General features: G+C 40.8%; 3 protein-coding genes across 5 annotated transcripts; 2 read left to right on the forward strand and 1 right to left on the reverse strand.

The window, feature by feature from the left end:
* Positions 1–21,996: 21,996 nt before the first annotated feature.
* On the reverse strand, positions 21,997–25,701 carry LOC140734893 (interleukin-22-like). Its single transcript, XM_073059555.1, has 5 exons — positions 23,347–25,701; positions 23,187–23,252; positions 22,925–23,074; positions 22,636–22,698; positions 21,997–22,342 (listed from the first exon to the last, which is right to left on the reverse strand). The coding sequence occupies exons 1-5, from the start codon at positions 23,506–23,508 to the stop codon at positions 22,232–22,234; spliced, it is 552 nt and encodes a 183-aa protein (XP_072915656.1). The 5' UTR covers positions 23,509–25,701; the 3' UTR covers positions 21,997–22,231.
* Positions 25,702–35,510: 9,809 nt separating this feature from the next.
* mdm1 (Mdm1 nuclear protein) lies at positions 35,511–71,162 on the forward strand. Of its 3 annotated transcripts, none has more exons than XM_073059557.1 (16): positions 35,511–35,639; positions 36,331–36,533; positions 37,493–37,607; positions 43,541–43,920; positions 45,000–45,134; positions 48,688–48,861; positions 52,071–52,180; positions 52,285–52,351; positions 52,702–52,740; positions 53,800–53,975; positions 54,360–54,635; positions 55,173–55,336; positions 56,070–56,197; positions 57,078–57,324; positions 58,516–58,584; positions 69,473–71,162. In XM_073059557.1, the coding sequence occupies exons 2-16, from the start codon at positions 36,525–36,527 to the stop codon at positions 69,586–69,588; spliced, it is 2,205 nt and encodes a 734-aa protein (XP_072915658.1). In that variant the 5' UTR covers positions 35,511–35,639; positions 36,331–36,524; the 3' UTR covers positions 69,589–71,162. The 3 variants fall into 3 exon arrangements, with proteins under 3 accessions (XP_072915658.1, XP_072915657.1, XP_072915659.1); XM_073059558.1 differs by having other exon boundaries at positions 35,531–35,639; positions 36,390–36,533; XM_073059556.1 differs by lacking the exon at positions 36,331–36,533.
* Positions 71,163–91,174: 20,012 nt separating this feature from the next.
* Positions 91,175–92,848, forward strand: LOC140734128 (interleukin-22-like). Its single transcript, XM_073057707.1, has 5 exons — positions 91,175–91,501; positions 91,596–91,661; positions 91,774–91,923; positions 92,150–92,212; positions 92,506–92,848. Exons 1-5 carry the CDS (start codon positions 91,340–91,342, stop codon positions 92,614–92,616), a joined length of 552 nt encoding a protein of 183 aa, XP_072913808.1. The 5' UTR covers positions 91,175–91,339; the 3' UTR covers positions 92,617–92,848.
* Positions 92,849–144,179: the final 51,331 nt, after the last annotated feature.

Consider the following 144,179-nt stretch of genomic DNA (forward strand, 5'->3'; position numbering starts at 1 on the left):
AAAATGTAAGAGCAGGTTATTATTTAAATGCTGAAAACTGTAGCATGCTGCTGTGCAGAGGGAGTGCTTGTGAATGAATCTCTAAAGGTTGGTTTGCAGGTGCAGCAGGCTATCAAGAAGGCAAATGGAATGTTGGCCTTTATTGCTAGAGGGATTGAATTTATGAGCAGGGAGGTTATGCTGCAACTTTACAGGGTACCAGTGAGGCTGCACCTGGTGTACTGTTCCATCCGTAGACCGCAGTTCAGGAAATCCAACCATTTGGCTGTCCTCCTTCTGCCTGCATACAGGCAGAGGCTAAAGTGCAAGACTCCAGAAATAAGGACAACAAAGAGGTGGTCGTGGGATGCAGAGGAGCGGCTAGGGGATTGCTTTGAGATGGTGGACTGGGCCATTTTCAGGGACTCATCAGAGATCCGAATGAAAACATCATGGTTGTTACAAACTTTATAAAGACTGTCCCCACAAGATCATTCAGAGTTTTTCCTAACCAGAAGACCTGGATGAACCAAGAAATCCGCAGTCTGCTGAGGGCCAGATCAGTGGTGTTCAGGTCTGGTCCAGGTACAATCTCCAAAAAGCCATCTCACATGCAAAGTGGCAATTCAGGACCTGAAGGAACAGTTGTGGCAGGGCTCGAATGCTACCAACAAAGTGAAACCAAACGACATAGGTGATAACAAGGCTTTGCTCCCAGATGAACTCAATGCCTTTTATGCTCGCTTTGACCATCAAAACATGGAAACATCTTCACAAACTCCCATAGCCCCCAAAGACCCTGTGATTTCAGTATCTGAGGCTGACATGAGAAAATCCTTTAGAAGGGTGAACCCACAGGAAGCATCTAGCCCAGACGGGGTACCGACCAACAGTGTTCCCTTTAATTTGTAATGACCAGTGCGCACAAAAATCTTGTGCTGTGCAATTTTTGCCCAGTGCCAGCAAAATGTGCACACTGAATAACTCCTTCAATAAAACAGTATAAATAAGCCAGTTCTAAAATCTGAAGGCAAATTATCGCAAACTCCATGGGTAGATATGACCGGTGGAGTGAACCCTCATTCTAGACATTAGGAGCAACTTCATCCCAGCATCTCGTTTATTAAACCCGCAAAGAATATTTTATTCTTCAATGAGATCATGTTATATTCTTCTAAACTCAAACATGTATTGCTCCAGTGTGCTCAATCTCATTTCATGGAAATCAATCTGATAAACAGTTATTGCAGTCCCTCCAATACTATTTCTGCCAATCAATTAGATGGGGATTCACATACAATATATGGAAGTTTGTTTCTGATTGTAGGCTGTGTCATACTAAGCTTGTGAGAAGGAAATGGAGAGGCTTCAAGGATACTATAGAAGAATCAGAATCAGGTTTAAGTACACTGGCATATGTCGTGAAATTTGTTAACTTTGTGGCAGCAGTACAATGCAATATGTGATAAATATAGGAAAAAACTGAATTATATTAAGTAAATACATATGTAAGAAACATAGAAAACATACAGCACAATACAGGTCCTTCCTGCTGTGCCAAACATGTACTTACCTGTAGCCCTCTATTTTTCTAAGCTCCATGTCTCTTAAAAGACCCTATTGTATCTGCCTCCACCACCATTACCAACAGCCCATTCCACACACTCACCACTCTCTGCATAAAAAAAACTTACACCTGACATCTCCTCTGTACCAACTTCCAAGCTCCTTAAAACTGTGCCCTCTCGTGCCCATTTCAGCCCTGGGAAAAAGCCTCTGACTATCAAAAGCTTTGTGGTTAAGAAGGCGTACTGTGTATTGGCCTTCATTAATCGTGGAATTGAACTTAGGAGCCGAAAGGTAATGTTGCAGCTATATAGGACCCTGGTCTGACCCCACTTGGAGTACTGTGCTCAGTTCTGGTCACCTCACTACAGGAAGGATGTGAAAGCCATATAAATGGTGCAGAGGAGATTTACAAGGATGTTGCCTGGATTGGGGAGCATTCCTTATGAGAATAGCTTGTGTGAACTCGGCCTTTTCTCCTTGGAGTGACGGAGGATGAGAGGTGACCTGATAGAGATGTATAAGATGTTGAGAGACATTGATCATGTGGATAGTCAGAGCCTTTTTCCCAGGGCTGAAATGTTTGCAACATGAGGACACAGGTTTAAGGTGCTGGGGAGTAGGTACAGAGGAGATGTCAGGGGTAAGTTTTTTTACTCAGAGAGTGGTGAGTGCGTGGAATGGGCTGCTGGCAACGGTGGTGGAGGCAGATACGATAGGATCTTTTAAGAGACTTTTAGACAGGCACATGGAGCTTAGTAAAATAGAGGGCTATGGGTAAGCCTAGTAATTTCTAAGGTAGGGACATGTTTGGAACAACTTTGTGGGCCAAAGGGCCTGTATTGTGCTGTAGGTTTTCTATGTTTCTATCCACATGATCAATGCCTTTCATCATCTTATACACATCTATCAGGTCACCTCTCATCCTCCACATCCTCTACATCCATAATGTAGATTAAATAGTTGTTAAATAAGTAATACAAAAACAAAAATAAATTTTTAAAAATGTAGTGAGGTAGTGTTCATGGGGTTCAATGTCTATTTAGGAATTGGATGGCAGAGGGGAAGAAGCTGTTCCTGAATCACTGAGTGTGTGCCTTCAAGCTTCTGTACTTCCTTCCTCGGTAACAATGAGAAGACAGCATGGTGATGGTCCTTAATGATGGATGCTGTCTTCCTGAGTTTACAACTTTCTGCAACTTACCTCAATCCGGTGTGGTAAGCCTGCCCCATCCATACCTGACTCTGATGCAGCCAGTCAGAATGCTCTCCATGGTACATCTATAGGAGGTTTCGAGTGTTTTAGGTGACAAACCAAATCTCCTCAAGCTCCTAATGAAATATAGCCACTGTCTTGCCTTCTTTATAGTTGCATCAATATGTTGTGATCATTAGATCCAGGAACTTGAAATTACTCACACTCTTTCACTTTTGATCCCTCTATGAAGATTGGTTTGTGTTCCCTTGTTCTACCCCTTCTGAAGTCCACAATCAGCTCTTTGGTCCTATTAACGCTGAGTCCAAGATTGTTGCTACAACACCACTCAACAAGCTGGTATATCTCGAACCGAGATCCTGCCAACAATAGTTGTAGCATCAGCAAGTTTTTATAGATGGCATTTGAGTTATGCCTAGTCTCGCAGTCATGGGTGTGGAGAGTGTAGAGCAGTGGGCTAAGCACACACCCCTGTGGTGCACCAGTGATGATTGTCAGCGAGGTGGAGATATTAATTTCAATCCACACAGATGGTCATCTTCCAGCTAGGAAGTTGAGGATTAAGTTGCAGAGGAGAGCTACAGAGGCCTAGGTTCTATAGTTTTTCGATCAGGACTATAGGAATGATGATGTTGAACGCTGAGTTATAAACAATAAACAGCATCCTCACATGGGTATTTGTATTGTCAGGTGATCCAAAGCCACGTGGGAGAGCCATTGGGATTGTGCCTGCCATAGACCTATTGTGGCAATAGGCAAATTGCAGAAGGTCCAGGTCCAAAAACAACAGACAGGGGTTGTTTCTATCCATGACCAACCTCTCAAAGCATTTCATCAATATTTTCAAGTCAAGTCACTTCTTATTGTCATTTCGACCATAACTGCTGGTACAGTACATAGTAAAAATGAGACAATGTTTTTTCAGAACCATGGTATTACATGACACAGTACAAAAACTAGACTGAACTACTTAAAAAACAGCACAGAAAAAAAAAAACTACACTAGGCTACAGACCTACCCAGGACTGCATAAAGTGCACAAAACAGTGCAGACATTACAATAAATAATAAACAAGACAATAGGGCAATAAGGTGTCAGTCCAGGCTCTGGGTATTGAGGAGTCTGAAAGCTTGGGGGAAGAAACTGTTACATAGTCTGGCCGTGAGAGCCCGAATGCTTCGGTGCCTTTTCCCAGATGGCAAGAGGGAGAAGAGTTTGTATGAGGGGTGTGTGGGGTCAGGCTGAGTGAATGGGTGGGAACATGACCTCATGGAATATATTGTGGAAAAATGTGAGGTCATCCATTTTGGTGCAAAAAAAATAGAAAAGTGGAGTACAATTAAATGATAATACAAGAGACTCTGCAGATGCTGTAAATCCAGAATAACACACACAAAATGCTGAAGAAACTTAGCAGCTTAGGCAGTACCCACAAAAAGGAATAAAAAGTCAATATTTTGTGCTGAGAAGGGTCTTGGCCTGAAATGATGATTCTTTATTCCTTTCCATGAATGCTGCCTGACCTGCCGAGCTCCTCCGACATTTTGTCTACATTTAAATGATGGAAGGGTTGCAGTGCTGGTGTTCAGTAAAGCCTGTGTGCCCTTGCTCACAAATCACTGAAAGATAATATGCAGGTTCATCAAGAAAGAAAGACAACTTAATAGCCTTTCTTATATAGGGCTCTGGAACATTGTGTAAAGATCCATCCTTCCTGCCCATAGCAGGAAATAAGAGGAGTGCAATGAAGGATTACCATATTAATTCCTAGCACGGGACGTTTGTCCCATGTGAAGAGATTAAGCAGACCACACTTATGTTCATTCTAATTTGGGAAAATGAGAAGTGAACTTCTTGGAACAGAATGTTCTGATAGGGCTGCCAGGACTAAAGAGCTTGGACTAAAGTGAGAGTTTGGCCAGGCTAGGTCTGTATTCCTTGCAATATATGAAAATGAAGGGTCACCTCACAGAAATGTTTAAAGTTATGAGAGTCATAGATAAGGTGGATGGCCCTTTAGTTTTACTCTATTTAAATTCCTCTTCAAAATATAAACAAAAATGCTAAACTAGTAAGGGTAATGTTATTGAAATAAACAATTTTTCACACAAGCCACGTGGCTATAGCAAATCTCTAAGCTAGACAAAAGAAAGTGCACGTAGACATACACTTTGTATGCTCCTGTGATTTTCATTGTAAGTGGCATTTACTGCTATGAAGCCAGTTTGCCCTGTTTTCCACCAGTCAACCACATACTGCAATGGCATAAGTTGCTTACATATTTAGGGCAAAGGTACTTTTTAAACAATGAATTTTAAGAGAGATATACATTCCATAGGATTGGAAATGTGGTGATATGTGATTATCAATTAAAGGTTACTCACAGTGCAGTTAACACTTTCCTAGAACTGAAGCTTTCTGGTTAGATTTTAATGGGCAAAACATCAAACGTTGGCACATTACATTCACACTTTCGTTTCACTACAGTTAGAATGCTTATGTGTGGTACTTTTAGAAGTATGTGGGTCTGAAGTGCTGAGATGGTTCAGAAATTAGTAATGATAAAACAGAAACATGGAGTCATGAGAGCAACACACACAAAATGCTGGTGGAACGCAACAGGCCAGGCAGCATCTATAGGGAGAAGCACAGTCGACGTTTCGGGCCGAGACCCTTAGGCAGGAAACGTTGACTGTGCTTCTCCCTATAGATGCTGCCCGGCCTGTTGCGTTCCACCAGCATTTTGTGTGTGTTGCTTGAAATTTGCAGCATCTGCAGATTTCCTCGAGTCATGAGAGACTGCAGATATTGGGATCTGGAGCAAAAAAAAAACCAAACTGCTGAAGAAATTCAGCAGGTTAGGCAGCATCAGTTGAAGCAAAGGCATGATTGATATTTTGAGTTGAGGTGCTACCTCAGTAAAAATACAGAAGATGTCTTTCAGCCCAATTCAAAAGAAACATTTCCATAACTCCTCTTGTAGAATCATATTAGAACCATTATGTGCTGAATGTATGGATACAAATATCAAAAGGCTAGATCCCTTGTTCTCCAATGGAGCTTAATCCATGTACATAAAATCAACCCGGCTAAGAGATTGGCACTTCCCCACTTAATTTTCCATTAAGATATTTGGTATTTTTAAAATGTATTTTGTAGGTCTCTTTTAGAGAACAAGTTTGAAAATCCATTAATTGGTACAAAGTTGAAATCCTGGAAGGATCATTAACATCTCAGATGTTCTGGAATGGAAAGCCTCGTCCTGAGAACAGATGTGGCAGAAATAGAGGAGCTGAGAAAAGGGAGTAGCAGTTTTACAAGTGACAGGGTGGAAAGAGGAGTAGTCAAGATAGTCAAGATTTGGTATATCGTCTGCCTCCGGTGTTGGAAACAGAGATTGAGAAAGGGGTGAAAGCCACCAGAGAAGGACCAAGTAAATTTGAGAAATTTGAGGGCAGAGTGGAAGTTGGAGGCAAAGTTGATGAAGTTGATGAGCTCAGTGTGGGTGCAGGAAACAGTATCAATGTACCGTAGAAAGAGTTGGGGAGCATCTGTCACCCGGTTTGGATATGGCCCAAGTGCAGAGTGAGAGACACTGAAGCGGGTCAATAGTTCACAGACTTTAATGCAAACTTTGTTGAAGGGAAAAGGAAACAATAAATGCTAGGCCAAACAGGGCTGTTAACTAAAGCTCTCAAAATGAGAAACGAAGTCTACACTACGGCTGAAGAGAACAACTAAGAATAAAATGAATACTGCTAGTCTTCAGATTGGGTTGACTCCACTGTCCAATTTCTACTGCAAGGTCGAATGCAAACAGGCAGCGAAGCGTTGCTGTGTTGTGGTCAAGTTTTGACAAATACTACGACAGAATGAATGGTGTTAAATCCTATCACAATGAAATAATAATTAGCTGACATGTGCATATTCACGAGCGCAATTGTTATATCTGCTGCGCTGCCAAATTCATGGTTGTGACAGCATTACCAGTGTAAGCCTGGAACATGGACTGTTTCTGAAAATGCAGGCATAACTGGGGACCATTTGGGTGTCCAAGGCTACACCTTAGGTTTGGAGAAAGTGGGAGGAGCAGAAAAAGAATTTTTTGTGGATAAGCGACACACACAAAATGCTGGAGGAACTCAGCAGGCCAGGCAGTATCAATGGAAAAGAATACAGCCAACGTTTCGGGCAGGGAACCTTCATCCCATTCCATAGATGCTGCCTGGCCTGCTGAGTTCCTCCAACATTTTGTGTGTGTCGCTTGGATCTCCAGCATCTGCATATTTTCTCTTGTTTTTGGTTTTGTGGTTAAGGACCAGTTCCACCAAACAGAGGAGGGTGGTGGTGGAGGGCAATTAGTTAGATCTGTTGTCTAGAAAAAAAAATGCAGTGTTTTAAAACTTTCCTGATGAGGGATGAAAGTGTATAGGGACTGGAAATCCAGTGAAAATGAGGCGATTAGGGCAAGGGAACTTAAAGTAATTGGAGAGATCAAGAGTGAAGTGTCACAAATGTAGATGGAAAGGGAATGAACCTAGGAGGACAAAATGGAGTTGAGGTACGGACGCAAGTCAGCTGGGCAGGAGCAGGAAGAAACAATGGATCAACATAACTCAGTGCCTTCAGCAGAAGGGAGAAATAAGAAAAAACAAAACTTAGCAAAGCAAGTACGCTTCCAACCTGCTTATTCTCTCAGAGATAGTCCTTTTGCACAGGTTACGATTTATAGTTTCTACCTGAAAGGTATAAAGCTCTAAATCCTTTTTAGAACACCCCAGCTGAGTTCCAAATGAGAGCACATTATTAGGATTGAACTGGGTAGATTTTGGCATCTCTTTATCAATACCATTTAGATTGGTCCCAGAGTAGCTAAAAGGAAATGCGAGAGTGCTATTTATGTTGGACCCATGTCCTATAATAGTGAATTTTATCCATGCAATACCCACTGTAGGAGTGAAATATTTTGGAATGAGAGGTGAACAAACAAGGTTGTGGCTGTTTTTAAACTAATTATATTTCTGCAAATTTCTGAACTGTACATCAAAAATATAGAGATAGGCTACTTAAATATTGAATTTTGTTCAATTGTTTAAGTCACAGCAAGGTTGGCACAGATAATTTGTCTGCACTAGAGGCAAATGCAAAATGCTGTTATTTGTGGTAAAGCTACAGAGCAAATGCCAGTAACTGATGTCAATAATGGGGACAATGTCAGTGAATTGATACCAAAACTGAAATCTTAGGCCCATCCCATTCTATTTCATGATCTGGTGCTCATATTATAAAATCTCATATCATAACCCCCAACAATAATATATGACTGGACTAGTAATCTAACGTACAGAAATCACAGGGATTATCCTTCATGGACACAGAGTGTTCTGTGCGAGGAAGTAATTTTCATTCTGCAACTCAGATTTGTAGCTTTTTAGTTCATCTGTTGCAAGTTTCATGAGGTTAAAGTCATTTCCTTATTGAAAGAATGATGGGCACACTTGACACATCTAAAATCAAGATAAATATGCTCTGATTCTACTCGATAGATAGGGCAGACATAGGTCAAGGAAGTCTCTAGCATTAGTCGAACACTCTTTTCAATGCCCTCTCCACTTCATAACTGAAGTTACTCCAGCTTCAAGCTTCAAACTGCGCTATAATTGTGTATATGTAACTCAGAGGCCAATGTCTAAGTCATTGTTAACATTCACCAGAATGGATGAGAGAATGGCCTTTCCATAAGACCATAAGATACAGAAGCAGAGTTAGGCCATTTGGCCCATTGAGTCTGCTCTGCCATTTTATCATGGCTGATCCATTTCCCCTCCTAGCTCCAATTTCCTGATCTCCCGTATCACTTCATGCCCTGTTTAATCAAGAGCCTATCAACCTGTCCTCTAAGTATACCCAATGACTTGGCTTCCACAGCCATCTGCGCCGACAAATTCCACAGATTCACCACTCTCTGGCTAAAGATATTCCTCCTCATCTCTGTTCTAAAAGGACCTCCCTCTATTCTGAGGCTGTGTCCTCTGGTCTTAGACTTCCCCAACATAGTAAACATTCTCTCCAAATCAACTCTATCAAGGCCTTTCAACATTCAGTTGGTTTCAATGAAGTCACTCCTGTTTCTTCTGAGTTCCAGTGAGCAGGGGCTCAGAACCATCAAATGCTCCTCATATGATAAGACTTACATTAAGCATTTGTAAAAGAAAAGCCCTTTACCAACTTTCTCCAACACAAATCCTAACCAATCAAAGTAGCAGAATGCCAGAACCTTGGAAGACATAGATTATTTTCCATATTTCCGCAGCCACCTCAGCGAATCCAGAGAACAATGCCAAAATATATGTAACCGGGTGACTGTCGAATCTTATCTTATCTTATCATTAAAAGTGTACTTAGGCATTCATCCGGGTAATGTTAGAATAGTAAGTGGAGATGGTGACGTCATTACACACGCACGGGATAGTGAGGAGACCATTTTGTTTTCTGCTGCAGGAGCTGGTGCGGCTTTGGAATCGAGTTCCTCCCAGGGATGCTAGGCATGGTGAGGAAAGGTGGGCATTAATTTACAATATCCATGTGAATTCGTTTATGCTTGCCGGCAAATCGAGAATATCAGTAATTTGACATGTTTTTACATGCGGATGCTTTAGATTTTCACGAGTAAAGAACTCGACGCCGGATAGCATGGCTTGCAAAGTTCCTCACCAGCCAAGTAGGTCAGTGTTCCTGTAATTTAACAACCAGGCGATATCTTGTAAAAGTTGTGCCAAAGTGTACCTCTTGTCTAACTTTATTGTATCATGACTGATTGTGCATGTAACCGTGTAAGGTGAAGGTTTAGTCTCCGTTCAGGGGTTCAGCATGTGTGTACTAAAAATTAGTAGACATCTTAGATGAGATGTATTTGCTTACATTTTTTGTTGCTATGTATAAGGTACCGGGTCGGGGGGATTCTAATGTTGTTTGTATTGCGTTTCCTCAGAATTGCCACTACCGTTTTAGTACTGTATTGGCTTTGTGCGGTTTTCTTTGTATTTTTATACTGCATATGCAATTGGTCGAGACACAAGTGTGTGGATCAAAAGTTAAACGGAGATTGTAATGGCGGGACCTGATTGTAAAGTCGTTTGTTTGGTCTTAAGACCCTCTTCTGGCACTTAAACATCTAAAACAGATAAAGAAGTTAAAACCCAAAAAAGTAGTTGTTGTCCTGAGTGTGTACTTTTTCTCTGGGCTACAATGTATATTCCAAAACACTTTCTGTACATCTGGAAGTCTAAAGTACTTTCAGGTCACAACCTGAAACTTGACATGAGTATCTATAAGGTAGGAGTGATCCCCACCTTCGTACAATTTTCATAAATACAGCAGGTTTCTCAAGCACTGGAGAGTATCTTCAAACTCTTCTATGATCAGAAGTGAACAGTTTCAGCATCCACTCCCTGCCAAGGTCCCTAAGCATTGACCTATAAATTAGATGCAGATAGCTCCATTAGGTCACCCTATCTGTACTTCAGAACCAAGCACTATGTTTTGAGATTAATATGGCCAAAACATTTGCAGGGAGATAAAGGTGATGATCCAAGAATGTTCTCAATGCTTCCTTGCAAAAAAACTCAATGGCTTCACTGACCCCGGGAGTCTTTGGTTGGTGACTTATCAAAATGGAGAAGGAGCATTGGGAAGGTACTGAGATACCAGAGTCATTTTATTGAGAGCATGTGAGGGGTGGGGTCACCAAAAAATGGCAGAAAGAATACACCATCTCTCAAACAACCTACCAGCCTGCTTGACAAGCTTCACCTGTGATCAAATATGTGGATCCTACACAGGCCTCATTTGGCCACAGAATGCAGTGGGTGCAGGATAACCCCGACCCTGGTGGGGCTGCAGAAGAGCCGTAAGATCTCAAAGAAATATGCATGTGTTGATAAATATTTGAGTCTTACAGTACAGGAATGTCAAATAACACAATACATTTTCATTTGCAGTATCTATAAATCAGAAATGTTTTTTCACTATAACAATATGTACATGTTGATGGCTACAGGTTCATTATCTGGTGCAAATTAAAGCTATTTTTATATCTACTTGGCTTGAAAAACATTTGAAAGTTTAATAAGTTGAGAGTTAGGGGGCAAAAGTTTAGGGGTAACATGAGGGGCAACTTCTTTACTCAGAGAGTAGTGGCTGTGTGGAATGAGCTTTCAGTAGAAGTGATAGAGGCAGGTTCAATATTGTCATTTAAAGTAAAATTGGATAGGTATATGGACAGGAAAGGAATGGAGGGTTATGGGCTGAGTGCAGGTCGGTGGGACTAGGTGAGAGTAAGCATTCGGCATGGACTAGAAGGGCCGAGATGGCCTGTTTCCGTGCTGTAATTGTTATATGGTTAATAAGCTATTTCAATCATTTTGAATGGATTCAGAAGCTGTATCAACAAATTAAGCCTTTCAAATCTTCTATGTAAAATGTAGATGTGGAAAACAAAATCACTTGCACTGTGATAGGTTTATGCTCTTTCACTGATAGTGGACAGTATGATATTTTATACGCAATCAGAAACATGATATAGTATTTTGTAAATTTTCACTTGATGTGTAGCTATTTTCTCATTGGTTCCGGTTCTGCTGTGTCCCAACTAACCAGAATCCACAGTACTGCATCATTTACTTCCTTGAAAAATCTCCCATTATCACTCTGCAAACCACATAGCAGAAGTTTCTGATACATTCACCAATTGTAAACCAAGACATAGCTGCAGTTGGCTGTCAAGAAATTGGTGTCAGAAATTTGGCTGTCTGAAATTGGAAGACCAGGATATGGCTTCCTTTGAAAAAAACACATTGAAGTCACTTCATTCTGCAACTCTCTGCTTTCTGTCACCAGAACTAATCTGATTACAACAATACAATTGTCATTATATTTTACCATTGGAATTTTGATTGCAAAAGATGAACTATATGAAATATAATTTCTAGGGGTTTAGGAACACAAACACTAGTATTTCATATTGATATTAAAATGTTGTTATGGAACAAATAATTTGCAAGATAAAATTCTCCTTTCCTTATCAATAAATAAACAAAGGAACTTAATGAGAATTGTGGTGCTCTGCTCCTATCCAGTTTGTTTTAATGCAGTAAGCCAATGTATTATCATGCAACTGCACTGCATGTATTAAATCTAAAGATGTGTATAGCTGATGAAAATTTACAATTTGAGCTTTTAATGCATAGCCTTCTAGAATGGTAAGCCTTTATAGAAACTGATGCATTGGTTTTACTTTCAAAACAAGCAGGTCTGTGGATGCATTCTTGCAAGTATAGACTAGATATGGAAAATATAAGCCTACTTATTAAATTGAAGCATGTGATTATTTCAATGGGCTCCTAACATATGTTTTGTCTTTTTAAGTTTGCTGTAAGCTATAGGTTCCTCATAGAAGGGATCATTTTCTATATATCTATTTTATAAATCTGCAAATAAATGGCCAGCTTCTTCAAAACACTTTTTCATTCAATATATTATTCTTTAATAATGCATCAAATAATATGTCATCTCAACCTCCAAAAATCTTTATTCCTCAGAAATCCACTTTTTCATAGAATCATAGAATAAAGAAAACAGGTCCTTCAGCCCGACTCACTCATGCCAACCAAGATGTCCATCTACATTTACTCATTTACCCAGATTTAGCCCATATCTCTATAAACATTTCTGTCCATGTAGATACTATTAATGTGCCTGCCTTAACCACCTTCTTTGCATTTGGTTTGTGATAGAAATTCATTTTCATTATTATACCAATAGATAAAAGTAATTTACCTGAGTTCAGTGGAAAACCACTTTAAAATGTTGATGATCAGTATCTTTCATTGCTGTGAGGCAAAGTCTTGTAGCTGACTGTTTCTTCCATGAGCTATCAACCACATGTGCTGACAGTTTGCAAGGTTTGATTGTCAATTGAGCAACCTGTTCAAACAGTTTTCTTAATAGCAGATAACAAATTCTGGATTTTACAAGAAGCAGTGTTCTAACACTGCAAATTATTTTAAGTTGGACATGATTTGTTCCCCATTCTGCTCCTGATATTACTAAGCAAGTTGCTTTATGACTTGCTCTATTCAAATCAGCTATTAGTTCAATAAGTGAACGCATCTGCTTTAAAGTTGTCAGTATAAGCAGTTTGTGCATTGTAGGTGGGTTAACTCACAGTTTACAAATTAATTAACACATTAATTTGAAGGATGGAACAATGTTTTTATTTAAAATTCACATTGTAGTTTCAAATCCCTACATGGCTTCAGCTCTTATCCATGTGTAATCCAACCCTTAAACATCTGCACTCTGGAAATTCTGACCCCATGACTATGGATTTTAAAATTTCTCCATCATTGAAATGCTAAAGCACTAAGCTCCTTAACATGTTGTTTCCTTAAACATGCTTGCCTTTTTATCTTTATTTCTTCCAATACAACATGTATCGAAACCCACCTAATCATGAACTTTAGACCCATCACCGAATTATATGAGTTGATGTCAAATTTCAATTGATAATACCTTTGGAATGCTTTACATTATGAATGCCGTAAGTAATATAAATTCATACTGATACTCGAGGAAATATGAAACTGCTGATGAGACACAGATAGGTAAGAGTGTAAGTTTTGAAGCGGCCCAAAGTGATGGAGATGGATTAAGTGAGTGGGCAAAGATCCGGAAATGAGGTTAATGGGGAAAATATGAAATAATCCAAGTTGACAGAAAAAATATCAAAAAGTTGTTCAGTGAAGATTTAACTAAATGTCACGTACCCCGTGACCAGGTTAAAGAACCAGCAGAAATGGAAAACACATTGGAGTCTTGTATTGCTATAAACTAATAATGTTTATTAGTAACTACGCAATACAGTATTATAAATCAGATATATATGAACAGATTAGCAATGATATATATATATATAGAAGTGTGGAACTAGGAACAAAACTAGGCTCTTTCAAACCTAGGGATAAATGGATAGAGTCTTACGATGATGAAGAGAGTTCAGTTCAGTGCACGAGGTTGCTGTTGTTGGTGAGAGAGAGAGATTTGTAATCCAAAGGCGTATGTTGTGAGAAGGCAATTATGCCGATATTCCAAAATAACAATAGCAGTAGGTTTTATCTCCAAAGTTGTTCCACTCCACACACGAATTATCACCGACAGTGATCTTCAATGAATATCCTTTCAACACAAGCGGTACCACACCCAAATTCAGCTACAGGACATCCCAAAGTGGTGGCCACAGGATACTCAAACAGAATCCACGTATGGATTATCACCAACAGTAGCTTATCAATGAGGTACCATCTTCAAGTGGTAAAACTACCAACCCAGGCCAGGATTATCACACGCAGGTAGATTCCACAAAGTTACCTCAAACACACAACTGTGATAGCCACTTATCCAGTTCCACGACATACGAAACAACTCCAACAGTGATTTGCCACAGGGGTGCCTTTCTTCAGTGAACTACCACACCCAAACAAGGGTAACACACAAGTGGTATTCACAAAGGTTTCCCCCTCACCAGAGAACCCACTCCTGTGGATTAACTATGTGACAGTCACACCTTCGTATTCAAATGGAACTCAAACTCACCCTTACGGGCTACAGAGGAGAGAGTCCAAACAGTGACCTCTTTGACACTAGGTTTCTTCTGTTTCAAACCTTCTTCTCCCCCCTTCTCTTCCTTTAAAATCACTGAATGTGACCACAAACAAAGGCAACTGTTCTTCTGCGGTAAAGTTATCAACCCAGGCCAGGGTTGTACAAACAAATAGTCCCCACCGGTCACACCTTTTCTGCACTGCGAGAGCCACTGATCGATTTCCCTGAATCGATCTTCCAAAACCCCACCTTCCTGTGGGTACAACAAAGCTCGTCCAGTGTCCAAAACCATGTGTCTCTGTCCAGCAGCTGACCTGGCATTTATTTCAGCATGCTGAACACCAGCTGTCCATCAAACTGCTCAGCCCTCCTCTCTCTGTAAGAACTTTGCAAGCAGGCAAGTGTCCTTGGAAAGGTAAACAACTTGCAGAGAAACCATAACATCAATCGTTCAAGCAGTTTCTGTCTCTCTCTCTCTTAATAACAGCTCAAACTGTGTCCAAAAGTCAGTCTCATTCTCCTGGCATTTTAAAGTGATTATCCACAGAAAATATGAACATAACACTAAACTAATACCTGGAACGGTTGGGTTATCTCCAGAGAAAGATTGGACAGGCTCAGCTTGGTGATCTGATAGAAACTTTTGAGATCCTGAGAGGTTTTGACAGAGAAGATGAAGAGAGGACATTTTGTATCAAGGGTAAATCTAGAAGCAGTCACCCTTTAAAGGCAGATGAAGATCATATTCTTTCTCTCAACGTGTAAAAACATTTTGGAATGCTCTTTGTCAAGGAACAGTGACATTTAATCTTCAAACATTTTTTAAAGCAGAGGTGATGAATACTTGTTAAATAATGGGGTGAAAAATAACACAGGAAAACAAACTTTTAGTTGCTTCCTCAAGAACTTGAGGAAGTTCCTCGGCCACGTGCGAGTGAGGCAAGGAACAGAAGGATTATACAGATTAATACGTGGCTGAGAGGATGGTGCAGGAGGGAGGGCTTCAGGTTTTTAGATAATTGGGCTTTGTTCCAGGGAAGGTGGGATCTGTTCCCACAGGATGGTTTACATCTGAACTGGAGCGGTACTAACATTCTTGCAGGAAAGTTCGCTAGAGCTTTTGGGGGGGGGGGGGTTTAAACTACATTTGCAGGGGGCAGGGATCCAGAATGCGAGAGAGGATAGCGAGATGAAGAATAAAGGACAGGTAGGGACTACACGGTTCCAGAATATTAAGTGTGTAGTAGAGAAAGGTGAGGTGGAACAAGTGATAAGGAGGACACATGTACAGAGGGATGGTCTGACGGAGCATGGAGTTAAATGTGCAGTAAGTATAAGTAAATTTAGGAAGGACAACAAAATTCAAGGAGCGTATAGCCTGATGGGAGTTCGGGGAGCTGGGTTAAGCACAATAGGCAGCGATTTAAACAGAGAGAGGAGAAATGGGCTAAAAATTCTTTCTCTGAATGCACAAAGTGCCAGAAATAAGGCGGATGAGCTTGAAGCTCAGGTGCGAATGGGTAACTATGATGTTGTTGGGATAACGGAAACATGGCTGCAGGGAGATCAGACCTGGGAAATGAATATACAAGGGTATACGTGCAATCGTAGGGACAGAAATGTGGGCAGAGGGGTGGGGTGGCCCTGTTGGTGAGGAATGAGATTCAGTCCTTTGCAAGGGGGGGACATAGGATCAGGAGAAGTAGAGTCTGTGTGGATAGAACTGAGGAACAGTAAGGGCAAAAAGACCCTAATGGGTGTTGTCCACAGGCCCCCAAACAGTAGCATGGATATTGGGTGCAAGTTGAATAGGGAGTTAACATTGGCATGTGGCAAAGGTAATGTTGCAGTAGTTATGGGAGATTTCAACATGCAGGTGAACTGGGAGAATCAGGTTGGTGCTGGACCCCAGGATAGGGAGTTTGTAGAGTGCCTACGGGATGCATTCTTGGAATAGCTTGTACGAGAGCCCACCAGGGACAAGGCTATTCTGGATTTTGTGTTGTGTAATGAACAGGATTTGATAAGCGATCTTGAAGTAAAGGAGCCATTAGGAGGTAGTGTCCATAATATGATAAGTTTTTATCTGCAATTTGAGAAGGATAAGGGCAGATCGGAGGTGTCAGTGTTGCAGTTGAACAAAGGAGACTATGGAGCCATGAGGGAGGACCTGGCCAAAGTTAACTGGATGGATATCCTAGCAGAAAAGACAGTGGAACAGCAATGGCAGGTATTCTTGGGAATAATGCACAAGGTGCAAAATCAGTTCATCCCCGGAGAAGGAAGGATTCAAAGGGGGGAAAGGGGCCACAGTGGTTGACAAAGGAAGTCAGAGATTGCATAGCATTAAAAAAAAAGAAATATGACAGAGCTAAGGTGAGTGGGAGGACAGATGATTGGGAAATTTTTAAGGAACAACAGAACTTAACTAAAAAGGCAATATGGGGAGAAAAAATGAGGTACGAACGCAAGCTAGCCAGGAATATAAAGGAGGATAGCAAAAGCTTTTTTAGGTATGTGAAGAGAAAGAAGATAGTTAAGAACAATGTTGGGCCCTTGAAGAATGAATTGGGTGAAATTGTTATGGGAAACAGAGAAATGGCAGAAGAATTTAATAAGTACTTTAGATCTGTCTTCACTAGGGAAGACACAAGCAATCTCCCAGATGTATGGATGGGCCAAGGACATAGGGTAACAGAGGAAATGAAACAGATTGACATTAGGAAGGAAACGGTGATGAGTAGACTGATGGGACTGAAGGCTGACAAATCCCCAGGTCCAGATGGTCTGCATCCTAGGGTACTAAAGGAGGTGGCTCTGGAAATTGCGGATGCATTGGTAATCATTTTCCAATGTTCCTTAGATTCAGGATCAGATCTTGAGGATTGGAGAATGGCTAATGTTATCCCACTTTTTAAGAAAGGAGGGAGGGAGAAAACAGAGAACTATCGTCCTGTCAGCCTAACATCAGTAGTGGGGAAGATGTTAGAGTCCATTATTAAAGATGAAATAGTGGCATATCTAGATAGCAGTGATAGGATTGGGCCGAGCCAGCATGGATTTACCAAGGGCAAATCATGCTTGACTAATCTATTGGAGTTTTTCAAGGATGTAACCAGGAAGTTAGACAAGGGAGATCTAGTGGATGTAGTGTACCTTGATTTTCAGAAGGCATTTGATAAGGTCCCACATAGGAGATTAGTGGGTAAAATCAGAGCTCATGACATTGGGGGGAAGATATTGACATGGATAGAAAACTGGTTGGCAGATAGAAAGCAAAGGGTAGCGGTGAATGGGTGTTTCTCGGAATGGCAGGTGGTGACTGGTGGGGTGCCACAGGGCTCGGTATTGGGACCACAGCTGTTTACGATTTACATCAACGATTTAGATGAAGGCATTGAGAATAACATCAGCAAGTTTGCTGATGATACTAAGCTGGGTGGCAGTGTGACATGTGATGAGGATGTTAGGAGAATTCAGGGTGACTTGGATAGGCTGAGTGAGTGGGCAGATACTTGGCAGATGATGTTTAATGTGAATAAGTGTGAGGTTATCCACTTTGGGAGTAAGAACAGGAAGGTAGATTATTATCTGAATGGTGTAGAGTTAGGTAAGGGAGAAATACAAAGAGATCTAGGAGTCCTTGTTCATCAGTGAAGGTGAATAAGCAAGTGCAGCAGGCAGTGAAGAAGGCTAATGGAATGTTGGCCTTTATTACAAAGGGAATTGAGTACAAGAGCAAGGAAATCCTTTTGCATTTGTACAGGGCCCTGGTGAGACCACACCTGGAGTATTGTGTACAGATTTGGTCTCCAGGGTTAAGGAAGCACATCCTGGCTGTAGAGGAAGTGCAGCGTAGATTCACAAGGTTAATTCCTGGGATGTCCGGACTGTCTTATGCAGAGAGATTAGAGAGACTGGGCTTGTACACGTTGGAATTAAGGAGATTGAGAGGGGATCTGATTGCAACATATAAGATTATTAAGGGATTGGACAAGATAGAGGCAGGAAATATGTTCCAGATGCTGGTAGAGTCCAGTACCAGAGGGCATGGTTTGAGAATAAGGGGTAGGTCATTTAGGACAGAGTTAAGGAAAAACTTCTTCTCCCAGAGAGTTGTGGCGGTGTGGAATGCACTGCCTCAGAAGGCAGTGGAGGCCAATTCTCTGGATGCTTTCAAGAAGGAGCTAGATAGGTATCTTATGGATAGGGGAATCAAGGGATATGGGGACAAGGCAGGAACTGGGTATTGATAGTAGATGATCAGCCATGATCTCAGAATGGTGGTGCAGGCTCGAAGGGCCGAATGTTCTACTTCTGCACCTATTGTCTATTGTCTATAACTTTGTTTGTTTATGATAGACCCCTTGAAGCTGAACACAAATATAATTTCAGACAACCTATATTCCGCACAAATTTGGAGAAACAAGAAATTAACTTTTATTGAATATATGCGTTTAATTGCATAATAGTGCTGACGCTTTGCAGTCATTCAACTCAACTAAAAATGTTCTGTTGATGGTTTTTGTTTGCACTCAATGTTCGAGTATTCTCACTTAAGTGTCCAACAATAATCCGCCAGCATTTATGGATTCCAGTTGCCCTGATACTGTTTCTCCATAACTGTAATGTCCCGGTGAAAACTTTCACCATGCTCGTCACTGACAGCGCCAGGGTTTGCAGGGAAGAAGTGTAAATGGGAATGCAGAAAATGAGCCTTCAGTGGCATGTTGCAGCTTGTGGTTTTGTATGCTTGAAGCGTGACGTCAATCAGCTGCACGTACAGGTAGATCAGCTGTACCTGCTGCCAGTGTCATTCCACGTAGGTTTTAGCTGTGATATGGAAGAAGCCATCGTGAGTTACTTGGCTGAGCAGGGAGATAACACTACTGACCCATGCTTTGCAGATATCTGAGGAGTCGGTAGATGATCTACTTCCCTCAGAATGTCTGGTTGCTGATTTGTACATGTCAGTAGCACGCACTTTGGTGCTCTGTAGTTGCCAAGAAAATTTTCAATAACGTCATAAAATGCCTTCCCTGTTCTTTTCTCTGGTCCCACTAGAATTTTTTTGAGTTGCTTGTCACTAATGACCTGTTTGATTTCTGGACCAACAAAAATGCCTTCCTTAATCCTGACGTCAGTTATCCTGGGAAACATCTGTCTCAAATGTCGAAATTCTTCTTGGAAATTTATAGCTTTCTAAAGCCTGACCTGCCATTCAGAATCTGGCCTGCCTAAGTATGCCCAAAAATGCCAGGACAAGATAGAAATCACTTCCGTTTACATTGTGGGAAGCATTTGAACTGACTTGAATTATGAACTGAAATAACATGTATGGGTGATTTTAAAAAGTGGTGCGTGATAGGGAAATTTCATGTTGATTTTCATGATCAGTAGCCCAAAATCCATAAGAGACACCCAAAAGTATTCAGGAAACAAAATCTTTGTCATCCAGTGTAATCATTAGTGAAAAAGAATGCAGACTTGAGATTACACCCAGCCATGATCTTATTAAGTGGTGGGGTAGGTGCACTTTTGCACTTGATTTGTATGATTGTAGGTGGGAAATCAAAGGTAAATGAGAAAATGACATAACTAATGGGGGAAAGCTGAGATCCAGGGTTATCTTCACAAAGGGAGATTTTTTTAAATATAGTGTGATAGAATGTCATGCAGATATTCAAATGTAAAGTACGATGTAATGCAATATAATATAATAAAGATATTGGACATGTAGCATGAGCTGAGGCACTTAAACACAGTTAATTAAAATAAATCTGGAATAATAAAAATAATGTATTAGAAATAACTGATGATCCTAATGGAGGCAGCTCTCCTGTGCTTTTCCTGTTGTCATTTAGACCACTTAAAGTAATCCAGGAAACCACTCTCCTGTTTCAAGCAGTTACAAAAATAAGGTTAGGAAATGGACATGCTGAATATGGCAGTGCAATGATGTAAAATCGTTGATTTCACAATAATTCCCTTTGTCTCTCCATGCCTGCTGAGTGTTCCCACCATCTTCTGATTATTTTTCAGCTTTTCACCATCTACAGTTATTACTTTTTCTTGTTTTTCAGTTGACATTAAAGTATTATTTGACAGTGTCTGGAAGGAGCCCTATAAAAGTAAGTAATTAGAATTCAAGGGAAGATCTCCCTGCGCTAATTAAGCTAAAATAATAAATTAATGTACTTCTTAGATCTGACATGATACAGCTGCACATTTATAACCTTACCTTCATCATAACATCAAAAGTGGTCATGTACGATATTCACTGAATGGCGTACATATACAGGTCATTACCTGGCCATTCCGAGACAAGTGGTTCATTTGCTGACCCAGGGGTCTACGATGCATGGGTCAGTTCTGTGATCTCCCTGATCAGCCTAGTAACTCATGGTACTTCTTCCATATTACCCCTAAAACCTACGTGGAAGGACATTGACCACAAGTACGGGGAACACAAAGCTGATAATTCTCCACTTGGTGAGATGTTTCTTCCTTCATCACTACCGGGTCCTAATCCCGGAGCTCTCCTCCGAACGGCGACTAAGGGACCTTGAAATTATATCACTGTTATTCTTGAAAAAGTATCAAACATATTTGCTCAGATGTGAATAGCCAGAAATATTAATACATTTTCACGGGCATGTTGATATTGCGCGTTAGTTTTGAACTATCCGTTTTCTTTTACTAAACGAAAGAAAAGTTTGTCCCTAATTTCGCAATAAGGATGATGTCTTTAAAATGCAATCTATGATATTATTACAACGTAACATCATTTTTTCTGATGATTTCTTCCTTATGTAATCCCAAGAGAGACCTAATTTAATTCTCTGGGAGTCTATGACCTCACGTCAGATTGTGCTTCTGTTTATGTGCTGGGAGTTGAGAACTCATTTACTCACGCCAAATTGAACGGCGATATGCGCTTCTGTAAAAACTGAAACTGGGCGTCCTAAATCTGAACGAACACTCATTTGACAACCATAATAATCGTTGGCTGTGTGACAGACGTCAAGTTTTCATGATAAACTATAACAGAAACAACCAACACTCATTACAGTACATGGATAATTGGACTATCGGGATACACAATATTTACAAAATATTTCCTTGGGGAAAAGTCCCTGCAGATTCTTTTTAACTCTACTTTTTTTTCAAGTGATAATTCTTTATACCAGCTTTTAGATCAGGTCGGTTTAACAGGAAGATATTTCAATTGTTCATTTATTAACGAACTTGGTGTTTTGGTGGAATTTTTGCCATTACAAGGCCTATAAAATTCAAAGAACCTTTCTGAGTTGACTTCAATTTGTCTTCAACGTTTAAACGATAAAGGGGCGCATTGCCTTTGCGTTTTCCTATGGCAACCCGGCATTGTTAGTAATGGCTATTTATTTCCGGAAGAAACTAGATGTTGACATTGCAACGAAATGTGGAACATTTCAAGATATTTTGTTAATAGGATAATGATTTCTGCATAAAACAGTTCCTTCACGTGTAACATAAAAATCATGACATGAAAATGATTTCAAAGATTTATTCAGTTTTATAAAGCCACGATCTTCGACTTTCTGCCATACACGAATAAAAATGTATTACAAGTGACCATTAGCAATGCAAAGTTGACTGCTACACATAACTTACTGTAAGTAATTACAACGATGTGTATAACATTATACACAATAAATACATCAGAAATAAATATCTCCTTGTTAAGTTAATAAAACATGCTATTTTGGGGGGAAACTAGTACTGTTTCCTTGCGTCTTGGTTTGCTTTCCTCAGTTATTAATTCGTTATTTCCCCTGGTGTTTGGGTTTCCATCCTGCTGTTGAACAGCGGTTCGTTATCTCCTGGAGGAGGATGAACAGCTCCCCGACAACCTTGGCCTTACTCGCCTCGCCGAGCTGGAATAAACGAACCAGAGTAAGAAATTAACATCAGTTGAATCAATTCAATGCAGGAAAACTAAGAAATCTTCTACACGAAACATAGCGCCGAAAAGACGGTTACAGAGAGTCACATGAATACCGAATGCTGAACTCTACCGAGGTCAATTCTTCTCTCACTCTTGATTGTGTCACGTCGTTGAAACGTGATCGAATTTGTACAGGTGATTCCCGAGTACCACACTACTAGCACAACAGTTTAATGTCATGAATCTGATCTGCACAATGTGCATGAATTCTTAGTAAATTACCTTCTCCACTTTCTGCTTCAGTCGTTCGATGTTTTTGTTGGCTTTCGTTTTATCTTCAGTATCCTGAAAAGAACACAACCAATTCAAACACAAGAACTGGTTTCAGCGCCCGTTCCAGTCAGCGGTACTTTCGTACAGTTCCCCTCCCTTCTACCACTGAGCCCCGATTTGAACTGTTTGCCCACCAGCAGAGTCATAACACTGCGTATTTAATTACTCGTTTGAAAATGCGAGCGATATCAAGTCTACGTTCTCTCGAATTGGTTCAATCGGAACAGGAAACACTTACGCAAGCAGACATGTGCCGTTTCATTAGAACGGCGAGAAACTCTTTAACGTCGTTTAGATGCGAATATTTGGCGTGCAGTTGGTCAGATTGGAGAACGGTTCCAAGGTAGAAGTCAATCACCTCTTTGAGAACGTAGCAGCTACCAGATTCCTGCAAAGTAAACCATGGATCTTACAGGTATTCTCCAAAACGAAACGATACTGTGAATTGATAACGTGTGTTCGGTGAGATTAAAGAGCATAGCACCAATACAATGTCATACCTCCAGTCCTCGAAATAGATCCTTTCCCACTAGTCGCGTCTCCGTGTCCTCGTCGTGCTTTTGAGCCTGTGAAATGATGGGTATGGATTAGAGATGTTTTTAAAAAGCTTGAAACAACATTAATTTGAATGCAGAATGAAAGACAAATTCCTTTACTTACATCTTTAGACAGGGCGTGGACCTTATATCTCATTTGTCGTAGTAAATGTTCTTCTACCTGACAAACCGCATTCGCTGTCCTGGATTTCAAACTTGGAGCAGTGCTCCCTAGGACTGCAAAGCCACCAAGTACCAACACAACTACAGTCGCGAGTGAATACATTCTGAAAACAATCTATCAGTCAGATCTAGCCCACTTGCAAGTCAAAACTATCTTAACTTCGCTGCACCTCAATCAAGATTGAGATAAGGCTGACAACCAAAAGTGAAAAAGCTGTGTTGAGCTAGCCCGCTATCTGCTGTTCTGAACATACCGCTGTGTGCAATGTTTATATATCTATCAAAGGTAGTACTGAAATCTCCCTCAATGATCTGATGACGTGTGGAGTTTACTCGATAAATTTCCGCTTTCTGGCAGGTAATTCGGATCTGCTGATTGTGCAAATTCAAACATTCTAGTAAGATCAGCATTTCAAGCAAAAAAAAACTATTTTATGACCAATAATGGTAGTTTTCCTAATCAGACAACTCACCGTGACCAACTTCCCCCCCCCCCACTCCACCCCCAAAAAATGCTCGAACATTTATTGCTAAAAGCTAAGGTAGCCTAATCAGCCGATTCCAGAGGGTGGATGGATAGATTCTGTTCTGTGTTCTTTGGACAGGCTAATTTCAAAGACACAGAAAAATTTTTTTTCTTTGGCAATATAAGATCAATAGGGCTATGTTTCAATTGTGCACAAACATGGTAAGCCCAGAGATAAAAACGAACGTCAATGTCATCTGATATAACCAAGTGGTAAGAGAATGGCCAACTGGGTCAGTTAAAAGGGCTAATTTAATAATACTGAAAACCAGTAAGAAATGCAAGTGACCCTCACCACCAGCTGAACTGCAGTTTGAGTACTACATACAGTTCTGGTTGCCAAACTACAGATTTACCAGGATGACAGCAAGATCAGACATTTTTACCAATTCAGAAATTGGACAGGTTGGTATTGATTCCTTTTGAATAGAAGATGCTAAGTAGAGATCTAATCAGGAAATCCAAGTTTCCTTATAAGTTTACATAATATTGGAAGGATCTGTTACCTCTAACTGAGGAGTGGACATCAGATGACATGCTTAAACTGATTGGCAAAAGAAATGGGCTGTTTGTGGTTTGTAAGTCAGTGTCTGAAAGGGTGGTGGAGGCAGAAACTCTCATCATATTTAAGGAGCACCTGGAGGTGTGCCTGAAGAGTTTTGACCTGCAGGGGTTGCTGGAAGTTAGGATAAGGCTGATATCAGTTACTTAGCTGGCACAGACACAGCGGTTCTTTCTATGTTTTAATTTTCTATGATTCAGTAATTCATGCAAAAATAGGTATCCATCTACTTCTCCCTTAGACAGATTCCAAAATCTGTCACATTTAATGGTTTTCAGCAAGATCATCACTAATGCATCAGAGGATTTCTTGTTACATGAGCATGGTGGTGGACAAACCCAAGTGCAGAACATGGGCATGGAGGCAAAGTCAGGAGGCGTCATTAGCGTAGCAAGCATGGAGTTGGTATCCAGGAGCAATGCTTGACCTAGAACTGGTAATCCTAAGAACCTTGAAACAAGGCTACTCACACCAGAGTCAACCAACGAACTGGCAGCTCCTTGTTGTGATCACAGAGTTTTTATACTGCATTTGCTGATGGAAAGCAGGTGTTTGTAGTTAGTGGAACCTGAGAATGATTGGGACTTAATGAGGTCTCTGAGGCCCAATTCCTGAGGTAAATAGCCAGGTGGGCAATTGCCAGAAGGGACCATGACATTTCTAGCTATTGGTATGCCCAATTTTAAAATCTTGAAACAGGTAATCTATTCCAAAGTCTACAACAGAAAGAAAATATCAGGAAGTTTAAATGACCAAAGTCCAAGTGTAGCGGTTACCCAAACAAATCAATGCCGCTGTTAGAGTTGAAACAAGGTGATTTATTCTGTATGACAAACGCTGATCCAATCCAATACTAATGTTCAAAAATGCAAAGAAATGTATTCAATCCTTTATTAGTAACTAGTAAAACATATAATCTTGAAGTGTAGAAACTTATGAAGCTCATGATAAGTATCATAAACTTATATACCTCAGTGATACGCAATGTACTTAAGTGGACTTGAACAAAGTTAAGTAGAGTTAAACTACAAATGTAATTAAGTGGTCAACAAAATATATCACACCTAGTGGTCCCCAGCTCTAAAACTAACCAGAATAAAGCATGAATAGGCAACTTATTCCACTTGCTTTTACCATGCTCCCACCCACATGGGTAGCTACCATAATAAACACTGCACACAGAATACAATGCAGATAAAAACCAAATGCATGGCTCCTACACAAAATAAATTTATTATCAGTACATACCTGTCTCCATATACTACCTGGAGGTTCATTTTCTTGCAGGCATTTGCAGGAACATAAAGGAATACAATAGCATTCATGAAAAGCTATAAGTAACAAATACTGACAAACAACAAATGCGTAAAAGTAGAAAATTTAATGCAAATAATAAAGTAGTAGAAAAATAATACTGAGAACAAAATGCTAGTGGGACGCAGCAGGCCAGGCAGCATCTATGGGAAGAAGTACAGTCAATATTTTGTGCCGAGACCCTTCATCAGGACTAACTGAAAGAGGAGATAGTGGGAGATAGATTTGAAAGTGGGAGCAGTAGGCGGAGGGGAAGGGATACACAGCTGGAGAAGGGAAAGGATCATGGGACAGGAGGCCTAGGGAGAAAGAAAGGTGGAGGGGAGCACCAGAGGGAGATGGAGAGCAGGCAAGGAGTGATTGTGAGAGGGAGGGAGGGAGAGAGAGAGAGAGAGAGAGAGAGAGAGAGAGAGAGAGAGAGAGAGAGAGAGAGAGAGAGAGAGAGAGAGAGAGAGAGAGAGAGAGAGAGAGAGAGAGAGAGAGAGAGAGAGAGGAATAATACATACATACATACATAAATAAGGGATGGGGTAAGAAGGGGAGGAGGGGCATTAATGGAAGTTAGTGAAATCAATGTTCATGCCATCAAGTTGGAGGCTACCCAAACGGAATATAAGGTGTTGTTCCTCCAACCTGAGTGTGGCTTCATCTGCAATAGAGGAGGCCATGGATAGACATATCAGAATGGGAATGGGACATGGAATTAAAATGTGTGGTCACTGGGAAATCCTGCTTTCTCTGGCTGACACCTCTTTTCCCCCCTCTTTTCTCTCTCTCTGTCCTTCTCACAATCACTCCTTGCCTGCTCTTCATCTCCCTCTGGTGCTCCTCTCCACCTTTCTTTCTCCCTAGGACTCCTGTCCCATGATCCTCTTCCTTCTCCAGCTGTGTATCCCTTTTGCCAATCAACTTTCCAGCTCTTAGCTTCATCCCTCCCCCTCCTGTCTTCTCCTATCATTTCGGGTCTCCCCCTCCCACTTTCAAATCTCTTACTATCTCTTCTTTCAGTTAGTCCTGACAAAGGTTCTCGGCCCGAAACATCAACTGTACTTCTTCCTATAGATGCTGCCTGGCCTGCTGTGTTCCACCAGCATTTTGTATGTGTTGCTTGAATTTCCAGCATCTGCAGATTTCCTTGTGTAATACTGAGAATGAGTTGTTGAGTTGCAGAGCAGCTTCTGTTAAAAATGTTGCACCTTCAATGACTTATGGAATTCCAGGCTCATTATTGCCCAAAATGGAGTAGGAACATTCAGGATAACACCAAGAACCTTGAATCTTTTGGGAAGCAGTTTGAATTTAGAGAGAAGTGGCAGAAAGAGCACATCACTTCACTAAACTTCCCACACCAGCAAATACTTCCTGTCCTCCATGAAGCAGAGATTGTGCATTCAACATTGGCTTTACCAGTGACCTCAGAGCACCCTGAACTGGAGTAGAAGTAACTAATCCTAAAACTCAAGAATGCTCAGGAAGATGATCCAGTGTGACACAAACTATAGGGGACCTGAGGAATATTTAAGAAACGCAAGCAACCTTGTGACTCTTCAACCAGATTGAAGTATCAGCACTTAAACCATGTAAAGTAATGAAAAATAGCATTGACTCACAGTACAAAAAAAAGTGATTTTTAATATTTATTCACCTCTCAAAGTCCAACCCTATGCCTGCATTATGGAGAGGTGGAAATGGTTAAGACCAGCCAACAGGCTCTGGTGAAGCTGTATAATCTATTCCCCTGTACAGAACATGCAATAGATTGCAGAAACATTGATGAACTCCAACCATACCATTGATCTCAGCGGGTGATAGAGACAGGAGGTCAGAGATGGCCAGGCCAAGGGTCTGAGGAAGTAAGTAAGTAATATTTATGCAGTTTCTAACTCTATATAAACTCTGATAGAGTGAAGTTCCACACTTGGAAAATTAGGTGTTCCATACCAAAAGATATAGGAGTTGAATTAGGCCATTTGGCCCATCGAGTCTAATCCACCATTTCATCTTAACTGATCCAATTTTCCTCTCAGTCTCCTGCTTTCACCCCGTAATCTTTCACGCTCTGACTGATCAAGAATCTATCAACCTCTACCTTAAATATACATAAACACTTGGCTTTCACAGCTGCCTGTGGCAAAGAATTCCACAGATTCACCACTGTCTGGCTAAAGAAATTCTTCTCATCTCCATTTTAAAAGGATGCCCTTCTATTCTGGGGCTGTGTCCTCTGGTCTTAGACTCCCCCACTATAGTCAAGTCAAGTCACTTTTTATTATCATTTTGACCATAACTGCTGGTACAGTACACAGTAAAAACGAGACAATGTTTTTCAGGACCATGGTGCTGCATGAAACAATACAAAAACTACACTGAACTACGTAAAACAACACAAAAACTACACTGGACTATAGACCTACCCAGGACTGCATTAAGTGCACAAAACAGTGCAGGCATTACAATAAATAATAAACAAGACAATAGGCACAGTAGAGGGCAGTAAGTTGGTGTCAGTCCAAGCTCTGGGTATTGAGGAGTCTGATGGCTTGGGGGAAGAAACTGTTACATAGTCTGGTCGTGAGAGCCCGAATGCTTTGGTGCCTTTTCCCAGACAGCAGGAGGGAGAAGAGTCTGTACGAGGGTTCATGGGGTCCTTCATAAAGCTGTTTGCTTTGCGGATGCAGCGTGTGGTGTAAATATCTGTAATTAATGGCAGGAAGAGAGACCTCGATGATCTTCTCAGCTGACCTCACTATCCGCTGCAGGGTCTTGCGTTCTGAGATGGTGCAATTTCTGAACCAGGCAGTGATGCAGCTGCTCAGGATGCTCTCAATACAACCCCTGTAGAATGTGATGAGGATGGGCGGTGAGAGGTGGACTTTCTTCAGCCTTCACAGAAAGTAGAGACGCTGTTGGGCTTTCTTTGCTATGGAGCTGGTGTTGAAGGACCAGGTGAGATTCTCCACTAGGTGAACACCAAGAAATTTGGTGCTCTTAACGATCTCTACCGAGGAGCTGTCAATGTTCAGTGGAGAGTGGTTGCTCCGTGCCCTCCTGAAGTCAAGAACCATCTCTTGTTTTGTTCACATTCAGAGACTGGTTCATTAGCCGCTGCACCTCCTCTCTGTAAGCTGATTCATTGTTCTTGCTGATAAGACCCACCACGGTCGTGTCATCGACAAACTTGATGATATGGTTCGAGCTGTGTGTTGCAGCACAGTCGTGGGTCAGCAGAGTGAGCAGCAGTGGACTGAGCACGCAGCCCTGGGGGGGGCCCATGCTCAGTGTGACGGTGTTGGGGATGCTGCTCCCGATCCGGACTGACTGAGGTCTCCCAGTCAGGAAGTCTAGGATCCAGTTGCAGAGGGAGGTGTTTAGCCCCAGTAGGCTCAGCTTTCATTGAGCATTTTTCCATAGGAAACATGCTCTCCACACCCACTCTATCAATCACCCCTCATTCTTCTGAATTCTATGAATACAGGCCTAGAGCCATCAAAAGCTCTTTATATGATAAGCTTTTCAATGCTGGAAGCATTTTCATGAAACTCCTTTGAACCCTCTCCAGTTTCAGCACATCCTTTCTAAGATAAGACAGATAGATAGATACTTTATTGATCCCAAAGGAAATTACAGTGTCACAGTAGCATTACAAATGCACAGATATACAACTATTAGAAGGGAAGTAAGAAAAATTAAAAATAAGTTACCTCAAACAGGCTAACAGGAGGGTGTCATCACTTCCCCAGGCTATAGGTTGGCTCATTATAGAGTCTAACGGCCGAGGGTAACAGTAACCTCGTAAAGTGCTCTTTGGAGTAGTGCAGTTGTCTTAGTCTATTACTAAAAGTGCTCCTCTGTTCAGCCAAGGTGGCATGCCGAGGGTGAGAAACATTGTCCAGAATTGCCAGGATTTTCCAGAGGGTCCTTTGTTCTACCACAGCTTCCAGTGTGTCCAACTTGACTCCTACAACAGAGCCAGCCTTTCTAATCAGTTTACTGAGCCTGTTGGCATCACCCATGTTGACGTCATTGCCCCAGCTCACCACAGCATAGAAGGTTGTACTGGTGACGACAAACCAGTAGAACACGTGAAGGGGAGGCCTGCATACTCCAAAGGACCTCAGCTTCCTCAGGAAGTAGAGGCAACTCTGGCCTTTCTCGTTGGTGCTCCACTCAAGTCTGTCATCCAGGTGCACCCCCAGGTACTTGTAGATCCTCACCACACCCATGGCCTAAAACTGCTCATATTACCACAGTTTGTGTGAATAACTACTCCTTATCACACTTAACAACTAATTGAAGACTGAACACCAGAGTGGCACAGTAGTGCAGCAGTTAGTGTAATGCTTGACGGTGCCAGTGACCCAATTTCATTTCCTGCTGCTGCCTGTGCATTATCCCCATGTCTGCATGGGTTTCCTCTGAGTGCTCCAGTTTCCTCCCCATTTCAAAGTTGTATGGGTTAGTAGATGATGGGCATGCTATGTAGGGCCAGAAGAATGTGGGCTGGCCCACTGTATCCTCAGACTGTTTGGCCTTGACACAAACAAGACATTTCACTGTACGTCTTGATGTACGTTTGACTAATAAAGCCAATCTTTATCTAATAGTTTCATTTATCCTGCACATCTAGTGAATAATTAATGGCCAGGTGTGGCAACTTCATCCTATACATGGATTTCAACCCGCACTTTGAAGTACTGATATTGCATATTTCCATAACCCCAAATAAACATTGAAGACCCTGCATTGATTTTACTTGACTTTAATAATAGATACAGTAAAACACAAAAGTAAAACCAGTCTTAATTCGAGTGCAGTTCAGAGAAGGATCGAGGCACAATGTGCTGGATGGACAAGTTCTGAGTTCCGTGAAAATCTGAATCTTATCCCTAAATATCACCAAGGTGGTGAATATTGGTAGCTTGGGTTGAGGCATTTGATGTTACGGTGTTCAGTGAGCTTGCGAATTAGCTTGCAGATGTTTCATCACCACTTGCAGTTGCTGGTGATTCTCTCTGGGCATGCTTACACTTATATAGGCTCCTGTGCACATTTGCTTGCCTTGGTCCTGATTGGCTACCCCTTGAATTGACCTTTAAATTCTTTTGGCTGGTGTTTCTACGAACTCCCAACTTGATGTTACCTCGACTGTGATGAAACATCTGCAAGCTACAAACGTTTGTAATTGGCAAGCTTGGCTAACACCACAGCATCAAATATCACCATGATACAAATTTCACAGCACAGATTTATCAATGATAACAAATTACTTAACTTGACTATGGTTGTTCTTGGTAAATTTTTCTACTAAAGTGCTTTCCCATTGCCTTCTTCTGGGCAGCATCTTTACAAGATGGGTGACCTCAGGCATTATCAATACTCTTCAGAGATTGTCTGCTTGGCGTCAGTGGTTGCATAACCAGGACTTGTGATCTGCACCAACTGCTCCTACGACCACCCACCACCTGCTCCCATGGCTTCATGTGACCCTGATTAGGAGGCCAAGCAGGTGCTACACCTTGCCCAAAGGCAACCTGCAGTCTAGCGGAGGAAGGAGAACCTTACACCTTCTTTGGTAGAGATGTATCGCCATCCTACCACCCAAATGTTTCAATGTGAAAGTGATAAATAAATCTGAACCCGAAACTGATATGATACCTGACCTGATACCGTGAAATCTTATGTCTTGAATATAAAAGTTGTCCACTTTATTGCAGATTCACTTCAAAGTATGGAACCAGGTTCAATCTGGAAGTTGGAAAATAACATGACATTTTTAAGGTTTAAAATAGATGTTCAAACTACTACTGCCAAAATGTTGCAAAATGTTCTGTCATGTGTCTGATCTCATGTGTCTGTCATGTGTCTGATCTGTGTCAAGTGTCTGATCTCAGGTTCTGTGGCAATCATGTTAATGGAAATGGAAATTGACAATTCTGTATATAGCAAATAAATGAGGGCAAGTAATTGTTAACACTTGATTAATTTTTCAGTCATTGAGCATAATAGAGCAAAAATAATTTACTTTTAATTAAAGGGAAGAATTCTTAATATGTATGCCTTGTTTATTCTCACATCCGCTCTCCCAGAAGATTGACCACCAGTGTTCTTATCAAAAACCTTAATTACCACATGGGTTATTCTGATACAGGCATTTCAGTAGTTTTAGAGATAAATGTGATTGATACAGAATAGAGATCGGGCTGCAGCAAGGCATCAGTCTGCAGTTGCAATGTTTCCATTGAAGCTGACAGCCCAGTGAAGGATCACATAAGCATTATATATTGTTTAGTTTCAATTCATCTACATTCAAAAACAATTATACACAGCAGCTGATGTTAAAAAATCCAAAATATATATACCTTTAAACATTAGAAATCAATTAAATTCATTAAGGCAGTCACAGCATGAGATTTAGCTAAATGGCAATGCACAACAGAGAATCATAAATATTGAATACCTTATATTTCAGTCTTGCTTTGTTTTAAATCATAGCTTTTCAATGGTAATCAGAATTATAAGCAGCACATCTGTTGTGCTCCATATTTAGTGCCCTTCTGATGATAAAGGATGAGTAACATCGAAGTGCATTTTTGCATCAACTTAATTAAAACCCGCTGTTACGATTAAAGTTCTTAAAGGTCTCATTTTGAATCAATTTTATTATTATCTTCTAGGGAACAAAACAAAAATTTTTACAAGCAAAAGACAAACCCTGAAGTCCAAGCAACCTAACCTGTTCCTGGCAGCTTTGAGTGAATGTTACCATAGAAACGAAGATGGAGTGAAGACAACACCACTTATATTAAATCAGTTGGATTCAATTACCTTGATTCTATGAAAAGAAAGTTATTTCCAACAGGGGTCAGGAATAAGTCAACTCATGGATGTTAATTTAGTTTAGTTAATTGGATATGAACTCTTTCAGCTTATGTTCCACGCAACACAACATTATAAACCCCATTCAAAGTGCTATCCTAGCACCTGAAAAATGTAGGTGAGAACTTGAATTGTCAAGGCAAAGAAGACTACGGACCAAGTGTTGGTAAATGGGTTTAATATTAGATAGGTGCTTGAAGGTCAGACTAGATGGTTGAGGGGGGAGCAGGTGGGAACGAAGTGCTTCTTGCTGTGCTGTATGATTAATGACTGAGCTAATCAGATGGATAAATAGCAGTGCATATTCCATGTATCAGCATTAAGTGTGCTTGACTGAAAAATGAGTGAAGAGAACGTACCACTGATAATTAAAAAATTTGAACACCAGGGGACCCAGAGAAACATAATGCTCTATTGCTGAGTAATTTTAGTATTTAGAGAACATTTGTGATCCATAGGAACTTATCATAGTTTTTCATTCAAGATGATAAACATCCATTTATTCTTCTTCCACATGGGCTTATCCAGGTTTCCCCCAACCTTTTTTTTACTATTTGACTTATGTACTCCTGAAGGTATCACATCCTGTATTCCAGGTAAATAGATTTTCTTGTATTCCTTTTGTATTTATTCGGGTCTAAATGATATTTCTATGGCCCCAGTTCAGGTGTTTCCCAGAAATGGAAACATCTTCTCTACAGCGGTACTATCAAACATCCTTCATAATTTTGAAGACTGTCACTTCTGTTAGTTTGCTGTTCAGATCTGTTCTTTTAGAGAGAAAGTATCAAATGTGTTATTTATATTAATAATACTTAACATTTAAAATACATTCACACCTTCACTTAATTCACTTTCTGTTCAGCTACAGCTGAAATTGATTTATTCCAATGAAAACAAATGAGTGTGTCACTGTTCCCTCTAAGTTATGTGGGTGTGCTACCGTGCAGTAACTGAAGTGCTCCTTCACACATAGCCTTTGCTGCTGTGCAAATGGAACTTTTTAATATAATGTTAATACGATTTTGAAATTATGCTAATATAATTTTGAAATATATGTTAATAGAATTGTGAAATACTCTGTAATTTATTATGTATTAATGAATATAATCCATAATTTTTCTAAATTATAAATGTACCACAACCTTTACTTGGAAACGTTTCAGAGCTTCAATGTATTTACATTGCCAGTGTTTCAATTCACATCGCTGTTACAAGTTGTGATGATAAATGCTGCACGGAAGTTGGTAGCTCATTGTTAATGATGAATGCTGATGCCATCTAGTCGAAACATTTTACTTTTCCCATTGTGTCTTTCAGTTGTTTTGACTGCCTGACATTGTTTACTTGTGTTGTGAGTTGTAGTTGGTGGTGGTTTGATGTGAAAAATTCTATATTCTGACCTCTTGACATCATTGGAAAATTTCAAGCTTATAGAACGGACTGCAAACATGGATTCAGTGTTATGAATTCAGTCAAATGAAAATCCAGAAACAGACTAGAAGAGGAACATTTTGATGATCTATTGAGGATAGAGATTTTATTTTTCTGCAACTATGGTCTAACAAATTCTCTTCCCTCACCTATCTTCCATTAATTTATTACTCACTGACAATGTAGATGCATATTAATTAATCTATTGTGAGATTTATGATCAGGTTGAGCGAGTTGGGGAAACAAAAGTGATGAAAGAGATATCAGGGTGCCACAGTGTGCAATGCCATCTCTATCTGAATGACCTCAGCTTCTCTCCCGTTTCCCCAGGTCATACTAAATCAATAACTTATGTAGATGCCTTTGGAATTTCTATAAAATTAAGTATATTTGATGCCATTGATCATTAAATGATTAGTGAAACGAATTAACGCACACAAAATGCGGGAGGACCTCAGCAGGCCAGGCAGCATCTCTGGAAAAGAGTACAGTCAATATTTCAGGCAGAGACCTTTCAGCAGGACCCTTCCATAGATGCTGCCTGGCCTGCTGAGTTCCTCCAGCATTTTGAGTGTGTTGTTTGGATTTCCAGTATCTGCAAACTTTCTCTAGTTAGTGAAACGAATTATGTGGTTTTGGAAAAATATTTAATATCAATCATTGCTCACATCTAGCAACTTTACATCAGCTTACAAAGATTGGTTGTCATGGATTGAAAATGCGCTCTAAATGAATAGTTTTTTTGTTTTAGTTTCATTGCATGTTTAGGCTAAGGTGCTGCAGAAAATAACACAATAATTTACGGAACATGACAGCTTTTGCCAAAACTATCCAAAGTTATACTGAAATTTAGGACAAATTCTGCACTAAACTTGCCAAGGGATACTAATTCACTTACCAGAAACATCCTGCATAAAAAGTATAAATGTTGTGTATACCTATTATATATTGTTATTAATCGTGGGAAATTAGTATGTGTAGGGTGCTAAATGCAAGATTACGAAGTGTGGTGACACCGTTCTGAAACATTTAATAGCCTGGCGCAAAGCAGCAAAGTTTACATAATGTGGGCTACAAAGTATGAATCGCAGATAAATTGGTCTATTAGCACACAATGCGACAACGAAACTGAGCGACTAGATACGGCAAGTTTGCAGCTCGTAGTTCAAACTCTGATGCTTCAGATTGATTATTCCTGGAGGTTCACTATTCAACCATGTCACGTAATCCAGTTTTATGTCTTTCTGTTTCTAGAATGGAGAATTTCGCCGCAGGAGCATGAACAAGTACCGAAACGGCCCCCCACCCTGGTGAAAGTACGCGGTCTCTTTAAGCGTGAAGAGCTGAGAAACTCCTGATTGGCCGAGAGCCCGCGCATGCGCATTCGGGGGGACGCCGCTCTCGCCAGGGAAACGGGGAAGAGCAACAGAAGCGGTCAGGTCTGTGAGTTGACAGGGGTAGGGGTAGCACTGCACCCCGACACCCTGGCAATCCTGGATCCAGAATGCCCGCGAAATTCAAGGTAAGACCTCCGCTCTTGTACGCTAGGGGTTTAACTATGCTGGCAGAGGCGGGTGTCGCCTCGGGCCAGACCCCAGGCCCTGCTGCTTCCCATCCCAAACAGTGCCCAGCTTTCCAGACACCTTGTACCGTGGCGGTATTTATCTGTCACACGAACGTAGCTTTGCTCTGAAGATGCTCATGAAGTGACGAACAGAATCGCTTTAACACAGGAACTCTGCCAGAGTTTGCACACTGAATCTTAGCAGACTCTGGAGTGGGTGGGGGAGCCCACATATTTTAAAAGGGGTTATGGACGTCACATCATAACCAGGGTAAAAATGAAAATCGCTGTGGTTTCTACTTCACATATAATCCTGCAAAGCCATGCTTTAGTAGATGAATATTACAGTATGACTTCCCAGGATTATACTAAAGCCTGGAAAGGATTGACTCCAGCTACTGCAGCGCAAGACCTATATTTACATTCACCATCTGGCGTTGCTTACGGTCTGATGATAATTTTTAATTGATGTTTTGTCCCAAAGGATATTGTTATAACAGGTTATACTCAAATATTTCACTTGTAAATTATACCTTATTAAATGGTTAAGACTGGAAGATGGGAAAAGTATCAGATGTAAAACAGCATTTATTACTGATAGGTTTGCAGACAAATATAATCCAATAAGCCATATGTTCCTGCTTTAAAGCTGAGATCAAGATTATGAACAGATCGGTTTTATGGAGGACTCAGGATGTTTTTCTGCAGGCGAGGAAGGAAATTGGCACGTGTAAAAGCACACTCATCCGAAGACAGTTCACAAGGCAACTGAGAGAACAGTGAGTGGTAAAGCTGTGGATTCAGATTGTCAAATGGACTCTGACAGTGCTGCACCATTGACTGATGAACAAGGTTAGAGAATGCAGAATCACAGGCATATTGTAGAATGAATTCTTTACTGGTTTCAGGACAGAAAGAAGAGTAGAAGTGAAGGTGTGTAGTTGTTTGTGAGCAAGGTGAATATGACAGTTACCAAACTAAATGAAAATTTAGTACAACTATCTGTTACATTATTCTCCTAAATCGTAGAATGCAATGCTTGAGGAAATGGAGAGATAAAGAGGGTATATCAGAAACACAGTGTTCTGGTGGAAAGATTAGGGATGCATTTCCTTGAGAGAAGCTACAAGTGGTAGGTAATCAGAAAGGCACACATTAGTGTGGGTGGGAATCCAAAAACATCTCTCTTGAAAGCAAGTGTTGCGTGAAAGAAAGAAAGTGTTGGCCCATGGCCAAGTAGTTAAGGCTGTGGGCTAGCTATCTGAAGGTCGTTAGTTTGAGCCTCAGCCGAGGCAGCGTGTGTGTCCTTGAGCAAGGCACTGAACCACACACTGCTCCTGCACGTTTATAGCCCAGTGGTGGCAGTTGGTGCAGCATTGTCCAAGACAGGACAAAGGCAATGCATCTCTTCGGGTGGTGGGATCTCTCAGAGAAGTATGTTCTTTGTAGGTTGAAAGTAAATTACAATTGCAGAGGACCCAGCTTTCACAAAGCAGGTGCAATAGCTTTTAAAAACCATGGCAAGTGTCATGCTGCAAACCATAGCAATGTACCCAGCCCCAGGTTGCAATCCTGTTCTCCTGTGTCAGGCCAACTTTTATTCTTTAATCAATTCCATAAAAAATTGTAAATGATTTTTATAAGTGAAAATTGTTGTCGTGCTATCTACTAATAATAACTGTTTTAAAAGTAATTCCTTGTATATGAAGCATTACTTTTTGATATCTGGTACAAATATTTGACAGAATTCCAACTTTTGCTGATATTCGATCCTTCTATTAAACTTTATGCTGTCTATTTACTCTTTTTAGGGTTTAAGTGAATACAAACGTAACTTCAGTTGGAACGAATCCAAGAGATCACGCTCTAGTAGTCCTGTTTCTAAACAGAAAATACCATGGGCAGGTGTCCCTTCAGAACTGCTTGGTAAGACTTCAATAGGATCCGTTTCCTCAAGGACCACTTTAGTTTAGTTGTTTATTTTGTGTGCAAACCTCAGCATCCAAACTGTGATGTTAACCAAGTTGCTGTAATGGCTCTAATAATTTTCCCAATCTTTCACTCTGCAATGCTGCAGCTTGTTTCGAAATAGCTTTCAATGGGGGAGACTTAGTTTGCAGGATGTATGGAAATAGTGCAACCGACATCACTCTCACGACCCTAACCTTTTTCATTGGGCTGAAGTATGCAGATGACAATTGTGAATGTGCAGGTTGAAGGCCAAGGCTGATGTGCAGTAAAGTATATGAGAAAATAGGCATGGCCTTTTGCGATGGAATGTACACTCCACACACCCTTGTCATTCTGCTGTCATTGCACTGAGTGTGTGCACTTCAGTGTCTTCCCCTGTATATTCTCATAATGGCTGATGTGCTCAGGTTGGCTTTATGATGACTTTCCTGCCATACACCGCAGAATATTCCATTTCTTTAGTAGTAGGGATGTGTAAATGTGTATGTGTTGTTTGTATACTTAAGGTTGGTACTTCTGTTTATTTTGTAATATGATTGTAATTACATTGTGGGGTGCATCATATTCTAATTCAGGTGTAGTCTTAAGTTAACTTTGTGGGTAATTAAATATGGTATGTCCTGCTGCCTAATAATTGGGGCTCTTGTCTCTCAGTGGGAGATAGTGATCGGGATTGCCAGGCATTCAATATGGAACTAATATTGAGTTTTCTGGTAGATATCTTTTTGTAAATATTGACAGTAAGTTTGATTTTATGACGGATCTAATAAACATCCTTGCACTAAAGTGCTAAGTGACTCCAGCCATTTTTCCTTTAGTCAAAACCAACATGTCTAACACATTACATACCTGTAAAGCAAAAGTTCTTTTATAACTTTTCTCTCACTATGCAACTCTGTTCTCATACAAAAAACTTGGAACATTACACATTTAGGAGCAGAATTAGGCCATTTGACCCATTGAGTCTGCTCTGCCATTTCATCATGGCTGATCCTCTCGGCCCAATCTCCTGCCTTCTCCCCGTATCCCTTCATGATTTGACCAATCAGGAATCTATTAACCTCTGCCTTAAATATACATAAAGACTTGGCCTCCACAGCTGCACGTGGCAAAGAATCCCCCAGATTCACCACTCTCTGGCTAATGAAATTCCTCTTCATCTCCATTCTAAAAGGATGCCCCTCTATTCTGCGGCTGTGTCCTCTGGCTGTAGACTCTACCATCATAGGTAGCATCCTCTCTACATCCACTCTTTGACTGTTTTTACTGTGTACTGTACCGGCAGTTATGGTTGAAATGACAATAAAAAGTGACTTGACTTGACTTAAAGGCCTTTCAATGTTCGATAGGTTTCAATGAGGTCACCCCTCATTCTTCTGAATTCTAGTGAATCCAGGCTCAGAGCCAATAAACGTACTTCATACGCTAAGCCATTCAGTTCTGGAATCACTTTCGTGAATCTCCTTTCAACCCTCTCCAGTTTCAGTTCATCCTTTCTAAGATTAGAGGCCCAAAACTGTTCACAATACTATAAGTGAGGCCTCACCAGTTCTTTATAAAGTCTCAGCATTACATCATTACATTTCTTGGAAGTCAGTAGCAATAATGAAATTCACCTTTTCCTTCAGTGTGACAGTACAATTGTACATTTTAAGAAAGGGGTTTTTGAAGAACAGATTTTTTAAACCTATCACAAAGGGTGTGATGATCAGTAGTGTTTGCTGTCTTTAACGATTATGCAACGTAGACTTACAGCAGGCAGAGAGACACCACCAATGCTCTCCCTGAAACATCCTACAAATCAGCAGGCAAGAGAAACCAACTGATTCAACAGCTTGTCCTAGGCTACTGTTCCCAATGCTGAGGACTCATAAATCAACTCTAATGAATAAGCCATATAATTTGCATGACTAACTCCAGAATTCCAAAGCAGGCACTCTATTGCAAAGTAGCTGTTGTGAGACATTATGAGATGAGTAGGAGATAACTAAAAAACAAAGATATTCTTAAAGCCTCCATTAAGTCATGGGTTTCCCTGGCCCATAAGTACTCAAAATGGAGAGGCTGTATTCGGGCTGTAAGGATTGTGAATCTACTTTTGGGAGCCAAAGGAATGTACACCTCTCAGACAACTCAATTGTTTGACTAGTCAATTATCACCTGCATCATCTGTGCTGGAAAATGCAGGCTCATATTGGATTCATCAGTCACTTTAGAACCCACAAAACTAAGACGGAATCAAACCATCCAGAGTCCTAAAAGTACCAAATAAATTCAAAACAGTCAACTTTTGTTATATTGTGCTGAAAACCAAAATAATGTTGGAAGTACTCATCAGATTGAATGGTTTCAGTAGATAAAGAAATTGCTGATGTTGCAATTTCAAAGATATTCTCTCTAGTTTTAGTCTCCCTAAATAAACAATAGGTTTATGGTGAGAGGTCAAAGTCAAAAGTCAAAGAAAAAATTATCAGAGTACATACATGTGTCCACATTCAACTCTGAAATTCTTTTTCTTGTGGGCATACTTGGCAAATGTATAGAATAGTAACTATAAACAATCATTGAACAACAACTATGCAAATATAAATAAATAGCAATAAATAACAAGAGCATGAAATAACAAGATAAAAAGTCCTTAAAGTGAGACCATCAGTTGCGGGAACACCAGAAATAGAATGAGTATAGTTATCTCCTTTTGTTCAAGAGCCTGATGGTTGAGGGGTAGTAACTGTTCTTGAACCTGGTGGTGTGAGTCCTGAGGAATGAGGAGTGAGAAAAAAGCATGGCCTGGGTGGTGAGGATCTTTGATGACGGATGCTGCTTTTCTATGGCAGTGTTACATGTAGATATGCTGAATGGTTGGGAGGGCTTTACCCATGATGTACTGGGCCGAATCCGCTATCTTTTGTACGATTTTCTGCTCTAAGGCATTGATGTTCCCATGCCAGGCCAGATCAGTACACTTTCCACCACACATCTTTTGAAGTTTGCTCAGGTTTCTGATGAGATGCCGAACCTCCGCAGACTCATGAGGAAGTAGAGGTGTTGTCATGAAAGATTTAAAAGGAACCTGAGGGACAATTTCTTTACACAGTAGATGGTACATATATGAATGAGCTGCCAGAGGAAGTGCTTGAAGCAGATACAATAATAATATCCGAAAGACATGGGTAGGAGGCGTATAGAGGAATATGAGCCAAATGCAGGCCGATGGGTCTAGTTTAGTAGGCACCATGCCCAACATGGACGAGTTTGGCCAAAGGTTTTCATGCTATATTATTTTATGATTCTAGTTTATTTATCCTTTTAGTCTCATTATTTTTCATAATTCTTGTAAAGAAATTTTACAATGATGGTGAGCCAAAATTCAAGGGCATTCCAAACTATGAAGAAGCATGCCCTATGAAGAAACTATGAAGAAGCAGACAGGTTACCACAGTGGACAGAGAAATGGAGGGTGCGGATCATTCTACAGTATAGGGAAACAGTTGTAGACAGAAAGGTCACATTAAGGCCAAATGGAATAACTGTCTTCTTAAAATATTGCAATGTCTGAGAGTCATCATAAGTTTATAAGGCACTGCATACTATTATGAGTGTACTATCTTTGGAAAGATATTAGAGATTTGGACAGGGTAGCAACACTTTTTAGTGAAAGGATAGGAAAGTTGCTGCCTTCCCATTTTCATAGACATTAGAAAAGGGGGAAAACATTTTACAATTGTATACTAACCACAATTGAGATGAATTTTCTGTGGTACTGTGTGAAGGCATTATGAGATATATGGATTCTGATGCGAAGAAAGTTGTATTAACAGATCATCAACAGTTTGGTGAGAGAATTGGAGGGAATAGGTTGTAGGAGTTGAAAGTAGTTTTGACCACAAATGTTTCTAGAAATATGCAAATCATTGATACACTGTTATAGTGAAGGATAATCTATAGTATGTACAGTATGAAATAAAAGATAGTATCAAATTAAAAGCTCATGTGTACAAAGTCACAAAGAGTAGTGGGAGATTGGGAAAACTTTAAAAAGCAACAAAGAACAACTAAACAAGAAATTAGGAAAGGGAAGATAGAGTATGAAAGTAAATTAGCACAAGATATAAAAACAGCAAAAGTTTTTATAAATATGTAAAGCGGAAGAGGCTAAAGTCAACGTAGGTCCCTTGGAGGACGATAAGGGGAAGTTGATATTGGGTGATAAGGAAATGGCTGAGGCATTGAATGACTATTTTGTGTCGGTCTTCACGGTGGAGGATACGTCTAATATGCCAAAGAAGGATGTTATGGACGAAATAGGAGGTGAGGAACTCGATAAAATCGCTGTCACTAAAGAGATAGCGATGAGCAATCTAGAGGGCCTGAAGGTAGATAAGTCCCCTGGTCCTGATGGGATGCATCCCAGGGTGCTGAAGGAATTGGCGGAGGTTATAGTGGACACGTTGGTAATCATTTATCAAAACTCTCTAGACTCTGGGCAGGTCCTGGCAGACTGGAAGACAGCAAATGTCGCCACTTTTTTAAAAAGGATGTAGACAAAAGATGGGCTACTATAGGCCAGTTAGCTTAACATCTGTAGTCGGGAAAATGCTTGAAGCTATCATTAAGGAAGAAATAGTGAAACATTTAGAAAGGAGTGGTTCCATTAGATAGTGCAGCGTGGATTCAGAAAAGGCAGGTCCTGTTTGACAAACTTACTGGATTTCTTTGAAGACATAATGAGTGCAGTGGATAGAGGGGAACAGGTGGATGTTGTATACTTGGATTTCCAGAAGGCGTTCGATAAGGTGCCACACAAGAGACTTATAAATAAGATTCGGATGCATGGAGTCGGAGAAAGTGTATTGGCATGGATAGTGGATTGGTTAACCAACTGAGTGTAGCGTAGCAAAATTTGCTAATGACACTAAACTGAGTAGAAAACCAAATTGTACAGAGGATGTGGAGAGTATGCAGAGGGATATCGATAGGTTAAGTGAGTGGTCCAAATTTAGGCAGATGGAATACAACTTTGGTAAATGTGAGATCATCCACTTTGGAATAAATAATAGAAGAGCAGATTATTATTTAAATGGTGAAAGATTGCTGCATGCTATTGTGCAGAGGGACTTGGGAGTGCTTGTGCATGAATCGCAAAAAGTTGTCTTGCAGGTACAACAGGTTATTAAGAAGGTAAACGGAATGTTGACCTTCATTGCTAAAGGGATTGAATTCAAGAGCAGGGAGGTCATTCTGCAACTATACAGGGTACTGGTGAAGCCACACCTGGAAAACTATGTGCAGTTCTGGTCTCCATACTTGAGGAAGGATATACTGGCTTTGGAGGCAGTGTAGAGGAGGGTCACCAGGTTGATTCCAAGGATAAGAGGGGTTAACCTATGAGGAGAGATTGAGTTGCCTGGGACTATACTCTGGAGTTCAGAAGAATAAGAGGGAATCTTATAGAAACATACACAATTTTGAAAGGGGTAGATAGATAAGATAGAAGTAGGAAAGTTGTTTTCATCGGTAGGTGAGACTAGAACTAGGAGACATTGCCTCAAGATTCAGGGGAGAAGATTTAGGATGGAGATGAGAAACTGTTTTCCTAGAGAGTGGTGAATATGTGGAATTCTCTGCCCAGGAAAGCAGTTGAGGCTTCTTCACTAAATATATTTAAGAAACAGTTAGATAAAGTTTTACATGATAAGGGGATTAAGGGTTATGGGGGAAAAGGCAGGTAGATGGAGCTGCGTTTATGAACGGATCAGCCATGATCTTATTGAATGGCAGGGCAGGCTCGATGGGCCGGATGGCGTACTCCTGCTCATATTTCTTATGTTTCTACTATATTTCTACTATAAAAAAGATTTTGAATATCTTTTTTATTTGTATTTCAGGAAATACTAGGGAACCAAACTTCACCTCAAAGAAACGAGTGCCATATTATAGTTCTCAAGTTTCACAATCTTTTCATTGGAATGGGAGTAATAATTCAAGAAATACATTTCATAAAGCAACACCAAATGTGAAATTACAGTCTTCTGAATTCAATGGACAAGCAATTGAGAAGAGTCAAGGGAACCAGAAAGAATGTGAAACACCTGATGGTCCTCGAAAGCCTAAAGTTCCAAGATCACGGTCTGCAGACTGCCATTTGCACTCAGTATCTGAGCCAACTGTTGTCAAGGATAAGAATTTGGCTGTAGAGGTACACAAATCGAAGGACAACAATATATCTTGGAAGAAGGAAGTTGCAGATAAGGCGGTTGGTAATGATGTAAGTAGAAACAGTGATTATTGAGCTGATTTATTAATTGCTTTTAGTCCCCTTTAGCAAGATATAATAAATTGTAATGAAATTCTGTATTTGTAATCGTATTTTTGGTTCTTTTGATAATTTTCAAAGGGAACTTTCATTTTAAGAACATTTTACCCTTTTTTAACATGACAATTTATTATACTTCTATGTTACTACATCTTTATTTGTTACATGATAAAATGATAAGCATAATGAATCATAAACACAGAAATCCAGAGCAACACATGCAAAATGCTGGAGAAACTCAGCAGCTCAGAAGTGAGTAAACAGTTAACGTTTTGGTCCGAGACCTTTCATCAGGTCTGATCTTTTTGTAAAACATTCAGTTAAGTTTCTGAATGCAGATCATTAAAAATGATTGCGATGAGATTTTAAGCACACAGATTTTGAATAAAAAAATATTTGGTTAACATTTTGATAAATTCAAGTTTAATTGTCATTCAACCATACAACCAAATGTAATAGTGTTCCTCTGGGGTCAAGGTGCAAAACATAGTACCAAGTGTCATTCACAGTACAAGGCACATATAGCACATATAAGATGGCAATAAACATATATTCAGTCACACAAAAAATATTGCCCAAGTCCCTGAATGACATGTCTTGCAAATTGATGGTGCATGAGTGTTGTCAGCAAGAAGAACCAGATCTCAGCAGTCTGCAGAGAATATGCACTCACACATCCAGCTGGTCTAACACTGAATGAACATTGGAAAGCAGCACTGCTGGGTGGGACCTGTCACCAAACCAGCATAGACACCATGTCGCACTGCCTGTGGCGTCTCCCCTCCTGGACTGCTGCAACAGGTAGCCCATGGCATGAGGGCTAGTCCTCGCTACAGCTGAGGCCACGCAACTCCCCTGCTGTCTCACCAATAAACCAGTGAACCAGTAGTATTTTATATTACTGATGTTCAATAGGGTCTTGGAAACAATAAGTTTTGATTTGCTATCTGTAGTGTATTTTGTGCAGTAATTCAGGTTTCCACTTCATACTGTACTGTCAATGTTAAGCTGTGATTCTATGTTGTTTGTAGGTTAACTATGCACTCCTTAAAAAATCAGGATTGAAGTCTGCACCACGGAGGAGTTTAGGGAGAAGCTCTGAGTACCAACGGCAATTTGCTTGGAAAAATCAAATACCCAATTCTCCATTACTGGCTGCAGAACAGGTAACCTTCCCCCTTGCTAGGTATGTCATTGAACAGTCTACTAACAGTCTACTTAGGAAATATCCAGTTGACGATTTCAGTCAACTAAAAAGATTACTTAATTTAACCTGGTCCGATAAAGATGTTCATTTAACTGTTGTGTTAGTTCAAAAACATTGGTTTGTTGTTTTTAAGTATCGTTATGTATTGATGTTAATTTTACCTTACACTTTTTAACAAAAATGGAATCAGTTTCCCACTTGAGTTGTTAGTATAAGTCGGTTGTTTAGACCGTAAGATATAGGAGCAGAAGTAGGCCATTCGGCCCATTGAGACTGCCTTAAATGCACCCAATGACTTGGCCTCTACAGCCGCTAATGGCAACAAATTCCACAGATTTACCACCCTCTGACTAAAGTAATTTCTCCACATCTCTGTTCTAAATGAACATCCTTCAACCCTGAAGTCATGCTGACTTGTCCTAGAATCCCCTACCATGGGAAATAACTTTGCCATATCTAATCTGTTCAGGCCTTTTAACATTTGGAATGTTTCTATGAGACCCCCCCCTCATTCTCCTAAACTCCAGCGAATACCGCCAAGAGCTGCCAGACATTCCTCATACAGTAGCCCTTTCATTCCTGGAATCATTCTCATGAATCTTCTCTATATCCTCTCCAATATCAGTATATCCTTTCTAAAATAAGGAGCCCAAAACTGCACACAGTACTCCCAAGTGTGGTCTCATGAGTGCCTTATTGAGCCTCAACATCACATCCCTGCTCTTGTATTCTATACCTCTAGAAATGAATGCCAACATTGCATTCGCCTTCTTTACCAGTGACTCAACCTGGAGGTTAACCTTTAGGGTATCCTGCACAAGGACTCCTTTGCATTTCTGCATTTTGAATTCTCCCCCCATCTAAATTATAGTCTGCCTGTTTATTTCTTCCACCAAAGTTCATGACCATACACTTTCCAACATTGTATTTCATTTGCCACTTCTTTGCCCATTCCCCTATACTATCTATGTCTCTCTGCAGGCTTTCTGTTTCCTCAACACTACCCACTCCTCCACCTATCTTTGTATCATTGGCAAATTTAGCCACAAATCCATTAATCTCATAGTCCAAATTATTGACATACATTGTAAAAAGCAGCGGTTTCAACACTGACCCCTGTGGAACTCCACTGGTAACCAGCAGCCAGCCAGAATAGGATCCCTTTATTCCCACTCTCTGTTTTCTGCTGATTAGCCAGTACTCCACTTATGCTAGTAACTCCCCTGTAATTCCATGGGCTCTTATCTTGCCAAGCAGCCTCATGTGCGGCAACTTGTCAAAGGCCTTCTGAAAATTCAAGTACACCACATCTGCTGCATCTCCTTCATGTATCCTACTTGTAATTTCCTCAAAAAATTGCAGTAGGTTAGTCAGGCAGGATTTTCCTTTCAGGAAACCATGCTGGCTTTGGCCTATCTTGTCATGTGCCTCCAAGTATTCTCATCCCTAACAATCGATTCCAACAACTTCCCAATCAGTAATGTTAGGCTAACAGGTCTATAGTTTCTGCTGCCTTCCACCCTTCTTAAATAGTAGAGTAACATTTATGATGAGTTTCTTATGTAAAAAGGAAATCTAGGAACTGTGCCAATTCAGGGCAAGTGGGGATGCTTGATAATCTTTGTAAGATACATTATATAACCATAAGAGAGTCTGCTGTTGGAAGTCCAGAGCAGCATACACAAAATGCTGGAGGAACTATGCATTATATGCCAGATTCTTGACAGAATAGCTTTACTTATATAGATGTTAGGAATGTTGCTTATGAACTGCAATGACAACTTGTATAGCATATTTCATAAAAGGAAGCATTCAAAGTGCCTTACAAGAGTATAATTAGACAAAGGTTATAACTTATTGACAACTACTAGGCCCGTGATCAAGATAATGAAAACAGAGATGCTATTGGTTTTTAAGGAGGATCCCAGAATGAAAGGGGGCCATGCTTTATGGATTGCAATGTCTGAATGGTAAAACGATGGTCACCAGTGGTGAAGCAAAGGGAGTACTAATGCACAAGAGACCAGAGTTGAAGAGGTTAATGGGTAAAATAAAACTTCATAAGTTGAATGTCACATGTAACTGTTTCTTTTTCTTTGCATCTTGCACTTGTGACTGAAGGGATTACAGATAGGAGCAGGTAGTGGTTAAAGCCATGGAGAGACTTTTATATGGAAATTTTAAATGTAAGGCTTTGGTGGAATTTAGGAATGATTAGTGATTGGATCTCATGGGTGCAAGTTGGGATATAGCAGCAGGTTATTGTCTGATAGTGAAAGAGAGTGTGGCTATGAGAGAATCTGAATTGTCCAATAGAGAGGTAACAAAAGTCAGCATGAGTGTTTCTATAGCAGGTAGGATGAGGCAGAGAGATAGAGATGGATTATTATAGAGGGGAAGCTGGCATATTTTGTGACTGAAGAAAAATGGTAGAGAGTTTCAGATGCAAAAGTGGTGTTGCAAGGAGGGAAGGAGATAGATTAACAAGGGATACAAACAGACTCAGACCATGACCAAGATAAGGAAAACAGAAGTCCTGTGAAATAGATGGTATAGTGAAGGGGTTGATTATGAATACTGAGGCGTCCTTGCATTCAAATGATCTTTCTCCCTCGACGTTGTCAGAGGACGGTGTCAGAACAAGGTTTAATTGATGCATTTTGTAGATTGTGGACTCTAATTGACGTATGATGTGTTTCTAGTTTTTCTGATCGCTTCTATTTTTGTTGCTTAGTTGGGTGAATTTAAATCAGGATGGCCAGTGAGCAGCTCAGTTCAGTGAGCTGAACTGAATATGCCTTTTGATTTAGTGTTTTATATTCTGTGTTTTAGCTCCTGTTTTCCAGTTTGTGCGATTTGTTGTATTTTTATGAGGGGGAAGGGTTGATTTTTTTCTTTGAAGAGGTTGCATGGTTCTTCTTTGTTTCGTGACTGTGGGAAGATGAAACTCAGATTTATATAATGCGTAGATACTTTGATAACAAATATATTTTGAACCTTGAATCTTTGAATTTATGCAGTAAGTTTAAAGCAGGGACAGAGATAGCAATGTTGTTAAGCAAATTTATTTGTAAAGGCAGATAGAATCATTAGGGGTGAGGAGTCAGTGGAACACAGAAACATATGGAGGCATTGATTAAAAATATTTGGTGAGAACTTCGTGGAAAGTTAAGAATGAGGGTCTTATGGCTGTTTTCTCAGTGCCTTTGGAGTAGTTATGAGTATTTTCACTTCAGTTTGATACAAATATACAAATCTCAGTTTGATGGACACTTGCCATATGGGATTCATAATTAGTAGCGGTGAAGAGATTTAAGGATCCTGATCCATTTGATGAAAGAGAAAATGTGTTATCATCTAAATGAGCAACACAATCAGATTAATGCACTTACAACACTGGCTTTCTATCAGATCAAATGAAACAAACACTTTATAGCTCTTTATAACACTTTATATATAAATTAATATCCCAAAATTGGATAGTTGAGCAAGTGTATGTTGTCACTTTCTAGATTATTTACACCAAAAATCCGGATATTCCTCCACTTCAAAAGGGTAAGATGACCACCGAAACAGAATATTCAAGTCAGTTTAAAGGTATGCAACCACCTAAAGGACCACGCTTGCGTAAAGATTTTGAAGAAGAAGCTTTAGCATTTGAAATGGGAAGTCTTTCTCCACTGAAGGTAATTGAATATTACTCATAATAGCGATAAATACTATCCTCTGTAGTATCCAAGACATCTTTAAGGAGCAGTGTCTCAAAGGCACCATTATTAAGGATAACCACCTCCCAGGACGTGCCCTTTTCTCACTGTTACCATCAAGTAGGAGGTACAGAAGCCTGAAGGCACACACGTGGCGATTCACCAACAGCTTATTCCCCTCTGCCAATCTGATTTCTAAATGGACATTGAACCCATGAACACATCCTCACTATTACATTATTTCTGTTTTTGCACTAATTTTAATTTAACTATTTAATATACACATACTTACTGTAATTCTTTTTTGCTCTTTATTTATCATGTATTTCATTCTACTGCTGCTACAAAGTTAACAAATTGCATCACCTATGCTGGTGATATTAAACCTAATTCTGATTCTGAAATTATTTGTAATCTACTGAAAGCCTCTCAGCATTTATTTTTTTTTCACTGTTATGCTTTTGCTGCCCTTCTCCAGCTAGAAACATTGACAGGGAATGTGTTCTGTAATTGATGTGCAGGCACATTTTATTGACAACAGGATAGATTAGAAATGAAAACTGACAATGCTGGAAACACTAGCAGGTTAGACAGCTTCTGTGAAGCAGAGAAGCAGAGCTATTTTTCAAGAGAAAGGACCCTTTTTTAAAAAAAAAAAAAATCATTTGCAGAAAAACAGTCAATGTTTCAGGTTGCTGACTGTTTATCTAAACCAGATCAGGTGGATTAATTCAAAATAGATAAGGAATTCATGATTACAAATAAATGCATTCCTTGGTACAGTACGGTATGTTAAACATACAAAGATGTGAATTGGGGCAGGACTGGAACCTTTGAACCTACTCCACCAATCAGTTTGATCATGATGATTGGAGTGCAATCCCAAATACAGCTTCCTGTCCACCTTACATAGCCTGCATATCAGATATCTTTCTCCCTCTGGCTTAAATAGTCAAAGATTCTGTTTCCACTGCAAGGGAGAATTCCAAAGACTCGTGACTTTTAGGTCTGTTTTGAATAGGTGACAGGAGAAGCAATCCACATAATTGTATACTCTCCAATGAGAGGAAGCATTCTTTCCACATTCATCCTGTTAATTCTGTTCAGGCTATTGCCTCTTTTAACCTTCTGTGTTTCAGCAGATAAAGACTTAACCTGTCAAGCATTTTCTCAAAAGACAACTTGTTATCCTAGGCATGTGTCTAACAAGCATTCTTTGAAGTGCGAATGCAATGACATCCATTTTTAAAAGCCAGAAACTGTGAACAGTGTGGCCTTAACAAAATTCTATATAAAGCATAACCTCCATTTAACATTCATTTTTCCTAGTAACAGGCAATAATTTTCTGCTGATTTGCTAATTATTTGCTGTTCCTTTATATAAGTTTTTCTTTAAATCAAGAACTATGCTATCAATAATGTGGAACCAATATGATTTAACACACTGGTATCTATTCATCCAGCCCAAGATCTTAAGGCACAAACTAACGGAGATGGGAGTAGACTCTCACATGGTGGATTGGATAGTGGACTACTTGACAGATAGACCTCAGTATGTGCGGTTGGGAGACTGTAGGTCTGACACGGTGGTCAGCAGCACAGGAGCGCCGCAGGGAACCGTACTCTCTCCAGTCCTGTTCACCCTGTACACATCAGACTTCCAATATAACTCGGAGTCCTGCCATGTGCAGAAGTTCGATGATGACACGGCCATAGTGGGGTGTGTCAGGAATGGACAGGAGGAGGAGTATAGGAAACTGATACAGGACTTTGTGATATGGTGCAACTCAAACTACCTGCGTCTCAATATCACCAAGACCAAGGAGATGGTGGTGGACTTTAGGAGATCTAGGCCTCATATGGAGCCAGTGATCATTAATGGAGAATGTGTGGAGCAGGTTAAGACCTACAAGTATCTGGGAGTACAGTTAGACGAGAAGCTAGACTGGACTGCCAACACAGATGCCTTGTGCAGGAAGGCACAGAGTCGACTGTACTTCCTTAGAAGGTTGGCGTCATTCAATGTCTGTAGTGAGATGCTGAAGATGTTCTATAGGTCAGTTGTGGAGAGCGCCCTCTTCTTTGTGGTGGCGTGTTGGGGAGGAAGCATTAAGAAGAGGGACGCCTCATGTCTTAATAAGCTGGTAAGGAAGGCGAGCTCTGTCGTGGGCAAAGTACTGGAGAGCTTAACATCGGTAGCTGAGCGAAGGGCGCTGAGTAGGCTACGGTCAATTATGGAAAACTCTGAACATCCTCTACATAGCACCATCCAGAGACAGAGAAGCAGTTTCAGCGACAGGTTACTATCGATGCAATGCTCCTCAGACAGGATGAAGAGGTCAACACTCCCCAATGCCATTAGGCTTTACAATTCAACCGCCAGGACTTAAGAACTTTTTAAAAGCTATTATTAATGCTTTTTGAGATAGTGATTTAGATGCATATCATATTTTTTACTGAGTTAAGTATTGTATGTTATTAGTTTTGCTACAACAAATGTATGGGACATTGGAAAAAAAGTTGAATTTCCCCATGGGGATGAATAAAGTATCTATCTATCTATCTATCTATCTATCTATCTATCTATCTATCTATTCATGAAAAGAATATCAACTATTGAATGGGTTTGAACTGTATAATTAATGGGTCAGATATTTCTGACATGGGCCAACAAAGTACTGTCATCAGCCCAAGATTGAACTTGTTTGATTTGGATATGAAAGACCCCTTTTGCTGACCTGAGTGTCCCAGCCTCTGAGTGGTGTCGGAGCCTCAAACAGCACAGTTGAGAGTCCTATCCTGATGCCCCTTGAAAACCTTGGCACTTGTATAGCCTGTCATCCCCTTAACCCAGCGAAGGATTAAGCCTGGGACTTCTGTTTTTAAATACAAAAGGATATCCTGGAAGTTATGACACTTGCCAAAATGCAGGCCGATATTTTTTTCCTTGTTTATTCTTCAAACACAAACTCCCCTCCCACTGGAATCCTGTTTTCATGGCTTCCTGTTCTCTCCCCACAAAATAATACTTTGTATGAAAATAAAGGTGAGTATTGTATATAAGAAAGACATGGAAGTTTATTTTCTACATTGTTGCCTAAAAAGAAAATGAGTAAATTATTTGTTGCCTGCATCTGATTGAGTTTTCATGTATTTAGAATAATAAATTGAGATCTTTGCTTCCTAAGTTAACAGGGTCAACCTCTAGAGAACAGAATCAAGAAACAGAGATGCAAGGCAAACAGTGTCAAAACGAACAGAAATCACAAAAACCTGCTTACTCATACAAAGGACTTAGGTACATAATATTTATATTTAAAACACTATGTGCAATTTAAAAAAATGATTTATCACATTCATTGATGAAAGATATAATTAACTCTATTTTGGTGCCTTTTCCAGAAAGGTTAAGTCTGAATATAAGACTAATTTTCGGTCTCCTGTCCAGTATGAATATAGATCTAATGAGGTAGGTAAATAGTTACATAGAGTACTTATTGCATAAATGTCAGTGCATTCTTATAATGCTAGTAAGTGCAATTCCTTGTTTTTTTATAAAGTCAGTTCGTTATGAGTAGCTTAACTTTTGCACCTAAATACATTATTGGTAGTAATTCTTAATTATGTTATCTTGTGAATATTTGAAAGAATTTAAATGTACTTTTAAAGTTTTAGGTGTTCTGACTTAACAATTATTGAAAGCTTTAATCACTGTATCCTGTGAATTCTAGTTATTTCATCTCTTTTAATTTTTAATGTATATTCTTCATTGAATTTCCAAAAGTTAAGTTATACTAAGTCCTACTATTCTTTACACAGGGAACTAACACTAACCTAATTTCCCCTTGGTATGCAGAGGTAAGTTTTTTGATTACGTTTAAATGATTTAGTTTTAGTTTATATGAATATACAGTATAATTAGCAGGAACATTAAAATATGCTAGAAGCTTTGTGCTAAATTAATAGCAAGTGTATTTTTTTGTGGATAAAGGGACAATTATATGAAAACAATCTGTTCTGATTTGAGTAAGTTTTCAACTGCACTGTAATGAGCACAATCCAAGCACACCAAGGTTACATTCGATAAAATATGAAAAATTTTATTAGGAGTTTGAGATTTGGTAAGTCACCAAAGGCACTTGCAAGTTTGTACAGATGTACCATGGAGAGCAATCTAACTCTCTGCATCTCCGTCTGGTATGGGGAGGTCATTGCACAGTATCGAAATAAATTATAGAAAGTTGTAAACTCAGTCAGCTCTATCATAGGCACTAGCCTCCTCAGCATCCAGGACATCTTCGAAGAGTGATGGCTCAAAAAGGCGGCATACATCTTTAAGGACCCCCATCACCTAGGACATGCTGTCTTCTCATTGAGTGGAATGGACAGTCGGCGATGGTGATGGAGGTGGATACGATAGGGTCTTTCAAGAGACTCCTGAATAGGTACATGGAGCTTAGAAAAATAGAGGACTATGGGTAATCCTAGGTAATTTCTAAAGTAAGTATATGTTCGGCACAACATTGTGGGCCGAAGGACTTGTATTGTGCTGTAATTTTTTTATGTTTGCGATGTTTCTATGCTACTATTGGCGAGGAGTTACAGGAGCCTGAGGACACACCCTCAGTGATTCAGGAATAACTTCTCCCCCTCTACTGTCCAACTTCTGAATGGACATTGAACCCATGAACACTCCCTCACTGCTTTTATTTCTCTTTTTGCACTACTTATTTAATTTACCTTTAAAAATATATATTTACTGTTTATTTAACAGTTTTAATAAACTGTTATTTACAGTTTATTATGTAGTGCAATGTGCTGTTGCTGCATAACAACAAATTTTATGACATATGCCAATGATATTGTACCTGATTTCTGCCTCTAATATTAAAAATCTCCTCTGATCTGATGTGACAGGTGAAGGAGCTTAGAGAGAAAGCTGAAGCATATAAGAGGAGAGCACTTGGTACTCACTTCTCCCGGGATCACCTCACCCAAATTCTTTCTGAACAAAATAAGCTGTGGGATGTGTCCTCAACATCGGATACTGAAGAATCGGTCAGTGACTGTATCAAAGCTCTGGACCTTGCAAGGTATAGATTAGTGAGACAAATGATCCACATTGAGTTCGTTAAGAGAAATATTGAAATTTATATCAACCAAATAAAAAGCATGCTTTCAGAGTTGGTGTTTAATCTATATTTTTTGTCAACAGTTTATTAGTATCTTGTATTTTATTGTGTACCAAAATGCTTTCATTGGCAACACTACAAATGTCTTGTTGCATAACTATCAAAATCCTTTAAAATATTAATGTTATATATTTTATATATATGAATTTTGTGGCTTTCTTTAATGAAATATATGCCATGAGTGACATGTAAATGTTATATATTCAAGACCCACAAATCATTTCATAATACTGATAATGTGTAGAGAATATTCCCTAGCAGTGAAATATTTATTTATATTTATAGGGCCAGAGAAACACCCAACATTTCCAGCATTCAAAAAAATCAGAGCTCTACAGAACAAAGTGCTATATTATCACCAAGGGCAACTAAAAACTACAATGAAACAGTGCAGAATGGTACTTCAGATGTTCCTACTCTACCAGTCAGCAGAAAATTGGCATGGAGTGTTGAGGACGATAAGCCACATGGAGCAGAACTAAGAGAAGGTGACCAAGGCCAAAACTGTGAAAGTAAGGAGATGGTTGAGGGAAATGCAGAAGTGGAAGCAGTTGTGGAAAGGTAGATAGAAATTTCTATCAAATTGCAATGGAAGGGTGTGGGAGAGGGGCTGGAAAGTGAACGAGGAAAAAAAATAAATAATGTTTAATCCTTGGAATAAAAGTATAGCAAAATTAATTTAATGCAGTCAAATTCACCTGATTTCTTTCAAATGTTTACAAATTTATATAAAACTTCATGTAAGTGATCTTTATTTTTGTATTCATATAATATTTATTTGAACAAATGAAAAGCTGTGTGTAGAAATTTGACTGAAGATCTCAAAATTTAAAGTTGTCCTTAATCCAGTTTTTCAAAATTAAGTGTAGCTGACAACTATGAATTTTGAGCAGAGTTTTTGATTTCATTAATTGTGTGGTCTATATTATATTGGCATTGTGTTTTTTTTAAAGCTTTTCTTCCATAGCTATTAATTATACAATTTGGGAGAGCTGATTGTTGAAACATTTTCATGCACAAGTTTTTTTCTCATTAATCTAAAAACTAATTGTTAGAAGAGCTGTACAAAATTCAATGTTAACTTCATTAAATTTCTAGAGAAACAGCCCCTGTAAATGAACAGGGTGTGGTAACAGGAAATTCAGACTCAAATGGACAGTCTGAATTTGGATCTGATGCAGGTGGGCGACTGCCTACTCCAAAGCTGAAGGCAACTGGTGGAGTCCATCGAACTCATCATGATCTGACCACACCAGCCATTGGTACAGTCATTTATTGATGTAGTGAAAATGTCATTTTTAAACAATCTTTATTAAATAGCAATGCATTTAATTATATGTTCAAAAGTTGTGAAAATCTGTATGTGTAATAAAATGACTGGCTAGCATGATACTAAATTTAAAAATAATTTTGTACACTACTTTAAAGTGTTTCATTCTGAAGCTTGTTTTAATTTGCTTTGCCGTGGATCATATTTTGTTTATGAGCAAAATATAGTTGGTGTTCCTTGCACCATGTTCAACCTTCTTTCTAAACCAGCATATTATGACAAGTAAATATATTTATACTGGTTGGAACTGTCAGCATAAATTTAACCAAATCGCTCATTTATGGAGAATCAGGGGAAGTTAAAACAAAATGCAGAAAATGGTCCAAATATATGGGAATGTGGGAAAGTGACAGAAGTATTCTGAAGTTCTTCAAATTTCTTCACAGGAACATTGATGAGAATTTGGACATAATAAGGTCATAAGGTCAGGCTAGGAGTTCTAGGAGTTGGTTCAGTGTGCCCTAGAATTTTAGATGATCATATAAGGTCTTATGGAAGATATAATTTCTAAAATCATAAATATTTGTTGCGTTGAAGGTTTTAGGGAAGGAAGGAAGTAGAGGAGGTTGGTGAAAATAGAGAAAAATAACTAAATATAACCTACAAAACTCAGATAACTACATGCAGCTAATTAATTCTTCATTTTAATGATTTTAATCTACCAGGAGGTGCTGTTTTGGTTGCTCCTCGCCAAGTCAGATCACCATCACCCCATCGTAGGAAAAGTCAGCCTCCATTGGGAAAATCATATTCACATTATAAACATATTTCAGAAGCATCAGGCATGAAAAAGGTACAGAATTTCTATGTGAGGGATTTGAGAGACTGTGATTCTTTTGGCTTGTTAGTCTACCAAAATTTCTGGATCTAGACACTTCTGAGCAAAGTAATTAAAGACATGTGGTGCAGTAAGAAACTGGCATTGTAGTGCTACTTGTTTACTTCCCTTTTGGAGAATGGAAGATCATAATTTATAAATATCTAAGGTATTTATACCTCCATTTTATACTTAATGTAAACTGCAGTCTTGTGTGAACTATGATGAGAAATTTGTATGGGCATTACACTTCTTAAAATTCCACTTATATTATGCTATATTAAGAGTGTCATTTAAAATTTGGTGAAAGCAACATGAAATTTTGATTAATAGGAAGTACCATCTAGTATATATGAAGTAATTGATATTCTAATTAAAAGAGGCCCAAGTTAAGAATTAAATAACATTTGGGAAATATACTAATATGCATATCTATACATTTGCTTTAAGTTGGGTGGAAGTTGCTATCTGTTGTGATTTATTCCAGGGGCTATTTTTTGAAAATATGATGAATTCACGATGCTCACTAATGTGTTTGTAGATAAACAGTTTTCTTTAACATCATACCTGGTGTTTTCCAGCAAGAGTTACTTGATTACAATCATAATTGGGAACTCCAGATGATTTCCACTTTTTCCTATTTATCCATCTTCAGCTCTTTCTTGAGCTAAACTTGGATAACAATAGACTTGAGTTTAATCCTGTAATTTTCAGGTCTATGGACCCTGCCATTATGACGTTGTTACGTGTCTAATGAGTCATTGAGGAACGCAGTGCAACCTTTGTTTTTGTAGTAAAACTTTTATAGAAGATTTTAATAACACTTAACTATAAATGATCTTTCTTTACTACTTAGACTGAATTGCTCAGACATTCTCCAGCAGCTGGTGTTTTGACGCATGATCCTATCCCTTTGAGGGAAGAATGCATGCCTGCAGATTACAGTACTCCATCCTATGCAAAGACCTTGCCTTCTGTTCAAGCATCATTAAAGTCTCATCCTCCTTTTGATCAAATGACTGCTTCAATTACTCCTTCGCTCTCTAGGACCTTCCCTTATCGGATACAAGGAACGCTTAGACATCCAGAGTTCCAGCATAACGGTAACTTGTTAAACTCGTTATTAAGCACGGTATAAAGAGACGGCTGAAACAGGCAAATGCAGAGATTCATTGCCGAAAGAGGAAAGGCAATATACAGAAGCTGCAAATAGCATGTACCGGTACTTACATTTCCAAAAAAACTCTAGGGAGGGAGCCACTACAAAGGTTAATGGGGAAAATGAAAACCCATGGTGTAGGAGGTAACATGTTGTAACATTGACTAACAAGAAATAGGAAATAAGCGTAAATGGACTCTTTTTTCACTTGACAAGATATAATGAATGCTGTTCTACAGGGATGGATAATGGGAGCTAATCTTTCACAATTTGTGTAAATGACTTGGATGGATGCACTGATGGTATGATTTTGTGCTTCCCCGGAATTTTTAGTTTGTTAGAACAATACTCCATGGGTAGCAGTTCAATTATTCATGCCCCTTAATGTTCAATTATTGAAACATTGTTCAGTTCTGTTGTGGCAGTGAAATTCAGTCCTTCTGTAAACATTCATAGTGAATGTGATGTGTTAGTCAAAAGTCAAGGTCAAGTTTATTGTCCTGTGTATAAGAGCATGTGGCACAGTTACAATAAATAACTTATTTTCAGCAACATACAGGCACTTAAAATCATATAAACAACATTCACAAGAAAGACATAAATAAAACACAACTTTTACAAAAATGAACACAATTACACCATAAAGTGCATTTTAGTGCAAAGTGATTTAAGTCATAGTGTTGCTAAACTTTAGTGAGCAGGGTTGTTCCAGTTGCTTCAGCAATTTAATGGTTCAAGGAAAGTAGCTGCCCTTGAACCTAGAGGTGTGGTACTTCAAGCTCCCGTGCCTCGTGGCTGATAGTCGCTCTGAGAAGATAGTTGCGTCTTTGGTGAACAATGTGTCTGTCTTGAGGCATCACCTCCTGTACATACTACTGATGGAGATGGATGTGCATGTGCATGCGTTGGGTTTTGATGGTGTCCATGCTATGAATGAAATAATATTTCACTGTAAACACCATTCTCTTGTGAAGTTTCTAGCATTACAAGAGTAATATAATTGAAACTAATTCAAGTAAGTATAAATATGTCCTTTAAAATATGTAATTTTGCTGGGGGTAATGGATGTTTAAAAATCTGGAGAGAACTGTGTAGTGAGATTCAATATTAAGTTTCTACTTTAACTCAATTGAAGGTAATACTGGAGGACCAAGGACCAACCTGCTGAAGTTACAAGCAACAGATCCAGATCCTGCAGATAATGGTACTTGTATAGTTTTTTTCCCCAAATATAGTTCAAATCTGGCTTATTATATTGTTTGAGCTATATTTATTAAAGAATTTATACTTTGGTATAACAGAGCTTTTTTTGAGTTGATACTGAAGCGCATCATTGGAGCCTCCCTGCCCTCTATTGTGGACCTGTACTCTTCCAGGTTGAAGAAGAGGGCGGGGAACATCATAAAGGACTCCTCCCATCCTGCGCACGGACTGTTTGATCTGCTTCCGTCTGGTAGGCGCTTCAGATCCCTCCAGACTAAGACTAATAGGCACTGGAGAAGTTTTTTCCCTTCTGCGGTCACTTTGCTGAACAGTTAACTGCCGGTTAACTGTCGGCTAACTATTACTTGGATTGCACTACCTGTATGTATAATCTATATTTTCATTTATATTTATCATTATTATTGTTATGAGCAGAGAGACAACATCTGCCGGAAGTAAATTCCTTGTATGTGCATAGGTACTTGGCGATTAAAGTCTGATTCTGATTCTGATTCAGTGACTCCTCACCATATTGACATAGGAAAGAAAAGCAAAGAGGTCCCGAATAGAGAATTTAGAGAGCTAGCCAGAAAGCTGAGAAGCAGGACCTCTAGGGTAGTAATTTCTGGATTGCTACCTGTGTCATGTGTCAGTGAGGATAGAAACAGAATAATTTGACTGATAAATGCTTGGCTGAGAAGCTGGTGCAGGAGGTAGGGCTTCAAGTTCTTGGATCATTGGAATCTCTACTGGGGAGGAATGACCTGTTCAAAAGTGACGGGTTGCACCTGCTTCCGAGGGGGACCAATATTCTTGCAGGCAGTTTTATTAGAGCTGTTAATTTGACAAGGTGGTGGGAACAGGAGTGAAGGGACTCAGGATGGGACGGATGGTAAAGAAGCAAAGATAGCATGCAGTCATACTGTCGGGAAGGGCAAGCAGATGATAGGACAAAATGAACATCCGGCAGGGTGCGTATCAGTGCATTAGAGATGCAGAATCAAAAAGGGCAGCAAATACAGTAGTCAACATGGCATATCCCAATGCACAGAGTTAAAGAAATAAGGTGGATGATCTTGCTGTACAATTACATATTGCCGGGTATGATGTTGTGGCCATCGTGAACTGTGGCTGAAGGATGGTTGTAGTTGGGAGCTGACTGTCCAAGGTTATACTTTGGACAAAGGGATAGGAAGGTAGGTAGAGGGGGTGGTATGGCTCTGTTGGTAAAGAATGGCATCAAGTCAGTAGAAAGATGTGATGTAGGATCAGAAGATGTTGAATCCTTGTGGGTTGAGTTAAGAAATTGCAAGGGTAAAAGGACCCTGATGGCAGTCATATACAGGCCTCCCAACAGTAACTGGGATGTGGACCACAGATTACAATGAAAAATAGTAAATGTGTGTCAAAAGGGAAATATTATGATAGTCATGAGAGATTTTAACATGCAGGTCGATTGGGAAAATCAGGTTGGTAATTGATCTTAAGAGAGTGAATTTGTTGAATGCCTACAAGATGACTTTTAGAGCAGTTTGTTGTTGAGCCTACTAGGGGATCAGCTATACTGGATTATGTGTTATGTAATGAACTGGAGGTGATTAAGGAATTTAAGGTAAAAGAACCCTTAGGAACCGGAGATCACAATATTATTGCGTTCAACTTGAAATTTGATAGGGCGAAAGTAAAGTCTGACATAGCAGTATTTCAGTGGAGTAAAGGAAATTACAGTGGTATGAGAGAGGATTTGGCCAAAGTAAATTGGAAGGAGCTGCTGGCAGGGATGACAACAGAGCAGCAATGGTGAGTTTCTGGGGAAAATGAGGAAAGTGCAGGATAGATGTATTCCAAAAACAAAGAAATATTCAAATGGCAAAATAGTACAACCATGGCTGACAATGGAAGTCAAAGCTAATGTAAAAGCAAAAGAGAGGGCATACAACAAAGGAAAAATTAGTTGGAGGATAGAGGATTGGGAAGCTTTTAAAAATCTACAGAGAGCAACTAAAAGAGTCATTAGGAGGGAAAAGATGAAATATGAAAGTATGCTAGCAAATAATATCAAAGTGAATAGTAAAAGCTTTTTACAGTATGTAAAAAATTAAAGAGAAATGAGAATGGATATAGGACCACTAGAAAATGAGGCCAGAGAAATAATAATGGGGGAACAAGGAGATGGCAGATGAACTAAATGAGTATTTAGCAAGATGCTAGCTGTGTACCAGATGTTGAATGGTGTGAGGGAAGAGAAGTGAATGCAGTTACTATTACAAGGGAAAGGATGCTCAAAAATTTGAAAGGCGTAAGGGTACATAAGTTACCTGAACCTGACGAACTGCACCCTAGTATTCTGAAAAAGGTAGCAGTAGAGATTGTGGGGGAATTAGTAATGATCTTTTAAAAATCGCTGGACTGGAAAATTGCAAATGTCACTCTACTCTTTAAGAGAGGCAGCAGAAAGGAAATTATAAATCAGTTGGAGTCAATTGTTAAGGATGAGGTTATGGAGTACTTGGTAACACAAGACTAGATAGGACAAAGTCAGTATGGTTTCCTTCAGGGAAAATCTTGCCTGATGAACCTGTTGGAATTTTTTTGAGGAGATTACAAGTAGGATAGTTAAAGGGGATGCAGTGGATGTTGTATATTTAGACTTTCAGAAGGCCTTTGACAAGGTTCTACACAGGCTGCTTTCCAAGTTTAGAGCCCATGGTATTACAGGAAGGTTATTGGCACGGTTAGAGTATTGGCTGATTGGTAAGAGGCAGCGAGTGGGAAGAAAAGGATCCTTTTCTGTTTGGCTGCCAATGACTAGTGGTGTTCCGCAGAGGTCAGAGTTGGGTCTGCTTCTTTTTATGTTGCATATCAATAGATGGCTTTGTCGCTAAGTTTGCAGACAATACGAAGATTGCTGGAGGAGCAGGTAGCGCTGAGGAAATGGGTAAGCTGCAGAAGGACTTGGGTAAGGTAAATGGGCAAGAAAGTGGCAAATGAAAACAATGTTGGAAAACGGGGAGAAAATCCAAAAATCAGAGATGCAAAGCGACTTGGGTTAACTGGCAGGTTGAGTTGGTGGTGAGGAAGGCAAATGCAATGTTAGAATTAATTTCAGGAACAGGGATATAATCTGAGGCTTTATAAGGTACAAGTGAGACCTCAGCTTGAGTATTGTGAACAGTTTTGGGCTCATTTAAGAAAAGATGTGCTGGTACTGGATAGTGTTAAGAGGAGGTTCACAAGGATGATTCTGGGAATGAAAGGGTTATCATACAAGGAAAGTTTGATGGCTCTGTGTCTGTACTCACTGGAATATAGATGGATGAGGGGTGATCTCATTGAAACCTTTTGAATGTTGAAAGGCCTAGACAGAGTAGATGTGGAAAGCATGTTTCCCATGGTGGGTGCGTCTAGGACAAGAGGGCAAAGCCTCATGATAGAGGAGCAACCATTTCAAACAGAGATGTGGAGAAATTTCTTCAGCCAAAGGGTGGTGAATTTGTGGAGTTTGTTACCATAGGCAGCTGTGGCGGCCAGGTCATTGGTGTATTTACAGTAGAGGTTGATAGGTTTCATGATTAGACACGGCATCAAAGGTTACAGGGAGAAGGCCAAGGAGTGGGGCTGAGGAGGGGCAAAAAGATCAACCATACGTGAATGACAGAGCAGACTCGATGGGCCAAATGGCTTAATTTTGCTCCTATGTCTTATGGTTTTATGGTCTTGCACTCTAACAGCCACTGGAAGAAACAGAATGAATAATTTAAAAAATCCAGCTCTAGGAAAAAGAAAGAAATATGAGTTTATTCAATAAAGAGAAGCTTCAAATATAATTTAGAGTTTTGAAATGAGGAATAAAGCTCACATGCTAGTAGATATTTAAATGATGAGATTTTTTTCTAAGGCAGTCTTATTTTGATGCATGGTTGTCTTGACTTGATATCTGAAAATGCCTAAGCTAATAAATTACAATACAAGCATTTTATAGGTGTTTTACATATAGTAATTGAATAACAGCCCATATGGAATTTAGATAACTCTCCATCTTAATGTGTTCCAGTTATTATCATGTCTTATCTTGATTGTAATATATTAATTGGTAGAATTAAGAAAGAAATAGATAGGCAAGGAGAAGATGTGAACAGCCAGGATCAAATCTGTTGATATGTAAGAAATAGTTAAATTGTTAATTGCATTTTAGGTAGCGAACATAAGTATATTTTATATTTAAATGCGGTCTTGTTTAGATTGAGTTTAGGATATTCATACAGTGTTTCAATTCATTTGTTCAAATTATAGTAATTATTCACTGTTTGTGCAAATGTAGATAACCCTCTGCATAATATGTTAAAATTTAATTCCACTATCTTATGAAGGTTGATAAGGTTAATTGAGGTCTTGACGGTTATTATTCTGAAAACTATCTTATCCAAAGATCATTTAGAGTGCATTTCATCTCATAATGAGGACGAGCAATCCAGTGAGAAAGATCTAAATGTTAACTTGGAATAAATCTACATAGTATCTTGGTTTATTCTCATGTTTTAACTTCATTTTTCCCTGCTCTTTTTTTTTTGCAGTGTACTTTTATTGGCAATAATTGTGAGTTAAACCAGTGGATTGGTCTTGGCATAACTTAATACCAGGAAATGAAAAATTTGCTGCCAGTGTTCTATTTGTTTGGTAGAACAAGACAAAATGTTGATAGACAATCCACTTAAAATGAAAAATACAAAATAAATATAAAACATTATATGAATTATTTAAAAGATGTTACGGTTAACATCCCATGGTCTTGGAACACAGATTTAGATTTAAAATATTTATCTATTTCTAGTCATTTCTTCTGTGTGTAGGGTTAGGGTTATAGGCAAGGTCTTGCATAGAGTTAATTGCATAGAGATCCATGTCAAATTGTTTTATACTCATGATAAAGCCTAATTTTTCACTCTCTTTTGAGACACTTGCATCTAATTGAAAGTGCTCTGGATGGTTATAAATTACAGCATTTTTAAAAGCAAATGATCTTTATTCCAAAATTATTATATACCATTTGGTTCAGAGTGATGAAGCTTGTTCAGTTAATAAAATAACAAGTGAATTTTCAATTACAGTTCACACTTTTTTCAAATACAAATTTAATGAATTTAAGAAATAGCATTAGGCGCTATAAATAAGATAATTATTGGATTCATTTACAAATCACATTATGTAACTTATGTATCTGATAGTGAAATAAGTTGTAAAGAGATGAAATTATCTGAAGAAATTCCAAAGTATAGTGCTGATAACTAGATGCAGGATGGACAGATTGCAGTATGGATTATATCCAATTTACAGAACAGAAGTCAGCCAATCAGACCAATTCGTCAAACCCAGCCTGTGATCCATGGGAACCATCACCTACCCTTGTCCTTCAACTCATTTTTTTCAGCATAACCTAACCTGGTTGAAGGTTTCTTATGTTCTGAATATAATCTCTTGTCAGACAGGTTAAATCAGTTAAATGCAATAACACTGAGATGAAAAGTGTCATTGATAATCAACATGAATTTCAAAATGGAAGTTCTTGTTTGACCAACTTTATTGATTATCATTTTGAAAAGGTGAAAGAAGGAAGTAGTATTACCAAAGGTTTAAGTGATATAGGTTTTCAAATGCCCTTTAGTAAAATATGCCATGATAGAATAATACATGAAGTCACAGAATGTGGAGTTAATAGACAATAGGTGCAGAAGTAGACCATTTGGCCCTTCGAGCCTGCACCGCCATTCTGAGATCATGGCTGATCATCTACTATCAATACCCGGTTCCTGCTTTGTCCCCATATCCCTTGATTCCCCTATCCATAAGATACCTATCTAGCTCCTTCTTGAAAGCATCCAGAGAATTGGTCTCCACTGCCTTCTGAGACAGTGCATTCCAGACCCCCACAACTCTCTGGGAGAAGAAGTTTTTCCTTAACTCTGTCCTAAATGACCAACCTCTTATTCTTAAACCATGCCCTCTGGTACTGGACTCTCCCAGCATCTGGAACATATTTCCTGCCTCTATCTTGTCCAATCCCTTAATAATCTTATATGTTGTAATCAGATCCCCTCTCAGTCTCCTTAATTCCAGCGTGTACAAGCCCAGTCTCTCTAACCTCTCTGCGTAAGACAGTCCGGACATCCCAGGAATTAACCTTGTGAATCTACGCTGCACTTCCTCTACAGCCAGGATGTGCTTCCTTAACCCTGGAGACCAAATCTGTACACAATACTCCAGGTGTGGTCTCACCAGGGCCCTGTACAAATGCAAAAGGATTTCCTTGCTCTTGTACTCAATTCCCTTTGTAATAAAGGCCAACATTCCATTAGCCTTCTTCACTGCCTGCTGCACTTGATCATTCACCTTCAGTGACTGATGAACAAGGACTCCTAGATCTCTTTGTATTTCTCCCTTACCTAACTCCCTTACCTAACTCAGATAATAATCTGCCTTCCTGTTCTTACTCCCAAAGTGGATAACCTCACACTTATTCACATTAAACGTCATCTGCCAAGTATCTACCCACTCACCCAGCCTATCCAAGTCACCCTGAATTCTCCTAACATCTTCATCACATGTCACACTGCCACCCAGCTTAGTATCATCAGCAAGCTTGCTGATGTTATTCTCAATGCCTTCATCTAAATCATTGATGTAAATCGTAAACAGCTGTGGTCCCAATACCGAGCCCTGTGGCACCCCACTAGTCACCACCTGCCATTCCGAGAAACACCCATTCACCGCTACCCTTTGCTTTCTATCTGCCAAGCAGTTTTCTATCCATGTCAATATCTTCCCCCCAATGCCATGAGCTCTGATTTTACCCACCAATCTCCTATGTGGGACCTTATCAAATGCCTTCTGAAAATCGAGGTACACTACATCCACTGGATCTCCCTTGTCTAACTTCCTGGTTACATCCTCAAAAAACTCCAATAGATTAGTCAAGCATGATTTGCCCTTGGTAAATCCATGCTGGCTCGGCCCAATCCTATCACTGCTATCTAGATATGCCACTATTTCATCTTTAATAATGGACTCTAGCATCTTCCCCACTACTGATGTTAGGCTGACAGGACGATAGTTCTCTGTTTTCTCCCTCCCTCCTTTTTTAAAAAGTGGGATAACATTATCCATTCTCCAATCCTCAGGAACTGATCCTGATTACCAATGCATCCGCAATTTCCAGAGCCACCTCCTTTAGTGCCCTAGGATGCAGACCATCTGGACCTGGGGATTTGTTAGCCCTCAGTCCCATTAGTCTACTCATCACTATTTCCTTCCTAATGTCAATCTGTTTCATTTCCTCTGTTACCCTATGTCCTTGGCCCATCCATACATCTAGGAGGTTGCTTGTGTCTTCCCTAGTGAAGACAGATCTAAAGTACTTCTTAAATTCTTCTGCCATTTCTCTGTTTCCCATAACAATTTCACCCAATTCATTCTCCAAGGGCCCAACATTGTTCTTAACTATCTTCTTTCTCTTCACATACCTAAAAAAGCTTTTGCTATCCTCCTTTATATTCCTGGCTAGCTTGCGTTCGTACCTCATTTTTTCTCCCCATATTGCCTTTTTAGTTAAGTTCTGTTGTTCCTTAAAAATTTCCCAATCATCTGTCTTCCCACTCACCTTAGCTCTGTCATACTTTTTTTTAAACGCTATGCAATCTCTGACTTCCTTTGTCAACCACTGTGGCCCCTTTCCCCCCTTTGAATCCTTCCTTCTCCGGGGATGAACTGATTTTGCACCTTGTGCATGATTCCCAAGAATACCTGCCATTGCTGTTCCACTGTCTTTTCTGCTAGGATATCCGTCCATTTAACTTTGGCCAGCTCCTCTCTCATGGGTCCATAGTCTCCTTTGTTCAACTGCAACACTGACACCTCCGATCTGCCCTTATCCTTCTCAAATTGCAGATAAAAACTTAAGATAAAGATAAAACTTAAGATAAAAAATTGCAGAGTTGGAGGACAACCAGCAGACTACAAAGCAACAAACGCTGGACGAACTCGATAGACCAGGCAGCATCTATGGAAAAGAGTCTACAGTTGACGATTCAGGCGGAGAACCTTCATCAAGTACCATAACCCCCGAAAGGTCTCATCCTGAAATGTTGAATGTTTACTCATTTCCATAGATGCTGCCTGACCTTCTGAGTTCCACCAGCATTTTATGTGTGTTGCTTTGGATTTCCAATATCTGTAGGTTTGCATGTGAATGGATTACAAGCTGTTTTCAGGACAGAAAGTAGAGAGAATGACTAAAGTGTAGTTTGCAGTGGAACAAGATGGAAAGTAGTGTTCCACAATGATCAGTGCTGAGATCACTGCTGTTCATAATTTACAGTGATAGTTTAGGATAAAATCAAAGACGTGAGTGGGATAGAGAAACAAAGTACATAACCACTAAAAGCTGCACCATGTGTGAGCAATAACTTGAATTAGGGTTCATTTTTAGAGAGAATTGGAAAGTGAGGAAATTACGCCAAACCTTATGAGACCTCAAACTGTTCTGATGAACAATCTTTAACCTGAAATGTCTGTTTCTCTTTCCACAGATGGTTTGTGGCTGGTTTAATACTTCCAAACTTCTAAATTTATATTGAATTAGCAGTGTATTTTAAATTTTCATTCCATTTCGGACCTTGATTAGTTCAAACTTAGAACATTGCATGCAATTCTGGGTCTGGTCGCCACATTATATAAAACATAAAAACACTGGAGAAGGTGCAGAGAATGTTCACAAGGATGAAGTCAGAAATGTTAAGGTATACAGAATGAAAAGCAATGACCAAACTGGATATCTTTTGGTGAAAGAAAGAATTCTTTAAAATTAGTTAGTATATTGGTAGATGCATTTAAGAGGAGGTTGGATATCCTTATGAATGATAATAGAGATGTTCACGGCTGGAATTTGATGAAGATTGATAGGGAGAGTGTAAAGTCTTCACTCGAGAGTTATGAACCTTTCCAATTCTTAAACCAGATGGCTCTGGAAGCTCAGTTGAGAGATTAACAGATTTTATGGCATTAAAGGAATCAAGAGAAATGGGAATAGTGCTGGAAAATTACTGTATTGAAGTAAAGTGAAAACTGTTTTGCATGCGATCCATGTGGATCATTTCATCATTCAACGCATTAAGGGAGTACAAGGTAAAACAATAAGAGGGTGCAGAATGAAGTACTGCAGCTACAGAGAAGGTGCCGAGCAGGTGGACAGGTGCAAGGTTACAATGAGGTAGATTGTGAGTCCATCATCATACTAGCAACCCATTCAACTGTCTTATAACGGTGCACTAGGAGCTGTCCTTTGTAGTAATGTGCTTTCTAGATTTTATATACAGTCGGCCCTCCTTATCCGCGGGTTCCGCATGCGTGGATTCAACCAATCGCGGATCAGGAAAACCCGGAAGTTCTCTCTCTAGCACTTGTTGTTTGAGCATGTACAGACTACTTTTTCTTGTCATTTTTCCCTAAACAATGCAGTATAACAACTATTTACATAGCATTTACATTATATTAGGTATTATAAGTAATCTAGAGATGATTTAAAAGTACAGGCAGTTCCCGGGTTATGAACGAATTCTGTTCCTGAGTCCGTCTTTAAGTCGGATTTGAAGTCGGAACAGGTACATCTGGTATTATGTAGCCTCAGTTAGTAAAACATTTGCCTTAGTATATAGTATATATTTTACCTCTCTATGCATATAAAACACTTAAGAATCATATATATTTCAATAATTAAACCACTGCGCTACTTAGTAATAATTGTAGCTTTCATTGGGGCAGGGCGTTTAAAGTGCTCCATTAAAATTGTTCTGATCATTGACTAATGCCTAACGCTTTTCCAATGACCGATGGCGTTTTACCTCTTTCCGATTGCTTTATTACTTCCACTTTATTTTCAATCGTGATTATTTTCGTGAACAGAAACATTGCAGATTCAGAGCTGTGCTGGGTCCTAAAGACCATCGCATTGATTCAGGTTAAATAAGGGACTTTAGCATCCGCGTTGTTTGGTATCCGCGGGGGGTCCCAGAACTAATCCCCCGCGGATAAGGAGGGCCGACTGTATTCTGTCCAGTGGTAGGGGAGAGAACAAACAATGTCTAGTAGGGATTTTGATTATGCTGACTGCTTTACTGTGACGGTGAGGAGTGTAGTCAGAGTCCATGGCGGGGAGACTAGTTTTTGTCACATACTGAGCTGTGTCTCGGGCAGAGCATTTGCCATATCAAGCCATGAAGCATCCAGACAGGTGGATTCGATGGTGCATCGATAAAAGTTAGTGAAAGTCAAAGGGGCCATGCCAAATTACCTTTCTTCTTAACTGACAGGACTGAGTTGCCTATAATCAACACCAGAGATCCTGCAGCTGCTAGAAATCCAGAGCAACGCACACACAAAATGCTGGAGGAACTCAGCAGGTTAGGCAGTATCTATGGAAATGAATAAACAATTCATGTTTCGGGGTGCAACCCTTCAGAACTGCCTAGTAAAAACTGAAGGAATTTATTGATTCCAACCAATACGCAGCTTTTACTAGGCAATTCCGAAATGTGTTGACCCAAAACCTCATCTATTTATTGACCTACATAGATGCTGCTTAACATGCAGACTTCCTCCAGCATTTTGTGTGTATTGCTCTGAATTGCCCATATCTATTTTTTATCCAATGTAGTTCTGAATTGTATTTATTTCTACATCATATTACATTACTTACATCAGCATAGTATTATTAAAACTAGGATTGTGGCCTTTTGTCCAAAGATTGGTCATTCATGAACTTGTGATAGTGAAGGTGTTCTAAAACTCATACAAAATTATTAAAATGTGATTCAAGCCTGGTTCATTCTCTCTTTCAGAGGATGATCGAATGTCACAAATATCTGCACGGTCTGCAGCGTCTAGTTCACTCGCCTCTCAAGTCCTTGAGCGTGCTCAGAAAAGGAGAGACAATTTCTGGGGCAAGAGCCTATGAACTTTTAGATAGTGGTTCTTATCAAGAAGGATGTGTGGGTTTTGGTAAGGTGTAAGAATTTTTTAGTCTGAAAACTATATCCTGTTCAGATTTGAATTGTAATGTTTACATTGTGCATGATAAATCTTACACTTCACTCTCACTTTGTTATTTTTTAAAAAGCTTTTTATTTATAGTGTTCTGTGTGTAGATGCTGAGGACTAAAGTTCAGGTTTTGATGTTTGCTAAAATTTTACAATAAAAAGACACATTGAATTAATTTCAATTACATAGATACAGAAAACATTACGTTTTAATGTCTGTAAAAATGGAATGTACAGTGTAGTTTTAATAAATATTTTTTTAAAACATGAAAGATAAACTTGTGTAAATGTCAGTGATTATTATGTAAGGCTAATTCTTACCCCGATGTTACTATTATCACAATGATGCATTGTTTTAAACACTGATTTATTTACACGTATCATTTGCGCAGAGACCCAGCTTTCCCGACTTCATTGCTGACGTAAATGAGAAAGCAAATGTATGCTTTTGTGCAGTAGACGTGGTGCAGAGCAACCTATTGATTATGGTCGAATCCAGTGCAGAACATGGCGGCTACATTGTTTAAACTGTAGAAACATTTCAAAAACTTAATGTTTACCATTGCAAAGATTGCACCACTGCAAAGATTGGCAACAGCAGCTATTCCACTTTAAACTAATCACATCACACTTATTTTGAATTTGCTAATAACTACTGTTTGTCTGCACACCCTTATCTTCCTTAACACAATCACAAGATACCAATGTAGTCCATCTAGAGCAGTGGTTCCCAGACTTTTTGGGTTACCATCCCCTTGGTTCTCAGGCCACATCCCCAGTGCCCCTCTCTCCCTTTCTGGCCATTACTTAAAAACTATAAAGAATTTTAATTTACGATGCACAATGAAAGAAAATAGGAACTGCGAATTCCAAGCAGTTATAATTAATTGCAAAAATTACATTGATTTAAAGCTACAAATGCAATTATTTCTTTATTTAATTACAGTATATTTTTCATCAACATTTTACAGTGTACATTAGTAGTCCAACTATTTACTATTCATTGCTTTTTGACCTTTCGATGAAATGGATGGAGTTGGTGCAGTGATATCAGCTTCTCCACATTAGGCTGAATGTCATCCCCACACTCAGTAATTTGCAGTCTCTTCCACACAATCCAATGTTATTTTTACTAGGTGATATTGAAGGGATAAAATCAAAATCCAAATTGAATAAATATCAGAAAGAATTCATAAAAATTGCATTGGCAGTAGCCAAAAAGGCTATTGCAGTTACTTAGAAATCGGATTCATACTTAAGTATAGATCGTTGGAAGAATGAAATTTTTAGCTGCATTCCACTTGAAAAAATTACATAATTTAAGAGATAAATATGAAATATTTCTGAAAATTTGGTGCCCTTATTTACAAAAAATAGGATTAAATATATAGGTGCTCCGAAGATAAAATTATTGGTTATCTGGGGAAAGAAATAAATATACATATTAAAGCTATTATGAACTCCATGGAGCATGTGGGGATCTTCTGAAATCCAGGCATTCTTTCTTTCTTTTTTCCTTTTTTTTCTATAGGGATATGTTGGGGGGAGGGGTTAAGGGGAGTGGAGAAGGGTTGATAATTTTCTTTTTTCTTTCTGTAACCTATTTGAAAATTCAATAAAAAAAAATTTTAAAGAAGTAATTTGCAGTCTGTTTTGCTGCTTTGAAAGAAGTTAGGTGACTGCACAGAAACCATGCTCCATTAAATATGTTTGAAAGGCAATAAAGAACATCTTGACCCTTTTCCACAGTGCGGGATAGCATTTAGAAATTTCTTTCTGAAACCAAAAGTCTTACATGATTTTTTTTTTGAACCTCAGCTTTAGCCCTAAGTCATTTTGTAGCAACGTCAGTTCTAACTTCATCCTTCATGTTAATTCCTCATTACAAGTGTTCAGGAATGGATTTATCACCCATTCTGAAATTTGGACCAAGAGAAGGTCCTGAAATCTCTCCAACATATCTTTCACTCACGTGGTCACAGTATACTTGAAGATCATGATCTATTCATTCTCTTCCAACTCAGAGAGGCTTGGAAATTGGAAAAGGCTACAGCAGCTAATGTTGAACTTAAATAGGATTAAATTGGACAGAACTGTGCAGCAAAATGATTTGATTTTGATAAGGTTCACATAATTTCCTTGCAATTGAAGATTAATGTCATAAAACTTTGTGAATAATTCTGACAAATCAGCAATGTCAAGAATAATATTCTTGAGGTGATTACTGAATGAAGCATTCGAGTCATCAAAGAACTTTATCAGTGTCAAAAAGCGCATAAAAGTGTCTCAACCAGTTTCCCTCTGAGAGCTATTTGACTTCTGCATGCAACAGCAAGCATTCAAATTTTTCATCATTCTCAATAAAAAAAATCTTAGTTGAGAATTGAGAGCATTGGACTTTATTGCTATGATAACAGTAATGATTTTTGCAACTGATCATTTGGGTTTCTTGTGACACGATGTTGTCTATGAATTACACAGTGAATAGTAAATATGTTTGGTACAGCTTTTTTCAAGAAAGTAATTACCCCTTGGTGGCATCCCATCTTTGATGGTGCCCCATCTGTTGCACAAGCAAGAATGTTGGTGAGAGCAATGACCTTCTCTTTGAAAAATTGTTCAACAACCCAAAATATTGACTCCCCCTTTGTATGTTTCTAGTCCCCTTACAACACCACCTGAACAATGCTTTCATCTACCATGAAGCAAACATAACCAAGAAGCTTTGTTGCCTTTCAGAGTTGACTCATTCAACTGCAGAGCAAATTTTGTAGTACTGTTTTGCACAATGTGTTTTCCACAGTCTCACACATTTCATCTGTTTGTCTTTGAATACAGTTGTCACTGAGCACAATCACTCTAATTATTTGATCTGGTGGCTAACACAATACCATACTCAGAACCTTCCTTACTGCTGACAAAATCAGTTCTTCGAGTTTATGGGGCTTTCCAGATTTAGCAGCGAACAATGAAATGTTGTATGAAGCACACAAAACATTACTGTTTTGTTGTGAAGTGTTGGCAACATGTATTGAAATGTTTTCCATTTCTGAAAGTTTTCACGAAGTGACTGAATATAAGCCAAGTTCTTGTTTGCTTTATCAGCGTATATTCCCTTCAAATGTTCAAGGAGCCTCATTTGAAAAAAAAATGCTTTCACACAACTGACACATTGCCTGCTCAACACAAAACACAGAATGCTGGAGGAACTATGAAGGGTCTCAACATGAAACACCAACAAGTCTCAGCTTGCTCCTGCCCCACCAAACTTATTTCTGCATACCTTGACACTGTTTGATCCACCCTTGTTCAATTCCTTCCCACCTATATCTGTGACACTTCTCACGCTTTGAATTTTTTCAATGATTTTAAGTTCCCTGGCCCACACCGCCTTATTTTCACCATGGACGTCCAGTCCCTATATACCTCCATCCCCCACCGGAATAGTCTCAAAGCTCTCTGCTTCTTTTTGGATTCCAGACCTAACCAATTCCCCTCTACCACCACTCTCCTCCGTCTAGCCGAATTAGTTCCTACTCTCAATAATTTCTCCTCTGGCTCCTTCCACTTCCTCCAAACCTAAGGTGTAGCCATGGGCACCCGCATGGGTTCCAGTTATGCCTGCCTTTTTGTTGGCTTTGTGGAACAGTCCATGTTCCAAGCCTATACGGGTATCCGTCCCCCTCTTTTCCTTCACTACATCGACGACTGCATTGGCGCTGCCTCCTGCACACATGCTGAGCTTGTTGACTTCATTAACTTTGCCTCCAACTTTCACCCTGCCCTCAAATTTACCTGGTCTATTTCTGACACCTCCTTCCCCTTTCTTGATCTTTCTGTCTCCATCTCTGGAGACGGCCTATCTACTGATATCTACTATAAGCCTACAGACTCTCACAGCTACCTGGACTATTCCTCTTCCCACCCTGTCTCTTGCAAAAATGCTATCCCCTTCTCACAATTCCTCCATCTCCGCCGCATCTGCTCTCAGGATGAGGCTTTTCATTCCAGGACGAAGGAGATGTCTTCCTATTTTAAACAAAGGGGCTTCCCTTCTTCCACCATCAACTCTGCTCTCAAACGCATCTCTCCCATTTCCCGCACATCTGCCCTCACCCCATCCGCCCACCACCCCACTCGGGATAGGGTTCCCCTTGTCCTCACCTACCACCCCACTAGCCTCCGCATCCAACATATAATTATCCGTAACTTCCGCCACCTCCAATGGGATCCCACTACCAAGCACATCTTTCCCTCCCCCCCCTTCTGCTTTCCACAGGGATCACTCCCTACGCGACTCCCTTGTCCACTCGTCCCTCACATCCCTTCCCACCGATCTCCCTCCTGGCACTTATCCTTGTAAGTGGAACAAGTGCTACACCTGCCCTTACACTTCCTCCCTCACCACCATTCAGGGCCCCAGACAGTCCTTCCAGGTGAGGCGACACTTCACCTGTGAGTCGGCTGGTGTGGTATACTGCGTCCAGTGCTCCCGGTGTGGCCTTTTATATATTGGTGAGACCCGACGCAGACGGAGACCGTTTCACTGAACATCTATGCTCTGTCTGCCAGAGAAAGCAGGATCTCCCAGTGGCCACACATTTTAATTCCATGTCCCATTCCCATTCTGATATGTCTATCCATGGCCTCCTCTACTGTCAAGATGAAGCCACACTCAGGTTGGAGGAACAACACCTTATATACCGGCTGCGTAGCCTCCAACCTGATGGCATGAACATTGACTTCTCTAACTTCCGTTAATGCCCCTCTCCTTCTTACCCCATCCCTGATATATTTAGTTGTTTTTTTTCCTCTCTCTGCCCATCACTCTGCCTGTTCTCCATCTCCCTCTGGTGCTTCCCTCCCCTTTTCTTTCTCCCTAGGCCTCCTGTCCCATGATCCTTCCCCTTCTATAGCTCTGTATCCCTTTTGCCAATCACCTGTCTGGCTCTCAGCTTTACCCTACCCCCTCCGGTCTTCTCCTATCATTTCACATTTTCCCCTCCCCCTCCTACTTTCAAATCTCTTACTATCTTTCCTTTCAGTTAGTCCTGACAAAGGGTCTCGGCCCGAAACGTCGACAACGCTTCTCCCTATAGATGCTGCCTGGCCTGCTGTGTTCCACCAGCATTTTGTGTGTGTTACACCAACTGTTTACTCTTTTCCATAGATGCTGACTGGCCTGCTGATTTCCTCCAGCATTTTGTGTGTTTTGCTTTGTATTTCCAGCATCTGTAGATTTTCTCATGCTTGTGACATTGCCTGCTGTCAGTCAAATACTGAATTAGAATCCAGAAATTTGAGTCCCCACCAGATTCAGGCAAATTAAACTATATGCCTGTTCAGGTGCAGCAATGCAGTGAATAAGGGTAAATATAGTAGGAAGTGCAGGAATTGATTTTGGAAAGAAATGGGAGAAACTTTGGGAGAAATTCTACTTGGACCATTACCAGGTATTAATAGAGTTTAGTCTTATATTAAATTGGAGAACATGGGATTCACCATGGGCATTTTAACCAAGGGAATGGGAACATAGTGCTTGGACATTGCAACATGATGACCCGAATGATGCGCAGTGTATTTGGCGCGGTTAGGAGATTGTAATAGCCAACCAGGTTTACCCGTAACCTAAATCTTATAAAGTTTCCGAGATACTGTACGGAGACAGACTCTTCGTCCAAGGAGTTCACTCTGATCATCAACCTCCTCCTTCCGCCCCCCGTTTAGACTAATCGTGCCCTGCCCCACTCTCCCCATGGTCCCATCAGCTCCAACTCCCACCTAACTTAGAGCCAATTGCTGTGGCCATTTAAACTACAATCTCACACGGCTATGGGGCGTGGGAGAAAACCGGATCACCAGTGGAAACCCACCCGGTTAACGAGAGAATGTGCGAACTCCTGACAATCGAGGACCGTATGAGGCAGCAGCTGTACCAGATCCGCCACCCCACTATTTCAGTTAAATATCAGTGCTGTTAACTCGAATGGATCGAAAACAAGTTAATTGTTGATGTCTTCAGTTTTAGTTGATGATTAATAAGTACAATATTTCTTGGCGAAAGAAACCTCGTGTTGATCCAAAAAAAAGTCCTTGGGCAACTTTTTGTTAAAAAAATACATACTTGCAGATTTAAACTCGTGCTTCTGATTATGCCGAGAACTGACGCTTATTTGTTTAATTTGCAGAATAAAAGGGTGTTTTTTTTCTCATGTAAGTAACCCAGGAGATTTGCATACTTGAAGATCCTTCCAAGAAAACAGATGATCTCCTCCGACGTTTCCTCTGCCGGCTGCGAGCAGCGGTTAAGAAAGGTACGCGTTAGTTTCGGAGACTTTCCTCCCACGGTAGCTGGACAGCTCTGCTGGAATCGCCGCGTTCAGGGTGGACACCGGGGAACTCCGTGTGCGGGCTGGCTTTCCGCCAGTACGCTGGGAACGGTTCAGAACGGTGCCGAATGGACAGCGGCCCCAAGTTCTGACTCGGAGACAAAAACCCGTGTATGCGCTGATGCACGTGAAGAGACAGTGCGTGCCAGTTCATATGCAAAAGCAAATTCCAATCCCCCTTTAAAGGACTATATTCTATAAAGAAGTCTTTAAAAAGAATCCCCCAAGAGGACCGCAACCCTGTCGTGGTTAGGAGGCTTGGGTGCCTCCTGGAGAGCTATGTTGGATGGAGTTCGGGCTTCATGCTTTAGCTCCTAGTAGGGTCACCCATCCCACACAGGTCAAAGGGTAGAGGCCAGACTAAGGGTGGTCCGCTGGACATCCAGGTTTCATGGCTAACAACCGTGACTGGTAAAACAAAACTATTACGGAAACAGCAATGAAGAATCCTTCTGCATCTGAGTGTGACGGTATTCCTGAGTCTCTGCCCGGAACCTGCATGAGTGACCAGCATTGAAAACGACACGATGAAGGAAGCCCTGAACACTGCCGGAGATGGAGGACGTTTATTGCTGCCCTAAACGCCAGCGGTATAACGGGCAATAGAGAAAGAGGGAGTAATAGCGTTGTATTAATTGTCAGTGACGTCAGAATCAGGTTTATTGTCAGTCTTATACGACGCTCAATTTGTTAATTTATAGCAGCAGAACAGAGCAAATGTAAAATTACTACAAATTACTAAATAAACAGTGCAAAGCAAAGGAATAATGAGGTAGTGCTCATGGTTCATGGACCTTTCAGAACTCTGATTGGGGGGGAAGCTGTTTCTGAATCTCCAGGCTCCCGTACCTCCTCCCCGATGGCAGTGGCGAGAGGAGTGCGTACTCTGGATGGCCACATTCTTCAGACACTGCCTCTTGAAGACGACTTTGATGATGGAGAGGGTTATGCCGAAGACGGGGCTGGGCTGGCTGTGCCTACAACTCGCTGCAGCCTGGTGCAATCCTCTGCATTTTGGCTTCTATTTGTAAATACTCTACAGAAGGCACATATCTATTGAGAGGTAAAATTAGAAAGAAGACCTGCGCTTATATGAAGTCCCACCACCCTATCAGGATATCCCAATGTATTTGCCAGTTTAATAAAAGAGTTTTGAAATGTTGACCTTTAAAGTTCGAAGTAAATTTATTATCAAAGAACATATATGTCACCATATACAGCCCTGGGTAGATTTACTTATGGGCATACTCCATAAATCCGTTAAAGAATAACGACCATAATAGAATCAATGAAACACCACACCAACTTGGGCGTTCAACCAGTGTGCAAAAAATGACAAACTGTACAAATATAAAAATAAATAATAATAATAATAATAATAATAATAATAATAATAATAATAATAAATAAGCAATAAATATTGAGAGCATGAGATAAAGAGTCCTTGAAAGCAAATCCATGGGTTGTGGGAACATTTCAATAATGCAGCAAGCGAAGTTAAGTGAAGCTACCCTTTTGTTCAAGAGCCTGATGTTTGTGGGGGTAACTTGGTGGTGCGAGTCCTGAGGCTTCCGATGGGCGCAGCGAGGAGAGAGCATGGCCTGGGTAGCTGGGGTTCCTTATGAGGGTTGCTGCTTTTCTGCGGCAATGTTTTGTACAGATGTGCTCAATGTTGTGGAAGGATTTACCCGTGATGGACAGGGCCGTATTCACTACCTTTTGTAGGATTTTCTGTTCAAGGGCATTGGTGTTTTCATACCAGGCTGTGATGCAGCCAGTCAATATACTCTCCACTACACATCTATAGAAGTTTGTCAAACTTTGGACTTTGGACACTTACTTCCCATGTCCAGTACAATGTTTTGACGATGGAAGGTAAGCTGCGTTATATTTTATCTCTTAGCTTGAAAATATCTTCATCTCATTTTGTTCATTACTTGTTAGGTTGTTTCGCTAACTGTCAGTGCCATCATTTATTGTATATCCCCGAATGTCCCCAAATTGAAAAGGGCAATTAGGAATCAAACATATTTGCTTATCTGATTTTTCCATTAAGTTCACCACAGTGGTGCTGTACCCTGAATACCATTGGATGTGTGAGTACTGCTTGAGACATCTACCTTTCTGTTCTGGAGATTTGAATCAATTTGCAGTGTTATGAATGTACCACAGCTCTGAGGGGCCGAAGGGTGCGGGGGTAGCCCCCTCCTTTGTGAGAATCGCAAAATCACTATTGAGTCAATTCAGGAGACACAGGAAATGAGAGAAAGACATGCAGAATCCACAAAGCGGTAGAATGTGTCCTGGCCTCCGAAAGGCGGACCCATTGATACCGGCTATTGTCTCTTGGAGACGGACTTGTGTATTGCATCCTGTACGATGCCATCAAAGCCCCAGGCAATGAACCAAGGAGGAGGTTGGTGGAGGGATTGCATCATCCCCAACCTGATTGACACCTGAGACCCTGTGAGTCAGGATAAAAAGAGGGTTTGTGGGAACAGCCCCTCAGACGCACCAGAAGACACGCTAGAAATCCCGTGACAGCGTTTAATAGCGACAGCCGGTGGGGGGCTCATGTGCGTCCTTCCCTTGCCTGGGATTGGCGGCCTCACCACGGACAAACGGCTTTAGCTAAAGGAGAGGCCACAAGTGAACGGCCACACCAACGGGACTCCCGACGGATCGAACTCATAAAGGTTGGAAAACCTGCAGGGTAACTGTTCCCATTCTATTCCTATTTCTCTCTCTCTCCAACAAAGTGCAACACAGCGACAACCAAAAGACGGCAGCTTGTGGAACTGCAGTGAACTGTACATTTCCATTGGACAATTCATTATCCCCTAGACAACGATAGAGCTTATTTCTTATTGATTATTACTATACCCGCACCTTTAGATTTAGTATTGACAACGTATATTATCTGTATGTTTGCATTGATATTATTTTTGTGAATCTTTACTAATAAATACTGTTAAAATTAGTACCATCAGACTTCAACGGACGTCTCTATCTTTGCTGGTAAGTGACCCAGTTACGGGGTTCGTAACAGCAGGAACACCAATCTGGTCGTTAAAAGGCTCTACATATCATAAACCCTTTCTGGATGAGTTTACTGAATTTCATTAGCACCACTGAAGCAATTTCTTGATTATGAGAAGGATCACGGTGACCCCCTGATATAATGAAAATAATAGCAGGGCTAAGTGATTTTTTCCGGACATCTGTGGTACTTCACAACTCCAAGGACACCTTCCCCTTATCATAATTTGTTGGGACATTTACACCAGGGTAACATGTACTTTAGCCCCCACCATTTTACACTAGAGACCCAAAAGACTGCAGTTGCTGGAATTTGGAGCAAAACAACAAGGTGGTGGAGGAATTCAGCGGGTCGATCAGCATTTGTGGAGGGAAACGACCAGTCAATATTTCAGATCTCTAAAGAGATAATTACATGCTCATAAGTGATAATTTATCCTTTGCATATGCAAAAGTATAGATAGAAAAATAGCTTCTGAAATGGATTGCTATATTTTCTCATCCTGTCTGGATGTAAAATAATTGGTCACTCTTGTACTGGGCATTGTGGCAGTTTCCCTCCTTCTCCCTCCACTGCCCTGCTAGGTGCTTGCTTAAGAAATGTTTAAGTTGTAAGGACAAATTATACATACTGTATCACTCATTCTCACTCTCTCTCTCTCTCTCTCTCTCTCTCTCTCTCTATATATATATATATATCGCTATATATATATAGCGATATATATATATATCGCTATATATATATATAGCTGTGTGTGTGTGCGTGCGTGTGTGTGTGTATATATATATATAATATATATGAATTCCTCCAGCATATCCTTTTTTTGTCTCACCATTTTCCACACCCACTCACCCCTGCTTTCATCAGTATATTCTGGCCTCGGAAAAGTAGCGTCAGTTGTTAGAGTTGAGTCACACTCTTCTGCTTGCACTGCTTAGCTGTAGGCAAAGTGAAAGAAGAAAGCTGAATTTAAATTGAATCTCAGAATTTCATATTTTGTAATCAAGGATGTTTTTAACAATGTAGTATCTATTCTAAACATAGAAAAATTGGCAGCAAACTTGTACACCGTAAGACTATTTGGTGATCACATTGAAACATATAAAATTCTAAAGGAGGCCGACAAATATTTGTATGACCTTAAATGGTCACCTTTTGAATTTGGAGACCTTGCCCTCAAGTTTTGGACTCGCCCAGGAGAGGAAATGTCTTTTCAACATTTACGTTATCTATCGCTAAGAATCCTATATGTTTCAATACAATTGTAATATCAGGGCAGATCAGTCCTCTCCCACCCATAAATGTATACTGTTCAATATAACCTTTGAATGGTAGTTAAATTGACCACTAAATTAAAAATAAATAGAATATGGATATTGACATTTTAAAATAAAATGCAAATTACAAATTTCAACAAATTTATTGAAAGTAGAGTATTAGCCATGGGTGTGAAGCTGCTGAATTTCATTTCAAGGGTCCATTGAATACGTTTTCTAATGTAATGATAGCACATCTAATACTAAAAGCATTATCAACCATTGATTATGGAATTGGGTGTAACTGCTGTAATTTCAGAAACCAAAACAGCTCATGTAGATCACCTCACAACATGCCTATTTGTATCACACACAAAATGCTGGAGGAACTCATAGGCAGGACAGTATCTATGAAAAAGAATTAACAGTTGGTGTTTCGGGCCAAGACCCTTCTTCAGAACTGAGAAGGAAGGGAGAGATGCCAGAATAATAGCTATGGATATTGAAGTTTCATCAATAATATCGTCATTTATTGTCCATCCCTAGATAGACTGACTGTAGTGACAAACTTCACCTTTCGTTAATAGGACCAAAACCACCAGCAAAACAACACATTCAAATGATAAAATACTGTACCTATGGTATTTCCCTGGAGCTTTATCAATCAAACCCTGACATGAAGCCACACTAAGAAAGAAAGGGGCAGGAGACCTTTTATCTGGGCAAAGAATTGGGTCTTAAAAAATTATTTTGGAGTCATAGCATCATACTCTGAAGAAACAGGCCCTACCAATCATTAAGAACTCAGCTATATTAACTCCATTTCTGGTCTGTAGCCATCTTTATAAATCTTAAAGGCAGAAAGAAAACAAAATAAGTTGTGAGATTTCGGAATGGATTTGCAGACCTTAGTGTTTTGTCAATGGAAGGGTGTAAGTTATTCTCTATGAGGATGATCAAAAAGCCAGAATCAGAGGAAAACAAGTGCTCGGATTTACAGATGCAGAGAAGATAAGCACGATGTAAATAAGCACAATGAGGCTGTGTGTCAATTTGAGAACATGGATTAAAGTTTAAAATTGAGGTTTAGTTAGTAGGAACCAATGTGGATCAACTTAGCCAAATTTGAAAGGCTGGAAAATTCAGTGAGTCAGGCAGCATATGTGAAGTCAAAGGGGTAGTCATTGTTTCAGGTTGATCAGCAGTCTCTGTGATGTTAGAGAAAGGTGAGTTAAAGATGATCTTGGGTCAGAATATGACAGTGTGGCTGTTAACACTGCAATCCAGTTTTAGACAACTGACAGGGAGCAGTGACAAGACGGTGCCTGGGGGATAAAGACGATTAGTTTATGGATTGAGATGGTTATGTTTAAGGAGAAAGAAATCCAATTAGAGAGATTCAACCAAAACACTTTTGGGAAAGGTGGACAGAAATTAAGTATTTAAAGGGAACTTGGGTTTAGGCAATTATTTGCAAGTGCAGGAAAGCAAGCGATGGTTGATACAGCATTTTTGATTTCCTGAGGAGCATCAAGAAAGCTCACCTCTGTCCCAGGATACTGACAGACTTTTACCGCTGTACCATTGAGAGCATACTCACCAACTGCATCTCAGTGTGGTATGGCAACTGTCCCGTATCAGACCGCAAAGCTCTCCAGCGTGTGGTGAAAACTGCCCAGCGGATTATCGGCACTCAATTGCCCACCACTGAGAACATCTACCATAATCGCTGCCTGGGCAGGGCGAAAAGCATTAAGAAGAATTCATCTCACCCTAACCATGGATCTTTTACTCTCCTCCCATCTGGTAGGCGCTACAGAGGCTCCACTCCCCCACCAGCAGGCTCAGGAAAAACTTCTTCCCTGAGGCTGTGACCCTGCTGAACCTCACATCACAGCGCTAAGCAGTATTGCACCCATATTGTACAGTCTCAGTACTTTTATATCTGTGTGCTGTAGCACTTACTTTTTATTCGCAGTCATTTGTAAATAACACTATTCTTTGCATTTCTGGTTAGATGCTAACTGTATTTCATTTGGCTTTGTATCTGTACTCGGCTCAATGACAATAAAGTTGAATCTAATGTAATCTAATTTGATGGAGGGGAACAGTATTTGAAGAGAGAATTGTAAATAGTATCTTAAATGAAGGCTGGAGCAGATGACATTTAAGTGAAAAATTGGTGTGTGGAATGGTTTGATGTTTTCAAGGACTTGCATCGATTCCCCTCAGTTGTGGAACTATGGATCCAGACAAGTGCTAGCGAGAAATCACAGGAATTTTACTGCAGGCACTGAATAGATAATGTACAGTATAGCCACAGTAACCTACAATTTAGAATGGGGAAGGTGGTGAGATCATGCTGACAGCATTGATGCTGTAGGGCTTCTTGAATATTGTAGCCACCATTGCCCAAGCAACAGGAATGGATAGTATCATATCATGCTTTCTGCAGTTTTATCTATGAGATATCTCTTTATCTCGTTAGGTATGTGAAGAGGAAAAAATTAGTTAAGACCAAAGTTGGGCCCTTGAAGGCAGAAACAGGTGAATTTATTATGGGGAACAAGGAAATGGCAGATGAGTTGAACAGGTACTTTGGATCTGTCTTCACTAGGGAAGACACATACAATCTCCCAGATGTAATAGTGGCCAGAGGACTTAAGGTAACGGAGGAACTGAAGGAAATTCACATTAGGCAGAAAATGGTGTTGGGTAGACTGATGGGACTGAAGGCTGATAAATCCCCAGGGCCTGATGGTCTGCGTCCCAGGGTACTTAAGGAGGTGGCTCTAGAAATCGTGGATGCACTGGTAATCATTTTCCAATGTTCTATAGATTCAGGATCAGTTCCTGAGGACTGAAGGGTAGCTAATGTTATCCCACTTTTTAAGAAAGGAGGGAGAGAGAAAACAGGGAATTATAGACCAGTTAGCCTGACATCAGTGGTGGGGAAGATGCTGGAGTCAATTCTAAAAGATGAAATAGCGGCACATTTGGATAGCAGTAACAGGATCGGTCCGAGTCAGCATGGATTTACAAAGGGGAAATCATGCTTGACTAATCTTCTGGAATTTTTTGAGGATGTAACTATGAAAATGGACAAGGGAGAGCCAGTGGATGTAGTGTACCTGGACTTTCAGAAAGCCTTTAATAAGGTCCCACATAGGCAATTAGTGGGCAAAATTAGAGCACATGGTACTGGGGGAAGGGTACTAACATGGATAGAAAATTGGTTGGCAGACAGGAAACAAAGAGTAGGGATTAACGGGTCCTTTTCAGAATGGCAGGCAGTGACTAGTGGGGTACCGCAAGGCTCGGTGCTGGGACTGCAGCTATTTACAATATACATTAACGATATAGATGAAGGGATTAAAAGAAACATTAGGAAATTTGCAGATGACACAAAGCTGGGTGGCAGTGTGAAATATGAGGAGGATTTTAGGAGAATTCAGGGTGACTTGGACAGGTTGGGTGAGTGGGCAGATGCATGGCAGATGCAGTTTAATGTGGATAAATGTGAGGTTATCCACTTTGGTGGCAAGAACAGGAAGGCAGATTACTATCTGAATGGTGTCAAGCTAGGAAAAGGGGAAGTACAACGAGATCTAGGTGTTATTGTTCATCAGTCACTGAAAGTAAGCATGCAGGTACAGCAGGCAGTGAAGAAAGCTAATGGCAGATTGGCCTTCATAACAAGGGGAGTTGAGTATAGGAGCAAAGAGGTCCTTCTGCAGTTGTACAGGGCCCAGTTGAGACCACACCTGGAGTATTGTGTTCAGTTTTGGTCTCCAGATTTGAGGAAGGACATTCTTGCTATTAAGGGAGTGCAGCGTAGGTTCACGAGGTTGATTCCTGGGATGGCGGGACTGTCATATGTTGAAAGATTGGAGTGACTGGGCTTGTATACACTGGAATTTAGAAGGATGAGAGAGAATCTGATAGAAACATACAAGATTATTAAAGGATTGGACATGCTTGAGGCAGGAAAGTTAGATATGTTAGATGTGGCCCTTGTGGCAAAAGGGATCGGGGGTATGGAGAGAAAGCAGGTATAAGGTTCTGAGTTTGATGATCAGCCATGATCACAGTGAATGGCGGTGCAGGCTCGAAGGGCTGAATGGCCTACTCCTGCACCTATTTTCTATGTTTCTATGAAACACGTTCTCGATGTTGGGTGAGTCCAGAAACCAGAGGCCACAGTTTAAGAATAAGGGGTTGGCCATTTAGAATGGAGTTCAGGAAAAACTTTTTCACCCAGATGGTTGTGGATCTGTGGAATGCTCTGCCTCAGAAGGCAGTGGAGGCCAATTCTCTGGATGCTTTCAAGAAAGAGTTAGATAGAGCTCTTAAAGGCGGCAGAGTCAAGGGATATGGGGAGAAGGCAGGAACGGGGTACTGATTGTGGATGATCAGCCATGATCACATTGAATGGTGGTGCTGGCTCGAAGGGCCGAGTGGCCTACTCCTGCACCTATTGTCTATTGAGAGTATTTGGGAAGTAAGGAATATATGACCTCTGAGCTTAGTTTAAGGGTCATGTAGACTTTCTAGAGTCTCTGTCAACTTTGATATCTAGAATGTTGATGTTTTGTTGATGCTGACAAACAATACTATTCAGGTAGAAGTGGTGAATGACAGATGTAAGTAGGATGTGCGCAGATGCTCATTTGTGTTGTGCAAATATTGCTATTTATCAACCTGTGCAGGATGCACATGGTTGTATTGTGCATCCAGCTCCAATGCACATGCATTGTATTGTTACTTGAAGAAATATGAAGGGTACTTGCAGCCATCAAAACTAAATGAGCGCGGTGGGACCCAAACTGAGCATGGGTGCACATTTTCAGTAACCAAATTCTGCGTAACGGGACTATTGTTGATTCTTTAAGCCCCTTTGCTAGCAACATTATCTGAACAATAGCTGTTTCATGGAATACAAGGGAAATTTCCACATTGATGTGCAGGTGGCAGGTTGCAGTTATAAAAGCATAAAGAACATAATGAGAGCCAAAGTGAGCCACTCAAACCCTCAGACCTGACCCACCTTTCACCCCAGGCCTTATTTCCTTACCTGTACCAATCTTATAAAGCCCTTGATTCTCTGGTCATGCAAAGATATATTTATTTCCTCTTTAAATAATGCCAAATGATCTAGCAATAGCAATGCAGCAATAGTTTGACTGAGGACTTACCTACTTTTAAAGTATGGATCTTCCTCACTGCAGACACAGTATTATTTGTATATACATTTTTGTTGTGTCCCTTGAATTCAACCATTTCTTGATGCCACAAGATATGAATCAATTGGTTGAAGACTGGAACCTGTGATCATTTGGATAGAGAAGGCAGAGAAGGGTCATGGCTGAGAATTTTTGGCTGAAAATTGTTGCAAGTGCTTTAGCCTTGTCTTTTGGATTTATATGTAAAGCTGCACTGTCACTGAGAGCATTGCCCAAAGAAGCCTGGTCCCCTTCAATACGATATTGTTTATTGCTATTTATTATGGAAGAAAGACAGCAGAGATTTAAATGATGCAGTCACTGTAAAAGCACTTGGCCCAGTTGGTATCAAATCCAGTGGAGAGATGGACTTCCAATGGTGCTGCAAGAAGAGAGTATGTGACTGTAGCCCTTTCCCTAGACTCTGCTCTTAAGCAGTCTTTCAGGACCAAAAATAAGTGATTTATGCTCAAGTGTAAATTGTGGCTTCTGAGTTTGCTATTGGGGCGAAGGTGGGGTTATGCAGACTCTTCCACAGATTGAACAGGTGCATAGTTTGTATTCCATCACCTGTTCCGTCACTTATGCAGCCCTTCTGCAGCACACATGAAGTTCTGGAGGAACTCAGCAGGCTAGGCAGATCTATGGAAAAGAGCAAACCGTTGACATTTTGGTCTGAAACCCTTTACTGTATAGATAGGGTAAATGCAAACAGGTTTTTTCATTGTTTGGGTGGGACTACAACGAGAGGTCATGGGTTATGTATGAAAGGTGAAAAGGGTAAGGGGAACTTATCAACATCAACCAGAAGGTCATGAGAGTATGGATACAACTGATGCATTCAAGCTCAATTTCAACATTTAAGAGAAGCTTGGGTAGGTACATGGATGGTAGAGGTATGGAGGGCTATAGTCCCACTGCAGTCGATGGGAGCAGGCAGTTTAAATGATTCAGCACAGACTAGATGGGCCAAAGGGTCTGTTTCAGTGCTGTATTTTTCTATAACTCTATGACAAATCCTTCCAGTATTCCATAAAGAAAAACCATAAAGTAAAATTAATAAGAACAATCAAGTTAACAACAACACACCAACATTTTGTACTGTACCTCTGGTATTGCTCTGAACTACAAAATCTTCATGTTTTACTGAATCAAGGATAAACGTTACATCTGGTGCCCTGAGAGGACTGATAGGCATTAGGTGCTGCTACATAGTCCTCTGTTGACTGTTTACAGCACTGCATAGCTAGACCTGTTTTTAATCAATTCCACCAAATATGATGACAAGGTCAACTGGTATGAAAGAGAGTAAATTCATTTTAAAGCATGACTTAGAGGCAAATATTCCAAAGCCATGCTGATAGTTACACACATAACTGAAAGCATTTGCCTAGAAGTCTAGGTTTACACTCCAAATGTTTTTTTTTTGTGGTATTGCTAAATAATTGAGGATGACTTTTTAAATAATAAATGGATTTTATTGGATGGTTAAAGAGTAATTATATAATCTAATTGAGAAGTCCAGACAAAATGTTCAGTTTTTATGGCTACAGTTAAATTCTATCAGGAAGGATGGCTGTTTTTAACATGATCTGTGACATCAGTCTCATAGATTGAATTGAGAGATAAGCAAAAGGAAATCCTTAATTACAATATACAGACATAATAAATACAACAGTGGGGTTAGAAAACACTTTTATATGTTTTGCACTGCAGCTATTTGCTAATTGCCAGAACGAAAGGAAGAGGCAAGCCTGGCCATTTGACAGATCTAACATTCGGTGAAGCTGAGGCTGGCGCCTTGCCAGTTGTCAAGGAGTGAGCCAGCAACTTGCAGTGAGAAGTCCCTGTGCTGCACAGGATGTTGCCGCTCAGTTATGCGTTGGGCTTCCCATCACAGCAGTGAACCTGTGCTGGAAAGAACAGTATGGTCCAAGCTTGAGTGAATGATGTGCTTAGATGGCTTCCTAGTCATAGTACCAAAAACATTTGAATTGAATTGAATTACTACTTACATACTTCATATACATGAGGCGTAAAAATCTTTACGTCTCCATCTAAATGTGCAATGGCAACTTATAGTAATTTATAATAAATATATTATGTACAACAGGACAGTCAATATAACATGGAAACACAGTTGCATCAGTATGAATTAAGCAGTCTGCTGACCTGGTGAAAGAAGCTGTCCCGGAGTCTGTTGGTCCTGGCTTTTATACTGCGGTACCGTTTCCCAGATGGTAGCAGCTGGAACAGTTTGTGGTTGGGGTGACTCGGGTCCCCAGTGATCCTTTGGGCCCTCTTTACACACCTGTCTTTGTAAATATCCTGAATAGTGGGAAGTTCACATCTACAGATGTGCTGGGCTGTCCGCACCACTCTCTGCAGAGTCCTGCAATTAAGGGAGGTACAGTTCCCATACCAGGCAGTGATGCAGCCAGTCAGGATGCTCTCTGTTGTGTCCCTGTAGAAAGTTCTTAGGATTTGGGGGGCCCAAACCAAACTTCTTCAACTATCTGAGTTTAAAGAGGCACTGTTGTTCCTTTTTCACCACACAGCTGGTGTGTACAGACCATGTGAGATCTTCGGTGATGTTAATGCCAAGGAACTTAAAGCCATCCACCCTGTCAACTCCAGATCCATTGATGTCAATAGGGGTTAGCCTGTCTCCATTCCTCCTGTATTCCACAACCAGCTCTTTTCTGCCATAGATAACATCATTTGTGTATTGGTGAGCAGAAGACCAATTAATTTTCTCCCTAGTGTTCATTCTGCCCATGCTATAGACTAACTGAGCTATATTTATACCATGCTCTGTTGTTCTATAGATGTGTAGTGGAGGGTATATTTGCTGGCTGCATCACAGCCTGGTATGAAAACACGAATGCATTGAATGGAATATCTTACAGTAAGTAGTGGATTTGGCCCAGTATATCATGGGTAAAGCCCTCCCAAGCATTGAGCACATCTCCATGAAACCCTATCACAGGAAAGCAGCATCCATCATCAGAGATCCCCACCACCCAGTTCATGCTTTCTTCTCACTGCTGCCATCAGATAGAAGTACATGAGCTTCAGGACTCATGCCATTAGGTACAAGAATAGTTTCTACTCCTCTACCATCAGGCTCTTGAATAAAAGGGGATAACTACACTCATTTGCTCCATCATTGAGATGTTCCCACAAACAACGATCTCACTTTAAGGACTAGCACATAATGAGATAAGGACTCTTTATCTTATTATCTCATGTTCTCATTATTTATTGTGTTTAGTTATATTTCCACTTGCACAGTCAGTTGTCTTCTGTACTCTGGCTGACCTTTCATTGATCCTGTAATAGCTACTAATCTATAGATTTGCCGAGTATACCCAGAAGAAAATGAATCCTAGCATTGTATATGGTGACATATATGCATTTTGATAATAAAATTACTTTGAACTTTAAAGTGTGTTGTTCTGGAACCCTAGAGAATTGGCAGTAAAACATGCCATATTAAATAAATGTTTCTGATTGTGATTTGAAATGTGAAGTTCTACAATATATATGAAGGTCTGTAGTACCGAGTGGGAGATGCGGGAAGTACGTAACATTTTAAAAGGAGTCTGTGAGGGATAAAGGTAAGTTATATTTTAATTGTAGCACGATCATCAAACCTATTAAAAGATACACAACCAAATCATCACAATCTGCTTTTTTCCCCTTATTGAGTGATAACTTATGAATTCCAGATTTTTAGCTTATGTGGATTTCATTTTGTTATTTTTTTGCCCTGTATGTACACCTTCTGCTATAACCGGAACAGATTTTCCCACTAAAATGAAAGAATTATACATTTATTGATTTATTTTTAGAAACTGAGAAAAGCACTACCAAGGTATTTCCTTTCAGCAAAGAATATTTAAATAACAGCACCTTGCAATTATGTTCAATCTTTGATGTGGGTAGACTGTGAATTGAAACACACTAGAGAGTTGAGCACACAGTTTTGAGAATGCAGAACAAAAAGATATGATATAGGAATAGAATTAGGCCATTTGGTTCATTGAGTCTGCTCCGCAGTGGGGGAGTAACTGCCAAGGACAGGTGGTCATGTAGTGACTGTGTGAAAAAAAAGTAAAATGGTTTAAAAAAAAGTCTTAATGATGTTGGGTAAAGGAATAAATTTACATTGAACTTTTGACCTTTGAACTTTGAATAGTTAGAAGTGCAATAGAGTGGATAATTTGGGGAGAAGGCAGAAACATTTTCTGCTCTGCAGAGGAAAAACTGTAGAAGTTTAGAACCAAGCTAATCCTTTCTTGTCAAGTACCCACGATAAACTGAGAAGAAAGTTTGTGTCACCAGCTGGAAATCTTCTGATATTTCAGCGATTTCACTTTGAAGAATGTGGCAGAATTCTGAGCCTATTACTTAAGGAAATAGATGGATACATGAACGGAAGAAATTCTGCAGAGGCTGGAACTCCAGGGCAACACACTCAACATGCTGGAGGAACCCATCAGGTGAGGCAGCTTTCATGGAAATGAACAGACAGTTGATGTTTCAGGCTGAGCCCCTTGTATTGGCTTGAAACATTGACTGTTTGGTCATTTCTATGGATGCTGCCTGACCTGTTGAACTCCTCCAGCATTTTGTGTGTTTGGAGATGGATACATGATTTATATTAGTTAACTTGTAGGAACATTGAGAATTTAGAGCATTAGAGCCTATTGAACGCATCATGTTTGTGCCAGTTGAGTAAGTTTCTCCTAGTCAAATTCACTTTCACCACTAGGTTTGTAACCATACATATCAAAACTCTCTAAGTACACTCCCTCAGCTCCCCTGTTCCTTTTACCAATGGCTTTAAATCTATGTCCTTTCCAGATATTGATACCTCAGCTATTTACTCTACCCAGAGCCCTCACAGTTTTAATAATTGTAATTTAAATTATACACCCTGTCAAGTCTTCCCTTAGTCTTATTTATTCCAAAGAAAGTAACTCTATTTTGCCCATCCTTTCCCTATGGTAAAATCTTTTAAACTCTCCAACGTATCCTTGCAAATCCAGACGCTTCTTCCCGGCAGTGTGGTGACTAGAGGTGTTCAAGATGCCGCTTAAGAAGGGTTTGCATTTCTAGTTCTTGCATTAGTATAGGCAAGCGTTCCACACTCATTTCAATCACCTTATTATCCGACCCCACAGCCTTCAAGGATACATGAACTCATTATCTTCTCGAGTTAAATGGTCCGGAATATTTTTTTTAAATTTCCGCCTGGGGGCTCTCTGGACTGGAGGAGACCGATCTGGCAATATTAAGTGATTCTCACAATCAAGGTTCATGATATTTGTTTGGCTAAAATGAAACGAGGGTGTGATATCATAAGAGATTAGATGGGGAACTAACATTATTGAAAGAGTAATAAAAATAATTAGATACAATTCCTGAATGATCATGATTCATCTTAAAACGCTGACTTGATTTTACTAGAACTCTGCACAATCGTCAAAACCCGGATTACCTGCTAGAAAACGGAAATTTGTCGAGTAAACTCCACACGTCATCAGATCATTGAGGGAGATTTCAGTACTACCTTTGATAGATATATAAACATTGCACACAGCGGTATGTTCAGAACAGCAGATAGCGGGCTAGCTCAACACAGCTTTTTCACTTTTGGTTGTCAGCCTTATCTCAATCTTGATTGAGGTGCAGCGAAGTTAAGATAGTTTTGACTTGCAAGTGGGCTAGATCTGACTGATAGATTGTTTTCAGAATGTATTCACTCGCGACTGTAGTTGTGTTGGTACTTGGTGGCTTTGCAGTCCTAGGGAGCACTGCTCCAAGTTTGAAATCCAGGACAGCGAATGCGGTTTGTCAGGTAGAAGAACATTTACTACGACAAATGAGATATAAGGTCCACGCCCTGTCTAAAGATGTAAGTAAAGGAATTTGTCTTTCATTCTGCATTCAAATTAATGTTGTTTCAAGCTTTTTAAAAACATCTCTAATCCATACCCATCATTTCACAGGCTCAAAAGCACGACGAGGACACGGAGACGAGACTAATGGGAAAGGATCTATTTCAAGGACTGGAGGTATGACATTGTATTGGTGCTATGCTATTTAATCTCACCGAACACACGTTATCAATTCACAGTATCGTTTCGTTTTGGAGAATACCTGTAAGATCCATGGTTTACTTTGCAGGAATCTGGTAGCTGCTACGTTCTCAAAGAGGTGATTGACTTCTACCTTGGAACCGTTCTCCGATCTGACCAACTGCACGCCAAATATTCGCATCTAAACGACGTTAAAGAGTTTCTCGCCGTTCTAATGAAACGGCACATGTCTGCTTGCGTAAGTGTTTCCTGTTCCGATTGAACCAATTCGAGAGAACGTAGACTTGATATCGCTCGCATTTTCAAACGAGTAATTAAATACCCGGTGTTATGACTCTGCTGGTGGGCAAACAGTTCAAATCGGGGCTCAGTGGTAGAAGGGAGGGGAACTGTACGAAAGTACCGCTGACTGGAACGGGCGCTGAAACCAGTTCTTGTGTTTGAATTGGTTGTGTTCTTTTCAGGATACTGAAGATAAAACGAAAGCCAACAAAAACATCGAACGACTGAAGCAGAAAGTGGAGAAGGTAATTTACTAAGAATTCATGCACATTGTGCAGATCAGATTCATGACATTAAACTGTTGTGCTAGTAGTGTGGTACTCGGGAATCACCTGTACAAATTCGATCACGTTTCAACAACGTGACACAATCAAGAGTGAGAGAAGAATTGACCTCGGTAGAGTTCAGCATTCGGTATTCACGTGACTCTCTGTAACCGTCTTTTCGGCGCTATGTTTCGTGTAGAAGATTTCTTAGTTTTCCTGCACTGAATTGATTCAACTGATGTTAATTTCTTACTCTGGTTCGTTTATTCCAGCTCGGCGAGGCGAGTAAGGCCAAGGTTGTCGGGGAGCTGTTCATCCTCCTCCAGGAGATAACGAACCGCTGTTCAGCAGCAGGATGGAAACCCAAACACCAGGGGAAATAACGAATTAATAACTGAGGAAAGCAAACCAAGACGCAAGGAAACAGTACTAGTTTCCCCCCAAAATAGCATGTTTTATTAACTTAACAAGGAGATATTTATTTCTGATGTATTTATTGTGTATAATGTTATACACATCGTTGTAATTACTTACAGTAAGTTATGTGTAGCAGTCAACTTTGCATTGCTAATGGTCACTTGTAACTTTTTATTTTTTACCACATTCGGTAGGACATTGAAGATCGATTTTTTATTAAATAAATGCATATTTGAAGTTTATCAAGCTATGTGTTATTTTTTGCGTGAGTTCATGACGAGAGAGAGTTTTCTCTGCAGATAATTCTCTAAATTGAAATGTAATATAGAGTCTAATGGCTGAGGGTAAGAACGCCTTCATATAGAGCTCTTTGCAGAAGGCAGTTGTCTTAGTCTATTACTAAAAGTGTTCCTCTGTTCAGCAATGGTGGTATGCAGAGGGTTAAAAATATTGTCCAGAATTGCCAGCATTTCATCGAGTCCTTTGTTCTACCACAGCTTCCAGTGTGTCCAGTTTGACTCCTACAACAGAGCCAGCCTTTCTAATCAGTGTATTGAACCTGTTAGCATCACCAGTGTTGATGCCATTGCCCCAACACACCACTGCACTGAACACTGAACTGGCAACAACAGACTGGTAGAACATGTGAAGGAGAGGGCCGTTTACTTCAAAGGACCTCAGTCTCCTCAGGAAGTAAAGATGACTCTGGCCCTTCTTGTACACAGCCTCTGTGTTGGTGCTCTGCTCTGGTCTCTCATTCAGGTGCACCCCCAGATTCTCCTGGCTCCTCACCACATCCATGTCCTCACCATCAATAATAACAGGAGCAATGCAGGCTTTGTCTTCCTAAAGTCCAACACCACCTCCTTTGCCTCATTGGTATTGAGCTGCAGATGATTCAGCTTGTACGGTTTGACAAATTCCTCCACCAGGGCTGTACATTCATCCTTCAGTCTCCCCTTTACACAGCCAGCGAATTCCTGCAGATGACATGACTCAGTGTTGTATCTAAAGTCCAAGGTGTACAGTGTAAACAGGAAGGAAGTCAACATATGGGGCCCCAGTGCTGTTTATAGCCATGTCTGTCACACAGCTCTGAAGCCTCATACAACCTGTGGTCTGCCAGTCAGGTAGTCCACTATCCAGGATACAATGGAAATGTTAACCTGCACTGAATGGAGCTTTTCCCCCTGCAATTAGGGCTGTATGGTATTGAAGGCACTTGTTCCTCACAGTGCTATCCAAATGGGAGTAGGCTTGTTCAGCAGGTAGGTGATAGCATAATCGACTCCAATGTGCTCCTTGTAGGCAAACTGCGGGGGATTGATGACTGGTGTGACCAGGGGTTGGAGGTGAGCCAGGACCAGCCTCTCTAGAATCTTTGTGATGTGTGAGTTAAGGGCCACTGCGTGGTGGTCATTCAATACCTTTGGTTGGCCCTTCTTGGTTACTGGGACCACACATGTTTTCCACACCGTCGGGACCCTTTCCAGGCTGAGACTCAGATTGAAAATGCGCTGGAGAACTCCACACGGCTACTCAGCACACTCCCTCAGGACCGTGGGGTTCACACCGTCCGGTCCCAGTGCTTTGCTGTGCCTGAGTTTGGACAGAGCGCTTCTCACCTGCTCCGTAGTGAAGGTGAGTCCGTGATGACTGGGGAACTGGTGAAAAGTATCTAGATCCTGAGGGAGGTGAAGATTGGGAAGACAGCAGTCGGTAAGTGGAGGTGTGAATGGTAGGCGCAGAGCAAGGAGGGGATGTAGACAGTGGTAGCCTGTGTTGTTTATCCAGTGTTGATATGGAGGGGGGCTGAGAGAGGAGGGAGGAGGGGAGTGTTGTTGCTGAGGGAGCTTTGGGTGCCTCGGCACATGTACTGGTGTGCTACAACAAAATACTGAACTACACAGAGATTAAAATCTTTTGTTTTGTAGGTTTAATAATAGCAAGCCATCTGTGACTACAAATATCCCCCGAAAGATTAAACTTGAGTCAAAACAGGCTAACAATGGGCTGAGGGTGGAGGTGTTCACTGAGCGTTAAAGTTACCAGACAAAGAGGCTGAGTGAGCGAATGATCTGAGTTGATTCCGTCCCCTCCCAACCCTCGCCTCACGTATATCGTCCAACAGCAATGAATTGCCATTTCCCGCAGATATGATTAGAAAAATATAGTTCACCCAAATGAAGGAATGATCAAACAATGTAGTCTATCTCTAAAATATTTCAGTCACCCAAATAACGAAGATCAGTTTTTTTTTTGTAAAAAAAGATAAGTTTCTTAAAAATTGGGTTACTGTTTTTTGCGCAGGGAAACAAATCACACTGGAATTAAAACGGCGGCTTAGGTTTCTCTCAAAGTCAAAAGCGTGAGAAATATTCCTTCGATTGCATAAATAAATACTCAGTCTGACGTGACGGTCACATTACGGGCTGAAATGACATATTCATCAACAGGATGAAATGACGGTCGTGGGAGCAGTTCATAAGGAGACGGGTCATTGAAAACAAGAGGCGAAAGTTAGTTGCAGTTATATATCGGGAGTATTATACTACTTGTGTGATGTCAACACGACCAGGATAAAATATAAAATTTCTCGCCCTCTTCCACCCGAGGTAAAATATTTGACCCGAATGGTAGAAATCTGGGGGTAGTTGAACGGAATGTAGAGATTAAAACGCGACTAGAATGGCGTAAAATGATCGGCATAGACTCGATGGTTTGGAATGTTCCTGTATCACTCGCAGACTTTTCCATGAAGGTCTTATCCGGTGTAGCCTACTGTGGTGAACTACATATACCTGTCTGGACACGCCCCCCCCCCCCCCCCCCGCTGACTGCTCCTGTGGCTCCTCCCACAGACCCCTGTATAAAGACGATTGGAGGCACTGCTCCCCCCTCAGTCTCCAGGATGTTGTGCCGAAGTCTCTTGCATCTAATAAAAGCCTATCGTTCGCTTCAGGACTCCGAGAGTTATTGATGATGCATCACCTACTTACCCGTTTCATTGGTTTAGAGTAGGCCAATGCAGCAATAAATGGGAAGCACTGCCTTGTTTTGGATTGATGGAATGGGTGACGTTTTTAAAAGAAAATTAATACTAATCCGGGGGAGATTTTCCAAGCATGGAAGAAATAAATCATCTGCTTTATGTTAAATAAGTTTTCATCCCGAGATATTCACCCACCCATTCTCCCTATCATTCCTACTGCCTTTAGTTTCCGCCGAGCTTCTTAACGCAGCATGATCAAATTCTGCTTTGATACCCATTGCAGTCCCTTTTCTCTGGCCTCTAGATCAGCTCTAGCCTATGCTTGGTATAAGGCTTTGGAACCTTGTCCGTATTGGTCATCCATGAGTATTTAATGGTATTACAAATAGCTTTCAGTAACCGAGAATTCATTGATAGAACAGTAATTGGTTCATTTGAATGTGATTTTGTGGACATAGTCGAACAATTTTTCAATTAGTTGAGGAGATTCCACTTTGGTAAGTATTATAAATTGACACAACTCAGCTAGATGCACATATAGTTCTGAAGCACAACATTAATGCTACAATGGCGGTCATGGCCGGAGTGTTAAAGTTGCAGTTTAATTAACCGTATTAACTTAACTGGCCGTTGATTGATATCAGACTTTGTGAACTGGACTGATTGAAGATTGCCTTCTCTGGTGGTGGGATCTTGTGGGGAGGCTGAAACACAGCATCGCTTTGGTATTACTTGTCCAATGTGCTGCAGACACTTGAGTTTTGCAAACATGCTCTGAGCTACACGGTTAATGGAAATTCGGGCATGCTTTGAGCACTCCCCCTCGTTAGCTGCACAAATGTAGCAAGGTGATGGCACTCTGTTCTGATCCAATAATAAGGGGTTGCTTTGCTTTGAGAACCGTAAGCTGCTTTTACTGTTTAAATACATTCACTTCACTAGCTTTGCACTTTCAGATGTTTTTCATTTCGTGCATTTTAGTTATGTTTAATAACCAGACTAATGCTGACTAATTACTGCTCTTTTTTCAACAGTGATACTACACAAAAAATTACTGACCTACTTCAAAGGGCAATTGGAAGTAAAACTGTTTGCGGTGGACCTGGATCATAGCAGATATTGGACAAAGGGCATTAATGATCAATCCAGATGAAGGGATTTGGCCCTAAATATTGACTGTTTATTCTCCTCCATAGTTGCTGCCCGACCTGCTGAGTTCTTCCAGCATTCTGTGTGTGTTGCTCTGGATTTTCAGAATCTGCAGAGTCTCTTGTGTTAGTGACCATAATATGTAATATTTAGTTTACTAGCTATATTTTCACAATATTTCTGAATTTTCTTTACTCTTATGTTTATTTGGACTAAGGATATTACTATTTAGGAATAACGTGTGAAGCACATATAGCTAGAATGGAGAAAATTATTGGAGACTGAGAAGAATTAAAATTCATAAAGTAACTTGGATTAAAAGGCAAGGAAACAGCAGTGGATTTGAGGTTACCTCAACAGAGAGGCTGAGTGTAGATAGTGGGTTGTTATAAATCAAAAGTTAAATTATTATTAAAATTATTCACATTAAACATTGCAAAGCACACTGCCTCAGAGTCAAAGTCAACGCACTGTATTTCCAGAAGCATTATCAAACAAAATGTGACATCCAACTATGTAAAGTGACAATGGACCATCAGCTTCATCAGCAAGTTAAGCTCCAAAACCTAGAATACAGTGAAGAAAGGGCGGGAGAAAAACAAGACAGGATTATCGGAAAAATTTCCAGAGCTTAGTCCTTTGGCAGTTGAAAAACGGAGAAATCAAATTCAATATTCAAGAATACTCAAGTGGCTAGAACTTTCAGAGTGTGGATATTAGAGGGTTGGTTGAGTTGGGGAGATTATACACAGAGAGCTTTGAAGCCATGTTGGGATTTGAAAACAGAATGTGCTTTTTTTAAAGTAAAGATGTTCCTGCCCCTTCAATCTCATAAGTTTATTCATCTGAGTAAACCATGAGTTAAACTGTCCACAAACAGTTTATGCTGACAGTTTTAAAGAAGCTGCAATCGCTTATAGAGGTAAGAATTGATTTGAATAAAACAGCTCATAAAGCAACATGATTAGTAATATCAGAAGTAAAAGGAGGACAGATCATGACTAACGTTTGTGAAACATTTTGTGAATCTGTTTTTTAGTGCTCAGGACATTGCTTGATATAAAATTGTTTGGGATTCTATATTTGTTCTCTGCCTTTCATTAAGTGAATGGGTTGTCAACAAGCAAAGTTCATAATCAGGATTTTGTCAATGTATATGCTTAATAGTATGGAGGTAGCTGTGAGGAGGCATACTGTGAAGTAAGATAGGTCAGCTGGTTGAGTGGTGGCATAAAAACAACCTTACACTAAATGTCAGCAAGTTCAAGGAATTAATTGTAGACTTCAGGAAGGGGAAATCAGGAGAATGCATACCATTCCTCATTGAAAGGTCAGTAGTGGAAAGGGCAAGCAGCTTCAAGTTCCTGGGTGCTCAACATTTCTGAGGATCTACCCTGGACACAACATATTGATGCAAACACAAATAGGCCATGCCACTGGCTATATTTCATTAGGAGTTTGAGGAGATTAGGTATGTAACCAAAGACCCTAGCAAATTTCTAGAAGTGTACAGTGGAGAGCATTCTGACTGGCTGCATCACAGTCTGGTTTGGAGGCACTAATGCGTAGGATTGGAAAAAGCTGTGGAGGGTTGTTAACACAGAAACTCAGCTAAATGCATCATGGGCAACAGCCTCCCCACAATCCAGGGTATCTTTAAAAGGTGATGCCTCTAGAAGCTGGTGTCCATTATTAAGGACCCTCACCACCCAGGACATGCCCTCTTCACATTACCACCATTGGAGAGGAGGTACAAGAGTCTGAAGACACACACTCAACATTTTAGGACTATTTTGCACTATTTATTATTTCTTATTGTAACTTATTGTAATTTTGTAATATTTACACCGTATTGCTGCTGCAAAACAACAAATTTCAGGATATATGTCACAAATAATAAACCTCCTTCTGATTCTGATTCAAAATTCTTCTGCTTAAACTGTCTACCATTATTATCTTCTCCAGAAAGATTAACTGTGATAAATAGATCTTCATAAACCTCCATTATCATCAGGTGTCATTTAGCCTTGTTTGATCTCTACTATTATCATCAGGATGTGCCTTGCTGTATGATGTAGGTGATCATGGCCTTATCCATGACCACGATTGTTGTCAGCAAATTTTTCTACAGCTGTGGTTTGCTGTTGCCTTCTTCTGGGCAGGGTCTTTACATTGTGGGTGACCCCAGCCATTATCAATGCTCCTCAGAGATCATCAGCTGGTTGTCGGTGGTCACATAACCAGGACCAGCTGCTCATACGACCATCCACCAGCTGCTCCCATGACTTCACATGACCCTGATCGGGGTGGGGGGGGTGGGTCTAAGCAGGTGCTACACCTTGCCCAAGGGTGATTTGCAGGCTAGCGGAGGGAAGGAGTGCCTTATACCTCCTTTGGTGGAAATGTATCTCCTCCCTGCCACCCAAGATCTCTACCATATCACTATAAAATATAGGTCTTCGTTCTTTGCATCTCCTCCCTTTATTGCTACTTAAAATGTGATTGCTTCTTAACTTTTTCTAGTTATGATTAAGGGTCAATAAACTGAAATGATTCCCTTTTTACAGACACTGAGTGCTTTCTCTTTTATACTTTTGTTTGTTTTATAATTGTGCAACATCTTGGTTAAGATTGGAGTGTGGTGAAGCTAGCCAGGATTTAATCATTGGAGAACCCAGATACTATGAACTATCCTAATTAAAAGCATGTTACCATTTGTTGTAAAATCTTGATCTGATGCTTTTTTGATGGTGGGGGAGTGGACAGTTGTTGCCTTGCTGCTGTTTGTGCATGGGAGGGGGGAGTTAGGGGGTGGTTTGGGATTCTAACGTTTTAACTGTCATTCATTCTTTGGGACACTCCTCTGTTCTTGTCGAAAAAAAGAATTTCAGGATGTATATTGTATACATTTCTCTGACATTAAATATACCTATTGAACCTGAAAATCTTCTAGATCATTCGTTGTATTTGTTTTTTTAATAAGAGATAACACATCCATTTATTTATAACTACCTTTTGTGATATATAGAGCATAGGATATTACAGAGCAGTACAGGCCCTTTGGACTACAATATAAGTTTTAAAATATGCTGGATGCACCTAACACAAGTATGAACCAGTGCAGTTACCAGCTTGCTTGTTTTGAAAGTAAGACAAATACCACCAGAGATTAAAAAAAGTTCATATTTTAAAATTAAGTTGGTGGTGCTGGCCGAACCCTAAATTTACTCCAAGTAGTGTAGATGCCAGATGACGCACAGATTTAATGAGCATAATACAGGCTGGGTAGGAATGGGCATAGCAACTCTCCACCAAAGGCATCAACTTATTTGGCTATTTATGAACTAATATCAGAAAATGAAAGCTTCCTCTCCAAATCATTTGCTAGAGTTGCTACATAATTGGTAAAAGGAAATATTGATGTGAACTCTGTATATTTTGATCCAAAATTCGCATACTTTTAAGCTTGTAGTAAGTTTCATTCGTGTAATTCAGCTAGACGTAATTATCTATTAATATGTGTTTCCTTAATCTGTTAGAGCAAGCACTGAGTCTCTTGTTATAGCAAGCAGAGTTGGAGAAGAAGTTACCTAAGTGTTTATTTTGTTAAAACACGTTATGTTCTCATTCTCTTGAAAATATTGACAAATGCAGGGAGTTCCCTAACTCTAAGCTGCAGTTACGGCTCAGTAGACAACTGGTGAATGAGTCAGAAACTTCTGTTTGTCTCAGTATACAACCGGTGAATGTGTCAGAAGCTTCTGTTCTTTCACGTCCATTCCAGGAAGGTATTGTGTAGTACTTATCCTTAAGTAATCTATATAACTAAACACATTCACATGATCTGGATCTGACAGCAAATATCAAATATTCAGAAGGAATAGAGAAATGATGTAGAATTTCCTACTTTAGTGACATCATAGAGGTGGGGTTATAATACTAGTTCTGCATGGTGAAGGCAGACTCAATCTGTACTCAAATTAATCTGTCGCCTGAGGGATTCACTGGCACTTCAGAAACAGTTGATCATTGTATTAAAGCAGCAGTCAGTTAAAATAATTTTAAAACTACATTTTAAAAAAACTCAAGTAGATTACTGGACAAGTTGAATGTAACTTACATTTTGTATCATGTTTAAATATTGGTAAATAATTGCCACTGCTCTTTTCTAATATTAAAAGGTACCTACACAGGAGGTAACTAATATGAAGTGGCCACTGACTGTTCAGGCTTGGTTGCTGTAGCCCTTCCTCGTCAAGGTTCAACATGCTGTGCATCCAGGGATGCTCTGCTGCACACCACTATTGTCATGCGTGATTATTTGAGTTACTGTAGTCTTCCTGTCTGGCTATTCTCCTCCGATCTCTCTCCATAACAAGGCGTGTTCACCCACAGAACTGCCACTCACTGGATGTTTTGTTTTGGTTTTTTTTGCACCATTCTCTGCAAACTCTAGAGACTGTTGTGCATGAAAATCCCGGGAGATCAGCATTTTTTTGAGATACTCAAACCACCCCATCTGGCACCAATAATCATTCCACAGTTAAAAACATTTAGGTCACATTTCTTCCCCATTCTGATGTTTGGTCACAACTGAACCTCTTAACCAAGTCTGCCTTATTTTATGCCTTGAGTTGTTGATACATGATTGGCTAATTATATATTTGCATTAATGAATGGGTGCGCACGTGTACCTAATAAAGTGGCCACTGAGTGTAACTGTAGACTGGGAGTGAGGTGTCCCAGACAAACTTCAGCCCTTTCTGACCTCATTTTCTGGCAGCAAGGATAAAACCAGGGCCATTTTCTTTGTTTTTATCCACAATACTATATAAATAATGTTTATATACTACACAATGGGTTTAAAGATAATTGTAGGAGCTTTTGATTCCAATCACAATTATAAGGAAAACAAATGCAATGTCAGCTTCAGAGAGGACTAGAATATAAAAGCAAGGATGAAATGCGGAAGCATTATAAGGCATTAGTTAGACCACATTTGGAGTATTGTGAGCAGTTTTGGGTCCCTTATCTAAGATAAGGCATTGGAGAGGGTCCAGAGATGGTTCACGAGAAGGTTCCTGGGAATGACAAGGTTTAACGTATAAGGGGTGCTTGATGACTCTGGCCTGTACTCACTAGAGTCAGAAGAATGAGGGGGATCCCATTGAAACCTATTGAATATTAGTTACAATGCACATGGAGAGGATGTTTCCTCTAGTGGGGGAGTCTAGGGCTTGAGGGCACAGCTTCAGAAAAGAAGGATGTCCCTATAAAACAGAGATGAGGAAGAATTATTTCACCCAGGGGCTGGTGAATCAGTGGAATTCATTGCCCCAGATGGCTGTGGAGGCCAGGTCATTGACTGTATTTAAAATAGAGGTTGTTAGGTACTTGACTAGTAAAGGAGTCAAAATTATGGGTAGAAGGAGAATGGGATTGAGAGGGATAATAAATCAGCCATGATGGAATGGTGGAGCAGACTTGGTGGACCAAATCGCCTAATTCTGCTCCTATATCTTATGATTTTATAGTCTTATAAATCAACAATATTTAATACTCAGTATTACTTAATTTATTAACAATGTAATTAATGAAGTCAATTTTGCAAGCTTATCCATTGCAATTTCATATTTTAAAGGTGATAAAATCATATATATGAATCATAAATAACTTATGAAACTTCTCTGTCCACATGAAATGACAAATAAATAAGTCAGTTTTTCTTGTAACAGCTCACTATGCTTCCCTGTACAATGATAGGAATAAAAACTGGGTTGTTTGGACCAAGTTGCAGAGTTCTAAGCATAAATACAGTAACATTGAATATACATTCTTTATCACACACTAAAATATGCTGATTAAAGTGAAAGAGGGGTTATCTGTCATTCCTTGGCTCTAAATCTCAAATATTTAATAAAACAGATGCATTTCTATCTGATAATTACTCACCAGAAATATTGCCCTGTCATCTACCATTTTCTTCCTGGCAGTCCTTCAGAGTCATGGAGAGTATTTATTTCAATTTATTCTGTGGATTTATTGTGTAGCTGATGATGCCTGGGGTTGATTCACACATCCTCTCACAGGTGAGGCAGAGGGGATGGGTGAGCATGTGGGTGGGTAGGATGAAACTAAATTAGTGTATTATTACCACACATACGAGGTGCAGTGAAAAACTTGCCTTGCATGCTGTCCATACTGGATTCTATAATTCACATAATGATGTGATTCTGATTTCTGCTTACCCCTTTTTTTGCTGCTATATTGAGCGACTTAAATCAGGGGCAGCCTGCAGATAATGAACACTGAGCTGAGCTGAATATCAAAATTCAAGTACATTAGGTATCAAAGAATGTATAAATTATACACCTTGAGATTTGTTTGCTTAGAGGAAGCCACAAAGCAAGAAACACGAAGAACACAATTAAAATAAAAGACCATAAAAGTCGAAAACACATCGTGCAAACAATAGAAGCAAATGACAGCATTCTGAACCAGACTGAGTCCTCAGATCTGCTTCCAGAGCAGCCGGCGTAGGCCCAAGCCTACTCATAGTAGCCATCTCAGTTCATCATATTAATGGGGCAAAAATATGCCTGGACTCTATTGATTTTGCGTTTTGTATTCTGAATTTCTCGCTTGTGCTTTTTTTGCATGTGGGAAGTTGATGTTCTTCTTTGAATGGGTTCCATGGTTTTCTTCGTTTGGTGTCTGTCTGTGGAGAAGATGAATCTCAGGGTTGTATGCTGTATACAGACATTGATAATAAATGTACTCTGAATCTTTTGAATTCATTACGCAGTGCATTGAGGTAGTCCAAGGAAAAACAATAATGGAGTGCAGAACAAAGTGCGACCATTACAGAGAGAATGCAGTGCAGGCTGACAGCAAAATGCAAGGTCATAATGAGGTAGATTGTGAGGCCAGAGTCCATCTGATCATGAGACTATAAGACCATAAGACCATTGTGTCTGCCCCGTCATTCCAGCACGGCTGATCCTGGATCCTACCCAACCCCACACTCCTGCCTTCTCACCATATCCTTTGATGCCCTGACCGATCAGGAAACAATCAACTTCTGCCTTAAATACACCCTTGGACTTGGCCACCACCACAGTCTGTGGCAGAGAATCCCACAGATTCACTACTCTCTGGCAAAAAAATCTTGCTCCCTATCTCTGTTCTAAAAGGTTGCCCCTCAGTTTTGAGGCTGTGCCCTCTAGTTCTGGAAACCCCTACCATAGGAAGCATTCTCTCCACATCTACCCTATCTAGTCCTTTCAACATTAGGTAGGTTTCAATGAGATCCTCAGCATTCTTCTAAATTCCAGTGAATGTAGCCCAAAGCCGCCAAACACTCCTCATATGTTAACCCCTTCATTCCTGAAATCATCTTCATGAATCTCCTCTAGACTGCAATGACACACATCCTTTCTGGGATATGATTATACCAGGGAAACATTCAGTTGTCTTTTGGAAGCAGGGTGGAAGTTGTCCTTGAGCTTGATGGTCCATACTCTCAGGCTTTTGTATTTTCTGCCTGATGGGAGGCAAGAAAAGAGAGAATGACTGGGGTGGGTGGAATCTTTGGTTATACCGGCTGGTTTACCATATCATCAAGAAGTGTAAACTGATCCCATGGAGGAGAGGCTGGTTCCCTGATGTGCTGAACTGTGTCAACTACTCTCTGCAGTTTCTTGTGGTCATGTGCAGTGCAGTTGCTATACCAAGCCATGGTGTATCCTGATAGGAAACTATGGTGCCTCATTAAAAAGTATTGGGGGTTAAATAACCCTTGCAAGATTTCTTTAGCCTCCTGAGGAAGGAGAAGGCCTGGTAAGCTTTCTTAGCCAAGGCTTCAATGTGGTTGGATGAGGAAGGCTACTGGAACTCCTAGGAACTTGAAGATCTCAACCCCCTCACCCTTAGCACCATTGATGTAAAGAGGAGCAAATGCATCACCTCACATAATCATGGCAGAGGTGGTGCTGACTAACCTTACTGATTGCAGTTCTGCTGGTTAGGAAGCCAAGGTTCCAGTTGCAAAGGGAGGAGTTGGCTCCCAGGTTTAGGAGTTTCGAGATGAGTTTCCTTGGAATTAAGATTCCATAATACCGTAATGCAGTAATATGATGGAATTTATGGTAGATAGAGAATAAACAAAAAATATCAATTTAAATTGCAGAAGAAGCCTTATCCTCAGCACGAATGTTGGAAAGTCTTGCATGTCCCTAATTATTTTTGTTTAAAAAATGCAGTTGTCATTGTCCACATCAACTGGTGAGGTCCCTTCAGAAAATATCAACTTTCTATATTGCCTGCAATATAACTAATTTAATATACTTATAATGTCTTAATTGAATATATAAATGGGGAATAACTAATTCAGCTGCATATTTCTTTAAGAGGCTTAAGACATGACATAACATTTTCAATAATGATGGATGCCCTAGATCATAATATGGTTTGGACATTTATTTTCCATTCTAGTATTGATTCACTGATATGTTTAGCTGTTCTTGAGATAAAATTACTGCACTTACTTTTAAAATTTAAGACACATGTCAGTGGATGCTTGCAATGCAGAAAATGTGTTCATACCAGCCTGACAATTACCCTCACTCCATTCCCTATTTCACTGTCACGGTGATTGTGAAACTAAATTTGATACTAAAATAACCTGTCACAGTATCTTCCACTTGTATTGCTGTAAGAAATTGAGGTGTTTAGATTAATAATGGCCTTGACTGTGTTCCTTCCGCTTCCTTTGCAATCCTGCTCTCAGGATCAATATATCAGAATCAGAATCCTTTACTATCGCCAAGTATGAGGACACACACAGGGAATTTGATGCTGGTTTCCCTGAGCTCTCTCTGTACAGAATTAAAAGCAAACAAAAACAATAGTGCAAATAATCATAAACTATATACAATGAGGTTCACATTGAATGTACAGGTGGACTTGATTTATAATAGACTAAAATTCAAGTGTTCATAAGACTGATGGCATACAGAAAGAAACTGTTCTTGTACCTATTTGTCCTGGCATACAGTGATCTAAAGCGCCTACCAGAAGGAAGGAGTTGGAACAGGTGATGTCCAGGGTGTGATGGGTCTACAATAATGCTGCTTGCTCGCTTCCTGACTCTAGATGCATATAAGTCCTGGATCGAGGGCAGCTTCACACCAGTAATCCTTTCCGCAGCCCTGACGGTTCTTTGGAGTCTATTCTTGTCTTGTTTGGTAGCTGATCCAAACCAGGCAGTGATGGACGAACAGAGAACAGACTGGATTATTCCTGAATAGAATTGAATCAGCAGCTCCTGAGGCAGGTTGTACTTCCTGAGTTGACGTAGGAAATACAACCTCTGCTGAGCCTTATTGCACTTTTAGACTGGATATACGGGTGAGTGGGGTGTCCAGGGAGGGGTAGCACCTCTGGTGAAGGGGGCTGACCTGTCCACTCTGGGGCAGCTCACTCACCTTTGATTCACCGGACACTCAGCTCTCACCTGTGGCTCCAAGTAGCTTTGAGCATGCAACAGAACCACACCCTGGTACGCCACTTTGACAAGTGAGGGTCATACCCCTGGTGAGATAGGGGTGGGGCTGTCCTGGCATGTAAAGTCACCCCCAGCGGACTGGGTGGGCGAGATCAACAGTGAGATTGAACAGCTCGGAAGGTGGTGCTGCAATGCCCTGTGGAGAGTGAAGAGTGTGACAAGGCACAGAAGATGTCATGGTTATCCACTGCAACCGAGGAAACCCCCCTGTGTGTGATGCTTGTTCGTCCCACTGGACCCAGGCTTCTGAGGTCAAGAGAGTGGAACTGCCCCAGTGCAATGGCTCTTCCACCCCAAAGGCTCTCCCGCACAGGTTTCCTGTCATCATCGGACATAGTGGACAACCACCGATATAGATTAAACCCACAAATTAAGCCATGAGTAGCATTTCTGTTGTTTCTTCCAGCTATTTTGTGACCAATATGAACAATATTGATAAATTGGTTGAACAATTCAATCTGAAAAACACACAGAATCCTGAAGGACTTCAGTGGGTCAGGCAGTAGCCATGAAGGGAAATGGACTTCCTCCAGGTTTTTGGTAAGTTGCTCCAGGTGCCAGACCCATTATGTTCCTCCAAAGAACATAGAACAGTACAGGCATTTTGGCCTACAATGTTGTGCCGACCCTTTAATCTATCCCAAGATCAATCTAACATTCCCTATTGCTGAGCCCTTGGTTTTTCTTTCATCGATGTGCCTATCTCGAGGAAGGATGTACTGGCTTCAGAGGCAGTGCAGAGGAGGTTCACCAGGTCGATTCCAGGGATGAAGGGGTTAACCTATGAGGAGAGGTTGAGTTGCCTGGGACTATACAAGGTTCCACACAGTAGGCTTATTCAGAAAGTCAGAAGGCATGGGATCCAGGGAAGTTTGGCCAGGTGGATTCAGAATTGGCTTGCCTGCAGAAGGCAGAGGGTCGTGGTGGAGGGAGTACATTCAGATTGGAGGGTTGTGACTAGTGGTGTCCCACAAGGATCTGTTCTGGGGACCTCTACTTTTTGTGATTTTTATTAACGACCTGGATGTGGGGGTAGAAGGGTGGGTTGGCAAGTTTGCAGACAACACAAAGGTTGGTGGTGTTGTGGATAGTGTAGAGGATTGTCGAAGATTGCAGAGAGACATTGATAGGATGCAGAAGTGGGCTGAGAAGTGGCAGATGGAGTTCAACCCAGAGAAGTGTGAGGTGGTACACTTTGGAAGGACAAACTCCAAGGCAGAGTACAAAGTAAATGGCAGGATACTTGGTAGTGTGGAGAAGCAGAGGGATCTGGGGGTACATGTCCACAGATCCCTGAAAGTTGCCTCACAGGTAGATAGGGTAGTTAAGAAAGCTTATGGGGTGTTAGCTTTCATAAGTTGAGGGATAGAGTTTAAGAGACGCGATGTAATGATGCAGCTCTATAAAACTCTAGTTAGGCCGCACTTGGAGTACTGTGTCCAGTTCTGGTCGCCTCAGTATAGGAAGGATGTGGAAGCATTGGAAAGGGTACAGAGGAGATTTACCAGGATGCTGCCTGGTTTAGAGAGTATGGATTATGATCAGAGATTAAGGGAGCTAGGGCTTTACTCTTTGGACAGAAGGAGGATGAGAGGAGACATGATAGAGGTGTACAAGATATTAAGAGGAATAGACAGAGTGGACAGCCAGGGCACCACTGCTCAGTACAAGAGGACATGGCTTTAAGGTAAGGGGAGGGAAGTTCAAGGGGGATATTAGAGGAAGGTTTTTCACTCAGAGAGTGGTTGGTGCGTGGAATGCACTGCCTGGGTCAATGGTGGAGGCAGATACACTAGTGAAGTTTAAGAGACTACTAGACAGGTATATGGAGGAATTTAAGGTGGGGGGTTATATGGGAGGCAGGGTTTGAGGGTCGGCACAACATTGTGGGCCGAAGGGCCTGTAATGTGCTGTACTATTCTATGTTCTATGTTCTATACTCTCTGGAGTTCAGAAGAATGAGTGGGGATCTTATAGAAACATACCACATTTTGAAAGGGATAGATAAGATAGAAGTAGGAAAGTTGTTTCCATTGGTAGATGAGACTAGAACTAGGGGACATTGCCTCAAGGTTCAGGGGAGAAGATTTAGGATGGAGATGAGGAAAAACTGTTTCTCCCAGAGAGTGGTGAATCTGTGGAATTCTCTGCCCAGGGCAGAGAACTGCGGCTTCTTCACTAAATATATTTAAGAAACAGTTAGATAAGTTTTTACATAGTAAGGGAATTATGGGTTATGGAGAAAAGGCAGGTAGGTGGAGCTGAGTTTACAGACAGATCAGCCATGATCTTATTGAATGGCGGGGCAGGCTCGATGGGCCGGATGGCCTACTCCTGCTCCTATTTCTTATGTTATTATCTAACAGTCTTTTAAATGTCCCTAATGTATCTCCCTATACCATCACTATCATGGCAACACATTTCACACACCTACCACTTCCATTGTAAAATATTTGCCTCTGACATCCCCTTTATACTTTCTTCCAATCACCTAAAAATTACACCTGCTCTTGTTTGTCACTTTCACCTTGGGCAAAAGGCTCTGGCTGTCCACCTATCAATGCCTTTCATCATCTTATACACCTCTATCAGGTCACTTCCCTTTCTCCTTCACTCAAAAGAGAAAAGCCCTAGCCCCCTCAAACTTTCAATCCTCCACCTTTTCTGTGTAGCTCCAGATTCCGGCAACTGCAGTCTTTTGTGTCTCCTTTCATATGGAACATTTTTGAGGCAATCTTCCACTTCACACTTTCCAAAGCCTCCGGACATGTAGAGTAACTATCTAACATGTCACTATTAAAAATATATATTTTGGTAGTGACTGGTTAAGATCCTGATATATTGCTCAAAGTAATACAAAGTTGACATGGTGTAGTGGTTAGCACAATGGTTTGCAGTACTAGCAACCCAGGTTCAATTCCTGCCGCTGACTGTAAGGAGTTTCTACTGTTATGAATGTGAAGTAACTCTGAGGGGCCGAAGGGTACAAAGTCGCCCCCTCCTTTTTGAGAATCGCAAGATCGCTATTAATTCGGGTCTGGGACCCAGGAAATGAGAGAGAGACACACGGAATACACAAGGTTTGGAATGTGTCCTGGCCTCAGCAGAACGGAGCCACTGATAACGGCCATTGTCTCTTAGAGACGGAATTGTGTATTGAGTACTGTACTATTCATTGAAGCCCCTCAGGGGACAACCAGAGTGGTCTGGTTGAGGGATTGCATCATCCCAACCTGATTGACATCTGAGACCCCGTGAGTAAGGATAAAAGAGGGGTCTGGGGAACAACCCCTTTAGACGCACCAGGAGAAACGCTAGAAATCCCATGATAGCGTTTTTATAGCGAAGGCCAGTGAGAGCTCGTGTGCGTCCTCCCTTGCCAGGGTGGCGGGCTCATCACGGAAGAACGGTTTAGCTAAAGGAGAGGCCACAAGTGAAAGGCCACAACAACGAGACTCCTGACGGATCGAAATCATAAGAGGAAAGTCGGCAAGTTTTTCTCCAAATCTCCCTCTCTCTCTCTCTCCAACCATTGCAATACAACGGCTGCAGCCTGCATGAACTGAGTGAACTTTATATTTCCATCGGACAATACATTATCCCCTAGACAACGATAGAGCTTATTTCTTATTGATTATTATTATACCCGCACTTTTGGATTTAGTATTGACGACGTATATTATCTGTATATTTGCATTGATATTATTTTTGTGTATTTTTACTAATAAATACTGTTAAAAATAGTATCATCAAACTTCAACGGACATCTCCATCTTTGCTGGTAAGTGACCCAGTTACGGGGTTCGTAACACTACATTCTCCCTGTGACTGCAAGGGTTTCCTCTCGCTACTCTGGTTTCCTTGCATCGTCCAAAGACGTACCAATTGATCATTGTAAGCTGTCCCACGATTAGGCTAGGATTAAATTGGGGAACGTTGGGCAGGGTGCCTCGAAAGTCCAGAATGGCTCATTCTGTTCCGAATGGACATCTCTTGCTCTGATGCCAGTGGCAATTGTGGGTTTTTTAAACCAAAGAAATCAAGGACTTTCAGAAATTTATAGTAGGACTCTTCAATACTTTGAAAGTAAATAACTTGTAAAACAAACATGTGAGTTGCTTCTGGAGTTGGATCATTCTTGGGTTATTTATAATCATTTTTAGTTGCAAAGCTGTTTTCTGGGTGGTGGTTTCTGATAACATAACTATGAGGGAACAGTTATGTAGATCTTAAAAAATTGTAGAAAAGGTCTCTACTGAATGCATTGAAGATTCAAAGTAAATTTATTATCAAAGTATGTGACAGTATACAAACCCGAGATTTATCCTCCTGCAGGCAGTCATGAAGCAAATAAAACCATGGAACCCGTTCAAAGAAAATGTCAAACACCCAATGTGTGGAAAAAAGAACAAATCGCACAAGTGGCAAAAGGCAAGCAAACAAGACACAGACATCAAACCTCAAAATGATCCAGTTCAGTTCAGTTTAGCGCTGTATTGTTCATTGATTACAGGCCGCAGTCAGTCTGCGCTGAAGTGCCCCGATCAAATTGTGCAAAATAGCAAAAGAAGAGTAACGAGAATCAAGAAACACATGTAACATGAACCACGGAGCCCTCTGAAAAGATTTGTATACCTCTGTTAAATCACCCCTCATTCTCCTGCATTCTAGGGAATAAAATCCTGATCTATTCCCTGTAACTCAGGTTCTCAAGAACTGGCAATATCTTTGTAAAATTTCTCTGCACTTATTTACATATTTCCTGTAGGTAGGTGACCAAACCTGCACACAATACCTCAAATCAGGCCTCACCAAAGTCTTATACAACTTTGACATAGCATCTCATCTCCTATACTCAATACTTTGACTTACGAAGGCCATTGTGCAAAAAGTTTTCTTTATGACCCTGTCTACTTGTGATCCTCTACTTAACTACTTTTTGAGGCACCTCTGTTTAAAATGTAGCCTTCCATAAATGATGAAGATTCCTTTTGTGACTTTGTAGTAGTCAAACCATTTATACGGGGCTTTTGACCACTCTGGGCCTGTGCTCACTGGAGTTCAGAAGAGTGATGAGGGATCTCATTGAAACCTATGGAATATTGAAAGGCCTAGATAGAGTGGAAGTGGAGAGGATGTTTCCAAAAGTGGGTGAGTCTAGGACCAGCAGGCACAGCTTTAGAATAGAAAGACATTCCTTTAGAACAGAGATGAGAAGGAATTTATTTAGCGACAGGGTGGTGAATCTGTATAAATCATTGCCACCGATGGTTGTGGAGACCAAGTCATTGTGTACATTTACAGTGAAGGTTCTAGATTAGTAAGGGCTTCACAGAGAGAGAGAGAATATATCAGCCATGATGGAAAGGTGGAGCGGACTTGATGGGCAAGATGGTTTAATTCTGCTTCTATGTCTTATAGTCTTATAAAAATGAACCCACAGCCATGAGCCATGCCGATTCAACCTTGTAGCGTGAGGTAGGCTCCTATAGCTTCCTCCCGCAGCAGTGAGCGAGAGGAAGAGGGTGGTTGGTCAAATGCAAAGTGATGGAGCTGAATACCTGCTCACCTTCTACCCTTGTCTCCATCCTTTTCAATCTTGCTCTTTGCTTTACTCAGTGAGGAATAATAGAGCTGATCGTGTTCGTGCTCCGCCTGTAGGCCGCACCCTTTGCTCTCAACCTCACCGAACTCCTCCGGAGACAGCAGAAGCACCAGATCACTCAGTTGGCCAAAAGCACATCATCAAAATGTACACTACAGTCTCCAATTGCACACAGTTTGGTAGTAGAAGCATGTTTAAAAGAAGAAGTAGTTTCGAGAACTGTCTGCATTGGTCATTGATGCTATCTTGTTTGTTAACTAATTAACTGTTAACTAATTAAGGTACTTGGTGGTTAATAGATAAGCATCTGTTGGTGCGACTGCGTGTCAGACTTGGTTTCCCTATGGTGAATAAATATTGATCTTTGTTGGGGATATGGACAGTCCAGTACCTCCCTTAGAAGTACATGACACTGATTTTTCCAAGATGGATACGTGAAGGTCCCTTCCTGATTTGGGCTGGGAGACAGTTCCTTAGCACTTTGGACCTACATAGCTAGAAAAAAAATCATACACATGCATTCTCAACTGCATTGAAATGAAAGTGTGAACTTAATGTGCCAACTACTGCGGTTTTTGCCATTAAAATCTAACCAGAAAAACCCAGTTCTAGAAAAGTGTTAACTGCATGATAAGAAACTTTGGTTTGTTATTCAGTATTCATAGAAGATTCACCATACTTCCAGTTTTATAGGTGAACTTTGCAGCTTCGTAATTCAACGGGAATATATTGGCTCTAAATACATACATCAGTAGGTAGATAAGGCAATACTTTTTTGATCGGTGAGAACAGGGTAAACAGAATTTGTAGCAATAAATGACTCTAAAACTCATAGAAGTCTGTTTTTTTTAAGTGTGAAAAGTGTTAAATTGCGCTTAAGATGAATTTTTACTTGTTCCTGCTTACAAGCTTGTTAAGGCCCATTAGAGTCTACTTGATAAATTATTTGCTCCACTGATACCACTCTTTAGTAGGTTTTACCTGATCACTTATCTGTATCTCATTTGAAGAAAAATTAAAATAGTCGGCGAGTAAGGTATGTTTGACAGGCTTTAGTATGTAAATTTTTCTTTTGGCCAAAAGTAGAGAGGCAAAGGACGAAAATAGATTGTTCAACTTAAATGATCGGCTACTCACGGCAGAGTGCCCAGCTCCTGATAATGTATATTCCCTTGAAGTGATTACAGACACGGTTTGAAAATCTATATTTAATCAGGGAGAAATTTACTATAAGAATTGAATTTCTTTGTGAACAATGGTAACTAACTGGCAAGAGCTTGCCCACACCTGGGACCCTTTATCATTTTGTTTTTCACCTCTTTCATTTGTCATGGAGGAGTTAAGAACATTGAAATAAAGGCATGCGCAGGCCATTAGAGCCCTCATGACTTCCTTACCGTGCAGAGGATCTTTTATCACAGCTGATTTTTCTACATGGATTTCTTGCATACCCTAAAATCTACCGACTGCTATCTTGAATATACTCAAAGTTCAAAGTTTATTTTATTTTTTATATGTTTAGCGATACAGTATGGAGTAGGCCCTTCTGGCTCTTCGAGCCTCGCCACCCCGATTGACCCTAACCTAATCACGAGGAAACCCGAGGACCCGGATAAAAGCCAGAGATTTGGCAAGAAGGATATACAGAGATTCCTTACAGAGGACACTGGAATTGAACTCCAAACTCCGGGACACTTACCCAATTTCCTTAAATTCAATGAATTCTACTTACTTATTGTTTTATTTCAAGATATAGCACAGAACAGGCCCTTGTGTTGGGGCTGAAGCCCAGCAACCTACCTATTAACCCTAGCCTAATCACAGGACAATTTACAATGTCCAATTAACCTACTATCTGGTAGGTCTTGGGAATGTAACAGGAAATCAAAGTAGCCGGAGGAACATACAAACTCCTTACAGAGGACATCGGAATTGAACTACAAACCACAACGCCCTGAGCTGTAATAAATCCATGCTAACCTCTATGCTTCCATGGGAATATATTTATAATATGAATTTATTATCAAAGTAAGTATGTGTCACCATATACTATCCTGAGATTCAATTTCTTGCAGGCATTCACAGTAAAACAAAAATATACAATAGAATCAATGAAAAACAACATTTTCAGTGGCAAAGCCTCTAATACTCTTGAACCTCTGAAAAACTCACCACTATCTGGTATGAAAACATTTAATCTCATCTCAATCCTAAGACCTAACCTATTTTTAAGTCTGCAATTCCAGATTCTAAGAAACTCTGTCAGGGCAAATATCATCCATGTATTTTGCTTGTCAAGCCTATCAAGGCATTTTTATATTTCAATAATGTCTCCTCTCAGAGGAGTTCTTCTGCACACCGCTGTTGTGACACTTGAGTTACTGTTGTCTTCCTGTCAGCTTGAACCAGTCTGGCCGTTCTCCTCTGACCTCTCTCACTAACAAGGCATTTTCGCCCACAGACCTGCCACTCACTGGATGTTTGTAAACTCCAGAGCAGGGGTTCCCAACCTGGCCCACAGACCCCTTGCTTAACAGTATTAGTCCATGGCATATAAAAAGCTTGGGAACCCCTGCTCTAGAGACTATTGTGCATGAAAATTCCAGGAGATCAGCAGTTTCTGAGATACTCAAACCACCCCATCTGGCACCAACAATCATTCCACAGTCAAAGTCACTTGGATTACAATTCTTCCCTATTTTGATACTTATAAACAACACTGAACCTCTTGACCATCTCTGCATGCTTTTATGCATTGAGTTGCTGCCACATGATTAGCTGATTAGATATTTGCATTAATGAGCAGGCGTGCCGGTGTACCTAATGAAGTGGCCAGAGAGTGTAAAGTGCACAATGTCGCATTCAAGAGGAGTTCCAGCATACACAAAATTAATGAGTTGATGCTATCAAAGAATGTTCAGCTATGGTACCACAGTCTATGGCAGGATGATGAGAAATTCACCACTTTCTCAAGTTGGCTTCCAACTTCAGTAATGTTAAGAACCATTTACTCTGCTTTGGTTTTCAGCATTACTGCTGTCTTGCAATAATTCATAATGGATGTTTTTTTCATTGTTGCAGTTGATTGCCGAACATCTGAAGATTGTTGTGTCACCTTGTTTCTGGTTTCTTTCTTGCAATCTGATTTGTCTGATTTGTGTGCATCCCCGACGACATCCTCATTCTGCCATCCTGCTTTGAGTAAGTCCTTTGCTCCACAGTACTAGCTAAATGCACTTTACAAGTCTTTAACCAAGACTCGTGATCTCATTTATCACTGATGTCCTCACTCACTCTGTGCTATGTGAAAGTAAGTCAGATTTTATTTTCAGTGATATGTTAATGAATTCTCCATTCTTGTAATATAGCTCCAAGGCTTTCATTTATTGTTCATGCCATAATAGAGTTCAGCAGACTCTTTCAATCCATTGTATTTGCCTGCTCATCTCAGGCCATATTCTATTTTTCAAGTACTGCAGAAAGACTGCTCTTGTTAATGTGTTCAGTTGCCTATGTGGCTGCCATACTGCTGAACAAGGATTGTGAAACCAGTTTCATTTTAATGAATCTTCAACGATCTTATTTTACTCCCTGGACCTTCATGACTGGGGCCAAATTCTGCTCTAATTCCATCTACGAGTTTGCAGACGATGCTACAGTAAAGTGGGCCGAATCTCAAATAACGATGAGTTGGACTTTAGGAAGGAAATAGAGAGCCTGGTGACGTGATGCCATGACAACAGCCTTTCCCTCAGCATCAGCAAAACGAAAGACCTAGTCACTGACTTCAGGAAGTGAAGTGATGCACATGCCCCTGTCTACGTTAGTGCTGCTGAGGTCAGGAGGATTACCAGCTTCAAGTTCCTAGGACTGAGCATCACCGATAGCCTGTCCTCTTCCAACCACATAGACGTCAGGGCCAAGAGAGTGTGGCAGAGTCTCTACTTCCTCAGGGGGCTAAAGAGATTTGGCATGTCCTATTTGACACTCACCAATTCTTTATCAAATGCACTGTAGAAAGTCTGTTATCTGGATGCATCACGGCAAATGCTCTGCCCGAAACAACAAGAAACTACAGAGAATTGTTGACGTAGCTCAGCACACTATAGAAATCAGACTCCCCCTCCATAGATTCTGTCTACACTTCTTGCACCTGGTAAAGCACCCAAAACAATCAAACACCTCATCTGCCCCAACATTCTCTCTTCTCACCTCTCCTACTAGGCAGTAGATATAAATGCCTGAAAGCGTATATCACTAGGTTCAAAGTCAGCTGTTATAAGCCTACTGTATAGTCCCTAGTATGATAAGATAGACCATTGACCTCACAATCTACCACGTTATGGCCTTGTTCAAAGTACATTTATTATCAAAGTACATATCAATTATACAACCTCCACTAAACAAGAAACCCAAAAGAACCCAATTTAAAAAAAGGCCAACACCCAATGTGATGAGAGAAAGAACACAAATCATGCAAGCAACAGTTTTCAGGATGAAAGTGGGTCCATAAACACGAAGCCCGAAGGAGCCGGAGCAGGCCAATGGTCTCCGCCTCAGCTGATTGCAATTTATAGCAAAGCTCGCAGACACAGAGCCCGGAGCAACTGTGTACCTTATTGTCCACCTGCGACGCTTTATTCTGCATTCTGTCGGTATTACCCCCCTGTACCGCCTCAATGCACTGATGTGATTGGATGGCATACAACGTTTTTCACTGTTCCACAATATCTGTCACAGTAATAATAAATAAACCAAGAAACCCGCTCAGCAACAAAAAGTGGTTGAACTCATTAATGACGCACTACGCATATCTGTAACCTTCATAATGCATCACTACACAAACAGCTATCACTTCTTAGTGAGATATGCACATTTTGGGAGCCAATTCCAGGAAACATTGAGGGCTAAAGAACAAAAAGAACTGGAGCAAGAGCAGGCTAATTTGCTTCCTGTGTGTCTGCCTTAGCATTCAAGAAGATAACAGCTAATCTTTTACTTCAGTATCTCTTTCCACTACCTCATATAAGGATAGGATATGCACAATAAATAGAAAGAGCCTTGGGGTACAAGTCTATAATCTTTGAAAAGGTGGTTGCACAAGTAGTAAGGGTAAATGGTAATAATTTTTATGCCTGGTGGATGTGTCTAAGGCAAGAGGTTATAGGTTGAAGGTGAGAGGTAGGAGGTTTACTGGGGATCTAATCTCACCCTGAGAGAGGTTGGAATCTGGAATGCACTGCCCGAGCAGTTGCTGGAGTTGGATAGTCTCACAGCCTTTGAGGAGCATCTAGATAAGACTTGAATTTAAATTATGGACCTATTGAACATAAATGAAGTTAATATAGATGTGTGCAATGATTAGCGGGACATGGTGAGCTGTGTGGAGAAATTTCTTAATAAGTGGTTGATTCCTGCCTGCTTTGAGACCAAGACCCTGGTTATTGACACCCCAGCCTGAGGAAAATCATCCCTACCTCAAAGTCACTTGAAATACTGAAACATGAAAATACCTTAAGTTTCTCTCTCTTCTACAGTAAATCAGCCCAATCCTGTCACGATAAACACAAATGTATGAGGGGTTCCACCACAAATTATTGTCACCTTTGTAACTGGTATTCATTGATATATTAAATAAAAACAGAAAATGATGGAGATACTCAGTAGATCAGGCAGTTTCTATGGAGAAGGAAAAACAGTTAATGTTTCTACTTATCCAAACATTGACCTGAAATGTTTACACTGATTTTCTACATCCATTGTCCAACCAAGACATTTAGGTAAACCATTTTAAATGTAAATTAATTTCCTTCTATGATTTTTTTGTTGGATCTACTGAACTGCTCTGGTTAAATGCTCTGGTCAGCATCTTTTAATTTTTAAATTTCATACTTAACTTTAATTTCACCTTTTGATCGGCTAGAGGGTCATGGAGATTGGCCCTTCAGCCCAAATTTCCTATGCTAACCAGCTTCCCTACCTAAGCTGGAATCATGTCTGCATTTGGCCTATATCTCTCTAAACCAGGGGCCCATGGGCACCTCAGTTAATGGCAGGGGTCCATGGCATAAAAAAGTTGGGAACCCCATTCTAAACCTACCTAACCAAATGTCTTTAAATGTATTCACTCCTGCCACTTCCTCTGCTAGCTCCTTCCATATTACCACACTCTGTGAAAAACTTCCCTCTCAGGTTCCTTTTAAATATTTTCCCTCTCACCTAAAGCCTATGTCTTCTAGATATTGACTCCACTACCCTGGGAAAAAGACTGCAACGTTCATCTTATCTACGCTCCTCGTGATTTTATATACCTCCATAACGTCACCCCTCAACCTCCTGCGTTTCAGGGAAAATCTGCTAACATCCTTGTGAGTCCTTTCTGCACCATTTCCAGTGTAAGGACATTCTTCCTCTGGTCAGGTGATTGGAACTGCATGCGATACTCCAGCTGAAGCCTCATCAACCTCTTGAATAGTCTTAACATGGCATCTCAACTCTTGTACACAAAGCCCTGACAAATGAAAGCAGGCTTGCCAAACACCTTCTTCAGCAACAGTCTAACTGTATCACCACCTTCAGGGAACTATGTAACTGAACCCCTAGGTCTCTCTGTTCTACAACACTCTTCAAGGCCCTTCCCTGAGTGCCTCTGCTGAGATCCTTAGAGTGTTGGGCTTCTAGGTTTCTTGAGCACCTGTATTTCCTACTTGTTACCTTAACTAGAGTCATTATGCCCTTGTGCTTTCTGGTTAATCTTGTCATTAATTGTGACAGGCTTGGGTTTTCTGCATTCTGTGATTATTTAAAGCGGATTCCCTATTAACATTTACCGCGGGGTCCTTGTGTTGAGAATGATTTGTTGCGCGGTGTCGCTCAGTTGTACCACCAATGTTTGTTGGAATTCCTACATACAGACTCTTGTTTCCATCTTTGAATGAGAGTTTGCCATTCTTCTGCAGCTGTGTTCAGTTGTTGCTAGTGCTCACCGTGACTGTTGTGTAACCTTCTACAATTGATGGTGACTCCAACTTTTTAAAGTTCAAAGTAAGTTTATTTTCACAGTGCATGTATGTTACCATGTGCCACTTGGTAACATATTCTCTTGCAGGCATTTACAGGAGGAAGTACAATATAGAATGCATGAAAAACGAAACAAAAGCTGACAAGCAACTAAAGTGCAAAAGACAAACTGTGCAAATAAAAAAGTAAAACTGAGAACATAAGCTGTAAACAGTCCTTGAAAATGTAGGTCATAGAAACAGTTCAGAGTAATGCTGATTGAAGATATCCACACCAGTTCAGGAGCCTAGTAAGATGTAGGCTGATAATGATTTCCAAACCTTGTGGTGTGGGACCTAACGTGCTGTATCACCTGCCTGATGATTGAAGCTAGAAGAGGGTGTTGCTTAAGATGGTGGGGTTCTTTGATGATAGATACTGTTTTTTGTGACAGTGCTCCATGTAAATGTACTCAGTGGTGGGGAGGACTTTACCAGTGATGGACTGGGCTGTATCCAACACTTTTGGTATCCTTTTCCTGGGCATTGGTGTTCCCATACCAAAGTTCAAATGTCAAAGCATATTTATTATCAGTGTTTGTAAATGTCATGATAAACCCCCTTGGGATTCAATTTCTTGCAGGCTTTCACAGGGAAACAAAGATATACAGCAGAATCAATGAGAGTGAGCTTTCATCACTGTAGATGTGAGTGCTACCAGGCGACTGTCATTAAGGCAGCTCACATTATTCTTCTTAGGCACTGGTATAATTGTTGCCTTTTTGAAGTAGGTGGGAACTTCCGTCTTTAGTGGGAGCGGTTGAAAATGTCCTTGAACACTCCCACCAGTTGGTTGGCACAAGTTTTCAGAGCCTTACCAGGTACTCATCAGGACCTTCCACCTTGCAAGGGTTCACCTTCTTTAAGGGCAGCCTAATATCGCCTCTGAGACAGAGATCTAAGGGTCATCAGGTGAAGCAGGGGTCTTCACAGCTGTAGTTATATTCTCCCTTTCAAAGCGGGCTTAGAAGGCATTGAGTTCATCCGGTAGTGAAGCATTGCTGCCATTCATGCTATTGAGTTTTGCTTTGTAGGAAGTAATGTCTTGTAAATCGTGCCAGAGTTGAGTACATCTGATGTCGGCGCTAACCTTGTTTGAAATTGTCTAACTAGTTAGATGTGCTAACAGGAGTGAGATGTGCTAACTAGTGGAGTGGTGTCGCAGCAACAACCTGGCACTCAACGGCAGTAAGACAAAAGAGCTGATTGTGGACTTCAGGAAGGGTAAGATGAAGGAACACATACCAATCCTCATAAGGTGATCAGAAATGGAGAGAGTGAGCAGCTTCAAGTTCCTGGATGTCAAAAGATCTCTGAGGATCTAACCTGGTTGCAACATATCGATGTAGTCATAAAGAAGGCAAGACACCAGCTATACTTTATTAGGAGTTTGAAGAGATTTGGCATGTCAACAAATACACTCAAAAACTTCTATAGTTGTCCCGTAGAGAGCATTCTGACAGGCTGCATCACTGTCTGGTATGGCGGGCTACTGCACAGGACCAAAAGAAGCTGCAGAAGGTTGTAAATCTAGTCATCTCCATCTTGGGCACTAGTCTACAAAGTACCCAGGACATCTTGAGGGAGCGGTGTCTCAGAAAGGCAGCGTCCATTATTAATGACCTCCAGCACCCAGAGCATGCCCTTTTCTCACTGTTACCATCAGGTAGGAGGTACAGAAGCCTGAAGGCACACACTCAGTGATTCAGGAACAGCTTCTTCCCCTCTTCCATCCGATTCCTAAATGGACATTGAAGCTTTGGACACTACCTCACTTTTTTAATACACAATATTTCAATTTTTGCACATTTTTAAAATCTATTCAATATACATAATTGATTTACTTGTTTATTTATTATTTTTTTCTCTCTCTCTGCTAGATTATGTATTGCATTGAACTGCTGCTGCTAATTTAACAAATTTCACGTCACATGCCGGTGATAATAAACCTGATTCTGCTTAACTACACACTAACAAAGACGAATAATGAATATGCAAAAGAAGACAAACTGTGCTAATAAAAAATAATAATACTGAGAATTGTAGGCATGATGCAACCAGTTCTGGATGGCTAAAATTTGAACATGTGCTGGAAAGGATAGCAGTACATAAACTGGATAAATAACTCAGCATAGACAGAATGTATGCTAGGTTGCCAAGCGAAGAGGGGATAATTGTACAGGACCCAATCATGAGTTTCAATAGATCCAGGAATGCTATCAAGAACCTGAATGTTGAAATCAATATATCCTTACAATCAGCAGACATGTGCTTCAATCAACTTGGGGGAAGATCTGGAAACAATGATCAGAAGTCACGTAGAAAACTGTACAAAGAATCCAAAGTGACATATGGATTAGCTTTGTATAAAAATAGTTAGTGGTTTAGGGTCTGGATACTTTCCACTGTGCATCTATAAAATTTTGTCAGTGATTAATTAAAAACCCCATAAATCATTATCAGTCAAAGTTCTGCCCCGAGCCTTTGTGGCTCATCAGGCCAGTGCTTATGCCGGTTTCTGTGGCGTGAAGCGACTGAGAGTACGAGATTCTCCCCCATCCCCCCCCCCCCCCGGATAGGACGCCAGTCTATCGCGAGGTTGACCCCCAGCATTTGCTGGTACCCATTTTCCAGCTGGGTGGACTGGAGCAGTGTGTGGTTAAGTGCCTTGCTCAAGGAACAACACGCTGCCTCGGCTGGGCTCGAACTCACGACCTTCAGCTCGCCAGTCGAACACCCTAACTACTTGGCCACACGCCACGCATAAATCATTACAAATTATACATATTGTAATGAGGAGAGGCAATTAAACCTTAAGGGGCTGCTTGGAAAGTACAAAAAAAGAGGTATGAGTAGAAAAAATGACAAATTAAAATGATCATGATTTGTAAAGAAAAATATTACTTGGCAACAAATTTAGGTGATTTAGGGTTTTTAGACTCAACCTTCTCACCACTACAAAGCAGAAACCAGCAAAGCAAATAACGGAATACAGGTCAAAGGAAGTCCTACTCAAATTGTATAGTATTTAGATCAGGCCATATCTTGAGTACAATATCCTGTTTGTTCAAGAAGAAACAAGGATGGAATCTAATCTCCGAGGATGGTTCCGACTGAATTATCCCCAGCATAAGGTATGATAAAAACAATGGGTAAGCCTGCTTTTCAGGCTTGAAGTAGAATGATTGAAACATGACCTAGAGAGGGATAACAAGTAGCACGGAGCATAAAACAGAAATGTCTGAGAATCACCGCGGTTTTAGTGTACAGCAAGTTGACTAGAGGCAAATTTAAAAGTGATGCAAGCAAATTCTGTGTTTAAAGAAAATGTAATCAACAAATAAAAATATCTTCCATTATGAGCATTATTTTTAACAGTGTAACTGCAGATCCCATTTCTACTGAATGCATTTTCTTTCATCAAAACTTTGCAAAGGAGGTCTCAGAAATTAATTAATTGAGCTGTTGGCCAGACAATAAACAGTGTCTGAACACTTTTGTTGACACCAGAAAATACCTATGGGGAAAACATAGGTAAAACATTCAGTGAAGGTAGATGCTTGTACCATTTTGTGGCTTGTTTTAACTAGATAGATGTGTATGTGTATCTATCTATATATATATATATATATATATATATATATATATATATATGTATATATTCCGTGCTGTATATAAAACTGTGGGTAATGTCTAGGGCCTGGTCTTTCATTATTTTGTTAAGTTGAACCATTGTTGTAAGGTAGGTTAGTATAATAGACTTCTCCTGTTAAAAATGGACCTTTGCTGACCAAAACGTAACTTGGCAGACACTTTTACTACGGAGGCTCGCTGAACTGAGTTCACTGTAGTGCAAGCAGAAATTTGATGGTTTGTCGGTTGGTGATGGCTGGCGATGAAGTTTAAGTTCTGCACCACCGCGAAGCACCTGTGGTTAACTGGTCAAGGGATAAGACTCTCTCTGAGCCGTTTGACTTATTGACACCCGAGAAGTTCCGGGTTCATATTCTGGCCAAACTCGGCTGCGAGGCAGACCGTGAAAACCCCAAGATCAAAATTTACAGTTCTTGGAAGTATAAAGCAAGTGGCCATTTCCAGTAAGTTTGAAGGTGAGACACGTCACTGCCCTAAAAGGCGGCTTTAAAAAAATAAATCGGAAGTTAAACGCCAAATAACTGGACGACTTGGTAACTTAGTTTTTTTTAAATAGCCCACGATCTAGGGGTATTTAGAAAGGTGTGAGTTGAAGTACGCTTCGATGGAGCCGAACTATCGATTGGATAATTTTCATTTCGCTTTTTGTGCTTCTCACTTTGAAAGAGAGACTCAAAAAGAAAGGGTGGCGGTCACAACCACAATCCAGACTCCACGCCGGCCAGAGACCCGTCCGACGGGCGCTGAGCCGGTTTCAGCCATTTCATGTCACGCGCTGGAATCCCATTTTGTTAGGCGCCTTCTCAAAAGATACTTGATTTAAAAATGGTCATTAAAGTTGAGTTAGGCCAGCTATAAAACGTGCAGCACAAACAAGGCCATCTGGCCCACTGAGGTTGTTTAAAAGAGGTTCCCAAACCCTGTCCTCTCCCATTTGCAAAGCATCGCCCGCGTCTAGATTCCAGCATCTGCGGTTTCTTGTGTTTGCAGAACATCCACGTCCCCTAGTGGGAACGGGATTATAACCCGGGGATTTACAAAAGGCCGCCTAAATAAACATTGATCCTCAATGATAATCTGTTTATCTAGCGACCCAATTCGCGAAGAGTGAACTTTATCATTATATCATACCCAACCGAGTGTTTACATGGCGGACAGGTCCCGGGTTTCACGGTCCGCTGCTCCGGTTCCCATTTCCCACATTCACCTGAACTGGACCGATTCCGGCTCTTTCAGTCATTGAAATCCACCGTAATCTTCCAAATGGGGTTTCTTGTTTTAATTCAGCGCAGGCTCTTATCTCACACAGGAAGAGATAAATATCGCACATCGGAAAGAACACATTTGTGTTCTACTAGGTCTGCAAGGTATTCAGACTGTTCATGTGTGCAAGATAGTGTACAGCAAAACCTCGATAATCTGAGCCTTTATGAGTGAAAGCAGAGAGAAATCAGGCATTGGAGATAAGTACCGTCTTTACAACAGATTCACGCATCAGTTTGATTGCTCCATGGGCAATGGCATTACGCGTCCTCCGCAGAGAGTAAGCCTACATTTTCCTTCAGAGGCCTTTCTGTTGTTGGGACGGGTCACGGACTAATTAACTCTAAAATTAAGAATCGAAAACAGTGCAAAGAAACAGGTCGCAACTGAACTAACCATAGACTTTTTTTTTTGCGAAGCAACTGGAATTTTAATCATTAAAGATACTGAGAGAGAGGGAGAGCACGCAGTTATTTACAACATCGCAAACGAACATGTGATGTTAAACGAGACACAAAAGACAGCAGATACTGATCCTGCTTTTTGGTCCTGATGCACGTCGACAACCCCTTTCTTCCCACAGATACCGTTTGAGTTCTTCCAGCAGATTATTGTTCTGTAATCAATGAAACATCTGACAGACATTTTTCCTTAAGGCTCCCCCCCCCCCCCCCCCCCCCCCAGAAGCTGCAGATGCTGAATCCGCAGCAGTATTCTGCTGGAGTAATTCAACGGGAGGAGTGGTTAAACTTTGGGATGGAAGCCCTGCAATCGATGTGGGGGTGTGGAATGCACTGCCTCAGAAGGCAGTGGAGGCCAATTCTCTGGATGCTTTCAAGAAGGAGCTAGATAGGTATCTTATGGATAGGGGAATCAAGGGATATGGGGACAAGGCAGGAACCCGGTATTGATAGTAGATGATCAGCCATGATCTCAGAATGACGGTGCAGGCTCGAAGGGCCGAATGGTCTACTTCTGCGCCTATTGTCTATCAGGACTGGGCGGAGTGGGGAGATAGTGGGGCGGGGTGCAGACTGGGGCCTGTCTGCGACTTGCTGGCGCTGAAGCGGTGAGGATTGACGGGTCGGAGAGGGTGGAATTGGGATAATCTGGGAACATTTGCAAAGGGACGATTTACACCATTGTGTCAGCAGTAAAGCTGGAAAGTCAAACCGTCTTCCGCTTTGGAGTCCGCGTTTGCAGAGCTGGAAAGGAGAAGCCACCTCTTGCCGTTCTTGGCTGGAGTACAATAACATTACCAAACCACGGTGTAAAAAATGTAGGAGAGTCATAGAGGTTCATTAAAAATAAGAGTTAAATTACTGTTGAGCGTGGATGCACAATCTATGGGCTAAACATATACCTCAATACTAGCTTCCTCTCGCTGTCCTTGTGGGTTGGAGCCGCCCACTGGGAATTCATTAGCACTTCTGGTACAATGGTGGTTTCACAGTCTAACCATGAGCAAAAGGGCAAACACACACAAGTGGGCAGCACAGCGATGCAGACGGCAGAACTGCTGTTTCACAGCTTCAGAGATCGCGGTGTGTCACCATCCTCTTTCCCCGGTGCTCCATTTGTCCTCCCATATTCTAAACATACGCCAGTAGACTGATTGTCTATTGCAATTTGTCCCTGATGTGCAGATAAACGGTAGGGTCTGTTGGTAGTAAATAGAATGTGGCAGGGTGGGGTGTCAGTGATGCAAGCTAGAAAAGGCTTGTCTGTCTGCTCTAGCACCCCTGTCTATGACTCTCAACTAGGAGGACTCAACCATTTGGGCATTGAGGCCTTTTTCATCACTCAACGTTGTTTGGGTGTATTCTGGAATTAGGGTATATAGTAAACACTAACTTCAGCAACAAATCTTTAGGCATGAATACGGATTGTAGATTAAATTTAAAATGCAGTTCTAAAGCCGTGGTCTTCAGTTAATTGAAACATCAGACAATGCTGATCAACTTTCAGTGTGGGCGTGAAGAAGGAGGTGTGAAAATTATATGTAATTCAAAGGAAATATTGTAAGTACACTGTAACTATAGAACTGTCCGTTGATCTTCCGCATATAAAATGTCATGTAATATTGGGTCAAACAGGCCTCTTCCCCCAAAAAGGTCTCAAGTTGATTCCCACCCACCACTCGTTTTTGTTGAATTTGTGGAATTTATTACCACAGGCAGCTGTGGAGGCCGGGTCGTTGGGTGTACTTAAGGCAGAGCTTGATAGGTTCTTGACTGGACACACCACCAAAGGTTACAGGGAGAAGGCCGGGGAATGGGGTGGAGGAGGGGCAAAATGGATAAGCCATGATTGAATGGTGGAGCAGACTCAATGGGCCAAATGGCGTAATTCTGCTCCTATATCTTATGGAATAAAGCACTTCTGTGTCCACTAGCTTCAGTCTCTCCCTGGTGACTTTCTTCAAGTTACAAGCATTATCATGGCTGTTCATCCACCTTGATATCATATTCCTTTGATCTATTTGTCATTAAATATATCCATCAGTCTTCGTCTTGAATTTAATTACTGACTTGGCTTTACTGCCATGTGTGATAGAGAATTCCATGGGTTCATCATCCTTTAGATGAGGAAATATTCCCTAATCATTGTTCCAAATTACATATCCTGTCTAAATGTCAGGGACCCCAGTTTGTACTCTCCAGCAATCAGGAACATCTTCCCTGCATCTAATTTAATACCGTTACAAGCTTACATGTTTCCATGAGATCCCCTCTCGTTTTTCGATAGTCAGTCATTAAAAGCCTAACCAGCTGAGTTTGTCTACATGCAGTGGTGTTTCAGCAATCAGTCTGAGAAACCTTTCTTATGTTTCTTCCATGGCGAGAAGATCCGTCTTCAGACAAAAATCCACAAAAATCCATTTGGAGTTCCATTAAAGCCTTATAAAACTATCGTTGGTCATTTCATTCCTCTGCTCAAATTATTTTATATGAAGCCGAACATACCCTTTCTAACCTCAGTTACCCATCCTCAATTTTGCTGCCTCTGTATTGGTTCACCTTGAGCTACTTAATATCCCTGGCATTGCCTCTTTAGTGACCTCCTTCAGTTCCTCTTTTTTCTTTAAAAGTTTAATAACAATGTTGCACTGGATTTTGAAAAATCTTAATGAATTATTTGACCTGAATTTATGATTGTAGATTCTTTGCTCGACAACATTAACACCTCAAATAAACATTCCATTGACTATGCAAAGTAAACATTTTGAAGTAATGTTCTGAAAAATTATTAGAATTCTATGACTTTCTATATTGTCCATAAGCTTTTTAAAAATGCTCTGACCTTATTTGTACCCATAGATCTTATCTTTGTTAATTTTCTTTATAATCAGTTAAAAATAATGTTCAGCTGTCCTCAAAATTTCAAGTACCGTAATATGAACAAAAAAAAAAGATGCTATTCTTCCAGGTGAGACGACCTTTCAGCTGTGAGTCTGTAGGTGTCATCTACTGTATTGGTGCTCCTGGTCTGGCATCCTGCATTTCGGTGAGACCCGATATAGATTGGGAGACTGCATCACCAAGCACTTATGCCCTGTCCACCAGAAAAAGCAGTGTCCACCCATTTTAATTCTACTTCCCATTCCCATTTCGATATGTCTATCCATGGCATCATCCACTGTCGTGATGAGGCCACATTTAGGTTGGAGGAACAACACCTTATGTTCCATCTGAGTAGCCTTCAACCTGATGGCATGAACATCGATTTGTTGAACTTCTAGTAATGCCCCTTCTTCCCCCTTCCCTGCTCTCCTTCACCATTCCCCATCCCCTTTTCCCTCTCTCACCTTATCTCCTTGCCTGCCCATTGCCCCTCTGGTGTTCCTCACCATTTTCTTTCTTCCATGGCCTTCTGTCCTCTCCTATCAGACTCCCCCACCTCCAGCCCTGAACCTCTTCCTCAATCAATTTCCCAGTTCTCCACCACTCCTCCTCATCCATTTCACATATCACCTTGTGTTCCTCCTTCCCTTCCTCCCACCCTTTAACTCTGACTCCTCATCTTTTCTTCTACAGTTCTGCTGGAGAGTTTCCACCCGAAGCATCGACTGTTTACTCTTTTCCACAGATGCTGCCTGGCCTGCTGAGTTCCTCCGGTGTTTTGTGTGAGATGCAGGAAGAGGCACCTCAAGCTCACTCTGTCATTCAGTAAGCTGACTGTTGACTTCAGCTTCACTTCCCCCAGAACCCCTCACCTCTCTGCAGTTTAGATTCTATGCACGTGAACCCTGTATATACGTAACTCGGAATTCACATCCTCTTGAGGTGGAGAATTCTAAAGATAAAAATCTCAGTGTTCCGTGGTGATATCAGGCCACTGACACCACTCAGCCTACACATGCAGGGACACGTGTCTCCATCCAGCTAACAGAGTTGACCTGCCGCTTGTCCCAGACTCATCACCTGTGGCTTATTTAACGCCTGTTCATCCACAGTCCGGGCTCACGCATCGAACCATCTGGACTCAACCAGTTGTTCCTGCTCTCACTCTCCCTGCCTAACCTTTACCTTGTTGCCTGTTGCATTTATTTCTGTTCTCTCCTGTTTTATGAACCCCCTCATGGCTTGTTACTTCGTGGTCTATGATTAAAGTTATCGTTTACTGCTACACCGCCTTTGCTGGTCTGCTTCTGACTCCAGCCAGTAAGATAGCAGCACGTTTGATCTCCGTGGCTTCTATGGGGTTAACCAGAGGTGTTATTGTCTTTTATAAATGTATTTTTGATGACTGCAAGACCCTACTGGACATTATTGCAAGACTACCCCATCAGTGTGTTCCTCGATGGCAGAGAGACTGAAGGAGCTGGCCTTGGTGCAGACCCTCCATCAGAGAGGCATCTGATGAGACAGTACATGAAGGCGGTGTGCAGTCTAACAGCGAGTGATCGTCTCAGTCACACGACCCTGTTGGACATTGTTAATGTGCAGTGCTGCAAGTCTGATTGACGGCAGGGGGTGGAGCTGCGTGGTAGTGAGGACTGAGCCTCAGGCTGTGGTGCTGCTTGTTTCCAGCTGCCCAGGAGAGAGGTGCCGGAGTCAGCGTACTCCACTGGTGCTGTGTCCAAGCCGGGGTTGGTGCTGCCCTCCCAGTGTTTGCTCGGCAGAAGACAAGCTGTATTGTGTTTGACTGCAGACTGCTGCAACACCCATGGACTCAGGGACTTGGAGTATATTTTTTGGAGTGTATGTATTTTACTGATATCTTACATGTAATATAAGTGCCTTGTGCTATGTGACTGTGTTTTACATCTTGGCCTCAGAGTAACATTGTTCTGTCTGGCTGTATTCATGGGCACTCATGTATGTTTCAATGACAATTAAACTTGAACTTAAAGCCTCCTCTTCATTTCCTGACAGGATGACTCATCCAACGGTTGACCCAGCAGAGTATGCTCACCTCAAGGAAGCCGTCTGCCGACACAAGCACATGATCCAGAAGCAGCAGGAAACCATCGACTATACGTCTGCAACTTCATCCAGCTCCCCCTGTCGCTGCAGTAACTCTACGCCAGTCAACCTCCCCCCTTTGAGCCCCAGATTCCCGTGCCTGAATGCTTCAACAGATCTCCAACCCGATGCTGCAACTTCCTGTCCCAGTGCATCTCACACTTTGAGCTCCAGTCCTCTACGGTATTCTGCAGACCGGGCTAAGATCGCTTCCCTGATCTCTTTCTTGACTGGGCGAGCTTGGACCCGCACCATTGCTATCTAGGACAATAAAGTCACCATTTGCAATGCATGTGAGGATTTCACCACTGAGCTGCACCAGGTTTTTGACAATCAAGAAGTTGAAGGGACACAGGACCTCTGATACTTCGCTTATGTCGAGTCTCATGCTTTGCGCTGGATGTGGCAGTGTGCAGCTGGAATGTTGTTCCATTACCATCCTGGCCTCTCGGTGCATTGGAAGGATGAGCTGTCTCCCCAATCTCATCACTCTAGCTCTCTCCATATGGAGCAACCCTCCAGATCATCACCAACGTCTCCAGAACCCAAGCAGTTAGGGGAAGTTTCCTTAGCTCCTCAAAGAACGCGAGTGTTGTTGGAGAAGCAACTTGTTGGCATATTGTGTAGCAGCTGGCCACCAATGCATCAAATGCCCACTGCATCCAGGAAACGGCACCACTGGGTGGAGGCGAGGGGCTTCCTATTTGGCAAGCTCTCCCGAGCCCCTCGTTCCAGTACCATCACCCGTTTCAATCTCTCTGTCCTTCTCTACACTCTGTTGGCCCTTCAGGAGGTTCTGTCGGATTTTGACACAGAAGTCAACTTTCTGGATTAGTCTTTGTGTGTGCAGCTTGGATTCCCTACCAAACCTATCTCTCACTGCTTCACCATCACAGCCATGGATATCCCTTAGGGTCTGGGACAGTTAGAGCACGCACACAGCCTGTGCACATGAAGATTGGGGAGCATTGCAAGTTCATCTAATTCCTTCTGATCATCTGACCCAGCAATCCTCTCATCTTGTGTTACCCCTGCCTCCATTCACGATCCTCATTTCACCTGATCATCAAGAGCACTGCTGAGTTGGGGACTCACCAGCCTACAACCTCAGTTGACCTCACCCCGTAAACCCGTGAGGACGGAGGAACCCCTCGACCTCACCAAATTCCCACAGGAATACCACGACTTAGCCGTTGCCTTCAGTAAAAGGGAAGCCAGCACCCTGCTGCCTTGCAGACCTCATCCTGGGTGCCACCCCTCCCCAAAGCCACTCGTTCTTCCTATCTTCTCCTGAGACCCAGGCCATGAAGAACTATATAAAATGCTGAAATGCTACATCACAGTTTCTTCATCCATCCCAGTGCCCAGCCGGCGCTGGTTACTCCTTTGTCAGAAGGAAAGACTTGGGAGGGTGTTTAGTTCTTCATACCTGCTTTGATTAGTGGGGACTGAACAAGATCAGCATTAAGAACTGCTACCCTCTCTCTTTAATGAATAGCTCATTTGAAACACTCCACGGGGCTCAGATCTTTGCCAAACTGGATCTATGGAGTGTATCCAGCTGGATCTGCATTCACCAGGGGGATGAGTGGAAGACAGTTTTCATAACAGCCCCAAGCTACCACGAGTACGTAATGAACCCTTCAACAACCCAGCTGTTTTCCAAGCCTTTACCAAAGAGATCCTTTACAGGTATGTGTCCGTCTACCTTGTCGACATCCTCATTTCTCCAAGAACTCCCAAGACCTCTTCTGTCCCATTTGTCCGGTCCTTTAGCATCTCCTCAAAACTAACTGTACTGCGAGTTAGAAAAGTGCCAGTTTAATCAGAAACTACAACCAAATCATTGCTCCTCTCACTTCCCTCACCAGGTCACCTACCTCCTAGTTTGCTGCTGCAGACCACTGTTTCAAAGAGCTCTAGAGATTCTTCACTCTTTCCAATCTCTGCCATCCAAACCCCTCCTGACCTATTGTGGTAGAGGTGGATGCGCCTGTCGCAAGGAATGGAAGGCCATCCTCGATGCCAACGGTGCCTACAGCCACTAGGCCAAAGACTACTCTGGCCTGGGTAACATGTCTGGCTGTCCGCCTGAGATCTACCCCTCCACACTGATTCTCACAACCTCTCGGCCTAGTTCTTTGGTCCGTGCAAGATCACCCACTGCATCGGTCCAGTCGGTTTCCAATTCCAGCTGCCACCATCCCTCAGGATCACACCTACCTTCCACATGTTCTCAGTTCGGTTGTCTATGGAGCACTCAAACCACCTGAGCCGGCACCCCCAAAACCTAGGATGTTGGAAGATGGCCCAGAGCCGTGGTTTACCGGCTGATGGAGTGTGCAGTACCTGATTGACTGGGAAGGCTCTGGCCCGGAGGAGAGGTCTTGGGTGCTGTCCAGTTACCTCTTGGACTCATCACTCAATGATGAGTTCCACTGGACCCCTCTGGATCATCAGGGCCATTGGGGGCTGGCCATAGTTGGGGGAGGGGGGAAGTGTCCTGGACCAGTCAGGCCTGCCCCTGCCTGCACATGCAGGCACCTCCCAGTCTCCACCCAGCTAACGGGGTTCATCTACCGCTCATTTCAGTCTCATCACCTACAGCTTATTTAACCCCCGTTCTCATCAGCTGATGAGTCCTTGTTCACTTATCGAACCAGCCGGTCTCAAAGCAGTTGCTCCTTGCTCCCACTCTTCTTTCCTGACATTTACCTTGTTGCCTGCCGTGTTCAGTTTCTGTTCCCTCTAGTTTAGTGGCCCCTTGTGGCTTATTATTTTGTGGTCTATTATTAAAGTTATTGTTTACTGCTGAATTGTCTCTGCATGTCAAACCTCCTCTATAAACCCTTCTTGGGATCCTGTCGAAGGGTCTTGGCTGAAACGTTGACTGTAGTTTTTCCATACATGCTGCCTGGCCAGTTGAGTTCCTCCAGCATTTTGTATGTCTTGCTCAGCGTTCTGTCAGATGACTGCAGTTCAGAATGTGGCAACTGATTAAGTTTTGAGGACTTTATTAATCAACTGCACCTCCTAGTGGACTGCTGAGGTATTTTTATGCAGTCTTTCCAAAGCTCATTATTCTGCCATCTCTAAGTTCAAAGTAAATTTATTATCAAAATTTATATATATGTATGTCACCATACACTGCCCTGAGACTCATTTTCTTGTCGGCATTCACAGTAAATTCATAGGAATGTAATAGAATTGATGCAAAACTGCACACAAATACGGACAAACAACCAATGTGCAAAAGACAACAAATTGTGCAAATACAAAAAAGTAATGACAATAATAAAAATAAATAAGAACATGAGTTGCAGAGTTCTTGAAAATGAGTTGATAGATTGTAGAATCAGTCTAGTTTTGGGGTAAGTGAAGTTATCCACGCTGGTTCAGGTGTTTGATGGTTGAGGGGTAATAACTCTGAACCTGGTGGTATGGTTCCTGAGGCTTCTGTACCTCCTTCCTGTGGCAGCAGCGAGGAGAGCACATGTCCTGGACAGTGTTGGGTCCTTGATGATGGATGCTTTTTTTCTGCGTCGGCGTTCCTCAGTAAGTGTGCTCAGTGGTGTTTACTTCAACTGCACCTCCTAGTTGGACTGGACTGTATCCACTACTTTTTGCAGGCTTTTCCATTCGAGGGCATTGCCATTGCCATACCAGACCATGATGCCACCAGTCAGTACACTCTCCACTGTGCATCTATTGAAGTTTGTTAAAGTTTTAGATGATATGCAGAATCCTCATAAACATCTGAGATGCTAGAGGCTTCTGTAATGGCTCTTACATGCAAGTTCCAGGACAAATCCTCTAAAATGATTACACTGAGGAATTTAAAGTTGCTGGCACTCTCACCTCTGATCCCTTTGATGTGGACTGCCTCATGGACTTTTGATTTCCTCCTCTTGAAGTCATTAATCAGTTCTTTGGCTTTGCTGACATTGAGAGAAATAGTTAAGCCAGATTTTCAGTCTACCTCCTATATGTTGATTTGTCACAACCATTGCTTTGGCCAATAACATCAGCAAACTTAAATATAGCCTTGGAGCTGTGCTTAGCCTCACAGTCATAAGTATAAAGCGAGTAGAGCAGATGGCAAAGCACACCACCTTGTGGTGCACCTGTGCTGGTGGTGTTTGTGGAGGAGATGTTGTTGCCAATCTGAACCGACTGAGGTCTGCAAGTGAGGAAATTGAGGATCCGGTTGCACAAAGAGGTATTGAAGCCTAGGTCTTGGAGCTTATTGATTAGGTTTGAGGGCATCTGCTGTTGGCCTGTTGTGACAGTAAGCAAATTGGAGTAGATCCAAGTAACTACTCAGGCAAGAGTTGATATGTTTCATCACTAACCTCTCAAAGCACTTCAGCACAGTGGACTGGACAACAGCCATTGAGGCAGGTTACCATGTTCTTCTTGGGCACCAGAATAATAGAAATCTAATTGAAGCGGGTGGGTACCTCAGACTGCAGAAACGCAATGTGAAAGAGATTAGTGGTAATCCAGGTAGTTAATTAACACAAACTGCAAACAGCAGCAGCCAGGGTAAGGTTGAAGACAGCAAAGGGGAATGTTGAATAAAATAACAGAAAATAAGCATAGACTGACCAATAAGAGGAAGCTTTGCCACTAACTTAGAGCTCAGTGATAACCAGAGGTAAATTCACTTTGTTCTTGATTACTATTAGCATTTCAGCTGCGTTTAAGTCGAACAGGTGAAAATAGGTTTGTTTGATCATTTTCTGCCTTGCCATATGACAAAGGTGGTCATGGTCTTTCCATGGCCATGATTGTTCTGGAGTCATAGGCTCATAGAGAAGTATAGCACAGAAATAGGCCTTTGTCCCATCTAGTCCATGCTGAAACCATTTAAATTGCCTATTCCCATTAACCTGCACCAGAACCATAGACCTCCATACCCCTACCATCCATGTACCTATCCAAAGTTCTCTTAAACTTTGAAATTGAGCTTGCATTAAACCAATTGTGCTGGCAGCTCATTCCACACATGCCTCTCTGAGTGAAGACGTTTCTCCTCATGTTCCCCTTAAACTTTTCACCTTTCACCCTTAACACACGACCTGTGGTTGTGGTCCCACCCAACCTCAGTGGAAAAAGCCTGCTTGCATTAACCCTATCTATAACCCTCATAATTTTGTATCCCTCTATCAAATATCCTTTCAGTCTTCTATGTTCTGAGGAATACAGTCCCAATCTACTCAATCTTTCCTTATAACTCAGGTCCTCCAGACTCGACAACATCCTTGTAAATTTTCTCTGTACTCTTTCAACCTTGTTTACATCTTTCCTGTAGGTAGGTGACCAATACTCCAAATTAGGCCTCATCAACATCTTATACAACTTCAACATCTCATCTCCTGTTCTCAGTACGCTGATTTACAAAGGCCGAAGTGCCAAAAGCTTTCTTTACCACCATGTGACGCCATGTTCAACAAGTTGTGAACCTGTATTCCCAGATCTCTTTGTTCTACCACACTACTTAGTGCTCTGCCGTTCATTGTGTAAGACCTACCCTGGCTGGTCCTACTGAGGTGCAACACCGCGTACTTGTGTGCATTGAATTCCATCCGCCATTTCTCAGCTCATTCTTCCAGCTGATGCAGATCCATCTGCAAGCCATGATAGCCTTCCTCACTGCCCATTACATCCCTAATCTTGGTGTCATCTGCAAATTTTCTGATCTAGTTGACCACGTTATCAACCAGATCATTGGATATAGATGACAAACAACAAAGGACCCAGCACTGATCCTTGCAGCACACCACTTGTCACAGGCCTCCAGTAAGAGAGTCAACCATCTACTCCCGCTCTCTGCCTTCTTTCACAAAGCCAATGTCTAACCAGTTTACTACCTCATCTTGATGCTGTGCAACTGAAACTTTTTGACCAACCTCCCATGCGGGACTTCATCAAATGCCTTACTAAAGTCCATGTGGACAACATCCACTGTCTTGCCTTCATCCATTTTCCTGGTAACTTTCTTGAAAACCCCTATAAGATTGGTTAGACATGACCAAATGTCAATCCAAATACTTATATATCTGGTCTCTTAGAATACCGTCCAATCTTTCCCACAACTGATGTCAGACTCACCAGCCTATAATTTCCCGGTTTATGTTAGAGTCTTTTTTAAACAGTGGAATGACATTGGTTATCCTCCAGACCTCTGGTACCCCTCCTGTTGCTAAGGATGATTTAAATCTCTCTTGAAAGCCACCGGCAATTTCTGCACTTGCCTCCTGTAGGGTCCGAGGGAACACCTTGTTTGGCCCTGGGGATTTATCCACTATGATTTGCCTCAGGGCAATTAACGCCTCCTTCTCTGTAATCTGTATAGGGTCCATGAAGTCACTTTGCCTCACTTCAATAGACTCTATGTCTGTCTCCTGGGTAAATATAGATGCAAAAAGAAATTAAGATCTGCTCCATCTGTTTTGGCTCCACGCACGGATTACCATTTTGGTCTTCCAGAGGACTAATTTTGTCCTTTGCAATCCTTTTGCTCTTAACATATCTGTAGAATCCCTTATGATTCTCCTTCACCTTTGCCTGCTAGAGCAACTTCATGCCTTTTTTTTAGTCCTCCTGATTATTTTTTGAAGTGTTCTCCTTCATTTCTTATACTCCATAAGCAACTCATTTGTTCCTACCTGCCCGAACCTGTTATACACCTTTTTTTCTCTTAGCCAGGGCTTCAATACCTCTTGAAAATGAAAGTTCCATACACTTGTTATTTTTATCTTTTATTCTGACAGGCACATAGAGCTTTGTACTCTCAGATTCTGCTTTTGACGGCTTCCCACTTAACAAATACACCTTTACCAGGAAACAGCCTGTCGCAATCCACGCTTGCCAGATCAGTTCTGATTCCATCAAAATTGGCTTTTCTCCAATTTAGAATCTCAACCTGTGGACCAGACCAATCTTTTTGTATATTTCCTTTGAAACTAATGGCATTGTGGTCACCAGATGCAGTGTTCCCCTACACAAACTTCTGTCACCTGTCCTGTCTCTTTCCATAATAGCAGATCCAGTATCACACACTCTCTCATTGATCCATGCCCTGAGCTCACCTGCCTTTCCTACGATACTTCTTGCGTTGAAATATACACAGCTCAGGACACTAGTCACATGATGTTCAACCTTTTGATTCCCGACTTTTTCTGAGGTCTTACCAACATCTGTCTCCACAATCTCTCCGCTAACTGTTCTGACATTCTTGTTGACATTCCCCTGGAGCTCTAGTTTAAACCCCACTGTGCAGCATTAGCAAACGTTCCCGCTAGAATATTAGTCCCCCACCAGTTCAGGTACAAACTGTCCCTTCTGTACAGTCCCACATTCCCTGAAAGAGGGCAAAATGATCCAAAATTCTGATGTCCTCCCTCCTACACCAACTCCTTAGCCATGTGTTAAACAGTATAATCTTCCTAGTTCTGGGCAAATTTTTCTACGGAAGTGGTTTGCCATTGCCTACTTGTTCATCAGGATTTGTTGTACTTAAGGGAAATATCCCAAATAGCTTTGATTCTGTATTTCCAATGATTCTATCAGTTTGTTATTGAAGATAAAATTGGGTGATCGGGAGCACTTCCTGGTGAAATTCAACCAAAAAAACAGTTCAATGCACTGAAAAATAATGTGGTGACATTTTTAAATGCAAGCCTTTTTGGATACAAGTCACAAACTGCTGGTGGAAAATAAATTGCTGCCATTGTAAGTCTAGGAATATCGTGGAAGGATTAGGAAGATTACAGCGGGAAGGTGTGAAGGTGGGGGCTGAAGGCCAATATGGTGTGGCCCAGAAGAAACTACGCCTGCAAAAGTAAAACTTGCTTTTCTGGACCCGGTTGTCAGTACCATCAATGAAACTCACATGGGACAATTACTTCTGGTCTATTACAGCCCAACATTGAGGGTGGCAAAGCTTCTTGAGAATGAGGCAATAATCTTCTAAAGAATCATCTTGCACATCATGGTAAATTTGAGCAGATATCATCATTGATTAATAACAATAATTATGGAGTTTATAAGGAAAAAGAATGAGCCTTGCTGCTTATTTCTGTATATTCTGTATTTTACTATTAACAACTGTGTAACAGAGATAGATTGAAATAACTGAAACATTTAAGACCAGTTCAAAAATTAATATTTTTTAAGATGACAATTGAAAACAATTCAAATGTTCTTAATAAGATTATTATTATAACCATTTACTATCAAAACACTGATGTGTACAGCAGGTCCGTGAGAATTTCAAAACTCATCATCCAATGTCACATGTTCTGGTAACTGTCTAGCTAGCGCCAAGCTGGTGTGAGACGTTTTCTGTGAAAACATCTCTCTCCTCTCAGGTTGTAAAAAAAAAACCATTTGCTGCTTCATTTGGTAGTAAATATAATCATTATGTTTGTTCATTAAGCGCCGTATCATATGACCTGGGTGATCATGGTCTTTCTTGACAAATATTCTATAAAAGTGGGTTGCCATTGTCTTCATCTGGGCAATGTCTTTACAAGACGGGTGACCCCAGCTATTATCAATACTCATCAGAGATTGTCTGCCTGGTGTCAGTGGTCACATAACCAGGAGTTGTGATGTGCACCAGCAGCTCATTCGACCATCCACCACCTCCTCCCATGGCTTCACGTGACCCTGTTTGGGGGTTTGGGGGCTAAGCAGGTGCTGCACCTTGTCCAAGGGTGACCTACAGGCTAGCGGAGGAGAAGAGTGTCTTACACATCCTTTGGTAGAGGCATATCTCTACCCCACCACCCCTAATTATGTCTCTTTTCACTTAGGGTGGGGTTTAAAGAATTGAGGGGCAACAAAGTTTTAGCGCGTGCCATCTTGGGCATGCGTGCCTTAGCCTCACCCCCCTGTGAAATAGATCATAACTTTTACCCAGACTCAAGTCCACTATTACAAAGACATGTGCTTTTTCTAAAGACCCATATGAAGCGACAACTAGCAGTGAGACAGAAAATTGATTTATGGGTCAGGCAGCATCAATGGAGGGAAATGAATGGTTGATATTTCAGGTCATGATTCTGCAAGAGGAAGTGTCCTGATGCAGGATCTCAACTTGAATTCCTTTCCCCCCAGAGACACTGCCTGAGTTGCTAAATTCCCCCAGCAGTTTGACTTTATGCTTTAGATTCCAGCAACTGCAGTCTCTTGTGTCTCTAGAAAATCTATGTAATCAGGTTTGGGTTAAAAGAAATACTATTTATATTCACAAGAGCCTCACATAAAGCCACCCACAGATTTTAACTTTACTTGATCAAGTTGAATTTGAAGAAAACAATTGACTGCAGCAGGCCAATATAAGACCATAAGATTTAGGAGCAGATTTAGGCCATTTGGTCCATTGAGTTTGCTTTCTATTTCATCATGGCTGATCCATTCTTCCTCTCAGCCCCAATCTCCTTCTTTGTCCCCATATCCCTTTATGCCCTGACTAATCAAGAATTTATCAACGTCTGCCTTAATATACCCAATAACTTGACCTCTGCAGCCACATGTGGCAATGAATTCCACAGATTTACCACTCTCTGCCTAAAGAAGTTCCTCCTCATTTCCATTCTAAAATAACACCCCTCTATTCTCAGGCTGTGCCCTCTGGTCTTTGATTCTCCCACCATAAGAAACATTCTCTCTACATCCACTCTATCAAGCCTTTCACATTTGATTTGAACATCATTGCAACTTCATTTTGCTCCTTATTGACACAGTCTATGCCTAATGTCTGCTGCTTCAAAGGTAGCGGAATGGTATTTAATTTTAGTTAAAGTTTCGTATTTACTGTACCTCATTAGTTAGAAACCATGTTTTCTTTGTTCACATACTTCTGTTTTCTATGGAGAAAGAAAACTGCAGTGGAAGTATATTTTAATTGCCAACTAAACAAACACACAAAATGCTGGAGAAACACAGCAGGTTAGGCAGCATCTATGGAAATTAATAGATATTCAACGTTTTGGCCTGAGACTCTTCTTCAGGACTGAGAAAGAAGGGGGAAGATATCAGAATAAAAAGGTGGGGGGGGGGGGGGGGGTTGGTATCAGGAAAGAGACTAGCTGGAAGGTGATAGGTGAAGCCAGGTGGGGGGAAAGGTCAAGGGCTGGAGAAGAAAGAATCAGATAGGAGAGGAGAGTGGACCATAGGAGAAAGGAAAGGGAGGGTACCCAGAGGGAAGTAATAGGCAGGTGAGAAGAAGTAAAAGGTTGGAGTGGGGAACAGAGGAAGTTCGGGGGGGTGGGGGGAGAAATGTGTTACCTAAAGAGAAATCAATATTCATGCCATTGGGTTGGAGGCTACCCAGGTGGAATATAAAGTGTTGCTCCTCCACCCTGAGGGGGGCATCATCTTGCCACAAACAAAGGCCATGGATCGCCCATGGGAACAGGAATAGGAATGGGACTTAAAATGTTTGGCCACCAGGAAGTCTGGCTTGTGACAGATGGTGCGGGGGTGCCATATAAATAACTATCCACTAATTTTTCCAGCTTTTTTGGTCTTCAGACTGCAATCCGTTAATATCTTATGCCTCATCATTGAATTTCATAATTCATTGACACCTGCTTTTAGTTAATATTATTAGTTTTAATAGATATACAGAAATACATCAAAAATCATTGTAATCTTACATTCCTTTTCATGGACAATCATTTCCTTATGTGTTGCTAGAATAATTTCTCTTCATATAATAATAAAATATTGACAAAGTGAACTGGCAGGATAAAAGAGGGTATGTGAAAACTCTGAACAACAGTATGAATACAAAAAAATCAATATCCGTATGTTTAAAATAGCAATACTCATCATAATACCTTGTAGATGCCAGTTAAAATCTTAGGACCTCCAAGAAGAACACAACCTCACTGTGGTTTGGAGGCTTGCGTGCCTCAATGACCCAGAGAGCTATGCTGGCTGGAGTTAGGGCTCTTGTTAGGATCACCCAGGTCAAAGGGTAGAGGGCAGACCAAAAGAGACCCACCTGTCCTCCAGGTTCTGGGGTTCAGCTCAGGGCTAACAACCCTGACTGGTAAAACAAAATTATTATGGAAGCGGCAATGAAGAATCTTTCTCCATCAATGTGAGAAAGTATTCCTGAGTCTCCACCCGGGACTTGTACGACTGACAGTAGCGAAAATCGAGAGGAAGCTACTGACATGATGAAGGAAGCCCTGAACACCGCCAGAGATGGAGGACCTTCACTGCTGCCCTAAATGCCAGCAGCATAGCGGGCAGTAAGTAAGTAAGTATAGGAGTGAGATTTACCAGTTAGTTGAGTGAAACAACCTTGTGTGCAATGTCTGCAAGACAGAAGAGCTGATTGTGGACTTCAGGAAGGGTAAGACGAGGGAACTTGAACCAATCCTCATAGAGGGATCAGAAGTGGAGAGAGTGAGCAATTTCAAATTCCTGGGTGTCAAGATCTCTGAGGATCTAACCTGGTCTCAATTATCAGTGCAGCTATAAAGATGGCAAGACAGCAGCAATATTTACTTAGGAGTTTGAAGAGATTTCGTTTGTCATCTAAACACTTGAAAACTTCTATACATGCACTGTGGAGAGCATTCCGACAGGCTGCATCACTATTCGGTATGGTGGGCAGGCTACGGCACAGGACTGAAAGAAGCTACAGAAAGTTATAAAATTAGTTAGCTCCATCTTGGGTACTAACCTCCATAGTCTCCAAGACATCTTCAAGGTGCGGTACCTCAGAAAGGCAGCGTCCATTATTAAGGACCGCCATCACACAGGACAAGCTCTTTTCTCATTGTTATCATCAGGAAGGAGGTACAGAAGTCTTAAGGCACACACTCAGCGATTCAGGAACAGCTTCTTCCCCTCTGTCATCCGATTCCTAAATGGACATTGAACCCATGAACACTACCTCACTTTTTAAATATTATTTCTTTTCTGTACTGTTTTTAATCTAACCATTATATATATACACATATATAGTCACTGTATTTTATTTTTTCCTTCTAGTTATCATGCATTGCATTGCACTGCTGCTGCTGCTAAGTTAACAAATTTTGTGACACTTGCTGCTGATAATAAACCTGCTTCTGATTCTTTTTCTGATTCTGATTGATGATTTTGCCACTGATCATTTATGGTATCTTTTATTTTGCAATAGCTAATAGTTCATTTACAATCTCGGATTAAGAAAGAAAAGACGAAAAAAAATAAAGTGGGGAATATTGTCCAGACATCTTCCAGAAGTAACCAGTGCAGGTAAGAAGTCTTAAACTGCACTCCTGAAATCATCCATAGATATTGTGCAAGCAGCTCATCATTAGATTATAAATGTCATGAATTACTACCGAAGTCAGATGTAAATATCCATGCAATCTAAACTGTGGTAACCCATATAATGTAGTGCTTTCTCACATTTTGCAGATTTGAAAGTATTTCTGATGGTTTTATGTTTGCAGAAGTGCATTTTGCTCCAAGTGCATTCGGCTGATTTCATGCCAAGTTTCGGTCTGTCTCTATTTGGTTTTGTTCTGTCCGCAATGGCGCAACCTTAAACTTTGGCTGCACCCTTTTACTAATACTCCCGTTTCTTTCCTTGCCTCACCACTTCTGCAGCTTAAAATATGTTCGAATTCTTACTGCTACATTCTTAAGAAAGATCCTGAATTCAAAACTGATTTCCTTCCTGATCTGCTGGGCACTTCCAGCAATCTTTTCAACAGGGTTTATGAGTCGAATTTGGCTGGATTGTGTTGGACCTGGCTCACTACATAAGGTAGCTGACCATCATTATTTACCTATTCTCAGCAGAAAGCTGAGTAGCTTTGCATTCTGCACTTGAAGGACGTCTGTGAGTGGTAAGTGGCTGGGGCAAAGTTCTCGGAACACATGACAGCCTTCAGCAATGTGCCTCTGTTAAGGATTTTTTCACCATTTAAGCTTAAGGTAGATTCAAATCATTCAAATGATTAAAACAAATTAAAATATAACCTTCAAATAAATTTAGTTATCGATTGAGAGTTGACCACGACTATTGCATCCTAGATGTCTAGGTCTGCATGTTTGGGCAGTGCGATGTTCAGAGCAAGCTGTTGCCCGTATAGCAAGCTCCCCCTCTCCGTGCATCTGATGAACCCAAAGGAACGGCAGAGACCGATACAGTTTGGTACCAACAGCGTCACAGGAGTTGCCAGTCAACATTGAACTCAAAGTAGAACTGTTTTAGGGACTCTATTATTTATTTATAAATAAATTAGATTTAACTTTATTGCCATTGTGCCAAGTACAGATACAAAGCCAAATGAAATGCAAAGAATAGTGTTATTTACAAAATAACATAATTTTCTAAAAGTTAAAAGTTAACATAAAAATTTATCAACAAAAACGATTGATTTTATTTTGCAGGTTGGGATGGACTAGAGAAGTCTATGGTAACGAGTCTTCATATCAGAATGGTAGGCGGCAGGTTTATTATGAAATTAGTGGAGCTTAAAAGCAGATTAATTTTAGTAATAGCCGTGACTACTTCTGAAGTAGCATAGTATTGACCTGGGTTTGATTATGGCCTTACGTTAGTGTGTAATTGCAAGTTCTGCCTTTCACCATGAAGGTTTCTCTTGGGCATCCTGATTTCTAACACATTCCAAAGTCGGTCAGTCCATTCATTGGCTGTTGCAAATTTCCATCGGTGTGTGAGGAATCTGGGTGGAGTTAGGGAGAGCAAAATGGGATTTGTGTAATTAAGTGCTTGCTGGTGAGTATTGACTCATTGTGTTGAAGGTCCTGCGGGTTTCAATGACTCTAAAATCATTTAAGTGTCTGAACTTACTTTTTCTCCCTATGGGGTTTTTGTTTTCCACCCACCGTGACTCCAGCGTTGGAACAGGAGCTCAGATGCACCTGAATCTGACCCCAGAGCATTTTGCTCTGTGCTGAATCTGAGAGAAATTGAAGTGAATGAGTGGCATTTAGCAGCTTCATCAAAGCTGCCCGCTGTGACACAACCTGATTTGACCCATTCCTTGCCACAACCCACCTCATGCACACGGTTCCCAACACTGATTTCTTCTCCCAGTGCTTTGGAATATAATCCTGATCATCATGGGGTTGGAAAGGTCAAATCAAGGCATCCTGTGAGGTATGATCACAACACACACACAATGCTGGAGGAGCTCAGCAGGCCAGGCAGCCTCTATAGAAATGAGTACAGTTGATATTTCGGGCCAAGACTCTTCAGCAGGAACTTTCATCTTTTTTTTCACCAGTCCTGCTGAAGGGTCTTGGCCCAAAATTTCAACGGTAGGCTTGCTAACCAGTTTATAATGAGAGAAGCAGAAACTTAGTGGGAAAGGTGAAGAGAAAGGGTTATCGATAGAAAGCTAGAGATATCAATGACCAAGTATTTGATAAACATAAAGAAGGTGAGAGAAAAAATGGGAGAAAGAAAGAAAGAAAATAACAGTATCATTAGATATGAAGTCAAAGCTCAAGATATGATTGCAGGACAGGTTTTGAATTTGCTCATAAAAACATAATTGCAGATCAACCTGTAAATTAATTATGCAAACAAAATGATAATATAATGTGCATTGTGATGCACATAAATGATGCAGGAATTTTGTTTAGTTTGAGTTTGCAAATGAATTAAAGTAAATATGCTCTACAAATGACTTGGAATGAACTCCCATATTAACATTACAAAAAAACAAATAAAACCTTACCAGGGGTTCCCAACCATTTTTATGTTATGGACCAATACCATTG

The sequence above is a fragment of the Hemitrygon akajei genome, chromosome 10 (genome assembly GCF_048418815.1).
Source record: "Hemitrygon akajei chromosome 10, sHemAka1.3, whole genome shotgun sequence".
In the NCBI taxonomy this organism is placed as follows: Eukaryota; Metazoa; Chordata; class Chondrichthyes; order Myliobatiformes; family Dasyatidae; genus Hemitrygon; species Hemitrygon akajei.

Excerpts from the sequence above, each read along its gene's own strand:
- mdm1 (XM_073059556.1), top strand. Across the intron at positions 43,921-44,999 it reads ATAAGGCGGTTGGTAATGAT|GTTAACTATGCACTCCTTAA; the intron begins GTAAGTAGAAAC and ends TGTTGTTTGTAG. Across the intron at positions 53,976-54,359 it reads AAAGCTCTGGACCTTGCAAG|GGCCAGAGAAACACCCAACA; the intron begins GTATAGATTAGT and ends TTATATTTATAG.
- LOC140734893 (XM_073059555.1), bottom strand. The coding sequence starts at position 23,508 with ATGTATTCACTCGCGACTGTAGTTGTGTTGGTACTTGGTGGCTTTGCA. Across the intron at positions 23,075-23,186 it reads ATCTATTTCGAGGACTGGAG|GAATCTGGTAGCTGCTACGT; the intron begins GTATGACATTGT and ends TTTACTTTGCAG. Across the intron at positions 22,699-22,924 it reads AACGGCACATGTCTGCTTGC|GATACTGAAGATAAAACGAA; the intron begins GTAAGTGTTTCC and ends TGTTCTTTTCAG.
- LOC140734128 (XM_073057707.1), top strand. The coding sequence starts at position 91,340 with ATGTATTCACTCGCGACTGTAGTTGTGTTGGTACTTGGTGGCTTTGCA. Across the intron at positions 91,924-92,149 it reads AACGGCACATGTCTGCTTGC|GATACTGAAGATAAAACGAA; the intron begins GTAAGTGTTTCC and ends TGTTCTTTTCAG. Across the intron at positions 92,213-92,505 it reads TGAAGCAGAAAGTGGAGAAG|CTCGGCGAGGCGAGTAAGGC; the intron begins GTAATTTACTAA and ends CGTTTATTCCAG.